This window comes from Hoplias malabaricus, chromosome 1 (genome assembly GCF_029633855.1).
Source record: "Hoplias malabaricus isolate fHopMal1 chromosome 1, fHopMal1.hap1, whole genome shotgun sequence".
In the NCBI taxonomy this organism is placed as follows: domain Eukaryota; kingdom Metazoa; phylum Chordata; class Actinopteri; order Characiformes; family Erythrinidae; genus Hoplias; species Hoplias malabaricus.
Window position 1 is genome coordinate 20,982,067 of NC_089800.1, and position 143,728 is coordinate 21,125,794.

At 40.8% G+C, this 143,728-nt stretch overlaps 7 protein-coding genes, 1 long non-coding RNA gene and 2 other non-coding genes across 21 annotated transcripts; 5 read left to right on the top strand and 5 right to left on the bottom strand.

Moving 5' to 3' along the window:
• The first annotated feature begins 437 nt into the window (after window positions 1-437).
• Window positions 438-20,817, top strand: virma (vir like m6A methyltransferase associated). Of its 2 annotated transcripts, none has more exons than XM_066675175.1 (23): window positions 438-567; window positions 2,325-2,437; window positions 4,201-4,287; window positions 4,463-4,511; window positions 5,054-5,219; window positions 5,482-5,601; window positions 6,585-6,815; window positions 8,519-9,689; window positions 9,829-10,362; window positions 10,617-10,771; window positions 11,249-11,331; window positions 11,697-11,790; window positions 11,875-12,419; window positions 12,600-12,835; window positions 13,689-14,168; window positions 14,262-14,394; window positions 16,105-16,221; window positions 16,629-16,789; window positions 17,424-17,520; window positions 18,176-18,342; window positions 18,464-18,822; window positions 19,324-19,467; window positions 20,402-20,817. In XM_066675175.1, exons 1-23 carry the CDS (start codon window positions 496-498, stop codon window positions 20,587-20,589), a joined length of 5,502 nt encoding a protein of 1,833 aa, XP_066531272.1. In that variant the 5' UTR covers window positions 438-495; the 3' UTR covers window positions 20,590-20,817. The 2 variants fall into 2 exon arrangements, with proteins under 2 accessions (XP_066531272.1, XP_066531359.1); XM_066675262.1 differs by having other exon boundaries at window positions 6,585-6,785.
• Window positions 20,818-23,414: 2,597 nt separating this feature from the next.
• rnf41l (ring finger protein 41, like) lies at window positions 23,415-42,429 on the bottom strand. Of its 3 annotated transcripts, none has more exons than XM_066676421.1 (9): window positions 42,370-42,429; window positions 41,172-41,220; window positions 38,879-38,967; window positions 32,486-32,621; window positions 30,957-31,163; window positions 29,922-30,061; window positions 26,310-26,472; window positions 25,440-25,560; window positions 23,415-24,328 (listed from the first exon to the last, which is right to left on the bottom strand). In XM_066676421.1, exons 5-9 carry the CDS (start codon window positions 31,160-31,162, stop codon window positions 24,080-24,082), a joined length of 879 nt encoding a protein of 292 aa, XP_066532518.1. In that variant the 5' UTR covers window position 31,163; window positions 32,486-32,621; window positions 38,879-38,967; window positions 41,172-41,220; window positions 42,370-42,429; the 3' UTR covers window positions 23,415-24,079. The 3 variants fall into 3 exon arrangements, with proteins under 3 accessions (XP_066532518.1, XP_066532597.1, XP_066532678.1); XM_066676500.1 differs by lacking the exon at window positions 42,370-42,429 and adding an exon at window positions 41,348-41,451; XM_066676581.1 differs by lacking the exons at window positions 38,879-38,967; window positions 41,172-41,220; window positions 42,370-42,429 and adding an exon at window positions 35,864-35,993.
• Window positions 36,126-68,616, top strand: rad54b (RAD54 homolog B). 6 transcript variants are annotated; one of them, XM_066675984.1, is made up of 17 exons: window positions 36,140-36,222; window positions 36,537-36,602; window positions 38,796-38,938; window positions 39,088-39,202; window positions 40,009-40,228; window positions 51,372-51,503; window positions 52,430-52,717; window positions 53,692-53,854; window positions 54,385-54,610; window positions 57,434-57,641; window positions 58,000-58,139; window positions 60,401-60,703; window positions 61,537-61,685; window positions 62,337-62,598; window positions 64,528-64,594; window positions 65,123-65,323; window positions 66,747-68,616. In XM_066675984.1, the coding sequence occupies exons 4-17, from the start codon at window positions 39,092-39,094 to the stop codon at window positions 66,956-66,958; spliced, it is 2,682 nt and encodes an 893-aa protein (XP_066532081.1). In that variant the 5' UTR covers window positions 36,140-36,222; window positions 36,537-36,602; window positions 38,796-38,938; window positions 39,088-39,091; the 3' UTR covers window positions 66,959-68,616. The 6 variants fall into 6 exon arrangements, with proteins under 6 accessions (XP_066532072.1, XP_066532172.1, XP_066532102.1 ...); XM_066675992.1 differs by having other exon boundaries at window positions 36,142-36,222; window positions 36,462-36,602; XM_066676075.1 differs by lacking the exon at window positions 38,796-38,938 and having other exon boundaries at window positions 36,136-36,222.
• On the top strand, window positions 44,010-47,636 carry LOC136701637 (fibrinogen silencer-binding protein). The gene is made up of 2 exons (XM_066676304.1): window positions 44,010-44,549; window positions 46,840-47,636. The coding sequence occupies exons 1-2, from the start codon at window positions 44,152-44,154 to the stop codon at window positions 47,417-47,419; spliced, it is 978 nt and encodes a 325-aa protein (XP_066532401.1). The 5' UTR covers window positions 44,010-44,151; the 3' UTR covers window positions 47,420-47,636.
• Window positions 60,007-60,117, bottom strand: LOC136670762 (U6 spliceosomal RNA). Its single transcript, XR_010795653.1, has one exon. It is a non-coding gene; the product is annotated as a U6 spliceosomal RNA (small nuclear RNA).
• Window positions 68,617-77,606: 8,990 nt separating the features above from the next.
• Window positions 77,607-85,107, top strand: gem (GTP binding protein overexpressed in skeletal muscle). The gene is made up of 4 exons (XM_066685982.1): window positions 77,607-78,091; window positions 80,234-80,310; window positions 80,637-80,826; window positions 83,265-85,107. Exons 1-4 carry the CDS (start codon window positions 77,788-77,790, stop codon window positions 83,540-83,542), a joined length of 849 nt encoding a protein of 282 aa, XP_066542079.1. The 5' UTR covers window positions 77,607-77,787; the 3' UTR covers window positions 83,543-85,107.
• A 13,159-nt stretch (window positions 85,108-98,266) lies between these two features.
• On the top strand, window positions 98,267-114,222 carry cdh17 (cadherin 17, LI cadherin (liver-intestine)). Its single transcript, XM_066676190.1, has 18 exons — window positions 98,267-98,308; window positions 99,095-99,190; window positions 99,303-99,440; window positions 100,582-100,720; window positions 100,836-100,994; window positions 101,182-101,340; window positions 103,813-104,012; window positions 104,792-104,923; window positions 105,644-105,794; window positions 106,304-106,519; window positions 107,113-107,189; window positions 107,283-107,474; window positions 109,103-109,347; window positions 109,621-109,751; window positions 110,538-110,762; window positions 111,798-111,908; window positions 112,564-112,680; window positions 113,127-114,222. The coding sequence occupies exons 1-18, from the start codon at window positions 98,267-98,269 to the stop codon at window positions 113,216-113,218; spliced, it is 2,622 nt and encodes an 873-aa protein (XP_066532287.1). The 3' UTR covers window positions 113,219-114,222.
• Window positions 99,073-108,255, bottom strand: LOC136701889 (uncharacterized). Of its 2 annotated transcripts, XR_010803876.1 has the most exons (5): window positions 108,120-108,255; window positions 107,198-107,461; window positions 106,060-106,186; window positions 100,627-100,714; window positions 99,073-99,417 (listed from the first exon to the last, which is right to left on the bottom strand). It is a non-coding gene; the product is annotated as an uncharacterized lncRNA (long non-coding RNA). The 2 variants fall into 2 exon arrangements; XR_010803878.1 differs by lacking the exon at window positions 100,627-100,714.
• Window positions 114,223-127,270: 13,048 nt separating the features above from the next.
• Window positions 127,271-127,343, bottom strand: trnat-ugu (transfer RNA threonine (anticodon UGU)). The gene has a single exon. It is a non-coding gene; the product is annotated as a tRNA-Thr (tRNA).
• Window positions 127,344-130,609: 3,266 nt separating this feature from the next.
• Window positions 130,610-140,817, bottom strand: pdp1 (pyruvate dehydrogenase phosphatase catalytic subunit 1). 3 transcript variants are annotated; one of them, XR_010803982.1, is made up of 4 exons: window positions 140,728-140,817; window positions 137,782-138,653; window positions 135,074-135,865; window positions 130,610-132,322 (listed from the first exon to the last, which is right to left on the bottom strand). XR_010803982.1 is itself a non-coding variant. In XM_066678053.1 (3 exons), exons 2-3 carry the CDS (start codon window positions 138,616-138,618, stop codon window positions 135,155-135,157), a joined length of 1,548 nt encoding a protein of 515 aa, XP_066534150.1. In that variant the 5' UTR covers window positions 138,619-138,653; window positions 140,728-140,817; the 3' UTR covers window positions 133,389-135,154. The 3 variants fall into 3 exon arrangements, 1 of the variants encoding a protein (XP_066534150.1); XR_010803983.1 differs by lacking the exon at window positions 130,610-132,322 and adding an exon at window positions 133,385-134,713; XM_066678053.1 differs by lacking the exon at window positions 130,610-132,322 and having other exon boundaries at window positions 133,389-135,865.
• Window positions 140,818-143,728: the final 2,911 nt, after the last annotated feature.

The window sequence follows — 143,728 nt, forward strand, 5'->3', positions numbered from 1 at the left end:
AAAAAAAAATTATATATATATATATATATATATATATATAAATTGATGTATGTATAAATGTATAAAATTGATGTATGTTTTAAAATGTTTTAAATGGGTAAAATAGGTAAAACTGAGTTCTTAAGGTGATGAGTATGAGCATTTTATCCTGCTTGTATCATTTGATTATTTATAGTTCCTTTACATTGTAATAAACACAAATAGAAAAAAAATAATTAATCATTGGCTTGTGAAAGTTACTTTTTCATTACATTTATTCACTGGTTTATCCATTTTATCTTATTTATTGTATGATTTTAAATATTATTTTATATCACAAATGTTACAGGTCTGAGATTAAAACACTGTGCCTCCTGTTAGTAGCATTATTGTAGTAGTAGTAGTAGTATTAGTGTAGTAATAGTGTAGTAGTGTACTGCCCGTGGCTTTGACCGGACCGGACTCGTGTTTTGAAAGGCGACCCGGACTTTTTTTCCGCCGGAAGTTCAAATGTGAATGAGAAAGATGGCGGGGGATTCTTCAATGGAGCTTCTGTTTTTAGACACTTTCAAACATCAGAGCGCAGAGGTAAATCTCCGACCCTCTCAGTGTTTAAAGTGGGTTTAAAGGTGGTTGGTCTGGGCTGTGACTCTGAGATTTAATGCGGGTTTTTAGGCGAAAGTGTTCATAAGTTTACGTTCAGTGCGCTCGGTAAACAAATCTGAGCTCGCGGGGAAGCTAATGGCTAACCACAGATCAGTCATTTACACAAGCCGAAGATATTAACACACGGCTTTTATTAACCTCTAAACCCATAAACACACATGCTGACAGCAGAGGTGACTGTATCAGGTTTGTAGAAAGGTCTGTTTGCAAAGTGGATTTGATAGACTGTGGCAAAATGTCCCTGGCGTTGTGTAGCTTCGAGCTAGCGCTGTGCAGTGTAGCTCTAAATATCCAACTTAAATTTGGCAATGTGCTATGTATCAAGAGCAGTGTGAATAGGGAAAACGTGGGCATCATTTATAGCTATCACTATATAGTTCCTAATTTTGGTCGATACGATATAATTCCGATATCGATATGAACATTATGAAATCCACTGAAGAACTTCTAAGAAGAAACAAGGAACATGACATCGCCTTCAAACATAAACCTCTCTGCTTTGTCAATATTAATATTTTTAAACTGAGTGCTGAACTGATGACAGTGCCCTGTAAAGTCAGTCAGTGAGAGATGCTGTAAATAATGTGTTTTAAAATCATATAATTATTATTGAAACATTTTATATTGCAATTATATATTGATATTGAATTTTTTTCCATCTATTATCGATCAAGTGTAAGTTCGCATTGCTTTCTGCACAGTTCAGTCACAGAAGTAAAATCTCAGTGAAGATGTTTGATATTAAATGTCCTTCTTGAGAATTGTGCACAGGCAAGTGTTCTTTACCATAATGGTATTAGGAACCAGGATTGGCACTGTCAATAACACAGAATAACCCTTTATTTGCCATCCAAAACTACTTTAACCTACTGAGTGTTTTTGTAATGTGTAATGTATTTAAATCAGAACTGCCATAAAACTCAGTCTTAGCCATCTCTTGCCACAGGATTGGAGCTACAGGGCCAAATTGTTTTCTGGAAAAATCCGAGATAGTATACATTGATGGTGCTGCTGCGGTCTACAGCTTGTTGAAAGATTTAGAACCCCCCCCCCGTCCTCTCCCAGTTTGTATTGACATTTAATTCCAGTAAACAACTTTTTGCTCCTTAGCTAAACAGAAACTGACAGAGAACAGCACAAAATAAACTACACTGAACAGTGAAAATGTTGAAATGGTCGCAAAAAAAAAAGGTGTTTGACTTTAAAACTGAAAAATAAACTAAGTTTTAGTTTTAACTGTGAAGGGACTGCAAGCTGCACTTTAACAACATATGACGTTAAGAAAGCCATTGGTTAATTAAAAAAAACAAGGCTTGCCTTGTTGAAGCAGCAGCACCACCAGTGGTCTCCTGACAACTGGAAAGTCTTATTTACTAATTGAACTCTTGGGTTATTCATGCAGGGTTTGGTACAGCATAGAGTATGTTCCACCTTGATTTAAAAGTGAAACCAAAGCATTTTGCAGAGCCACGCAATACCTTCTGGTCTGATCTTCTGGTAAATGACTATTTATTCAATGTTTGGTTTGAAACGGAAAACAAGAAAGAAACCTTTATCTGATCTCTCATTTGAAAACAAAAGAAAATTGCAAGGAAATAAAAGTAGGTAAAGGCTTTGTTGGTTGGTCAATGACTACAGACTTAGAGTCTCATCTTTTTTTCCCCCCTTTTCCTCTCTAGCTCACTAATGTGGATGTGGTGCGGTTTCCTTATGGTGTGTTGATCACAGAGGTCAGAGTGATTCCCCCTGGCATCAAAGCCCACAGCAACCTCCCCGACAGCAGAGCTTTTGGGTGAGAACAAGCCTGTTCATGTACATGAATAGTGTTATCATTCCTAGAATCAGCCATGGTTTCTGCGCTATTCTTCACCTCTCTAACAGTTCAGGGTCAGGACTTGGTTTTGTGATGGATTCGCTCTCATTTATTGTTACACCCTGATCTGAGCTCACTGAGTGATTTTCAAGCACAGGAAATGCTAGATTTTATAGGTATGACATAAATTATTTTCCAGCTTTATTTAGAATTAATACTCAGTGTGATCTCAATAAACACATTTACAGTTCTTGATATAAATAACATTTTTAAATCTTTTGATTGATTTAAAATGAAATTCACTGGCCTCACACCATTTACACCATTGAATAGATTGCCCAGATTAAGAATAATAAAATAGCCCATTGCTGATAGATTATTTTGATTACTGAATTAACTGGTGAATGTAATGCTCTTATATCAAAATGCACAGAGGGAGACTGTGCTTGTGCTGTGTGCTCATCCAAACAGTGCAATAATCTTCCCCTGGATATTAGACTTTCTGAGTCCACATCTTCTTTTAGGAAATGCCTTAAGATCCATTTTTATTCTCTATCTTTCTGGAAATATAGTCATGGCTAGTGTGTTTTGTGTCAGTCTGCTTTAAATTTTTTTTACTTAATTTACTCTTTTGTGTCTGATTTACATTATTTTATGATATAAAAGTGCTATACAAATAAAGATTACTAGAGTACTGCACTAACTGATTAGTGAATGTATTTATTCTGTAAAAAAAAAAAACACTTTTTCCCACGTCAATACATGACATTATTTACATCATAGAGACAGAAAAATGTGATCCTCCCTGGACAATGGTTTTAGTATGGCTTTCTCTATTAAGATACTTTTAAAGGGAGCTGAAAAGTATAGTGAAGAAACTGCAAGGGCTTTTGTGCCTTGGTTTCACCTTTTCTCACTCGTCTTGAGTATCAGATTCACCACACCCCCTATTCTGCTACTTTCAGCTGTGACTCACCAGCGTTCTCCTCTAACTGTCTTTTTGCTCTTTTCCATGTCAGCCTTTTCTACTGTATGGTGTAGCTATAACACAAATGAGGCTCTACATGCATTGTGACAGGGTTGTTTTCTAGAAAGAAGTTGTACTTTGAATTGGTATTTGTTTGTCACGCTGGTACCAGTTTTCATATTGAAGTGTTGGTTGATACTTACTTGTTTTTTTTGTTTTGGTTAAAATCAGCCACACTTTAAAATGAGTAAATATTTAAGTGAAGCACTTCAGACTCTAATCCACAGGACAAACTAAACTGCTAACAGCATTGCAGTGTGAATGTGTGCTGATTCAGGCTACATTTGTGACAATTCAATGAAATGAATGACCATTTTCTTCTCTGATTTAAAGTCCAATAACTATATCTTCTGATATTGAAATGATATTGAAAGTCAGAACCATCCATAACTGTATGCCATTTCTAGTTGTGTATGGCAGGGCCACATATTGTGCTCATCAAATGTGTTTAATTAAAATGTATTGAATATAAAAAGGAGGTGGAATTAGAACTGGATAATAACAAAATGATTGAAAATAAAATATTTTAACTTTGAAGTGTATGTCCCTGTGAGTATGTTGAATTAAACCAAAAGGCAAGTACAGTGTAAAGGTTGGAGCATATTTAAGCGTTCACATCTCATTGTTGGTTTTCTTAAATAATGCGTGTGTACATGCTTATGGAGTGGGCATCAGGCTGGGATTTGAATTCTGATCCTTGTGTTTGTTTCTTCAGGGAAACAGCCCCTCATGCATTCCAGTTGGACCTGTTCTTCAACAACGTCTCCAAACCCAGCGCCCCAGTGTTTGACCGGCTGGGCAGGTACAACAGACACTTATGAATTCCAGTATTTGTAACATTTGTACAATGACTTATTCGTTTTACATTTGGTTTTACTTGCTTAGCAAGAAATGCACCAAAAAACCCTCTGTTGTCTATACTATATATATATATACTATATATCCCTAAAATATTAATTTAAATTTGTTCTTTCTAGTTTGGAGTATGATGAGAATAAATCAATTGTCTTCAGGCCCAACGGCAAGGTGAGACACTCATAAATGACTTTGTCACACTCTTCCCTGTGTGTGTTTTTGTGTGTACTTTTGCAGAATAGCCCTGATGATATTAATAATTATTAATGCATTTCTCTGGTCTTTGCCTGAACCACTGTAATATTCAGCTCTGACTGAACTATTCAGCAAGCATTTGAGGACTTCTAGGCAAATGATCTCATATTTGCATGTTAGACAGAATTCCCTTTGCTGTGCTGTTCCAGATGAGGGGAGTGATCCTGAAACATTGGACTGGCCATTTTCTCCTGTAGGGAAAGCTCACACACTGCTCCTGAGGAGGCATTTCTCTTTAGAGAGGAGAAATTACACAATTTATTTTATTGTAATTACATTATGACCAGTGAAAAAACACTTTCATTCTCTGTGTGGAAAAAGTGTGTGCTGTTAGAGAAACCCTGGGAAATGTGTCGTTTAGTAACATTAATGTCAGTCCTGTTTTGTAAAGAAATCCCAGATGATCATTTTCTTTACGTCCCAGTTACAGTGTGGCTCTGTTGGATTTATTTCTCCAGATAAATACAGATGGTCTGGTGCTGCGTGGGTGGTACACATGTTTAACGTTGGCAGTGTACGGTACAGCTGAACGCCCCCACAGCCATGAGCGCGATTCTCCACCCCCACCTCCACCCCCTCCGCCACAGCAACAGCCACCCACCTCCAAAAGAATCATTAAGCATGGTCAGTGAAGCCATTCACACACATTCATGACCTGTTTTATAATAATGTTCATGCACTGTGTGTGATGTATCTTTCATGTGAGAACAACTCAAAGTGCTGCAAAATGTACCTCAATGAAAAATAATGTAATGTTTAGGAGGACAACATAAGGATAAATAAATAGCATAAAGGCTATGCATTTCAAAGACATCTATCATGGATAAATGGATGGATGGATGTTTCACACTTAACTGACAAATGATTGTCTATGTGTTAAACTCAGAGTGGGAAAATGAGGAGCAGTTTAATGGGAGCCCACCAAGACCACAACCCAGAGGCCCTCGTACCCCGCCAGGGCCTCCACCTCCTGATGACGATGAAGAGGATGCTCTCTCTGTTCCAGGTGTGTGTGTGTGTGTTTGCACAACAGAAATTCTGATATTTATGCATTTTAATGGGGAAAACCCCATTAAAAAAAGTGTAGCTGATTCTACAGATTAATTTACACTTTAGCAGGAAAATAATATAAAAGTAATCATGGATTTACAATGTAAAATAATAGGGTTTAAGTGTTTGTGTATGGGCATGTCTGAAGGTTTGTGCCAGATTGCCTCTGGGGATAATTTAAAGGGAAGCAGTTTAAGACATGTCCCTTATTAGATTTTGATGAAGCAAAACAGTGAGTAAAAAAGGAATCACGCTAAACAAGCATACTGTGAATGCCATGCTTTATTTTTTATTTATTATGAGGCAAAATCAAATCATTTTCACAACCAGTCAGCACATGGTTTAACAGGGATTTATTAGGTCTTTGTTAGTGTTTGTTAATGTTAAGTAACCAGCAATCTCCTTTTGGGAGGGTCAATGCTTAGACTCCTGCAGCGCTCAGGAACCCCTAATGTTATGTTATTTAATACAGAGTTTTTAAAAGTAGTGGCCACTACCTCCTTCATCTACTGCTACAAGCGCACAGAGCCACCAGCGCCTTTTTCACCTGTAGCCTGTTAAAGCACATAATTGATATTATATTTACTCCTCGTTTATATTTCTTTCAAATCGCTTATTTTACTGTCAATTTTATGTTTTCATAAATGTATAATTGTGTTTAAACCATTCAGTTTAGGCCTATGGTTATTTGTAATAGAACAGGGAAGGTCAATGATATCCAGCAAATTGTCAAGTTTTTGTTCAACATGTTCTAGTTTATTACAAGGAATTAATGAACAAGGCATTAGAAATGGCACAAACAATCCACAAAGATGGGCCTTAGACTGTGAAAGTTTGAGAACTCCTTATGTAATGATTTTGGGGACTGGAAATGTATTTAATAATTTATAATAGGAATAGACCATCCTCCTGCTTACTCCTACCGCTTGTTCTTCATAGGCCCAGTAAAGGAGGAGAGTGTGGAGCGTGGGGATGATTATCTAGAGCCTGTTTCTCCGGAGCGTGGCTCCCTCCCTCCAGATGATGCCTACTCAGACCCGGAACAAGAGGAAGATGAGGGACCAGCAGAGGATGAAGAGGATGAGGCCAGGTCTGAGGGAAGTGAAGCTGAAGAGGAGGAGGAGGAGGATGAAGAAGAGGGTGAGGAGGACTTGGAGGATGATGGCGAAGGTAGGGGAGGCGCATCGCGGTGTGTGTTCCCCAGGAATGTGTGTGCACGTGTGTTTCTGCCAGCATGCTCACACACTAACCTGAGAGGAGTGAAGATCTCACTGTCATCACACTGCATGTCAAACAGCCTCCCCCTGCTGGTTTATGACATAGAAATAGAGAAAAAGTATTTCTTTGCTACAGTGTCTTGCAATCGCAGTCATGCATGAAGCTTGCTTTTCTTAGTTTCAGTGTGTGTTCTACAATTTTTTTATCATTATATGATTTTTAAAAGAATAGTTGCAAAGCCTAAGCGATTTCACAGCAAATGCTATGCAAACAACACAAATGATTTATCAGTAACACAAACATGACGAATGGCTTCAAGAACAAAATAGATCCTGTGCTTCTTATTAAACGAAGGAATGACACTAATGCCTCTTTCACACACGAACTCTGGAGAATCTCTAGAGAAACTTCGGAGTGTTCCGGAACGGTTATTCACACATGCAGCGTACAGCGGGAGATTTTCTGATGAGACACATGCTTTAGGCGTGGGGGCGGAGCTTGTGTAACACGTGCAGGAGAAACCCTGGAACATTTCTCACGGCATTCTCACATGCACAGACTTGGACATTCTCAGAGTCTTTAAAAGAGCGTGAGGAGCATAAAGTCCTGGTAATGTCCGGGACCAATGTTGCAGGGGGTCACTGCTTCTCCGGGAATACTCCGGAACATTTCTGGATTACTGCACGTGTTAAAGGGGCAGTAGTGAAATTGGCAATTTTCCTTTATGGGGAAAAAAACACAAACCTCTTTCTTTGTCTATATAGGAGCAGAATCTTTGCCATCGTTTTCATTTCCAGTGTTTAGCAGACGCTCTTCTCCAGTAGCTCAGTGTTCAGACAGAGAGTGTGTCCTCGCTCGTACAAACAGGTTAGGGTCCAAACTCTCTCTGAGCTCAGACACAGTCAGAACAAGGGCCAGTACTGATATCGAGAAAGAACAAAAACATTGTATACATGTAATACACAGTGTCTAGTCAGTGCTCGTACCTAAAAAGAAAGGAGCCAAGTGCAGTACACTATACTTAGTTCTCGCTTACGTGGGTCACAGAGAGATGGGTCTTCAATCTGCCTTTGAAGACTGCGAGAGACTCCGCTGTTTGGACAGCAGTGGAAGTTTGTTCCACCATCTGGGTGCCAGGACTGAAGAGTTTACAGCTCAGATATGAATAACTCTTTAGTGGCTAAGCAAATCACAGTGAAACCTAGGGACAAGAATGTTTGTTCCAGTAAGTTAATATCCGAAATTAATCAAATAATCAAATGAATAAATAATAATAATGTAATTTTAACCCTCTGAAATATTTTAGTTAATACTTTTTCAAATGACTACATCGTCCTCTGAGATATTCCATATCTTGATCACATGTGGTGTGTAAAGGTACCTAAGCGCTCAACAAGCGCTTATTTTTTCAGTTGGTTTCCAGGTAATTCATTTTAAAAATGAATTTATATATGTATTTATGTTTAATAAGTTCACAATAATTAATAGTGTATTACTAGTGTATTTCTACTAAAGGCATTACCCTGGTCCATGACTATGCCATGAATGGAGTGCCGTAGAGCTGTAATATGAGCGAGAAATCAAGAGGTAGGGCTCTGAACGCATCGGCAGGGTGGGTTGTGTGCTTTGAATGAACTTGTTGCTTTTTGCTGTAGGTGACGATGGCTATGAGCAGATCTCCAGTGATGAAGAAGATCTGGAGAGTACGTTTAAGTTGCCAGCCTTCGACCTTGACTACACACCTGAGGACCTTGCCTCGCTACCAACCGTCCAGTATGACCCTTATGAACGGGAGCTCCGTCCCCTCCAGCACTTCACCCCACCGCATGTCACGCGTTATGAGGCAGAACTGAACCGCCTGAAAGGAACAGATCTCCAGGACCAAAGTTCACAGTGCGTAGAGTCTGCCAATAAGCTTTCAGAACTGCTGGAGGCCTGGGGACGGGTTCCAGAAGCAGAACGAGGAGCCGGATGGGTGACAGCTTTGGAGGAAATTCCAGGTTTGCTGGTGAAAGGGTTAAGTTTTTTGACAGTTAAAGACACAGAGGGCCAGAAAGGGCAACTCAGAATGCTAGTTGCATGGACATCTGAGGCTCTGAATTTAGACTCTGCTCTAACACAGCCCATTGCTCTGAACCTTCGTCAGCTGAAGGCTGGTGCTAAACTGGCCTCTTCTCTTGCAGACTGTGGATCCCAGGCTGTGCAAGTCCTGCTGGAAAAGGGCATTGTAGGTCATTTGTTAGGGCTGCTGTTTGCCGATCACGTGTCTTCCACACTAAAACTTAGCGTCTTGCGCTCCCTTGACAGCATCATAAGTGAACCCCAGGGCATTGAGGTGCTTCTTAGAGAGGGTCACCATGACAACAAAGGGACCAGCGGGTACCAGCGCCTGCTCGAGCTGTTCCTGCTAGACCAGACGGTCAGAGTGGCCACAGCAGGTGCTGCCATCTTACAGAAAGGGCATTTTTATGAAGTGTTGACTGAACTTCAGAAAACCGCAGGTACGTGGGCTGAGCGGCAACCTGCAGAAGGTGAGGCTGGAGAGAGAGAAAGAGAAAGAGAAGGCACAGAGCGAGCCGGAGAAGAGGGAGAGCGCGAATCCCTTGAGGCAGAACCAGAGAGCCCCATGGACATGGACACACTGCTGGAGTCTGCTTCTCTGTCAGAAGCTGACCTGGAGAAACTGCAGGGTTTCCTGGAAGAGTTGCACCACCTGCTGGAGACAGCGCCACACTGCATGGTGCAGCCCCCAAGCAAGGCTTTCCCAACCAGCGCACGCATCACTGGACCTCCAGAACGAGATGACCCCTATCCTGCACTCTATAGGTCATTTGTGATTATATCTATCCCTCTTTACGATTAACAAAAGTAGTTTTTTAATTAATGATCCACTGACAAAAGCAGAGCTAAACAAAGCTAAACCTAAATATGTCCATAGTAATAAAAGTGAATCTTGTTTTTACAGGTATATGCATGCTACCCACTTCTTGGAGTCGTTGGCTGTTGTCTTGACCTCTCCAGCTGCTTGTGCCCATGTCGGCGTTTTACAAGCTGTCAGAGAGCTTATGCGTTTTCTGTCCCAAACCCAGCAGGGCCTACTTTTCCTTCTCAGTCAGCATGAACCCACCAACCTCCTGATGCGCCTGCTCACGCCGCTCACACACCTGGCTCCTGTCTCTCACCTGGCTCATTTAGCTCCTCTCACCCCTCTGTTGGAGAATGAGGGGGAAGAGTCTGCCCCAGGAGCAGAGGGTTCTTTGGATGATGGATTTTGGGTGTGGTTAATGCAGGCATTACATGCCCTTCAAGCTGTGGCAGATCTTAATGTGCCCGAGCTTGAGGAAGGGGACAACCCAGAGGTCCTGTCAACACTTCACAACCTCTACCTGATCAGTTTTAGCAGCACAGGCCGAAGTGCAGTTGCACATGTGCTCAGCTTGGACACTAACCTCAGCTGTCTGGTCAACCTGCTGGAGCACCATTCCAAAGAGGGACAAGGGTGAGCATATAGTGGATGCACAATGCATACATGCATGGTTTCATATATTGTATAATCTATACTAAGCCGTTTGGTTATTTATTAGTGTTTACATTGTGTGCTTTATGACATTTAAATGAATGTATCTGTAAATATTGTATAATGTGACAATATGACACACACACCTCTGTGAGGAATTTGATTATTGCCCATATTCTGTAAAGTCTTTTTAACGCTATATTGTCGCCATATAATAAATATACTTATACTTTTAGGGAGGGAAAAGCCAGGAAGTCTGTAACATACAACTACGCCTGTATGCTTGTGCTGCTGGTGGTTCAGACGTCCACTGAGCTGAGGATGATGGAGCACTATGCTGCTCCATTGCTGATTATTTGCAAAGCTGATGAAAATAATGCAAAACTTCAGGGTGAGTCTGCTTTTGACTTCCTATTTTTATAATAATGATGATAATAATAATGTGCAATTATTTGTCGTTGTACAACGAAATGTGACTTCCACATTTAACCCATCTGTGAATACACACACACACACACACACACACACACACACACTAGTGCACTAGGGGCTGTGAACACACACCCAGAGCTGTCGGGCAGTCATCCCCGGCGCCCAGGGAGCAGCTATGGGGTTGATGCCTTTCTCAAGGGCCCCTCACCGCCCCCAGTTTTCCTGACGCTCATGGGAATCGAACCAACGACCTTTCAGCACTAAGCCCTTGTCTCTAACCATTAGGCCACAGCTCCCACTTTCATTGGCTAATTTGATAAGTCAGCCAGAATCTTTACAAGCTTAATAAGGAAAGAAAATAATTCTGCCATCTTTCTTGTGCATCTGATTAATATTTATCTTTTTTCTTTTTTTGTAATGTTTTTTTCTATTTTAGAGCTGAGTAAGTGGTTGGAGCCTCTTGAGAAGCTGCGCTTTGATATAAGTGGTATCCCAACCCTTATTGATTATATCAAACAGGTAGGTTCAATAACCTTCATGAGGTTCATGATTCAATCATAATTGTATACAATAGGACATGGCAGGTATTAGGCAATTGACTACATGTGACTACATCCAGGACGTTCAGTAAGAGTCACTTAAGGACGTGATGATTTAAAGTGAAGGACAAAGCTGTGTAGGGAACTTCCAGACCTTAGAAAATGTTTGTGACACACATCAACATGGGCTTAAGACTCTAAATTTAAGAGAAATAATAAATGTTTGCAATATAATTTTACCAGTTCTAAAGCTGCACTCTAGGTGGCAATAATCCTCCAGGCATAAGAGATTTCATAGCAATAATTACATGCTAAATAATGATGATATATGATCTACTGTTTCAGAATCTAGAAAACTTAATGACTCCAGAAGGCGTGGGCCTTGTGACTGCTCTGCGAGTGCTTTGTCACATTGCCTGTCCAGCATCTTCTGTATCAGGTATGAACACATAGAAATTTAATAAAGCCATTAAGTGAAATAGAAAAATTCACTGATTCCTATGTGTGCTGTGGTCACCTCTAGGGCAACAGAAGGACCTGAAGTGGAATCAGGCAGTGATAGCGCTGTTCAGTGCTGAAGGAATGGACACTTTTATAAAGGTCCTCCAGAAGCTGACATCAGTGCTCTTGCTTCCATGGAGACTTCATGGACCCATGGGCCCCACGTCGCAGCGCCTAATGATGCTGTCGGTGGCTTCTTGCGCGCTGAGGCTCATCAGAGCCATGCTGACTGAACTGCTGTGTGGCGGAGTCCGTGAGTTCCGAGATGTCCGTGTTCCCTCTGTGTGCGTGACCCTGCATATGATCATCTGCTCCACCCCCGCCACCGGTCGCTTAGACACAGAGGAGCTGCGTATCCAGGGTGACATCACAGAAGTGTTGCTTACTTTCACGCATGCGGTGAGTGAGCAGGAGACGGGCTCGGAGGAAACGGTGGCGGGCAACAGCTGGTCTCTCATGCTGAAGGAGGTGTTGAACTCTATCCTGGCTGCTCCAGAGAACATATACAGCAGTCTCAGTCTGTTATCTGAGCTGCTCCCTCTGCCACTGCCCATGCAAACCACCCAGGTATGAGACATTGTCATCTCTACTTTTCTTGTGTGTTACCTTGTTTGAACCCCATGCTTCTGTATCATTTTTGGATAAGCCAGAAACCACTCTGTATTGTTGTGGTTTCAGTGCCATGAACCCAGGTTTTTTTGTGCATAAAAACATTTCATTTTCTAACGTTTACTACTACTTCGCCAGGCATTGTCAGTCCAAGACATCGGAGTCGCAATGAACACACGAAAGCTGTGGAGCATGCACCTGCATGCACAAGCACGTGTCTTACAGGACGTGCTCCGATGTGTGTGTGTGAGCAACTGCCCACCTCTTCTCTCAATGCTCAGACGAGTGTGTGTGCAGCTCTGTGACCTGGCAGCGCCTACTGCCACGCTTGTCATGAGGACCATACTGGAGCAGCTACATGAGGAAATGCAACAGTAAGAGAAATGAGCTATGCTGGTGCCAAGCCCAGCACAGTATTATTCTTGTAACACTTAACGTTATATTTTCTTCACACATTCGCTTCAGTCCAACTTTAATTGGAAACTAAGTACTGCAGAAAATCTTTTTGTATACTCCCCCTGTAATCACAGTTTAGAAATGACACTAAATTTGATGTGATCTGAGATATCACCATAAAAATATTTGTCTACTGAAACATAAATGCATTATATTTCAGATTTAAGAGTTGTGAAATCAACATACTCTCACTCTTCACACACTCTCTGTCTGCTCTGTAAGCCTCTGTCTGCTTAACATGTAGCTACTAGGAGATGGCATGCATTTATTATTTTGCTACCTGAAGTCTACCATTTTTCCCGGGCACTTCTCTGGCCCAAGCTAAGGTTACTGTGCTTCTGCAGTCTCACAGTATTGACATGATATTTACAGGGAAAAGAAATCGTTGCATAGTTGTATTTAACTCCATTATTGATTATGATCACTGAAAATGCATTGATAGTTGTTGAATTTCTCCTCCTCGTGCCCTGGTAAAGACTCCGGGTGAAGTCAGAGTCAGCGCATGTGAGAACGGCGCAGGAAATGTTCCGGAGTTTCTCCTGCATGCGCAGCACAGGCTCCGCCCCCCATGCCTAAAGCACGTGTTTCATCTCCCACTGAAAGAGGGAAAACTCCGGGACATCTCCGGACCTGATTTCCAGTTTCTCTAGAAATTCTCTGGAGTTCATGTGTGAAAGAGGCATAAAATAGCTGTGTGTTCTATTGTGCTTTATTGTATGAGTTTACCCACACTCTTTTATTTATTTATTATTATTATTTTTTTGTCTATAGTGAAGCAGTGACCTCCCAGTTGACAAGGCTACTTGCCCTCATGGACTCCTTGGTGTCTCAGCGCTCTTGCAAGGCAGCCATGTTGGCTCTACTGGGCGGTTTTGTACGTAACGAGAATCGAGGCGAAGGGCGGACTGAGGACAAGCTGATAGATATGCTCCATTCTCTACTCGCAGTGCTCCTCCCACCAGCAGAGGCCAGCCTTTCAGTGCAGCAGAATGCTGAATTGATAGCTTCCATTATCCAGTCATTGTGCGACCAGGACATTTCACTGACAGTGAGCGGCTCAGGGGAGGTGTGTGTGTCTGAGGCAGAACAGCTGGCCAATGCCTTGCCTTCAAGGGACATGATGCCAGCTATTTGTGACAGAATGTTGGAGGTACTTGGGAACACGCACTGCAGCTACACACTCCAACTCACCTGCCTTAGAACAATGATGTTCCTGACAGAACATGACTATGGCCTCTATCACCTGAAGAGGTTAGGAAAGTTTGTTGATTTATGAGTAGGAATAACGTTCACCATATTTTGCGTGGCTGTAGTTCAAGATATTACTATGTATGTGTCTTGCAGCTCACTGAAGAAGCACAGTTTGGCTGTTTCTTCACTTCTCCGGAAGGAAACTGCATCTTTTAACAAAGAATCTCCTGAGCTGCTGTCTGCTTTGTTGGACTTTCTACGGCAGATCCTCAACAATGAGTCTGTGGTAAACAGAGAAACTCACTCACAGAGAAAAAGTCTTTTTCAGCTGCCACTAATGCCGGGATCAAACCACACAATATTGTCATCTTTCACGTCGTGTCAGAGTACAGCTATAAACTCGTGCCTTGTCTCGGTCGGGAGAGAGGGAACACTAGACGTTTGCCACGAATCGTTCTCCGTTTGCGTCGTTGCGTGAGTTCAGATGTCGTCGGGAGGCGGGGCTATAAACTGTTGATCACGGTGACAGAAGTACGGTGTGATGCTGGGGTTTTGTTCTGAAAAGAAGTAGTAAAAGCGATAGTGGGCTGTTCCTGGGTGTTACAGAGAGGATTATTATTATTATTATTATCGTTACACTCATATAGCGCCTTTCTAGATACCCAAGGACGCTTTACAATCTACACTGCTCAGAACGCTCAATTCACACACACACACACACTGGCGAGAAGCGGCAGCCAAACGCGCACAGCGTACTCTCAACCAGAAACGACCGTCCACCTGGAGGACTGCATCGGGCACTAGGATTTCACCCAGGACAGAGCGCCAATCCATATCTGGGCACACACACATTCACTCACACATACACACTCATTAACTCACAAACCAGGACAGTTATTACAGAAGCCAATTCACCTACCCCTACCTAGGATGGTGTGGACTGTCTCCTACAAAGAGAACCTGAGGGAATGTGTTACACGTCCAGAGCGTTTCCTCAGTTTGGTTCTTCCACTGACGGCTGCAGCAGAGCCTCCCTCTCTCTCTTCTCCGTGTTTACAGATGTGCTCCGGACAGAGCTCGGTCTCCTATTGGTCATCGTCAGGAACATGTCGCACTACACGACCGCTGCTCGTCCCTGACGCTCAGATTCTGTTCAGATTCTGGAACTTTGTCGGATACGACACAGTCATGACAAAATCAGGCTAAATTTGTGTAGTCTGATCCCGGCATAATGCAACATCATTAAATCAGAGACAGCTCAGAGAACATTTCTGCTTGTGGATGTCATGTTGACTGGCCTTGTCCTTAATGGTGTGCAAGAAAGCAATGCAAACTGATTTCTTGGATTATGGCCCCAAATTATAGAATTAGTTGGAACACACAGATGTTAATTAAGTAACTATTTCTGCATTGTGGTGTGTTCTCCCTGTGTCTGCGTGGGTTTCCTCCGGGTGACTGTCTGTGAGGAGTGTGGTGTGTTCTCCCTGTGTCTGCGTGGGTTTCCTCCGGGTGACTGTCTGTGAGGAGTGTGGTGTGTTCTCCCTGTGTCTGCGTGGGTTTCCTCCGGGTGACTGTCTGTGAGGAGTGTGGTGTGTTCTCCCTGTGTCTGCGTGGGTTTCCTCGGGGTGACTGCCTGTGAGGAGTGTGGTGTTTTCCCTGTGTCTGCGTGGGTTTCCTCCGGGTGACTGTCTGTGAGGAGTGTGGTGTGTTCTCCCTGTGTGTCTGCGTGGGTTTCCTCCGGGTGTTCCAGTTTCCTCCCACACTTAAAACATTCATGTTTGTAGGTGGATTGGCTACTCAGATGTGTCCATGGGGGGTTTTTGGTGCCTGGCGATGGACTAGCGTGTTTATGCCTTGTGCCTAGTGATTCTAACATTTCAGATTTCACACCCTTCAGATTCATAAATCACAATGGATTGTTGCATTTTTACATGCATACGGAGTATATACCCCAGTGAGACAGAGGACACTGTTGAAACTCTTTGTCCTATAACAGGATGAAGATATAGACTCTCGCTCTCTGGCACTGAACGTGAGTGATATGAAACAGCTGCTGCAGTGGAAAGATGACTCAGCAGAGCATCCGTTGCCAGAGCTGGAGAAACACATCACGGTAAATAGAGCATACACCTGCATTACAAGCCTCTCGGTCAGTGTTGAAGAGTAACTTAAAATAGCTTAGTATGTTTTTCAGCACAACAATCTTACTGAATGAAGCATGGGCAAGCTTGCTTTGTAAAGGCCAGGCTTTGTACCTTGTACCTTGTGATTGCACAGCCTTTCTGGTTATACCCTAATACTCCATTTATGACTATCCATTGATTTCTGATAGTCAATATTGTTATTACTCTGCAATCTTATTATAAATTTGAATCATGTTCCCAATAGCTACGTTAGGGTCTAAATGCTCTGACTGGCTGAGAGTGAACATTGGTCGTTGTAGTTGTGGCTAAGGATGATTGCAGATTGTTTTTTGTTTCTGTCTAGTCACTAATGAAAGTTATACCCAACTCTTTATAGGAGCTGTTTAAAGACGACGACTCATTAGAGGCTCTAGTGGAGAATGTGGTGGGTCTCCGGCAGATCCTGGAGGGTTCTGGAGATGTTCCAGGGCATACAGAGCCTGAAGCAGAGCCCACTTTGCCTTCTCCAGAACCGTTACAGACCCAGTTTAACAACAGGTAAAATGATAGTCCCACCTCTTGCTTGCATGCAAACCTGCCATGTTTAGTGATGTGTGTAAATAACCTACATTTTGTGAGAAGCGAACTTGGTTTCTTTTTTAAATTTAGATTTCTTACATCAGTTTTCAAAAAAATGAGCAAATGTAGGCTAACGTATATTATCACTGTCAGCAATTAAGATGATCAGGTCCCTTTTGCCTGTGTCTGAACACTGATATTACACACTTCTGAGCTTGATTGTAAGGCCTATAAGCTTTACACAGTTTTTGCAGCCAGAAGAGCACAAATAATGGAAGTTATATAATTATTATGGATGTAAGGTCCCAAAAGTAGGTTTTGTACACACTGAATTTTTGACCTTATGGCGGGCACCAGATTTTTACAAATGAGAAATTTAGAAATTGGTAGAAGATTAACTAAAACACTCCACACCAGAATTTCCTGAAAAAACAAAAACACTAAACAATATCAATGCCGAGTGTGGTGTGTTCTCCCCGTGTTTGCGTGGGTTTCCTCCGAGTGACTGTCTGTGAGGAGTGTGGTGTGTTCTCCCTGTGTCTGCGTGGGTTTCCTCTGGTTCTTTGCATATGTAGCTCACTTTTGTGTGTCTTTGTAATCTCTCTCACTACAGAACAGTGTACGTTCTATCGGATATGTTGGATGAGCAGCTAAGGGCTTTCTGGTTCTCCCCATTCCAGTCAGATGACATGGAGACAGACCAGGATATGGTGGGTCTCTGCGTGTATATGTTAGTTCTGAGATCACTGGAGAAAATACAGCTTCAGTTTTCAGCAAAGCTCTATCTTCTGTCTTTGTTTATTTCTTTTTTTTATATAAAGGAAAGTTTAAAGCAACATCAAAATAGGCCACATTTAAACTGACTTTACTCAGTTAAAAACTGGTTTACAGCAACAGACAACAAGACACTACTTACAAACAAAGACAAATAAACAAGCAAAGCACATAGAGAGGTAAAATTGTTAACACACTGCACTGAGTTTAAAATCAATGGTTACAAGTGTAACTTTCAATAAGATATTTTTATACGCTTGTTTAAAATGTACACTAGATGTAAGCATTCTGCTGTGGTATGGAATTTCATTCCAGACTTTATGTATAAACAAACAAGATCTAAAACCAGTTATATTTAAAGACTGGGACTGGGTGCATTCGAGACTGATCTGGTAATGCGTTCAGTTCGAATGTTAAATCTAAGAAGTAGATCAGTCAGTGAAAATAAAATCGAACAGCTTGAGTGTTTACATAATGCTGAAAAGTCATCGCGTTAGTGTGTGTTAGAGCCACACAATGATGAGTCCAATATTATATAGTCCTTTATATTGAAAGATTTCAAGTGTTGGGTTTTGTTTGTGTACCCTTTAGGTGAAAGTAGACCTGGTGGCACTAGCACAGCAGTGCTGTCCGGATCTGGACCTGAAGGCAGAGTTAGAACGGTCATTCCTGAGTGAGCCAGCCTCTCCAGGTCACAGCAAACCAGCCAAGGGCTTCAGACTGGGCAAACACAAGCATGAGACTTTCATCACTTCCAGGTACACAGACACAAACACATCACAGCTGACCTGATTTTAATAAAGATTCTGTGCTGTAATATGAATAGCCTGTATGCATGAAGCAAATAATGAACTTATTTCTGCATGTATCTCTCTGCAGTGGTAAGTCAGACTATGTAGAACCAGCCAAGCGTGCTCACATAATGGCCGCCCCACGTGGTCGGGGCCGTGGTGCCTTTGGGCAGCTTAGCCGGCCGCACGACATCTTCCGCCAACGCAAACAGAACACCAGCCGACCGCCCTCCATGCACGTTGATGATTTCCTAGCAGCAGAGTTTAAGGAGGTTAGTCTGCCTCCTGGACTTACCCTCCCAAAACGACCCCCCAAAGGAGGCGGAGGCGGAGGAGGAGCCAAGCCACCTGCTAGAGGCCTGTTTACTGGTGGAACCAGAGGGAGGGGCTTCCAGAGCCACACACGTTTCTTCACTCCACCTGCACCCAAGAGTGCATTGCTTGCAGGTAAAGACAGTTATGAATATTTCTGTGCTTCTGACAGTGGTGGGGTGTGTGTTTTAGCATTTTTCAAAGTTGAACTAGGTATGGCGTTAGAGATCAGTGTGGTGAAGTTAGTTTTTAATGTGACGAGTATGGGCCAAACGGTGATCAAAGCCCCAGTCAATGGTCTTTAAAGCAGTCAGCTTTATCAACTGGAGTGAGGTTTTCCCTCTTTTTGATCCAAAACTAATCTTCCAGCATTAAGATCTGACTTTATTCGTGCTCTTACCGCTGAAATCCATCATATCCTCACAGAAATGTCAAAACATCAGACTTGAGCACTGTCTGGATGAGGAGGTGTTTCTGCAGCGAAGGGTGTTTGTGATGCAGATATCTATTAATGAATTTAATGTCAGTATAAGGATGACTAGGTGTCAGCATAATTTTGGCTGTGTAAATGTGCCTAGATATTTATGTGATATTAATGCAGTATAAGGAGCTAATGACATGTTTTTTTCATGTTAGGTAATTATCCTCGTCGTGAAGGTGGCCGTGGGTCCGCTTGGAATACTCCTGTCACTGCTGTCACTCACAGAGGAACTTACAGTGAACCTCGAGGAGGACAGAGTAACTTTACTCGACCTCTGCCATCAAGGCAACCAGCAACAGGTAACTTGGCATGCTATTTTCTTGCAAATACTATTAGATAGATGGCAGGCCTGAATATGTCATGAGTATTTATTCATTAGATTGGTATTGCCTCTATGTAGTGTTATGGTAGTGTTTGTTTAATCCTTTTTTCAAGCCATTTCAATAGAACAGTGATTATATATAAAGTTAAAAACATATTAAATGCAGATTAATTGCTTAGTTGTATGCATAGTACATTTAAGCCAGATATTCACATCCCATTCTCAGAGTTCGACAAATTGCAACATTTTCCATGCATGTGGGATCAGTCGTTATCTTATGTCAGAGGTAACGAATAGATGGACTGCGGTCCCAGACCCAGACTAATCATGTGTTTCTGCATATCACATGTGAGGCTTCTCAGCTAATCAGATCTGTGCATTATGATGAGCGCTGTGACTCCAGTGAGTGACACACACAGGGCAGGGCTCCAAGTGCCATTTTCGAAGATTACATACCTTCCTGGACTTAGTTCATCATGGCTGTCTTTTGGCTCTGTGTATATTTTCAGTTTGTCTTGACTTTACCCCTCAATGATTATTGCGAGCACAGTTAGAGCACTTGTTAGCAGCAATGAAACCCTCAGCAGGAGTGCACAGCTACATGAACATTTCCACAGGGCTGACCAGTTAGATTCAATTAGTCTGTATTCACTTAGTGATCGACCAGCACATTGTCTTAAAATAAAATAAAAAAAATCCATGCTTATTTTACTCACTGGAGTGAGTCTGCCATCTGCTGGATGGCATTATTATTGACACAAATCTAGACTGGTTGAAGCGAAATGCAGTTCAAGTGTATTTTCCCCCACATAATACATGTCTGTATTGTGAAATAACACATATGTTTTAATAGAATAAGTTTTTTGAATGTTCTTAAGTTGTTTCTGACTGTTCTTACGTTATTCTTTCAGGTGCCTATCGCTTGGCTCCGCGGGATCGTGCTCCCAGAGGAAGAGGTACTGGCCTGTCCTGGCTAAGTGGAGGTGGACTTAATGTGGGAGGAGGTGGAGTTAGTGGTAGTGGACGTGGCCAAGGGAAATTTAGCAGCAGTGGGAGTGGCGGTGGGCGGGGCCGGCACGTTCGTTCCTTTACACGCTAATAACCCTCAACTGGCCTAGAACACTCAGCCTTGTGGCTCTAAAGGACCAAGCAGGATTTGGAGTCACAGTATCCATGGAATTGTTGCGTCAATGTGATGTTTTGTGTTTGTTGCTATATTTTTGTGTGGAAATTTATTAAAATCTTGTGAATATCTACTGGATATGGTGTTTGATTTTCATATATTTAGATCTTGTTTACAGCTTACATGTGTCCTATTTACTTTCCTGCATTAAAAAATGCATATTAACATGCTTTCCTTCTTTTTTAAAATAACAGTTTGCTGAACTATGTAAGCATACTATGCTGTATGTTGCTCTGCATACTTTTTAGCCTCTTTCCCCCCGTTCCTCAGCGCTCAGGACCCCCACAGAGCAGGTGTGATGTGGTGGTGGATCATTCTCAGTGCTGCAGTGACACTGACGTGGTGGTGTTAGTGTGTGTTATGCTGGTGCGAGTGGATCAGACACAGCAGTGCATCTGAAGCTTTTAACCTGCCCATTCACTGCCCACTGTTAGACACTGTTGATCCACCTTGTTGATGTAAAGTCGGAGATAGTAACTCACCTATTGCTGCAAAGTTTGTGTTGGTCGTCCTCTAGTCCATCAGCTGGCTGGGTGGTTTTGGTTGAAGGATTATTCTCAGTACAGTATGCCACTGAGGTGTTCAGAAATTACAGCACCACTGCTGTTTCTGATCGACTTGTACCGGCACCACATCAGTGTCACTGCAGATCTGAGAATGACCCACTAGCCAAATAATCCCTGCTCCATGTTTGATCAGGGTGAAAGGGAGCTAACAAAGCATGCAGAGCAACAGATGAACTACAGTCTGTAATTGTAGAACTACAACCCTATACATCATGGTCTGTGGAGCTGTTTAAAGGAACCCTTGGTAGTATATTTACCTTAAAATTACAGCTGCAAAATCATTGTGATGCTCAGCTGACCTGAAACATCTAGTGTTTCTTAAATTGGACAATGAGTTTATGAACAATAAAGTCATTTAAACCTTACTGCTGATCAGAATAAAAACAATGCTCAAATGTGGACATAAAAGCAAAAACACAATTTAGGATGGGTCCTTCAAGGTGCTCCCAACCCCAAGTCTGAAAGTTTACATTGCTTTTTTATAATAAAAAATAAATATTTATGAGGTGTTGATGTTGAAATTATGTAAACAAAAAGACAAGCAGCACTGATTGATTCTTTGCAAAGTACTTTATTGTTGGCCTCAATAGGGACGTCTACAATTGTGGGGAAACAGCTCTAAAGCTCCGCGTCTTTTAAGGTGGAATGATGTGTTTGAGGAGACTGTTGAGAACGACTGTTGTTTGTACGGGGTTGAAGTTTAAATTTTAAAGTTTAAGTTTTTATTCACTGGTTGGTTTACCACAAAAACTCATGTGTGACTCGAGCTGTTTAGTTTTGTAGCATTGTCGCTAATGCAGTTTGCATAGCCGTCTCCCGAGTTTGGAGACATTTCCACCTTAAGTGATCCGAAACAGCAAAAATAAGTCAACATTAACCACCTATGAGCAGGAATAGCGCAACATCATCATTTCGGTTCGTGCTTTTCAATGTTTGGTGTTGTTTAAAACAACTCTAGATGCCTCTGTCATGAGCAGAGAGAGAAAGATTAGCATAGAGATTTATTTACAGACACTGGGGCTTGGTAAATCCATCAGACTGGTTTTGAGTGCAAACACAGACAGGAGAGCAGCAAATGGTGAGGAAACATCTGAATTTTTATTTATTTTTTTAACTGTTTTTAAAGAATGAATGCGGTCTGAATGTGTATAATCATTTATTTAGTTTTGTAACATTCATAAGCATATAAAGTGCTCAAACACAAGACATGAACATTTCAAACCTTTTAAAAATGACTTCTTATATACCAGGGGTGTAAGAAGCTTCCCAGCACTGGCCTGTGTAGCAGTGAAACCCCTTTGTGATAGAGCTCTATTAATCCCTTAGATTAATAAAAAATATTCAATAGAATCTAATTGAATAGAAACTAAACAAATTTTTGTGATCCTAAACTGATCATCCAAAATCCATACCTGGCTTCCCTAGTGTATTATGTGGCAGAATGTAATCAAATCCCCACTGCAATGTTTCAAAAAAGCAGCACAAACTCTCAGTTAATTCCCTATCTTCTCAGCAGCGTGTGTCTGAACATGCAGGATTTGTAGGGAGGAGCAGATTAGCCCTTAGATTATATCTGCTTCTTGTACTGGTCATTCAGCCAAGAGTGTGTGTGTGTGTGTGTGTGTTTGTTTGTTTGTTTTTGTGTGTATGTATTAGGCCTGGATGATAATTCACTATCAATATATATCATGATATACAATGTTTCAATTACAACGATATGATTTTCAATTTTCCCGCTCCGGATGACTGTCTGTGAGGAGTGTGGTGTGTTCTCCCTGTGTCTGCGTGGATTTCCTCCGGGTGACTGTCTGTGGGGAGTGTGGTGTGTTCTCCCCGTGTCTGCGTGGGTTTCCTCCGGGTGACTGTCTGTGAGGAGTGTGGTGTGTTCTCCCTGTGTCTGTGTGGGTTTCCTCCGGGTGACTGTCTGTGAGGAGTGTGGTGTATTCTCCCTGTGTCTGTGTGGGTTTCCTCCGGGTGACTGTCTGTGAGGAGTGTGGTGTATTCTCCCTGTGTCTGCGTGGGTTTCCTCCGGGTGACTGTCTGTGAGGAGTGTGGTGTGTTCTTCCTGTGTCCGCGTGGGTTTCCTCCGGGTGACTGTCTGTGAGGAGTGTGGTGTGTTCTCCCTGTGTCTGTGTGGGTTTCCTCCGGGTGACTGTCTGTGAGGAGTGTGGTGTATTCTCCCTGTGTCTGTGTGGGTTTCCTCCGGGTGACTGTCTGTGAGGAGTGTGGTGTATTCTCCCTGTGTCTGCGTGGGTTTCCTCCGGGTGACTGTCTGTGAGGAGTGTGGTGTGTTCTTCCTGTGTCCGCGTGGGTTTCCTCCCACAGTCCAAAAACACACGTTGGTAGGTGGACTGGAGACTCAAAAGTGTGGTAGGTGTGAGTGTGTGAATGAATGTGTCAGTGTGTGTGTGTTGCCCTGTGAAGGACTGGTGCCTCCTCCAGGGTGTATTCCTGCCTTGCGCCCAGTGATTCCAGGTAGGCTCTGGACCCACCGTGACCCTGAACTGGATAAGTGGTTACAGATAATGGATGGATGGATTTTCAATATTTCAGTACACATTTTTTACAGCATCTGTCACTGACTGACAGTCATTAGAGGGCGCTGTCGTCAGTTCAGCACCCAATTTTAAATTTAGTTTAAAGATATTAATATTGACAAAGCTGAAAGGTTTATGTTTGAGGGTGATGTCATGTTTCTTGTTTGTTCTTGGACATTTTTCAGTGGATTTTATACTGTTTATATCGATATCAGAATCATATTTTATCACATTTATCATATTTTATTTTATTTTATATTGTATCTTCCAGCCCTAGTGTGTGTGTGTGTTGTGCAGAGCTCTTCAGATGACGGTGACCTCTCTGCTCTTCCTCTTGATGCAGTCCAAAGCTAGGCTGCGTGGGCTGGACTTGCGAGGCCCTTCAGCTGGAGGCGTGGCTGCTGGAGTGGGCGTGGCAGGCCTAAGCCCCTCCTTTTTCAGAAGCTCCAGCAGCTCAGCTTTCTCCAACTCGGCCCTCTCCAGCTCTTGCCTGCGAGCTCGCTCTGCTCCCAATAATATCCGGACATCTGACATCACACGAGACAGCTGACCCTGAACACAGGTTATCAGTTAGAAAGCACACAAGGCTGTGTTCCTGTGTGTACATTAGGCCTTTAGCCTGGGCCAAAGACACCCCAGCTCACAGGGAATGTTCCAACATCTTTGGCTAACGTTCTAATTTTAAAGAAAGTTTTATTCTAATATTCAAAGGACCGCTTTATTATAAAAATGACGGACATTAAAATGTTTGTTGAACATTAAACTAAAACATTTTCTTTAAAATGTTATTAGAACTTTTGGGTCATGTTAGCCAAAGTTGTGGGAACATTCCCTGCAAGCCTGGACTTTTAGTTAGCATTCAATTAGCATTCACACATAGAAGCTGTGAAAGAAAATGTGCTTTTTTTGTTGTTGTTATTTTAAATCAAAATCAAAGTTTATTTGTCACATACACAGTTATACACGGTAAAACTTGCAGAAAAAAAACACGTGTCTACACACGTTAAACAAATACAAAAGGTAAGGAAATAGAAATAGAATAAAATATAAAATATATGGACATTCTTAAAATAAAAATACTAAACTATAGCTAAGAAAAATACAACTAAAAATGTACAATGTAAAACTACAACGTATAAAAGATGTATAATAAAAATTTTAAAAATAATAATAATTAAAAAAAAAATGAAACTCCCTCAGAGCTGAGGAAGAAACCTTGGGAGGAACCAAGCCTCACTTGGGGGGAGCTACCCTCCTTTGGTCAAACTACCTACAAATTATTGACAAAAATCCAAGTACTGGGGAGCGTGGTGTAGGGACAACGTCGTGGAAAAAGCACCAATAGTATTCTGATATAACAACAGTACATATATAAATATACAGATGCATAGAAATGATATTTTTTCATATTTAAGAGTGTTATAATGATGCTGTAGGAAGAGATTACTCTGAAAATCAGTGGAGAATTTCTTCAAATGTCAAATCTTTCAAAGAATGGACAGTCCTTGTGTTATTTTCTTTTGTTATTTTCTCTGTTATGTTCTTTTGTGAAATTATTTTAAAAATGAGTGCTTTACTGGAAGTGAAGAATAACAAGAGTGTGTTGCAACTGAAGAGTAAAGGAACTGTATAAAGTTCTGTGTTTCGAGCGGATGTGTAATACCTTGAGTTCATCCACCTCGTTTTTCAACAGACTCTCCTTTTGCACCATGTGTCTCCTCTGAGAATCCAGCCGTGACTCCATTTCTCGTCTCATCTCTTCAACTTTACAGTCCAACTCTGCCCTGCAAAACACATTCCATTTTAACAGTACCTTTTAACTGTTTGACTTCCTGCCATTCAACATGCCACTACAATTCTCCAGTTTGAAACAGAAATAGAAATCCTACAATCAAACATCTAGCAGCTGCTTGCAATAAGACAGCAAACCCATACCTGGCACACTAGCAGCCACTTGCAAAGCATACCATTCTGCTTGAAAAATCTAGCAACCACCCAGAATGTCAAAGAAACCAATTTGAAACTCCTGACAACCATTTGGAACACCATTAGTACATTGCTTTTTAATTTATTGATCATTATCATTTCGATGACATTGTGGCAGGACGGTGGTGCAGCAGGTAGTGTCTCTGTCACAGCTCCAGGGTCCAGTCCCACTCCGGGTGACTGTCTGTGAGGAGTGTGGTGTGTTCTCCCTGTGTCTGTGTGGGTTTCCTCCAGGTGACTGTCGGTGAGGAGTGTGGTGTGTTCTCCCTGTGTCTGCGTGGGTTTCCTCTGGGTGCTCCGCTTTCCTCCCACGCTCCAAAAACACACGTTGGTAGGTGGATTGGAGACTCAAAAGTGTCCGTAGGTGTGAGTGAATGTGTGAGTGTGTGTTGCCCTGTGAAGGACTGGCGCCCCCTCCAGGGTGTGTTCCTACTTTGCGCCCAGTCATTCCGAGTAGGCTCCGGACCCACCGCCACCCTGAACTGGATAAGGGTTACAGACAATGAATGAATGAATGTTGACTTTGTAGTTATTAATGAGTCTGTACCTCAGTAAGTCCAGTTCTGCTCGCAGTTCAGATATGCAGTTGTGCTGAGCTTCTTCTGTGCTGGTTAGTGTGTATCCACAGCCACTCGCACACATTCTGTTACGGTACTCACACACACACAGATGCGCTTCCAACGAAAGCCGAGACACCTGCACAGGGCAACCTGGAAGAATACATCATGAAAGAGCCAGTCCAGTGATTCAGGAGGGATAATTTGTGACCTGATTTTGAAAAGTATAAAATTAATGCAGGCAGAAAAAGGAAATCAGTCGCTTTATGTTCACAGCATGCCATCAGTTATAAGAACAAACTAAATAAAGGCAGCACACAGACGCACACATGTAAACCTACCACAGCGGTAACACAAGTACTCCTCACCTGCACATACACACAGATATTTACATGGTTAGAACTGTTTGCTTTAGAGATACTGTGATTAAAGCTGTGTATTATTGCTGTCCCAGCAAAACCAACTATTTCTAAAAAACATCTACAGCACATTCTTCATCAGTCTGAAGAACCCCTTCATGATGCAAGAAACCATTTAACCCTGCAACAGGTTCTTCAGGTGTTCAGGGTTCTACATAGAATAATTTTCTATACCAAAGAACCCTTGAAGAACCATCATTTTTAAGTGTGTAATGTGAAGAACATCTGCTGTGCTCAGTTGAAAACAATAAAAGTTGGAGGATGATTTTGATTTGACAACAATGTTACATTGATTCAAAAACTTAATCAGGCTGTAGAACTAGACCGATAAGAAATATCACGTTTGGTTTTGACCAACGTTAATAAAATTACATAGATACTAATGTTTATTGAAATACAGCCATCCTTGATTTATAACTTGTTCATAGTCATGACAGGCTTAAAAGACCCAACAGAGCTATATATGCATATATATATATACACACACACACACATACACACACACACACACACACACACACACACACACACACACACACACACACACACAGACATATAGAAAGACTGATTGATTGTTTTTTTGTCATGTGTATGTGTCTAAGGTGGGTGGCACGGTGGCGCAGCAGGTGGTGTCGCAGTCACACAGCTCCAGGGGCCTGGAGGTTGTGGGTTCGATTCCCGCTCCGGGTGGCTGTCTATGAGGAGTTGGTGTTCTCCCCGTGTCCGCGTGGGTTTCCTCCCACAGTCCAAAAACACACAATGCAGGTGGATTGGTGACTCAAATGTATCCGTAGGTGTGAGTGAATGTGTGTCTGTGTTGCCCTGTGAAGGACTGGTGCCCCTTTCAGGGTGTATTCCCGCCTTGCGCCGAATGATTCCAGGTACCCACCGCGACCCTGAACTGGATAAGCGGTTACAGATAATGAATATGTCTAAGGTGTGTAGATATGAAGATTACACAGTTGAACATCTTCATACACAATGAAGAGTGCCACAAAAGTAGCAGGATTCACTAATGGATAAGAAACATTTATTTAAAAGTGTATTAAATGCTGATTTACATGTGTATTATTTATAAATGGTGTAATCTTGGCTTCTTGAACCTAAGAAGGTCTTTGGGTAGAAAACCACCTTTCCTTGCTTATTTCTGAAGTGCAGCTCATACTACATTTCAATTGCATGTATTTATTCAGTTATATACTTAATTTATGCTTGGTTTCTCATTAAAAATGTAAAAAACTGCATTATATTTTTATGTAAGAGACACTAAAGAGATACTCAAAGTAATTCAGCTGTTCTACAGTCCAGGAACAATTGCCAATATGTAATAATTGTTGCACTGTATAAATAAACCTAACTTCACCAAACAAAGGCTTGAGAGCTGGAAAAATACATAGACTAGGGGTAAATGGTTGAGTAGAGCGTAATAAGAAAGCCCTCGGGTGGATTGTTTTGACCTTGTAAGCTCATTGGGTGAAGAAAATACTATGCTTCACTTGCGGTCCAGGGGGTCTGTTCATTAAACATTAAACATTTACTCTGTGGTCAGTTTGGGATATGGGCACATTACAGCAGCACATTCATACAATACCTGCTACTTTTTAAGTTTTTATTATAATTAATTATATACACAACAGGTAGAGCACAGCATGTATATACTGTTTTATAAAGTAGCAATATGTTAAAAATGAAGAGAAAAGGGATAAACAGAGAGTCACAAAATACTAATAAAAATAAATGATAATAAAATAAAACACAAGATCAGTGTTGCATATTCAGTTCAATTGCATGTGATTCCACAAATGATCCCATAGATCCTGGGTCACCAACCTTATCCACAAAGGGCAGGTGTGGCTGCAGGTTTTCACTCCAGTGAAGCAGCGCACACCTAATTCTACTTGTTTAATCAACTAGTCTCCTCTATAAACAGCTAAACCGTGTGTGTTTGTGTTTGGTCACCGGCCCGTTGTGGATAAGATTGGTGACCCCTGCCTTAGATGTTTCACTTTACCCTCACCATTAATTCTTCCTAAAATAACTTCATAAGCTGCGGTTTCAATAATTTTGTTAATCCACTCTTTTAAATCAGGAGTTTTGGGGTTCTTAGTTGCACAATATGATCCTTGCAGCTGTAATTCTTCCAACTTTTATTAAATTAAGCTCATTATTGTTTATGCTGGCAATTTCTTTTCTGTCCAGGCATTTTCCCAACATTTAAATAATTTTATCCTAGAATGGAGAGGTTATTGAGCATTCCTAGATCATATGAAAAAAGTACCTCTCCCTGTTAGTGCTTTTCTACCAAAACAGGCTCCGTTCCAGTTTGTGAAACTAATTTTGACCCGTCCTACGCATTTCCACCAACAATAAATAGGTTCCGGAGCCCGAAAAGTTCATTCGCAGCGGGAAACAATGAATAGTAGGTTTTTCTGCACGAACAGTGACGACATCTGTGGGCGTGTCTCCCTTCTGTTTACTGCTGCTGTGCAGCGCCCCCTGTTGATGACGTATTCTGTGACGTATCCACAGTTAGCACAGGTCATTATGAACTCTGTCCATTCTATAAAGCCTGGTGTACCATAAAACCTGTGTAGAATCTTATATTTAATTAATTATCCCTTGACCTCTCTAATATTTTGGCCTACGCCTGATTCTCAACCAAATATTGTCCCCGACTTGCTTCTTGATACATATTCTGCAGCAGTAGGTTGCAGTTTAAAAGTCTGCAGACCCCTGCTCATCTTAATTTCTTCTGAGATTCTCAGATTTTTACTCCTCCACCTCCTTGTAGAAACAGCATGACGTTGCAACACTGTTGCAAGTATTTGATTGCGTTTACCCACAAGAACATAAGTAAGGCCAGGTACTCATTTTGGAAAAAAGCCACTACAACTCATCCAAAAGGTATTGAATGGAGTTGGATAGCTCCAAAGATAGCTCCTGGGGGGCTTTATACACCTCTGTGTTTGGTGACCGTAGGTTTATTTGCAGCTGCTTCACAGCCTCCCATTCTAAGACAGTGCTTTTCTATGGAGACTGTAGAAGCTGTCATTGTCAACACTGGGTGCACCTTAAGGTAGAACACATATATAATATATTTAATATATATTATATAATGCCTATAAAGGTTTATATAATGCCTGTTTGGCTGTGGTATTACGTGTGTTCGTTCTGTGTACCCACCAGCACTGCTACAGTTCAGCAGAGCAAAGTCACACTCCTGTTCATGACGTTGTACAGACTCCAGGGCACAGATGACCTCACACCCCTGCGGGCGATACACACATCTCACCTGGAGCCTTGCAAGGTCATTCCTCATATATCTGCAACACACATCGTACACATATATAAATTTACACACACATAGAATCAACTCCAGACCTTTGCTTTCTTATGTATAACATGATGATGATGATGCTGCTGTAGCCCCCCTAAATGTTCTTTAAACACCACGCCCCCAACAACAGTTTCTCTGTTCCCATATTAACAATGTAATATAACTTGGGTGCACTAGGACCTGGGGGAGCTGCTGCTGTTACTGCATGTCCCTTTGATAGCGCACACAGTGAATGCAGGGAGAAGGTGTACTGATTTTCCTGATGGTGAGGGTCATTTCAAGACAACAATAAAGAAGAAATGTTAATTAAATGCCTGTTACAATCTTTAATGAACCAAACTGAAATAGCATAATGCAGCAGAGGAAACCTGACTGATCGATGATTGATTGCTGTATTTAGCGCAGACTGAGCTGATTTTTATGTTCTTTCCTGATGTTACGACTGTGTATTTTACAGACACCTGTAGATAATCAGTTAATAGCTGTTCACAGCTCAGTTTTGTGTTTCTACCTGTAGATGGATATCCAAATGTTTTTGTAAAAGCAGCAGCTCCTTGTGGTTTTGCTCAAACTGTACCTCGTCAAAGAACTGCTACGAGGCAGTTACCCCAGATCCCACTGGTTAATTATATATAGAGTACACAGTATATATGTGGGACACACTAGAGCAGCTGCACATGAGCTTGAGCGCACATGCCCAATGCCAGCATTTGCTAAAGGTACATACTCCTGCAGCACTGGAATGTAGAGTTGTGCAACTGTGTTTAGCATCCAGTACCTCATCAGTACCTGACCTCAGTAACGTTCTAGCTAAGTGCCATCAAATCTTCACAGTAATGGTTTGTGGAAGGAAATTAGGGTTACAGTTAAAAAGCCAATACCTATAAAGTGGGCGCAAATTTGTGACGTCCAGTGGTAGGCGATCCTCGGGGCAGTTGTGGTGGTGGACGAGCCAGGCGTGGATGCAGGAGCTGCAGAAAGCATGTTCACATGGAGCCTGAAGAGGATCCTCCAACACGTCCCGACACACACAGCACAGCAGCCCCTCATTCACGTAGCCCACAAAACGCTCCACATCATACCCCATCCTGTCAAGGTGTGAAGATATGTATAACGTTGTTTGCAAACAGTAATCAAGCTAGAAATGTTCACTCATTCATTCATTGTCAGTAACCCTTATCCAGTTCAGGGTCGCGGTGAGTCCGGAGCTTACCCATAATCACTGGGCACAAGGCGGGAACACACCCTGGAGGGGGCACCAGTCCTTCACAGGGTGACACACACTCACACCTATGGACACTTTTGAGTCACCAATCCACCTACCAACATGTGTTTATGGAGCGTGGGAGGAAACCCGAGCACCAGGAGGAAACCCATGCAGACACAGGGAGAACACACCACACTCCTCACAGACAGTCACCCGGAGGAAACCCACGCAGACACAGGGAGAACACACCACACTCCTCACAGACAGTCACCTGGAGGAAACCCACGCAGACACAGGGAGAACACACCACACTCCTCACAGACAGTCACCCGGAGGAAACCCACGCAGACACAGGGAGAACACACCACACTCCTCACAGACAGTCACCTGGAGGAAACCCACGCAGACACAGGGAGAACACACCACACTCCTCACAGACAGTCACCCGGAGGGAACGAACGCAGACACAGGGAGAACACACCACACTCCTCACAGACAGTCACCTGGAGGAAACCCACGCAGACACAGGGAGAACACACCACACTCCTCACAGACAGTCACCCGGAGGGAACGAACGCAGACACAGGGAGAACACACCACGCTCCTCACAGTCACCCGGAGGAAACCCACACAGACACAAGGAGAACACACCACACTCCTCACAGACAGTCACCCGGAGCGGGACTCGAACCCACAACCTCCAGGACCCTGAAGCTGTGACAGAGACACCACCAGCTGCTCCACTGTGCCACCAAACATTAACACAGACCTTTATATAATTTTCAGATACAAGTTTAATACATTTTCTCAGTTTAAAAAATGTGAAAAATATTTGTTAAAATGTTAAATGTTTAATTTATGAATAGAACACATTTTAAATGTTAAATTCAGCAAATATTAATTGTGCATTACAATGTGCAGCAATATATTCTCTGTAAGAACATTTATTTTCACTTTTAATTAAATGAAGAAAAGTTTTGTCCCAAATTCTGAATGCGACTGTAATCGTTTCTAAACATATGTAATATTCTAATCCATTCAAAATAACACATCTGTGCATTTTACACCTTTACTCGACACCACCATATATTCACCACTAACACCACTATGTATCCTATAACGCAAAGTGTCAGCCAAGACTTTTAAGCATGGAAGCAAATAAATATAAGAAAGTGATCATTTGTAAGGCTTGATTCCTCTTACCTTACAGAATTAGTGATGACCTCTCTGTCTGTCTGTCTGTCTCTCTCTCTCTCTCTCTCTCTCTCTCTCTCTCTCTCTCCGTTAGCTGTAGAACAGGAGGGTGGGCTTGTTGCTGTAGGAACTAAAGGCCCGCCAGCTGTTGAATGGAGACACAGATAGACCAGGTTATCCGGGTCAAAATTCACTGGAGGAGGAGCTTCTAGAAAGTGAGGTCAGCTTACATTTAGCTGCACTTTAAATGCATCAACATATTCTCAGGAGAGCCCATTCCTAATTGTGAAGCCTAGTGTGTGTATAAAAGTTCAGAACAAAAAGCTAGTTCTGCTTCTCAAACTCCAAAGAATCCGTCTGAATATGTATTACCTATAATAACATAATTAATGATGTAGGCTAGTCCAATGCTCTGAAAACATAGTTTGTTTATTTATTTATTTTATTTTGTGTTTTTCAGTAAAATAAGTAATTCTTTTTTCCAGATCTAAAGCTAGAGAAGAGTTGCATTTTCTCCTGAATGTATTTAATAAAAATAACAACAACAGTAATAATAATAACAACAACGATGACAACAATAACAACAACAACAATAATAATAATCATGCCATAGAAGAACCACTTTTGGTTCCATAAAGAACCATTTTTGTTGAAGAAATGTGTGTGAGAACAACTTTTTTAAAGGTTTAAATATCAATCACTTGACTCTAAGAACCTTTACCCATTTTAACACATCAGCAAAAATTTTTCTTTTTGGAACCAAACGTGGTTCTTCTGTGGCATCGCTCAGAGAACCTTTTGTAGCAACTTTATTTTTAAGAGAGCAAGGCCCCATATTTGTTGTTTTTTGTTCATTTATTAAAATTCACTTGATATCCATTTAATTTCACTTTCCTTATAGATTTTAAAGTGGACATCTACTTAACACTAATTTTAAAAGGAAATCAAACAATCACTGAATATCAGTGTGTATCATATATATACTACTGATACACACAGCCACTGCTTATACCCTCTGGGAGACTCCCTGTCATGTACTGTGATCACATAAGTGTGTGTGTAGATACTGTAGCCCTAGTAACCTCACACACTCTGTACCTGGACAGCACAAGGGGAAAAAGCCTGGTTGCACATACCACAGGGGACATGTGTCTATTCCCTGAAAAACAATTTCCAGGCTCCCAGAGAAAAAAACTAAACAAGACATAGAACATAACTCATGAATGCATAAGTGTGTGTGTGTGTGTGTATATATATATATATATATATATATATATATATATATATATTTTTTTTTTTTTTTTTTCTTTCCTCAATACTTTGTATGGGTATTTATTATTCAGATTTTTTACACAGTGGGTTAACACTGGAGGGGGAGCCAGTCCTTGTGTCCTCAATGTGACACACTCACACATTCACTCACACCTACGGACACTTCTGAGTCTCCAATCCACCTACCAACGTATGTTTTTGGAGTGTGGGAGGAAACCGGAGCACCAGGAGGAAATCCACGCAGACACAGGGAGAACACACCACACTCCTCACAGACAGTCTCCCGGAGGAAACCCACGCAGACACAGGGAGAACACACCACACTCCTCACAGACAGTCTCCCGGAGGAAACCCACGCAGACACAGGGAGAACACACCACACTCCTCAAAGACAGTTACCTGGAGGAAACCCACGCAGACACAGGGAGAACACACCACATTCCTCACAGACAGTCACCCGGAGGAAACACACGCAGACACAGGGAGAACACACCACACTCCTCACAGAGAGTCACCCGGAGGAAACACACGCAGACATAGGGAGAACACACCACACTCCTCACAGTCACCCGGAGGAAACACACGCAGACACAGGGAGAACACACCACACTCCTCACAGACAGTCACCCAGAGCAGGACTCGACCCACAACCTCCAGGTCTCTGGAGCTGTGTTGGACAGAAAAATCAAAATATTGATGGATAGAGATGATTATTAGGGGTTTAATCAATGATAAGAGAAGGAATAAAAAAGAGAACAATTCTAGCTTTATTTTTTTATGCTTTCCGAAAAACAAAGGGTAACATGAGCTACTGTATCTAAGTAGACAAGAAGATTGCAGTATTGTAGCTTGCTGTCAAACTTGCACTCACCGTAACAATGATTTAAAGACTACTACAACTGTAATGCTTTATTAATATATTCTGCTTTCTAGCAGTTCATTGGTTGTCCTTCTGATAACACTGGTGTTCTTCTGCATTCATGAGCTATGAAAGAAAATGTGAAATATTGCAGTACACTACTGCAGCACTACAATGCAATAAAATGTGTTTGCAACAGATATAATAATGGTAATATTTTCAGGTTTGTCCAGTGTTTATAATGTAAACAAACAAACATACTAAACGTCTGTAAAAGACAATTGCATAATGTCTCTTTAAAGGTGAACTAGATTATTGTATTTAATTTTATATGTAGTAAAATATGGACACTATTAAAAATAGTTATTTTAACATCAGTACAAATGCATTCTGTGTCTGTGAAACTGCACTCTGGACCGAACTGGCCATGTTTGTTGTTGTGTTTCTCCTGATTTTGATGCTGGGGGTTGCCTTGACCAATGCACGTGAGCACTGGTGTGGATAAGGGATGCAGTACAAATCTTCAGAGCTCTTCTTTGTAAGTGTGGTTTGCTCTAGTGCATGTATGTTTAATCCTCCACGTGTCCGCTCAGGTGACCATTAATTACCCGCAGTTGACCATTGCATGAGGATATCTTGTAGCTCAACGTATACACACAGTGCTGTACTCTTATCTCTTTTATTTACACCCATCCAGTCATGCCATCCAGTAGCTAAAAATAAATCTGGTCTTTTTTTGGGATAACAGAGAAGAACATGTTTAAAGTTTTTTTTTAATATTGGGTGTGTTTTCAGTGTGTAAGCACTCTCACTGAAATCTCCTGAATGATCTCTGTTCCTCGTGGCTGGTGTGGGATTAGAGAGGATTACAGTTTCCCAGGCTGTGATTGTATTATAATCCCAATAGCAACATCACTACAGCATCAGACATCAACAGTGAACTGATGTGTGCATCACTGAAACAGCCAAGTCAACTTAAAAAAGTCAGAGATAATCAAGAGATGAGAAGAATAAGAGAGAATGAGTGCTCCTTGGTATATACATATATATTGCTCTGGACCTCATATATTTTCTGTGCAAGCATTTCCATTTAATTGCAGCCAAAGCTGCAGGAAAAAGCAAAAGCTTTGACTGAAAATACTTGTATTAACATACTATTTAATTTCTAATCTGTATTGTCATTTTAGTGCCTTACATATAATGTAAGAGGCTAATATTTCTGCACATTTTACAATACGAGACTCTGCTTCACTTACCTGCTCGGTAAGAGCAGAGATTCCACACGAGTTTAAAAATCCTCAGGCTCTTGTTTTTCCAGCAGTGTGTTTTTTATTTGGAGTTTCATGAAGAACGTCCATCTAGTCAACTGCTGCATGTAGTTACGACTTATTAACGTTGTTTATCTTCTTGCCACAAAACCGCGTCAGCTCCACCCTCTTTCGTGACGTAGTTAGTGCTCGACCAATCAGCAGAGCCTTGTGTCACTCCGGCGCGAAACTCCCCGGATTTTGAGGTGCAGTGGCTCTGTGATGAGGTTAAAAATGGCAGGAGGACGGACTGCTTAAAGTTTTGGAAATAACGAGATTTCATTGCAACGAAACGACTTCACGAACAGGTGAGTGAAAGACACACATTCTTTAAAGCATTCTGTTTAAATGTTAAAAAACCCACGTTGTGTTCAGAGAGCTTTCCTGTTACTTTAGGTAGCATTAGCTCAATTTACAGTTAGTAAACATCAGTTTATCACAGCGTTATATTCTCGAATTTACTATCTACTATGTATGTATACAATATTACTGCCCCAATTACAATTATTAAGGTTGCTAATGTCACTCTTAAATGTGTTATGGCCAGGGTTTCGCTCAGTGGCATTAAAGGGAACGTCTAAAATTGTGGGGAATAGCAGCTCTAAGCTCCGTGTCTTTTAAGGTGGAACGGTGTGTTTGACGCAAAATCTCGACTGCTGTTTGTACGAAGCTGAAGTACAACTTGTCTGTAAGTTTTTATTCACTGTTAGAAATACCAGCTCATTTCTAACTCGAGTTGTTTAGTCTTGTAGCACTGTCGGTAATGTAGTAATCCGTCTCCAGAGTTTTGGAGACATTTCCACCTTAAGCGATCCGAAACCGCAAACATAAGTCAATATTACCCACTCCGGTAAAGTTGGTTTCTTAATCGCATATTCAGATTTGCATATATACTTGCAACGTATTGTTTTTGGGATCCAAGACAAGCAGCTACAACTATATTGTTTTCTATGGGCTGCCGCCATCTCCGCGAGAGCTAAGGGACCGTTTACAAACTACACTACACAGTAAAAACGAAGCTGACGAACCACGCACATGACATACACTACATCGCTTACGTTGGTAAATTTAACCATTACTGGCCCGTAGTGATGTGTTTTTGCGAATACATTCCAATAGTGCTTGAACCATTCATAATTATGTTTCTAAACCAGTTGTATTTGATCAAGTGCAACCCACATGACATACTACACCTCTTATTTTGGTCAATTTAACCATTACTGGCTCATGGTGATAGATTTTTTTCATTATAAATTTCAATAGCTTTTGAACCTTTTATGATATTGTTTCAAAACCAGTTGTATTTGATCAAGTGCAACCCACATGACATATTACACCTCTTATTTTGGTCAATTTAACCATTACTGGCCCGTGGTGATGGGTTTTTGAAAGTAAATTTCAATAGCTTTTGAAGCTTTTATGATATTGCTTCTAAAAAAGGTTTATTTGAGCAAGTGCAAGCCACATGACATACTACACCTCTTATTTTGGTCAATTTAACCATTACTGGTCTATGGTGACAGATTTTTGAACAAAAAGTTCAATAGCTTTTCTAACTTTGAAGATATTTTTTCAAAATAATTTGTATTTGAGCAAGTGCCACCCACATGACATACTACACCTTTTATTTTGGCAAATTTAACCATTGCTGGCCCGTGGTGATGGGTTTTTGAAAATACATTTCAATAGCTTTTGAACCTTTGATGATATTGTTTCTAAAAAAGTTGTATTTGATCAAGTGCAACCCACATGACATACTACACCTGTTATTTTGGCAAATTGACAAAAATAAGAGGTGTACTATGTCATGTCAGTGGCATTTGATTAAATACAACTTGTTTTGAAACAATATCATGTGGGTGGCACTTTATCAAATACAACTTGTTTAGAAACAATATCATAAAAGGTTCAAAAGTTATTGAAATGTATTCTCAAAAACCCATCACCACGAGCCAGCAATGGTTAAATTGACCAAAATAAGAGGTGTAGTATGTCATGTGGGTTAAACTGTATCAAATCCAACTTGTTTAGTAACAATATCATAAAAGGTTTAAAAGCTATTGAAATTTATTTTCAAAAACCCATCACCACGGGCCAGTAATGGTTAAATTTGCCAAAATAAGAGGTTTGAAAGCTATTGAAGAAAGAAATCTGAATATGCGAATATGAAACCAACTTTACCAGAGTATATTACCCACATATGGAGCAGGAATAGAGCAACATCCTCATCTTGGTTTGATGACTCAACTCCAGATGCATCTGCCTTTAGAAGAGAGAGAAAGCCTAGCATACCGGACTGAGCCAGTTTGTTTATTTACTCATTTACAGACACTGGGGCTTTGTAAACTCATTAGACCGGTTTCAAGTGCACAGACAGACTTGAGAGCTGGCAAATGTGAAGAAACATCTGAATTTTAGAAAAAAAGTGGTTTTGGATTACAGTCGTGAACTGAGCCTTTAACAGTTAACTCATCTTAGTTTCAGTGATCAGACTAGAGTCAGGACCACAACAGAGCAGGTATTATTTGGGTAGTGATCATTCTCAGTGCTGTATTGACAGATGAGTTATTGGTGGTGTTTTAGTGTGTTGTGCTGGTATGCTTGGATCAGACACAGCAGTGCAGCTGGGGTTTTTATAGTCCAGCATCACTGCTTGACAGATAATAATCCACCAACCTTAAATACAGGCCAATTGTATTAGATGGCTTAATTAATAGAAAGTCAGTTCTCCACGGATTGTCATGTCTATATATATATTGTTACATGTTTGCATTGTCGTTTCTGTTTGGGTGCATGGTGGCACAATAAGTGGTGTCACTCTTGTGGGTTCAGTCACCATTTTGTGTCTGTCTATGAGGATTTTGTGGGTTTCCTCCCACAGTGCAAACACATGTTGGTAGGTGGATTGGCTACACAAATGTCCACAGGAGTGAGTGTGTGAATGAAAGTGTGAATGTATAATACCCAGTGACAGACAGCTGCATCATCCTGAGTGTGTTCCTGCCTTGCACTCAGTGATTCCAGGTAGGCTCCAGACACCCCACAACCCTGAACTGGATAAGCATTTAAAGAAAATGAATTAATGTAATGTCACAAGTTCATAATACATTGTTACAGTTTAATTTATATATGTCTTATATGATGTCCACTGTGTATGTTGCCCTCCATCACAGTGGAATGCGTCGGTCCGCAGCCCCGAGTCAGTTACAGGGCAACGCTGCAAAGAGGCCAAGGTTTGTGCCTCCTGCTCCCTCGAAAACTGGGATACTCAGCAATGGCTTCAAAAAGGTAAGCTAATGAAACATCACAAGTGGAGAAGAAAGCCTAGCATACCGGACCGTTTATTTTCTTTACTCATTTACAGGTGCACCTTATGATTATAATAAAATGTGTTTTGATTACAATAGCGAACTACGCCTTTAAAGCAACACTATGTAGAATTTTTACATTACAATTACAGCTTCAAAATCATTGTGATGCTCCACCTAGCTGTAACAGAGCTTCTGTCATTGCTACTCCAGGCTGAGCACTGCAAAAACTGCACTGTGTAACATTTGGGGGAGGGTAGGAAACCACTGCTCCCTCCCTCACCCCTCCCACTGATTTCAGGACAGTGCTGTAATAATGAATTACACTCTGCAACTCTAGGTGGAGCCCAGGAGCCAAAAAACCAAATTGATAGTGTTGCTTTAAAATACATTTAGTACAGAATCTCTGATGCATCAAGGCCACTACGTATGAGTGTAACTGCTGTTTCATACTGAGAAAAAGAATGACTGAGATGTTCGACTGCACCTTTAAAGTAACAATGGGTAAGATTTGGGTTTTATTCTCCTGGTGCTCCCCCTAGTGTAATTAATGTTTAAAGCACTGTACTACAATCAATGGGGTGGGAGGAATGTTTTCCTACCCTCCTCCAAAAGTTACATAGTGCAGTTTCTTCTGTGAACTGACAGAATCTCTGTACTCCCTATTACAGCTCAGTGGAGCATCAAAGTGATTCTAAAGCTGTACGTTTGGGGTAAAAATATTATGTAATGTTTCTCTAAGGGACAATTTTGAAGTCATTTCCCAAAGTGTTCTTCTCTGTGTAGGTCCAGAAGCCTGAGGAGACTATTGAAGCTGCAGCTGTGCCCAGAGTCACAGGGGTCTCTAAAGCTCTATCAAGGGTTCTGAGCACTGGGCCCAAGGAAGAGAGTAAAGAAAATTCCCACGAGATGTTGAGCACCCCCCTGCACTCAGAACAACACCCAGAGTCACCTGCTTCAGTCCACCCAGATCAGCTGAATGTGCACACCTCCACCACTCCAGCTGGTAAGATGCAGCTTTTTTTAATTTAGTAAATGGAGGTAGCAAGAATTGCCCAATGAATATTTCCACAGCCTTTCAGACTTGCATATATGTGGATTTAACATGCTTATTGACAGTTAACAGAGCTGTATAAAAGCCCAGTTTATACTTCTTGCGTTGAACCTACGCTGCAGTCCGCAGACTATGGTCAGGAGTCGGAGGGACATTGAACAGGAACATGAACTCCTCTCCTCCACACACAGAGATGCAGACACCAGCACATTCACAGACAGAAATTTCCTCAGACACGGGGTGGACGTCAGGGATGAATAAAAATTTGAACAAAAGAAATATACCTCAAAGAGAAGCAGGACCACACGGGAAAAACATGCCTCATGTAAACTCTGCTCCGTCCCAAACAGCACCCTACTCCTACAGATTGCACTTTAAAGATTTATAAAAGTAATTCTACTACACCACTACAGTGTGTACTACGTAGTGTAGAGGAAGATAATTGAGAATTAGCCCTAGTGTGGAGGGGTAACTGCAGAGCGGCTTGGACACCAATGCAGAAGGATAAACGACATGGGGCTCTACGTCAAGTCAACCCTGAAGTATAAATTGGCCTTAATTCTGCCACTTGTGTAGGTCATAAGATAATAATGCAGATATTTTACCAAAGGCCAGGGTTCATCTGACTTCACTTGTGAAAATGCACTGAATTCATTGAGGCATGCCTGTGATGACAAGAACCAGGAAGAGTTTGATATTTTTTAAACTAGGACACAAAGTGTCATTTATTTGAAGCACATTAGCTCCTCCTTGTTTTTTGAGTCACAAACTAGTTCCACGAGGGGCTTTACACCTAAAAATCTGACAAACAGATATTTGAGATCTGATTTCTCTTATGTGGGCTGTATAATACACGATGCATGTGCAAACATGTTCATTTTGGTGAAGCTCTTGCGTGATGACGTTGAACACCTTGGTGAATGTTGGTCTAACATCCCTGAGACCTAAGTGCAAAAGAGAGGAAAATGGAAACACTGTGAAGTGCTCTGAAAATGTGAAGGTAGTAGTATATCGTCACTGTCCAGTTAAAAACGTGTATCTCAAATTTTGTACATTTTTAGAATATTGCACCTTTTGAACACAGCAGATGTCCTTCAAACTGTGACAATTTCATGACGAATGGACCAATAGAAACACTCCAAAATTACTCTGAATTCAATCTTTTTACACTGACCTCCACTGAAAGATAAGAAGTTTGTCCTGCCCCTGTGAAGTTACTATTTTGCAAGATAACGTTTTTTTAGGACAGTGACTGCACCTATGTTTGAGCCGTGGAGAATTATTTCATAGGGATGTTGTGGCTTTTGTTAAAATGCACTTTGCGTTAAAGATCTTCTGGGTGTTATAATTAATGAATTAGTATTTTATTTCACTTTTTCCATATTGAATGGAGACATGCCTTACATGGGTTCATGAAGCCTTTGCTCTTGTGGGTGGTGTATAGCGCAGCACTGTTTATATATGTTTAATAACTGCTTTATATACACATACTGAATGAAGGGGATGTGTAAAGTTATATCTTGGTCAGTTTTAATGAACTAGGTGAATTTATTCTTGGCAATGACCTTAAATGATGAACAGAGATGCGTTTTTATGTGTATTACTGATGACTGGTCAAAGGTAGCAACAACAAAGGAAAAATACTATAATAAAACAAAATATACTACAGCTGTAGTCTTGTGTAACAGGATTTTTGGAATTGGGGGTTCACATATTCATCATAAACTGTTGCTGTGTGTGGTGTTAATGGATTAATTTACTCTAACATTATGGATGTAACAGCAAAAATCTCTCCTGTGAACTCGGAGGAATAAAAGTCAGTCTGAAAACCAGCGCTGCTTTCTCACCCCGATTCGCCCGTTTCGTATTTAAAAATGGTTAACAAAAAACAGTTTTCTATAAAGTATACAATGTTAATGGTTATGGAGCGTGTTCCTGTCGGATCTTCCAAAACAAACCGAAGTCCACCTCTTACCGACCGAACAGTCCGCAGTTTCGTCGCGTTAAACCCTATAGATATGCTCAGTTTAACGAAGAGTCACAAACAGAAATGCTGTGAATCATGATTTTTTTTATCATTAGAGGCCACTGACTGAAGTAAAATATCGCTCTTTTAACGGCTAAACTGGTGCTAGGAGTCCACAAATGAATCCCCAAAAAGAATCGATTCTCCGATTCCAGACATTGGGGAACGGCGAGATGAGTCGATTCCACAAAGAGACCCGAGGTTCAGCTTTGCCTGTTCAGAGAGTGGGAAATGAAAAATAGAGGTCAGATTGTCAATGTAAGGCTGTATGAATTTAGTTACAATTATTTTAATACCTTATGATGATTAATTCATGGTTTCACACATCAATACAAACAAGATTTTAATGATTATATTTCAAAGTGAGCTGGGTCCATTTTGAATTTAGGTTTAGGAACTATAGCAATTTTAACGTTTAAATATTAACTTGTGTTTAATTTAAATATTTACAAATGTATAACCTGTGAGGGGAAATTACATAATAATAATGTAATAATAATCACTCATGCTTTTGATTTGCTTCTGGTTAGCTAATGAATTTAATATTTTCCTGACATAAAATATCCTGTGCTTATATACAGCTAAACTGCATCATGTTTACTCAATAATTACAAATTTTCAATACTAAAAACAGCTAAATGTACACAAATACATCAGGCTAGTGTACATACTTATGCAAAAGATTTTAATGATTTGATGATTACCTTCCACTGGAAGATATCTCTATCATGGGGTTCGGCTGCAAGTCTTAATAAAACATTTAAAATTAAGATTGTCTAAAAGAGGAAAACATTTTTGAGTATCATTTATCTGGATCATTCAGGGGTGAAGGGATGTATAGTGTTTGGTTTCAAATATCTCACGTTTGTCTATGTTGAGTGTAAAGCCTCTTGTTTTTGGACTCAAGATTATTGTATGGAATCCGTAGGATCGATTCCTGTCGTTTCGAATCAGAATCGACTCTAGGCTCCAACCACCGTAATTAAAATAAACGCCGTGCTGAACTTGGCTTCGGTTTGGCTGGGAATTAAACTCCCGAGTTCGCCCCGCCTCCCACTGACGAAATGAACCAATCATTACGCGTGTTCCGGGATGATTGACATGCGCTCCTTGGCAACCGTCGATAGCGGCCACTAGGCAGATCCCGAGCAGAGCTTGAGCTCACAGCGCGGACTGCTCCGGGCGCCTTTTGTTTGCGGGTAAAACTCAGCGCAACTGGTGTCTGTACCGTTAAACTCATTCAAGCGTCAAACACAGTGAACTGAAGCAATGGAAAATCCCAACAAAAGGCGAAAAACAAACGGGAAATTAAAGCACGGAGTCTCAGAGTCACTGGCTCTTAATCCCACAGCCCGTTTCCTCAGAGAGGCGGAGTGGGCATGTTTCAGTCCTTCTCACCCTTTATTATAAAGCTCAGTGAATGCATATCGATGCTCTCTCCGTGTCGTACGAGAGAGACTCGCTGTGTTTTTCTAGCCTAATGCAGTCGGGTTTGTTATGTAGGTCAGGCCAGGCTTAAGCAGCTTTACTGAACCTGCGTCAGCTTAAGCTGAAAGGAATTTCAGCAAAGCCCTCCCCGGTAGGCGTGGGCCTAATCGAGGCTGGCCTAGTTAAGCCTGATTCTTTTTCTTAACGTCCCTCTGTGTGTATTTGAGTGAGTGAGTGTGTGTGTTGTGTAACAGAACCAAGCAGTGCAGTGGGGCGGCTTGCACATGTGTGAGTGTTTTCAAAAGGGGAAAGACAGACTGACAGGTAAACAGAAGGAGAGAAGGAGAGGGAAGGCTAGAAGGGGAAAGGGAGAGGGAAAAGAAGCAAAGCCTAGAGCAGCCAAGACCAGCTTAGAGCAAAGATGTCTGCTTTGTTCATGACAAGCAGCATGGTTGGGAAGGCACGCTCCTCCAACTTTACTCTGTCTGAGAAGCTGGACCTGCTACGACTGGTCCAGCCTCACATCAGAATTCTGGAGGAGCACACCAACAAGCATGCTGTCATCGTGGACAAGAACCGGTGCTGGGAGAGCATTGCAGAGCGCTACAACAGCCTGGGAGGCGAGAGGCCGCCGAGGACGGCTCAGGGGCTTCGAACCCTCTACAAGCGACTCAAGGAGAGTGCCAAACAGGAAGTTGTTCAGCGGAGCCACGCCCAGCCCGAATACAGGGGCAGCATCTCAGAGCCCACCAAGCGCATCATGGAGATGATCCCACATCTGTTCCATTCTGGGGACAAAGAGCACAATGCTCTTCACAGGTGAGAAATGATCACATGCACGTACTAGGCTTGTAGTCGAACTTGCACATAATATTCAGAATGTGTTATTATAAAAAACATGCACATGTTGATATAAGTCGTTCTTGTGCAGAATATTCAGTTAACTCTAGGGAAGCCTCTTGTTTTCTGTTAAAGAGCATCACCTCTCATCATCCACTAGACTTTTGCTCAAAGGCTTGGATATGTTCCCATTCACTTAAAAGGCATCATTAATTAATAGTGGTGTTTGTCATTGCACACACAACTTTTCAACGACTCGTGTAAAGCACACATTCTGACTTTGAGTCGGTTATAACCTAGCATGGGACACTTGGAACTAATGTGACTGAGCTGCACATGAATATATTTAATCATAGTCAATTAGACTGCTGAATTTTGACACTCCGCTGTAGTTCAGCCTGACCATTAATGTCCTAAGATCCTCTCCTTTTGCACCATGTTCTTAAACTAATCTGTTTCCATTTCCTTGGTCTAGCTCTGTTTGGGTTTAGAAAGTCACACACACGTCTTTCGTTCGGTGCCAGTAGTAAGCTGCAGCACTGATGAGATTGGGATGTCGTTAAGTGTATTTCCGCAGCGCTGCTAACGCCAGGATTGCTCGCTGTGTGCCAGAGCGTGTTACTTTCCGCTGTCACAAGGCTCCGGCTCAGGCTCCCGGACATTGCTTTATGGCAGACAGTTAATGTGAAGGTTTCAAAAAGGAAAAAAAGAAACTGAGCGCCTTTATATTTCACAACTGAGAACAGGGATGCTGAGTGCTGCTCATTGACTGCCACTGCTCTGCATTTTGTAGTATTTTCCCTGCTCTAATGCTTTAACTCAGGAAGAGCTTATTAATTAGTTCATCAATTGCCTGAGGTGTGTTGGACCTCTAAGGATCATCCCTGTTTCACCATAATTAAAGTCAGCAGAAATAGTAATTAGAATGGAGAAAATGGGAAAAGGCCCTTCTTTAAGATTTCATTACAGTCCATAATTACATAAGGTTAAAATTCAAGTCATGGTAAACAAAATAAAAGACAACGCCTTCTCAGATTCTTTAAGCTTTATAGTTAACAAGTGATGTAGAGTTCACAATTCGTCTTGTGTAATTAAACATGCTCAGACACCATCTAAAGCTGAAAAGCTTTAAAAAATCTTTTGTTATTCAGAAATAGTAACTGCAACTAGTTCAGCTTCATCATATACACCATGTTCCTTTGAAAACCAAGGTATTACTTGCGAGTTACACCTGATGTGAGGACTTCAACAGCATTAGGGAAGTCATGTACTGATTGTGGATTATTATTTCTCTATTACTGATTCCATATTCATATCTAAAAAATATCGGAAGATCTTCATTTATTTTGGAAAATAATAAACTTTATTTTGTGCCTTAGGATGCAAATTAAAAACTTCATACAATTAAAGGGAACATATAAATAAACCACTTTTACAGTGCATTTGCACATTAATGTGGGCATCTATTAATTTAAGTGCCTACCAGCCCAAAACCTGTGAAACAAAACCATCCAGTCAGTTTTTTTGAAGGCTTCCCAAGTCAGAAAACATGGAATACAAGGAGTGCCTCCGATTTTGTGCTGCTTCTTGCATAGAGTGGAGCCACGTTAGAATTACCCAGGCTACTCGTCTGAGTATCTACAGTCACGGCACTGGACCTTGCGTTTATGTGAGAGCGCAAAGACAAGGTTAAACAGAGCAAAATGTACATAACGAGCGCACAGAAATAAAGAGTACTAATTGAAAATGGCAAAAACAACAACAGAGAAGGAGGAGAACTAGGCAAAAAGGGATAAAATCCAGAGTTTCTGCTGCTCACTGCTAAGTGCTCATGCTAAAGTCAGCTGTGGCTTGTTCTCATTTAAAGGAACAGTGAACAAAATGTGCTGTGTTGTTTGATCCTTGTGATATTTTGACCATGTAACAGACCCCAGAGCTTGTGGTCTTGAGGTCTCTTTTATGTTCAACAGAATTAGCGAGAATAAGCATTGCAGATAAGAATAAACAACATTAACGGTGCAGTGGTATAGTTAAAGTGATGGTGCAGAGATCAGCAAGGACATAGTTTCTCACCCTGGACAGGCAGCGTTTGTAGTAAGTTGCAGTAAGGAAAACCCATACCAAGGTACAACTTCACTGCAGCTGAATGTTTCAGGTGAACTCTGAATTAAATGTTAAGCAGCAATGTGTGTTGTTAGATAGCGGTGTGTTAGGATGTACTGTATGGTCTGTTACTGCATACATGTATTAATGGCAATTTGTGGTTTAGGTTGCAGTACAAGATGAGTTCTCCGATAGAGCAGCCTGGCAGCAGTTCGTCACTTCCTGCCATCTCAGACTACGCACCCATGGCAGTGAGAGTGGATTCAGAAGACGTCAAACCTCCACCTGATCTCCAGATGCATGTCCCACACAGTTCCCCTGTTACAATAACAACCCCACGCAGTCATGAACCTACTGCACAGACTGAGAATGAGGTAGAGGAGGAGGAAGAAGAGGAGGAAGAGGAGGAAGAACTTGTCTCGCACGTCTACGCGGCCTCGCTTTCTCCTTGTCCGTCCTCTGTCCACCTCCCACCGTCCCCTTCAGCAGCCGCCCCGAAACGGAGCTTCTATCAGAGGGCAGGAGTTCCATTTAGAAACCCAGTCTTGGAAGTGGAGTCACTGCAGATGATGCGTGAAGAACATGAACTGCTTCTGGCCAATCACAGAAAACTAGGCCTGTATCTAGAGGAGAAGAGGGAGGGACTGAAAAGAAAGCAACAGTTAGAGGAGGAGCTTCTGAGGTCGAAGGTCAAAGTGGAAAAACTGAGGGCAGCTCGACTGCGCCATGGGTTGCCGATAATATGACGAACGCACAAGATGTAGCTCAAAGGGAATAAAGACTGCAGATGTGCCACAGAATGACACAAAGTCTTGTGCTACAAGGAAACAAATATTTGCCACTGTACAGTTTTTGTATTACTTCATTTTACACTAATACTTTCTTACGTTTATAGCAGCTGAAATTCATATATGTCTCTCTCTGTGTTTTAAAACAGGGTTGAATTAATTTTCACATCTGTAATAAAATGTCTTCAATATAACCTGGGTGTGTTTCCTCATCACTGTGGTCTCCCACGTAGAGCAAGGTGCAAAAGTCAGAAAGCATCCTTCACACCTTTTAACATCCAAAGCAGCATATTGAACATAAGTCATTCGTTTTTCACAGTCAGGTAAAAGTGAAATATAAGAAATATGTATAAATTATAGAGTACCTTTCGCTGTCTTTTCAAGAGCCTTGCTTTCAGTTTTTCATAGAAATCTGCAATATTTTTTCCACATTTCCTAAGTCTTCTCTAAAATGTAGATTCTGTCTTCTGCGTCTTGTTAAACAAGTTATCCTGAGCACGTTCAATAATGTTGAGGTTTGAGCGCTTGTTCTGAAAAAAAAAAAACCACTTGCAACTTTCTTTGTCATGTTTAATTTTTTGATTTGCACATGTCCTTTTCTTAAATAATGGCTCCTTTACATCTAAACCTTCCAAACCCACTGGAATTTGTTGTAGATCTGAAGCAAGGAAGGATGATAAATAGATGCATGATAAGTATATGGCAATTACAGTGGTCTTTCAGGCGTGGCTGTTAGGAAGGAGTTTTAAAAAATGTCTTAAATAATTTCTGAACACCAGTTTAGTTTTTACTCTCACATTTCGAAGTAGATTGTCATTAGGGCTGCAACAACTAATCGATTAAAATCGATTGTTAAAATAGTTGGCAACTAATTTAATCATCGATTAGTTGGGTGTAAGTTATTATACACAGGTACAGTTGCTACACGTGACGAAATCTGGAAGAAGGGTTTGAAAAATGGCGGAGGCGGTCACAGCAGAGGATAACATTAGCACAAGCTGAGAGAAAATGTATGACCCAAGTCATCAAAAGTATGGGAACATTTTCAAGGAACAGCGTTAGGTGCAAAATGTGCACAGCTGATCTCGCATGGCACAGAAGCACAGCAGCACATCACTGCATGAGCATCTGAAAATGAAGCCTGTTGGAGCTATGTGTGAAAGAGATTAAATATAGTAAGTTAATTCTACTTTTTCTCTCACTCAATGTTACTAGAGCCTGCTAGAGTAGTTAAACAACATTTGTTTTCTTAGTACATTGATATTACACTCGCGTTTAGCGAACAATCCTTAGCATGTCCCCGAATTTTCTCTTCCACCTTAAATGTGTCAGCTCGACCAGCAGTTCCAAAACAAGCCATAGTCTTAGTCAAGCTAATATTAGCGACAAGTTCTATTTTTTCTCTCATTCAATGTCACTAGAGCCTGCTAGAGTAGTTAAACACGATGTCTCATTTTTAGTAAATCTATATCACTCTTGTATTTAGCGAGTTTTCCGTTCCACCTTAAATATGGCGACAGTTACATTCAGAGTTAAAAAATCCAAACATTTTTAAAAATAATATATTTAAAGCCTTTTTCAAGGTTTTTTCTGACTGGCATTGCGTGTTAGTGTTTGAGTATCACAGCCAAGTGTATATTACATTACATACACTGTTAAATATTGATAAAATAAAATGTATGTAACGGTTGGGTTAATTCTTCATGTAAACGCTAATTTTTAATAATGGTAGGTTGTGTGTTCCTTATACAATTACAACATTAGTTCTCTAAAATCTTAAATATCTTAACGATATCTGATCATGTGTTAGATGAATTTCCCTTTTATTCTCAGCACATGGCAGCATCACCCAATATCCATTTATGTAATTTCAATTTGTCTGCATTTTAGATCAGTAGTTATTAACTTAAAAAAAAAGCTGTATATTCATATCTACACTTTCTTTGTCACCTCAGATAAAAACAGCCCAGCATTGCTGACTATGTTTTGAAGATCTACACACCACAGCAAGCAGCTGTTCTCACTGATGGTATCCTGAATATGCTAGTAACAGACAGGAAACCAAATTTGGCTTGTCTTCCTTTTTTATCCGATTAATAATCGATTAATCGAAAAAATAATCGACATTAATCGATTATCAAAATAAGCCCTAATTGTCATATCTCATCTTTGCTCAAATGTCCTGTGAAAAATGAACAACGTTTTGGCCATTTTGCAGAGGAATTAAATGAAAAGGGCCTCTGACTTTTGCACATTGGCGTATATATGGTTAATCCACTTACGGTGAATGTTTCTAAATCTGGACTGATCAAAAATGCTCAGGATATATGAAAGGCAAATTCTTTCATCGCTACACATCAAAGACCAGGAACAGGGAAATCTGTGAAGAGAGAGTAGCTTGAACGTCTGTGTTCTGGAAGCAAGGTTTTAAACAAAAATATTTAGGGGTGTGAATGCTGACAATGATAGCCTGAAATGGACGATTTTAATTATTGTAAAGAATGCAAAGTATTTTGTAATCTACATTAGCTCAAGATTGGTGTGTGTGTGTGTGTGTGAAGAAAAAGAGAGCTTGAATAACTAAAGCTGTACAGCCTTCCCTTTTTATGGTGAGATAAACCTAATTGAAATATTCTTGCCCCACCTACAATTTTGTAGCATATTGTAGAAACTTTACAGAATGTGGAAAAGTTGTACAAATTGATTTGATTCACCAAATGCACAACAACAAAAGAATCACAATTATTATTACTATGTTGCTACTCTTTGAGCCTGGACTTCACTAATGAAAAACAATATTCTACATCCATCTGGTTCCAACTTCCTCAAGGTTAATAAAGAAAATAGGCTTCAAAATTTATATGAAAAATTAAGGCTTTCCAAAGATGAGTTAATTCTGAATCCACATGTGTCCTAGAAAATCCAGTTTTATACCCTTTTTCGGTCAAGGAGAGGTCAGCGTTCGGCTTCTCCTTGTCTATCTCAAATTAGCAATACGCCTTGATCGTTATTTCCCAATCACGTGATTATTTTAGGTTGTTAAATATTCATTAATTCTTACTTCATTTCCCACAATGCTTCCATTATTTTCAAGCCAAGGAGTACATTAGTTTACAAAGTAACAAACACAAGCTTTAGTAAGGTCTAGCCTTGAACTGGTCCTCTTTGCCCTATCTGATACTATGCCAACCTTGATAACAAAAGTTAAAAACTCACTGTCTCAGGCTTTAGACTTGGAGCCAGCTGGTGCTTTGATAATAAGACTCTGCTAAACTACAATGGGCATCTTCAGCATGACTGACATGCCGCCTCAGGCGATGATATCATCATTATTTTTAATGCCGTAAACATGTCGTTTAGACACAGTGACGTACAGTGGAGAGTGGCTCTGAGGCAGAGGAATTCGCTCCTAAAGGGGAGTGACTTCAGTCGTTTGGAGGGGGTGTGGTTACAAAATATCAGATGTACAATAAACCATGGTGTTACGTAAGAATACTTTAAATTTAAGTTAACATTAATTTTTTTGCAATCATCTTAAAAACATCTTAAAATTAACAAAAGTGTTTTTCAGTGTTTTGTTCGTATCGCCAAAAATATCATTATTGACAAAATACCCTGAAATATTGTGATGTTATTTTAGGGCCATATCACCCAGCCCTAGAGAGAGAACCAGCTTCACAAATTCACCATTAGTGCTGTGCATTAAACACCATTCTACTTTTAAGTAGAGTTGTAGTATATTTTGTAGTCTGTCCAAATGTTACAACATAACAGACATAAGGCTTTCTTGGAATTATTTATATTTTCCCTTACATCATTGATTAATAAATTTTAAATTCCATTACCACCAAAACATGTTTAAATTGCCTATTGATATTGAGATTAACCTATTGCTGTATCTGTGTTTTAGCACGGTACTACAATGTAATGTGGTGTAAAGCCTCATCCAGGAAGCATAAGCGGTGGGAAGGTGATGCTGTACTTGTGGCAAGGGGAAGAAGTGTCGTCCTCAAAGACATGGAAGGACGAGATATTGGACGAGGTGAGCTCTAAGCAAAAAATCTAAGCAAAAAGAAAAAAATTTCAGGTTCAGATTTTTTTTGGTTACAGAACTTTATTCTTCACTTCAGACACTTGTTTTTCAGTTTCAGACTCTTGGCCCGATTCTGCCGTGGGAGGCGAGACATCATATAGAAATTTGTCAATAAAAAAAAATTTACACTAAATATTGTGTATAACGTGAGTGTTCAGAGATATTCTCATAGTCAGCACTGAGGAAGATCCTCCCCCTTCATTGTTATGCTGTCAGTCATTATGCCACGCCAATGGCATATCGGACCAAAAGTCTGAAACTGAAAACTAAGGATCTGAAAGTGAAAATAAGATCTGTAACAGAAAAAGGATATGAAAAAAAAAATAAATAAAAGATCTGAATCTGAAATACAATCTGCGCCTGAAAAATAAAGACATCAAATTTCAAAATATACAGAAAAGTAAAACTGAAAATAAATGATTTATTCCAAAACATTCCAGAATTGAATTTAATTTCTACGCTTATTCTACACTTTTATTCTAAATTTTCATTTTAATTTTTAAATTTCAGTCTCAAGATTTGAACTTTCAGTTTCATAGTTTTTTTCAGATGAACAAAATTTTGTCCCTAAATTAGCTCTCTAGGTATTGTCCTTTTCTACGTTTCTTCAAGTTTTTGGTGTTCACTGAAGCAATGCTGTACCAGGAACAGTCGGAGGGCAGCTTGTAATGTCACAGTCACCTAGAGTGGCTTGCAATGAAGACCAAGTTTGTTATAGATTGATCATCAAGTTCTAAAGACTGCTGTGCAATCGTAACCCCCTGCATGCAGCTTCTGTAGATTATTTTCTGTTAAACTTGCTGAGTTATCCATTTACATTTCTAGTGACCCGTTTCTGAGAACCTGACTTGTGAATGTGTGTTTGTGTGTTTAAGGGTCAGGCTATAAGGCGTCCGAGTTGGAAAGCCTGAGTGAAGGCCAGACTTTGATGGTGGGGGGCAAGCAGATTGAGGTAATGGGGGTCATATCAGATGATGACTACGCCAAGGGACGTTGTTTTCAGGAGGCTGCTGTGGATGTCTCTGTAGAAACGGTCGTCAGAGCACCTGTGAGCCGGCCAGTAGCTAAACCGTTTGCCAGGCCAGCACTGAAAGGAGGGTTCACCAGAGATCCTGAACCTGAGGGACACGTCCTCAAGCCAAGACATGATCCCAATTCCCCAGGTGCCTTCCCCCAACACTGTGTACATCTTATGGCAGTTTTCCACCGCATGGAACCTACACGACTCTGCTCTTTTGATTTTCCACTGGCCAAATCCAGTGGCCAAATCCAGTGGCCAAATCCATCTGGTCTTGGAACCAGGTACTTTTTCAGTCCTGGCTTGTGCCTGTTTCCAACTGAGCCAAGTAGGTACTAAATGCAACACTGCAGAGCTCTGATTGGCTGGAGAGACCTGTCAATCACCACTAAATGCAGAGCTCCAGCACAAACACCCTACTTATAAAATCTCTGAAGTTGCACCAGCTTTAATTTTTATCTTTTATTGGACTCACAAACAGCAGCTTGTCACATTCCCCTGAGGGGTTTTGAAAAGGTTTCTACAACGCTCCTTGGGTCAGTGGCCAAAGAAAATCTCCAGCAAAAGTTGAACGTAGGACAAGGAAAACTAATCTGTGATTTCGCAGGGGAGCTGTGCTAGTGGAAAAGCAACGAACTTTAAGTGTGTCGAGTCGTGTGGAGCCGGACCCATGCAGTGGAAAAGCACCATTACAGACAGCTCACTCTCTTCATTCAATTACTTCTACACAGGACCATAGGGTGCAAAGACAGGATCACACCCTCTCACTGTCACTCACACACTTCCACCTGTGGAGAATTTCATACAGGCAGCCCACCAACCAACAAGCGTTTTAGGGCTATGGGAGGAAAGATGAGCAGACTCAGACAGAACACACCAAATTACTCACAGATGGTGACTAGAAGAAAGGAACGATTCCTCATTCTCAGGGGCCTGGAGTTGTGTGTGGCATTGACACTTTTGCATCACCTTGCTGCTCTAACTCACTTTAGTGAAAGTAGAAATATTGTATTGTAGTTTCAGTGTTTACTCACGTTTGATTACATTATGTACCCGTGTTGATTAGAAATGTAAAATTGATTGACTTGATTGATTTTTTTCTTATTTTATTTGTCTTAGGAGCTCTTGTGATGCCCAGACCATCAGCCAGTCACCAGTGGCTTTACAATAAAACTGGACTCGCACTGGTGGATGTAGTTGTGGACCCACACCTTACAAATCATCTGCGGCCGCATCAGAGGGAGGGTGTGGTCTTCCTGTATGAATGCCTCATGGGAATGAGGTCGGGAGTTTGTCTGCTTTCTTAACCCCCATGTGATATAAGTGCTCTGTGAATCCTTTTTCATTGACCCCACCATCACAAACTTTTCACAAAAATGTTTTTTTGTTCTGTCAGATTGTAATTTAACAAAGATATGATATGATCAGTATCCAGTTGAGTCTAAGCCAGTGGTCACCAACCCTCATTTTGGATATCAACTTTTCTGCCAAGCTCTAGCCAAACTTCAGAACCCCCAAAACACCTCATCTAGCCAGTGAAGGCCCCAATATTACTGTTTAAGGCCTTCAGTCACGTGCTTTAAATTTAAAAGGGCTCTATTTTTGCTTGACATGCATAAGACTGGTGCAGACATGTCAGCGTATCAGAAATGTTGTTTGCCATTTTCACGATTGGTAGCAGAGGCACTTCTTCCATCTAGAATCACTAATGACTGTCTTCATAGATCTAGAGACTGCAAAGGCTGCTCGAATGGACAATTTCTGTCTATCATCAGTGATATATACTGATAATGTTGGGCATGTGTTTTGCAGGTTGGCTGGACGTTGTGGAGCGATTTTAGCAGATGAGATGGGCTTGGGGAAAACGTTACAGTGTGTGTGTGCGCTGTGGACTTTGCTGAGGCAGGGCCCCTATGGTGGTCTGCCTGTGTTAAAAAGGGGACTTGTGGTGTGTCCTGGAAGTCTGGTAAAAAACTGGGCTGCAGAGTTCAATAAGTGGCTTGGCAGAGAGAGGATCAGCGTCTACACTGTTGATCAGGTGTGTATATGTGAAGAAGTGTATATTAATTTGCAATTTATCTTTTAATGCACATAATCATATATTGCTCAGTAAAGACCTAATACATCCTATATTGTGTTATTGGGAACAGGGCTGGACGATACGGCCAAAATTCATATCACAACATAGTTCTTAATATTGGTCGATACGATATACAAGCCGGATTCCAAAAAAGTTGGGACACTAAACAAATTGTGAATAAAAGCTGAATGCAATGATGTGGAGGTGCCAACATCTAATATTTTATTCAGAATAGAACACAAATCACAGATCAATAGTTTAAACTGATAGAATGTATCATTTTAAGGGAAAAATATGTTGTTTCAAAATTTCATGGCGTCAGCAAATCCCAAAAAAGTTGGGACAAGGCCATTTTTTACAACTGTGTGGCATCCCCCCTTCTTCTTACAACACTCAACAGACGTCTGGGGACAGAGGAGACCAGTTTCTCAAGTTTAGAAATAGGAATGCTCTCCCATTCATGTCTAATACAGGCCTCTAACTGTTCAATCGTCTTGGGCCTTCTTTGTCGCACCTTCCTCTTTATGATGCGCCAAATGTTCTCTATAGGTGAAAGATCTGGACTGCAGGCTGGTCATTTCAGCACCCGGATCCTTCTCCTACGTAGCCATGATGTTGTGATTGCTGCAGAATGTGGTCTGGCATTATCTTGTTGAAAAATGCAGGGTCTTCCCTGAAAGAGATGACGTCTAGATGGGAGCATATGTCGTTCTAGAACCTGAACATAGTTCTCTGCATTAATGGTGCCTTTCAAGACACACAAGCTGCCCATGCCACAAGCACTCATGCAACCCCATACCATCAGTGATGCAGGCTTCTCAACGGAGCGTTGATAACAACTTGGGTTATCCTTGTCCTCTCTGGTCCGGATGACATGGCGTCCCAGTGTTCCATAAAGAACTTCAAATCGTGACTCATCTGACCACAGAACAGTCTTCCATTTTGCCACACTCCATTTTAAAAGACCCCTGGCCCAGTGCAAACGTCTGAGCTTGTGGAGCTTGCTTAGAAATGGCTTTCTTTTTGCATTGTAGAGTTTCAGCTGGTAACGGCGGATGGCACGGTGGATTGTGTTCACTGACCATGCTTTCTGGAAGTATTCCTGAGCCCATTCTGTTATTTCCCTGACAGTGGCATTCCTGTTTGAGGTGCAGTGACATTTAAGGGCCCGGAGATCATGAGCATCCGGTAGAGTTTTACGGCCTTGACCCTTACGCACAGCAATTGTTCCAGATTCTCTGAATCTTTTGATGATGTTATGCATGTTTGATGATGATAACTTAAAAGTCTTTGCTATTTTACGCTGGGTAACACCATTCTGGTATTGCTGCACTATCTTTCTGCGCAACAATGGAGGAATTGGAGATCCTCTTACCATCTTGGCTTCAGAGAGACACTGACACACTGAGAAGCTCTTTTTATACCCAATCATGTTGTCAATTGACCTAATTAGTGTTAATTGGTCTTCCAGCTGTTCGTTATATGCTCAATTTCCTTTTTCCAGCCACTTATTGCTACTTGTCCCAACTTTTTTGGGATTTGGTGACACTGTGAAATTTTGAATCAACATATTTTTCCTTTAAAATGTTACATTTACTCAGATTAAACTTTTGATCTGTCATCTATGTTCTATTACGAATAAAATATTGACTATTGAATAATTTGCCATCTCCACATCATTGCATTCAGTTTTTATTCACAATTTGTTCAGTGTCCCAACTTTTTTGGAATCCGGTTTGTAATTCCGATATCGATATAAACAACATAAAATCCAATGAAAACCTTCCAAGAACAAACAAGAAACATGACATCACCCTCAATCATAAACCTCTTGGCTTTGTCAGTATTAATATTTTTAAACTACATTTTAAATTGAATGCTGAACTGACGACAGCGCCCTCTAATGGCCACCAGTCAGTGACAGGTGCAGTAAATAATGTGTACTGAAATATAATTGGGAACATGTTTAATTTAGTGCAATATTCTATTAATATTATTTTAAACAAATTTTTAAGGACCACATTTTGAATTGAACAAATAAAGAGGCCTCAACATCACTTAAAATACCTATAATAAAAAATAATTGAAATACTAAAAAGATTTTTTAACTTATCTTGCCTCCAACCAGTTTTCCAGAAAAGTAACTGGCATTTAATGTAAATTATTAAAGTTATGTGTTGTGTCAAATAAGATCTGTGAATCACTACGTAAAGAATACATTCTGCAACATGAAAATACTGGGAAAATACACATTCTCAGCAGTTGTAAGTAAGCAAGTTAAATTTATTTATACAGCACTTTTCACAGACAACAAGCCACAAAGTGCTTTACAAAGACATGACACAACATTAAACACAACACTCTAAGAGGGGGAAAAAAAGGCAGTGACATTGCTGCATTGTCCAATTATTCAAGCAGCTTCTTAAAAGGGTAGGTCTTTAGTTTCTTTTTAAAAGAGTCCACAGAATCAACCGATCTTAAATCAGTGTGTTCCACAGCTTAGAAGCAACAACTTCAAATGTTGCCTGTTGTTAATGATGCTCTGCTGATGCAAAAACAAACAGAAAACATGAATTCTGACATTAGTGTATGATTTATGCTCACAGGGCTACATATCCAATCTAGAATCAATTATTCTTTAAAAATCTAAATTTTGTGTGTGATTTACATGGCTCTGAAAAATTGGATTTGTGCCACGTTAACCTAGACGAAGAATGTGTTATTGCCTCTTCACCCACTGCTGGAGGATATGTTTTATAATGTTTTTTATCATCTCGATAGGACCACCGTGCAGAGGATTTTGTATCCTCTCCCCTGTGTCCTGTGATGGTGATCAGTTATGAGATGCTGCTCCGGTCAATGGAGGTAGTTAAAAGATTGGATTTTGGCGTGGTCATTTGTGATGAGGGCCATCGGCTCAAAAATAGCAGCATCAAGACTTCAAGTGCTCTCACCGCTCTGGGCTGTGAACGTCGAGTGATCCTTACAGGTCAGTTAGACCGGAACATTCAACACAGGTTTGGGAACTGGAGCTGTGATTTTTGCACATAGATAGAATTCATTCGTTGTGTGCAAGCGCTTACCTAGTTCAGGGCTGCGGTGATTCCTACCTGGAATCACTGGGCGCAAGGCACGAACAGATCCTGGAGGGGGAAACTCATGTGGACACAGTGAAAACAAACTCCCATAGATAGAAATACCTATTGTTATTATTCGTGTCTGTGTAAAATGTGTTAAATATTCACTCGTATGCTCCAGTTTTGCTCTCAGAACCTACAACAGAACGGGAAAATGCTTATGTTTAATTATATTCTCATGATTTCCTGAGTGTTTTTTGTAATCCTCAGGCACTCCAGTGCAGAATGACTTGCAAGAGTTCTACTCCATTGTTGAATTTGTGAATCCGGGCATTCTGGGGACTTCAGCGGCCTACAGAAAGATTTATGAAGAACCCATAATCAGATCTCGTCAGCCAGCCTGCACTGAGGTATCACACAGACACACTCAGACAAAATACACTGTTGGATGCTTACTTATTGATGGTTACTAGATTTAAAAAAATATAACAAACCTCAGTGATTACAATTTGCCCTCTTATTAAATTCTTATTAAAATTTATTTATAAAGCACTTTAAAAACAACCTGAGTTGACCAAAATGCTGTACATATCGACACCCAGGACATGCGGGGTTAAAACAGTAAAACGAATGAGGTAGAAGAAAGAAAGAAGTAAAAGGAGCTTTAAGTGTATAAACAGATGAGATTACAACAAGAGAATAAAACACACACACACACACAGACAAAGGAAACGTGCACCTAACATCACTAGTCTCTTGCTATTCAGATGCAAGTTTGTAAAAATTATGTTTTTGGCCTGATTTAAACACAGAGACAGAAGTGCCTTGGTGAATATTGGGTGGAAATTTTAGCCTGTTCGTAAAATGAGGATTTACTTTTCTTGGAATCTGTGGACTGCAGTGTAAGGTTTGTTGTATTTAAGTAAGGAGTTCAAGTCTTAATTGTCAAAATAATAGTTTGATTACTGATATAATCAGTAAAGGAATGATATATGGCCCATCCAGCTCGGAGGAAGCCCTGGGCTAGACCCAGGACACGTGGGATGGATTATACCTTCTGCTGGCCTGGGGACACCTCGGGATCCCCAAGGAGGAGCAGGTGGATGTTGCGACGTCAGCTGAGGAGCGTACAGGGTTTAAACTTACTGTACTCAACATCATTAATAACACAAATATTAAAAAGGAAAATGTGCCCACGTTTCCTTGGTTTAAGAAACAAGGAGCCATTTATTAAAAATAATAAAGGTAATTGGTTTATACATTTTTAGTTTAGAATGAAATAAATCAGAAGCTGAAACAGATACAGCCCATTGAATGCTCCCCTGCTGTGTTTATTGTTATTACACATTGGTGGCTTTATATGCTTGTTTTTGGTTATTTTTATAGTAATAATAATTGATACACACCTTTCACAAAGACCTAATAATGACAGTGGCTTTTGAAGGAGTTTCATCCTCATATTAACCCACACATAACGGTAATCTTTAAAATAAACAGCCATCATTTAAGTCAGTGGTTGTGGAAAAGGGACAGTGTGTATTAGCAACCACAACAGGTTTCTGATGTGAACAGAGCTCAACAGAACTCTCCTAAACTATATTTTACAGAAATCATGTGTTCAGCTTCAGCTTCAGCTTCGGTCACTGTGTCTTTCCCTCAGACTAGTGTCGTGTAACACAGCAGGAGATAAATAAGAGGTAAAAGGGTTCATTCATAGATAAACACTATATTTCCCTACAGTTTAGTGGGCATTATTATGTATTAAAATGGGGTCTGAATGAACTTTTTCGAATTTAAATAATCCAAAGATTTTCAGTGAAATCCTTTCATTCATTCACTATCTGTAACCCTTATCCAGTTCAGGGTCACGGTGGGTCCAGAGCCTACCTGGAATCATTGGGCGCAAGGCGGGAACACACCCTGGAGGGGGCGCCAGTCCTTCACAGGGCAACACACTCCTCACAGACAGTCACCCGGAGGAAACCCACGCAGACACGGGGAGAACACACCACACTCCTCACAGACAGTCACCCGGAGGAAACCCACGCAGACACGGCGAGAACACACCACACAGAGTCACCCGGAGGAAACCCACGCGGACACGGGGAGAACACACCACACTCCTCACAGACAGTCACCCGGAGGAAACCCACGCAGACACGGGGAGAACACACCACACTCCTCTCAGACAGTCACCCGGAGCGGCAATCGAACCCACAACCTCCAGGTCCCTGGAGCTGTGTGATTGCGACACTACCTGCTGCGCCACCGTGCCGCCCCTTTATGGAATGCCTCACAGTTTTGTGTGTCATCCTTTTGCAGGGGCCATGCTAGTTTTCTCTGTATCGATCCAATACAGAGAAGTGTATGTGCTGCCGTAACAAGCACTTCAGTGAAATCCAATTTAATAAAACACTTTGATCTCCAGTTGTAGAAAATGGGGAAAAATAATAAAGTTTCTGGTTTTGCCTTTAAAACGCAGGAGCCCTCGGGAGCTGGGTTTAGTGACTGTAACCGCAGTCAACCAGGAAACGCCGTCGAGTAGACTGTCCCATTTCGGTTTGGCCCTCAAAGGAGAGACCTTCCTAGACCACGTCCTTTGAAGGGTGCAGCACCTGAATTGAGACGCACCTATAGAGATGTGTGAATGAGAAAGTCTGATCTGTTTCAGGAAGAGAGATATATGGGTGAGGAGCGAGCAGCAGAGCTTGGTCGGCTGACCGGTGTGTTCACTCTACGCCGGACGCAGGACATCATCAACCGCTACTTACCAGAGAGGCTGGAGTGGACTGTCTTCTGCAGGCCGACAGAGCTCCAGGTGCAGCTGTACGATGCTCTGCTCTGCACTCGATCTGTGAGGGCCTGTCTCTCAGCATACAGCACACATACCTTCACACACAGTCCTCACCTCGTCTGCATCGGCGCGCTCAAAAAACTCTGCAACCACCCGGGGCTCCTCTTCAAAACTGTAAAGGTAAATTCTTCTTTAACAGCACAGCACACACCCATGCGCTCATCTGCAACATCTATAGTGGGATTTACATGCACCGAATTTTTGTGAATTATGAAAATGCACATAAAAGAATCTGAATGGAAAAAGGCCAAAATTGGAAAAAACACCCAAATATCGCAAAAAGAGTTGGATGCACGGACGAGGTGAAAAAGTTAGAATATCACTAAAGTGCAAATGAGCAAAAGGGTGATGGAAAAGGGTTGTTCAAATAAACAATGAGGGTTCAGCTGTTTTATACGCACTGCACGTGTGACACAGTGCCCCCTAGAGCCCTGGACTGACCCTGTGATCACAGGCTTTTAATGAACTCCCCTCGATTCTCCTTCCTCTTCTCTCTGCACTTTACCACTCTGTTCTCACACTGGCGCCCGAGCTTCTTATTTTAGAGCATGTGTGGAATATTGTAGACTCATACAGCACTGAGCAAAAGTCAGAGACCATGCAGCATTTTATGTTCCTCTCAAAACGTTAAGAACAAGCTCCACACTTAGAAACCACACGGACACCCCACAAATCAATATTAAATAAAGCTTTTTGAGATAAACGACCCGCTCAGATCCCTCCCTCTCCCTAGTTCCAGTGCCGTCCCTGATCACGGAGCTGACATCATCTGGAGGCTATTCACAAAAGTGCAGTGGATGGAAACACAAGTCATTTCGTTTTTCTGCAGATATTTGTCTATTACGCAAAACATTTGTGAATGTTTTGGATGGAAACCCAGCTTATGTTACACACAGAGATGTTGATCTGCTTTGTTCTTTTCTTTACTACACTTTTCTGTGTCTCTGTTTCAGGAAAGCACTGATGAGCTGTATGAAGGCCTCCCAGTGGAGCTTTTCCCTGCAGCTTACTCCTCTGGCAGCTTTTCCACCGCAGAATCTGGAAAAATGCTGGTGCTCGCAGACCTTCTGGATGCTATACAGCATGTCAATCGCACAGACAAGTACATTCATATACATCCATGCCCTTCTCTAACTATCATTGTTTAGAAATGCATACATACACATATGCAAATATTTATAGACACCCTTTGTAAGGTCTCTCATATACACTGTGCCACCCACAGCTTGAATAATCTCCAATCCCCACTGCATCGGACAGTGAATCAGTACAACTGTGTTCTCTAGACCAGAGGTCAGGAATAGGCAGAGGGTGTTGCACAGTATTCCTTTAAAGATTCCCCTACGTAAGGGAATGTGGTAAGCAATGTAATTGAAAGTGGAATCTGACTTCACGTTCAGCTGATAGACAGTGAACACATTTTCTCTAACAGGACCTTACTGAATTACCCCTGATCTAGAGTAACAGGGCGCTTCCAGGATGGTGGCAGGCTTCTGAGATTCCGAAATAAATATGAAACACCCAGCATACCTGACTTCACAAATGCTAAATGCAATCAAATCCTCACAGAAATGTTCCACATCTAGCATAGAGCTTTCTCAGACGAGTAATAGCTCAGTGCGCCAAAGGGAGACTGTTTGTTGACTGTGGAAGGATGAACAGGTATTCAGAAACCTTCAGTACAGCTGCAGTTCTCTGTTGGAGTTGTGGTTTTATTTTGTTTGTCTGCTGTACCTCTTTTTTTTTTCTACAGGGTTGTTTTGGTGTCCAACTACACACAAACGCTTGACCTGTTGCAAGACCTCTGTGCTCACCTTGGCTACACGTGGTGCCGGCTTGATGGACAGACACCCGTTGCCCAGCGACAGCGAATTGTAGAGACTTTCAACAGTCCATACTCCTCCCACTTCCTGTTCCTGCTGAGTTCTAAGGCTGGAGGGGTGGGGCTTAACCTTATTGGCGCCTCCCATCTTGTGCTGTATGATATCGACTGGAACCCAGCTAATGACATCCAGGTTTGTCAAAGCAAAACAGTGCCATGGGGTCACACTCAAGCAAAAAATACCAAATAATGGTTAAAAAAAATCTGCTTTTTATTTTGTATTCTGTATTTAGTTTTATATTCCTGCTTTTGTTGTCATTGTCTCATTTTATATTTTGCTTTTATAACTGTGCCTCGATATGGAACATCTACTGGAGGCTTTGAATTTCCCTCTGGGATCAATATCTGTATCTTTCTATCTATCTATCTGTCTGTCTGTAGCTATTGATTGATCTATCTGTCTGTCTGTATCTGTTTATCTATTACTCTGTCTGTCTGTACCTATCTAGATTAATCTTAAAGTATAATATGGTAAAATCTGTAATAGAGAATCCTAAAGTCATCCTTTAGGAAGCCCATCCCTTGCTTCATTTACTTTTGCCAACAGCTACACACAGAAAATTCCTAAGTTGTGTATATTGTAGATTTAATGCAAAGCAGCAAATGAAATCAGGCAGTTGTCTGTTCAGAATACATTTCTAATGTTGGCCACTAGAGGGTGCTAAGTTCTTTAGAAACAGGAGTGTGAATCTTGTGCTTCTGTGAGAAGCAAAGACATGTATGTGGGGTAAATATATTCCTATGATCATCCAAACATTCACTCAGTGGTTATGAGGAAAGAGAAGTCTCATCTGAGCTCATTTTGTCTTTTTTAAATGTATTGTTTATGTACTTTTTCCAATTAATTTGGTTATTGTTATTTTGCTCACGTTTCCGTTCCATTGGATTGTACAGATACAAAATCAACCAAAAGTAGTTCTTTGCCTCACTACTGCTTTTGTGGCTGAATGCAATTAAATCCACACAGCGATGTTTCAATGTAAATTCCTTCAAGAAGAACTGAGACTGTGAGAACAGACTCACTATAAACAGCCTTGATTTCAGATTAAACTGGATGGTGAAATATATTTTACATGTCGTATAGGTGAATGTCTGCTGTATCACCCCCAGAGTAATGTGGGTTTATCTATCTATCCATCTGTCTGTCTGTATTCATCTGTCTGTGTCTATCCATCTATCTATCTGTCTGTATTCATCTCTGTCTGTATCTATCCATCTCTCTATCTATCTGTCTGTATCTATCCATCTGTCTGTCTGTATCTATTCATCTGTCTGTATCTATCTATCCATCTGTCTATCTATCTATCTGTCTGTATTCATCTCTTTCTGTATCTATATCTGTCTGTATCTATCCATCTATCTATCTATCTGTCTGTCTCTATCACCTGTCTGTATCTATCCATAAGTCTATCATCTGTCTGTCTGTGTCTATCCATCTGTCTGTGTCTATCCATCTGTCTGTGTCTATCCATCTCTCTGTATCTATCCATAAGTCTATCATCTGTCTGTGTCTATCTGTCTGTATCTATCCATAAGTCTATCATCTGTCTGTCTGTGTCTATCTGTCTATCTATCTACCTGTCTGTCTCTATCATCTGTCTGTATCTATCCATAAGTCTATCATCTGTCTGTCTGTCTATCCATCTGTCTGTATCTATCCATAAGTCTATCAATCGTCTGTGTCTATCTGTCTATCTATCCATCTGTCTGTCTGTATATGTCTATCCATATATCTGTCTTTCTGACCTTATCTATCCATCTGTCTATATCTATCTCTATCGGCTGAGGATTACATGAATATAAAATTAAATACAATACAGGGTCTTACTCCTAAAGCAATACAGAAGATCACTGAAATCCCAATATTCAAATCGATGGCATGTTATACCCAGTGAAGTTCAGACAAAGCTCCCAAACCTTGTGAAAATCATCTGTATCAGAGTTTGGTGCACAGGTTATTACCTCAGTATCTTGTGCCATCCACTCACACTAGGACTCTCCTCAGTAATCCACTGCAATCTTTTGAGTAATGTGTTTTATTTGACACTGTTTTCATGTTCAGGCCATGGCCAGAGTGTGGAGAGATGGGCAGAAGAAGACGGTCCACATTTACAGATTCCTAACTACAGGTAAGACATTGGCAGGACAACTCATATCCCTACAGTCCCCTTATGTTTACTAACTCAGCCCAGTATAACCAGTATGACCTGCACCAGTATGACTGCACCCTGCTCTTGTTATTCCATTTCTACTTCTTTCTCTACCACTGCAATAACCCCATCACCACTCCCTTCATCTGCACTGTACAGCAGCACTACTGTCATTTTTATATCGCCATAAAGTTTACCATGTCTGTTTGATTGTAGCTGTGTATGTATCTCTGTGACTATGAGGCAGAAAGTGAGTGAAAACACCCTAAATATGTTTAGAATTACAAATGAAATAGGCCACACTTCTCAAAATCACTTTATGACTTTAATGCTTGGTCTAGACCCTCATTACATAATCAGTTTTGTCCTGCATTGTTAAATGTTAGAATATCAAATTTAAGTATTGCACTACTTCAGGGAATGGTGCACTTCAGACACACATTAGAAAGTAGTCTGTAAATCTCTTTCAGATGAGTTACAGACTACTCTGAACATTTATTTTACCAGGTACTATAGAAGAGAAGATCTACCAGAGACAAGTGAGTAAGCAGGGCCTGTCTGGAGCAGTGGTGGACCTGGGAAAAAAGGCAGAACACATCAGTTTCTCTGCTGAGGAGCTCCGCGATCTGTTCACCTTTGACCGTAATACGTCCTGTCTAACGCACGACCTGCTGGACTGTCAGTGCTCAGGGGATGGAAGCACAACAGGTAACAGAATGATATAAATAAATGAAAAATATTTTAGAGGTAGGCTTGTGCGATATGGCGGTTAAATCCTCCCATTGGGATCTTCCATGACACTGACTCCCATTATATTGTAGTGTTCCGAATATGTGTTTTGTGGCATGTTAGTATCAGGTCGTCTGTTCTGGGTTTCACTGTACTGCCTCTGATTAGAAAAAGGGGCCTAGGAATTGCCCTGTGTGTGTGTGTATGTGTTTGTTTTTGTGTAGATCGAGCGAGATGTGACTGTGTGGCTTGTAAACTTCATTAGTCTACGGTGAGATTATGGCTTGTCCAAAAATCTCTACATTTTATTAAATTATTAACTGTGAGCAGAGTCTTTACCAGGTCACGATGACTCTCTCAGGCCTCTTCCTCTTCTGCTTAGTTTTGAAAATAGTTAATTTCTTCTGTTTTCCAAAATAAAAATAGCAATGTGTATAACCCAACAGGGCTGTAAACATATCATTTGAAATGCTTCATGTTCTGGGTGATCAATTCCCTGATCAGCTTTTATTTAAATGGTAAATCATTAATACATTCATTCATTGACTGTAACCCTTATCCAGTTCAGGGTCGCGGTGGGTCCGGAGCCTACCCAGAATTACTGGGCGCAAGGCAGGAACACACCCTGGAGGGGGCGCCAATCCTTCACAGGATGACACACACTCACACCTACAGACACTTTTGAGTCTCCAATCCACCTACCAATGTGTGTTTTTGGAGCGTGGGAGGAAACTGGAGCACCCGGAGGAAACCCACGCAGACACAGGGAGAACACACCACACTCCTCACAGACAGTCACCTGGAGGAAACCCACGCAGACACAGGGAGAACACACCACACTCCTCACAGACAGTCACCTGGAGGAAACCCATGCAGACACAGGGAGAACACACCACACTCCTCACAGTCACCTGGAGGAAACCCATGCAGACACAGGGAGAACACATGGTAAATCAAAAGATCAATATTGTAGAAGCTAATTTGACCATAGATTAGAGATGGGAATTCTGGCTCCTTTTAGAGAGTTGGTTCTTTTGGCTCGACTCACTAAAAATGACTGTTTTGGTTCCCAATTGACTCCTCAAATGTTTCGCTGCTTGTTTTTAGTTCACAAACATGTAGTTCAGACACGACTCTGTACTTCCTCCCTCAGTAGACCTGTAGTGTTCCCTCTCTCCCGACCGAGACACAGCAACTTCATGGCACTAATCTGACACAGTGTACATCGTGATATATCATGTGGTCTGATGCCAGCATTAGAACCGGATCGTTCGCGACCGACCCATCACTGAAACACATACTGACACATACTGAAAGAGACATCACTATGTTGTGCTTTTAGTTTTTCTGTAGCTGTTTTGTCATATGTGTGATATCTGTATGTTCTGTGTATATTTGACAGTTGTGGATGAAGAAGAGACTCTGGCCGAAGGGAGGGCGTGTCAGTTGGGTCATCATGCCAGAGGTGGCAGTGTTTCACACAGGGTCAGCATGTCTGAGCTCATGCACTGGAGGCATTTCTCTGGAGCCACTCAATCATATGGTGATGTTTACTTAGACCATGCTCACAGTCACATCACATATGCTTTCCAGAGCACCACTTCTAAACCCTGAAACACATACCATTCTTAATAAAATGAATAAAACCTCTTGTATGAACAAATAAATTATATTTTGGAGTTTGACTCATGTAAATAATCTTCAAAAGCAGTAAAAAAAAGTTCAAAGCAGTAACATGTAAATAAACCACTTTGAAGGATGTATGCAGCAAAAATTAGAAATAAACTTTTCTTATACTGTCCACTTACAGAAATGTTTCAGTGTTATGACATCATGGTTTGTGAATCTGTATTTAGATCTGCAGCTCATTGTTGTTTATATTTTATGAACGTGCGCTTTGTGGGCCATGTAACATATTTAGAAATCTGTTGTCATGTGGTGGAATAAGGCCCCGTCCACACGGATCTGTTTATTCTTAAAAACAGAGGGTTTTGTCTGCGTTTTGGCCCCCCATCCACACGAAAACATTGTTTCAAGTCACTGAAAACAGGTGACCTCTCTCCCTCTACAGCGGACTACATCAGTCATAAACTACACTGTACACACACAGCTCCTCGCTCCCTCTACAGCGGACTACATCAGTCATAAACTACACTGTACACACACAGCTCCTCGCTCCCTCTACAGCGGACTACATCAGTCATAAACTACACTGTACACACACAGCTCCTCGCGCCCTCTACAGTGAAATATATCAGTCATAAACTACACTGTACACACACAGCTCTTCGCTCCCTCTACAGTGAACTACATCAGTCATAAACTACACTGTACACACAACTCCTCACTCCCTCTACAGTGAACTACATCAGTCATAAACTACACTGTACACACAGCTCCTCACTCCGTCTACAGTGAACTACATCAGTCATAAACTACACTGTACACACAGCTCCTCGCTCCCTCTACAGTGAACTACATCAGTCATAAACTACACTGTACACACACAGCTCCTCGCTCCCTCTACAGTGAACTACATCAGTCATAAACTACACTGTACACACACAGCTCTTCGCTCCCTCTACAGCGGACTACATCAGTCATAAACTACACTGTACACACACAGCTCCTCGCTCCCTCTACAGTGAACTACATCAGTCATAAACTACACTGTACACACACAGCTCCTCACTGCCTCTACAGTGAACTACATCAGTCATAAACTACACTGTACACACACAGCTCTTCGCTCCCTCTACAGTGAAATACATCAGTCATAAACTACACTGTACACACAACTCCTCACTCCCTCTACAGTGAACTACATCAGTCATAAACTACACTGTACACACACAGCTCTTCGCTCCCTCTACAGCGGACTACATCAGTCATAAACTACACTGTACACACACAGCTCCTCGCTCCCTCTACAGTGAAATACATCAGTCATAAACTACACTGTACACACAACTCCTCACTCCCTCTACAGTGAACTACATCAGTCATAAACTACACTGTACACACAGCTCCTCACTCCGTCTACAGTGAACTACATCAGTCATAAACTACACTGTACACACACAGCTCCTCACTCCCTCTACAGTGAACTACATCAGTCATAAACTGCACTGTACACACACAGCTCCTCCAGCTATTTTCGTTTTCATCTGGACAGGGATATTTTCAAAATTGGAGAGAGGAACATCTGCTTTTAAATAAAAACTGATCCGTGTGGACAGGGCCTGAGTCACAAACACATGTAGAAATAACAGAATACAAATGTAATTGGAAACATCAACAGAACACAATAACAGTAGATTACTATAGAATATCTATAGATGTGATATTAGTTTACCATGGTCTTACAACGGCAACATCTGACCTGATGCAGTTGGCGTAATGAGTAACAAACTGTTGCTTTAGAGGAAGATCTCGCTGTTAGGCCCAGATGGTGAGAATGATGTAACTGCCAGTCAGATTCAGCGACACTCAGCTCAGAGTTACATAAATAACATCAGAAAGTAAGACTTGTGTATAATAAAGTGTAATCAGAAATAAAGTACCTTAGTTTTCTGCGGCATGAAAGGGGCACTCGGCTTCACAGAGTGACTCAGTGAGATCCAGTCCTTGGACTCGTGTCTGCATGGCAGTGAATTTTAAATCATTAAAGTGTGACATAACAGCAATGAGTCATAGGCCTTTTGTCTTTGTCCGCCACTGTGTAACTGTTTCCGGGGGTGTCAGGTGGGTTTGTCTGGCCTCTTCACTGTTTAAAACTATCCAGAGCATAATAGTGAATCCCTAGCAACTGTTTAGGCTCAGCAGGGTAAGCCTCTATACTACTTCATTCTGAACAGAAGAGAAGATCACAACGTACCACATGCAGCAGATTAAATAATGTTTTTTTATATATACAAAGGCATGGACAAATTTGTTGTTACCATTAAAGCTCATTAAACAATGCTTCTTTCCTTCCGAGCAGTAATTAAACTTAAAATGTAGTAATTTAATTAAAATTCTCATGTAGGGCTGGAGGATACGGCCAATTTATATCACGGTGTATTTCTTAATTCTGATCGATACGAAATAATTCTGATATCAATGTGAACAGTGTAAAATGCACTGAAGAACCCCAAGAACAAAAAAGAAACATGACATCACCCTCAAACATAAACCTCTCAGCTTTATCAGTATTCATATCTTTAAACTACATTTTAAAATGATTGCCAAACTGATGACAGCGCCCTCTAATGACTGTCAGTCAGTGACAAACTCCGTAAATAATGTGTACTGAAATATTGAAAATGTGTTTGAAAATCATATTGTTATTGAAACATTTTATAATGTGATATTTATTGATGTTGAATTATGGTCCATGTGTGCTTACTGCCCCTAGTGTTCACTAGTGTGTGTGTGTGTGTGTGTGTGTAAATGTGTGTTTCACGGCACGGATTGGGCTAAATGCAGAGGAAAAAATTCTTCTGTGTTCAAACACTGTGGCCAATAAAGTGATTCTAATTCAGATTCCATGGGACCATAGCTACAAGAGCAGAAATATAATCAACCCCAGGTTCCACAGAAGTATAGTGCAAATGGTAGAAGAAGAACCAAGGGACATTACCTAAGAGATAAAAGCTCCTAGGTCAAGGTAAATCAGTGTCTGATCACACTAGCCATCTACGTTTTGAGAGACAGTGGGCTCCATGAAAGAAGACCTAGGAGAAGTCAACAATGTTTTTTCGAGACAAAACTGGAGTCACATCACAGAAAGACAGACTGTAAGTGAAAGAAGAGGAGGCTCTGTAGAGTGTTACCCTCTCACTTCTCCCTAGTTCCCCATCTCGTCCTGGAGCAGGGCTCAAACCCACAACCCCAGGACCCTGGAGCAGTGTGACAGAGACACTACCTGCAGAGAACAGAACATATGGCAATAAGGGACTCCAATTATCTTTGGAGTGAGAGATCTCTCTCTAAGTCTGAGTCTCCTTTACTCAGGGATGAGTTTGGAGAAGATCGGAGAAAGTATAAAAAAATTTAGCTAAAAAAAAACTCAAAGGGACGTCCCTTGGAGAATTTTTGGGTGAAATATTTTATTTTCTCCAATCTTCTCCAAACTTCCATCCTGAGTAAAGGAGACTCGGGCTTAATGAGAACTGGTCTTGCTTTCAAGATCTCTCACGCCAAAGCCGAGATCTGATCACACTTCCAATATACATCTCTCCATATTTGAAACAATTTTTCGTGTTAATATATTATTGTATTTGTTAATAATTTCGTAAATTAAACACCACTTTATGACTTTAATCTCTAAATAAATTCCTCATTTTGTAATCGTGGGCTTGATTTTATAAAAGTGGCCCAAACAGACACTAACTCTGTCCACTTCCTGCTGCTGTGTTTGTTGTTAGCATTCAGCACCAAATTTACCAAAGTTATGTTCAGTTGTTTGTTTATTAAAATAATTTTGGAGAGGGTGTTTTATTACAGCACGTTTTATAATAAATACCTGAGCGATATGAAACGTCTCCTCCTGCAGAGGGCAGTGTAGAACTCTACATTTTAAAGTGGCAGTTGTAAGTTTTTGGCCAGATATAAGTGTGTATATACAGATTCATATAATCACCACAGAGAGAAGAGTAGGGAGTAGGGAATATTTATATTAAGTTTAGTTTAGTTCTGTCTCCAGGAACCAGCGCTCAGAGACACGGGATTCGGGTCAGTGGAGCTGGGCCTGGGTCAGAGAGAGAATAACACACCCCTCACTGCCTTTTAACATAGACGAGGTTCCTGTTCTCAACGAGGAACCTGATGAATGATTAAGCAGCAGATGTTTGTCTTGGAGTCCTCCAGCACTGTGAAGGACTGGCGCCCCCTCCAGGGTGTGTCTCGCCATGCACCCAGTGATTCCAGGTAGGCTCCGGACCCACCACCGCAGTGAACTGGGTGAGGGTTGCAGACAATGAATGAATGAATGAATGTTCAAGACAAGCCCCCCAAAAAAAGTATGGTCAGAGTGAGTGGCTTGGTGGGAAAAGCCATGCCTCGAGTTCCTGAGGTTGCTGGTTTGAATCTGGCCCAGGCTCACTGTGGAGGACGGTCAGGAGGAGAGTGGAGAGAGAGAGAGAGAGAGGGGGCAGGAGGGAGAAGGAGGTGAGAGAGGATGGTGGGGGTCTTCCTGCAGAAGCAGCTCCAAAAGTGAGGACTTATTTTTCAGAAACACAGCTTTTCTCCGATCACTGTGTACTCATGTTTGAGGATTTGTTTTTCTTATGAAGGTTTGATGGCATTCAGTCAGTATATAAATGAGGCCAGGTACTGATTATGGATGAGTTTTGGATCACAAATGCTAAATATCTCCAAGGTATTTCTACATTGCTGCCGTTCCACAGCTCCACAGCCCATTTCTGGGGATATTTATACTCCACTAGTACATGCTTAGCACTGGGCATTGTAAAAGTATAAGGTCATGTGCAGCTACTCAGCTGCGTGTCTCATTTTGTTGGCTATGGTTCTCTGTGGATATGGTACAAACTGCACTACTGAATGTCTGTGCCCATAATAAGGGCTCTGTATCATCACTAAGGGGACATACACTGGAGATACCCTGAGTGAACTGGAAATTCAATGTATATACTGTACATACATACGTTTACCCATTTGGAGCATCCCATATCACGCACACAAATCTCAGCAGCTCCCTGCAACATTTCACTGTACACCAGGAATGTCACAGCATTAAGTGATCACATACCATCAGTCTCATGGCAACACTCCAAAAACACACTCCCACACACAGACCAAGGCTTCGAATCTCTGTACAACACCACATACAGAACGTATGGCTTCCAAAAAGTGTGTTCCCTTCAGTGTCATGTGCAGTGCATGTGCACATTACTTTCCAAAATTTGTTAAAGCTACTTTCAGCAGATTCAATCTATCATTTGCTCTCTATCCCTCGCTCCCCCTTATCTGCTTAGCCTTCTTTCTAATGTGCTCTGAAAGAAAGGGATGAATGAACGAGTCGGGAGGAGCTAATCCAGCACTCTGTGGTGATTTCACCCATCCATTCCCATTTCTGTATCCGTATCAGCGCTGTATATAGAAACACAATCAGTATAATCTAGCAATTACATTAATAGCTCTGATTATAATCTGTGATTTCGGCTTCTTGGGCCAGTCCACAGAAAGGAGATAATCTGGGGGGTGGGGGGTGCAAACTTTTTGAGTGTTTGTGTGTGTGCACGTGCATGCTTTTAGGGTCCAGTGTGAGCTGTGATACTGACACATGAGCCAGGGCTTCTGGAAGAATGTGTGACCAAATACAGTCACACTTTGACTTAGGAGATTAATTCCTTCTGTGATGATTTGAAATGAAATGAGGTGAATCTGTTCCAGCCCCAAAAACCACAACAATATTTTTGTTACGTGTTTTTAAATAAGAAAAATGTACTTTTATAAATAACAAATAATACATAAAAATTAATAATACACAATAAAAGAGAATGTAAAGAAAAAAAACAGGTTCTATTAAGTGTATTTACCTTGAAGATCAGAGGAAGATGCTGGTGGAGGGGAAGGAGGTTGGGTGAGTTTTTCTTTTCATGCTCTATCCCTTAACTTCACTTACTCGCTACACACTTAATACTACAAAAAAAACAAAAAAAACAACAAAATAGGTAGACAGCAAAATAACCAAGTGAACTGAACGCTCACTGGGCCACCTAGTGGTGGGAAGCTCGAGCGCTCGAAACTCAGATCTCAGCTCACATCTTAAAGCTAAAAATCGTCTGAGCGACGGCTCGTTTATTGGAGAATTTAAAAGTTGATTCACTCGTAAGTCAAGGTTTCACTGAATCCAGTATTGAGTACTGTTCACATAAAATAACTACATCAAAACGATCCAACACTGAGCTCCCTTTAGAACTGCAGCAAAAAGATTTTGCTAGTATGGGCCACGCCCTATAGTTTGGAATGGGGGGAGGGATGAACTCAGTGGAATTTAGGATGGAGTTCGGAGCGGTTTTGAGCGTGTGTAGAACCAGGCCCCCAAAAGTTACAGGGAAGCGATACGTTGGTGAGCTTCAAAAAGATCACAGATATGGGTGCGTATGTATAAATGATGTGCTTGAGAGGTCCATCGGCCAAGTGTCTGGATGGTATGATCTGAAAGGCATTGATGGTAAGCTGTACATTTATGCATTTGGCAGACGCTTTTATCCAAAGCGACTTACAAAAGAGGAACTAACATTCAAACTACAGCACAATTTATACAAAATACCTTACATTGAGTGCAATATACCAGGAAGTAATAAGTCCATTAAAGGAAGACTTTCAGTGCAAAAGATACTCCCGGAAAGGTTGGGTTTTCAAGGATTTCTTGAATGCGGAGAGGGTTTCTGTTGCTCTGATAGTGCTTGGAAGCTCGTTCCACCAGCACGGTACCAGAGATGAGAATAGCCTCGACTGACCTGTACGGGGGGTTGGCCGTGTTAGTTGGCGCTCCTTTGAGGAACGGAGAGGGCAGGTGCTAACATATGGTTTTAAGAGTCTATAAGCTGTAGAGGCAGCGTGTAAGAGGTTCATAGGGGCTTATAGGGGAAGGGAGTTTAAAGAGAAATATTTGAGAAGAATTGTGAAATTGATCTGTTTTACTGCGTTTAATAGTAAAGACGAGTGTGCTTATATCAAGTATGAGTAGGTCAGATAAACGAGTGGAGAGAACTATAGTGAACAGAAGACGGGGTTGTGATTTCAGAGCAATGGAGGAAGCCAAAAAAAGCTAAAAGGAACATGGCTTCGGGGGTGGCATTGGTAGTTGGTGATACGTAAACGGATCGCAGAGTAGTTAGGCAGCTGTAAAGAATGTGAGAAGAGATAGGTAAGCGTTGAGGTAGATGATGAGGTTCAGTCCTTCTTATTCCTTTAAGGAGCAGAGCGACTTGGTGATGATTAGTAAACGGATGGGGAGAGCCGTAAATCAGTTTGAAAAAGAAATTAATAGCGGCTGCATAGCTTTTTAATGTGGATGAACGGATAGAATATTGAGAGCTAGTGAATGAGAGGAATGCTGTGAAAGAGTGTAGATCGGAATAAGGGAACGGTATAGAGTGTATGTGATGGAAGCGCCGAAAGCATTGCCATCCCGTCCAGTAGGTAGACAAGGTGTTTGGTGCCAGAGATTTCAGGATTAAATCCTGGGATCTTAGAGTCAGATTGCTGAGTGTGTGGGAAGATGGAAGATGAGGTCCGAAAATGGTGGAACCGGAGTAGGATGCAGGTCGGACTGTGGAACCAATAGCTTGAACTTCTGAAATTGGAAACGAGACTGAGAGTCAGCAATAGGGTTAATGTGACCAGGAATGTAAACTGCTTTTAATAGAAATTGATGGACGACTGAGTGCCAAGTGAGGCGGCGAACGAATGGCATGAGACTGAGTGAACTGGAGCGTCCTTTATTAATAATACGAACGACTGATTCATTATCTAAATGGAGAAGGATGACTCGGCCAGTCCATTCATGTCCCCAAAGAACTGCAGCAAAGGCATCGGGAAAGAATTCACGGAGCGCAATAGAGTCACCGGAGTCTAGTCTGGTGCTAGACGGGTGATTTGATCAAGCCAGGAAGATGCGAACCAGTGTCCCTTGTAAAAACCTCCACACCCCACGGACGGGGCTGCGTCGATGAACAAATCAACGTCCTCTGGGTTAGCTAGTGTGTCATTGTAAAAGAAAGAGATGCCATTCCATCTGCCATTCCAACCTGAATTGTAGCTCTGAAGCACAGGCTTGATCCAGGGAGATTAACTGAGAGAGAGAAAGGCAGAAGAGGCTAGGTGCAGCAAATGAGAGATGAAGGAACGACCTTTTGGGAAAACACTCGTGGTGAAATTAAGATGCCCCAAGAGACAGTAAAGTTCCAAGTCGAGTGCACCCCAGTAGGAAGGAATGTTCTACTGCTGCAAGCGGGCGGCGACCCGTGCGGAGAAAAGCCAATGGTAGTCGTAAAAACCAGAGCCTCCAAAACGGACTGCGAGGTCGAGAATGATGGCAAGATAATCGTCCAGTTCCTGCCTGCAGGCAGGGAAAGAGGAGCACAGCATGTCGCGGTAGAGGGAAAATTCGAGTGCGAATTCGGAAGTCATCAGGAGTTTGGAAGCTCTGTGCTCTGAAGTCTTCAATGAGAGGGTCACGTCCCTCACGTCAATGGAGCAAGGTGCTGCACAGGAAGCTGAGGGAATCAATAGAGAGGACGGGTCAACGTCCGCACCTTGGAGAATCCGCTGATGAAGGGTAGACTGCACCAGGGGTGGATTGAAGACACAAGCATGGGGAGGAGGAGCTAGAGCAGTGGTGAAAAGAGAGAATATGGTGTCAGGAGCCCGGGGCGCCGGGGCGAGAGGTTGACTTGCAAAACCTGCAAAGAGAGAATCATTATGATAAAAAACGGGGTGCTGCGTGCCCATGAAGGGTAGGGGTTGGGATGATAAAGGGAGGGGGTGGGATGATAAGGGTAGAGGTTGGGATGATAAGGGTAGGGGTTGGGATGATAAAGGGAGGGGGTGGGATGATAAGGAAAAAACAGGGTAGGTGGAAGAAGTAGTAGCAGGGAGAGAGAGAACAGGAAGATTAGAAGCATGTAAAAGGGGAAAAAACAGAAGTTGGGGCATGGTCGGGCCCAGTAGTGCAGACAGGAACTAGATCCGTGGCACCAGCAGGGGGCACTGAGCTGGGGAGGGTGGCCCTCGCAGGTCGTCCTCAGCGCCACGTCGCAGGTGCAGTAACGTCATCGTGCGATGGCGCAGGTTGAGCAGGTAAGACCCCACCCTCCGGGGTAGAAGCGGTAAACAGCGAAAAAAGAGGGTCCTGAAAAAAAAGGGGCTGAACGAGTCAAGGGGATACCGCGGTCTCGGAGTACTTTCTGGAGGCCCGCCACAGTCTAGTCGGAGATGGACGGAGAAGCCGGTGAAGCCGAATCGGGCCGTACTCGTCCGATGGTGAAGGAGGGCTGCCGAGCGCACTGGTCACGGAGATGAGACCGCTGGGAAGGAGGAGGAGAATTAGGAGAGAGTGACAAGAGAATGACGAGAGTGTGCGGAGGAGCTTGGAGCAGCTGAAGTGGCAGGTGAGGCAGGCACAACGACTGTCGAACGCAGTCTCTTAGTGCTGTCTTAGTGGGGGGAAGGAGCATGGGCGTGGCCCAACTCCCAAAATTCTGTTATAGTATAATTCCAATTCAGCAGAATAATTTATGTGTCTGTCTTTAGGATCCAGAGGCCTAAAATGGATCCTAAAAACAATGTAACTAAATGAATATAAATAAATAAATTAGCGTCTACATTCATTCATTCATTGTCTGTAAGCGCTCGTCCAGTTTAGGGTGTGGTTGGTCTGGAGCCTACCCGGACCCATTGGGTGCAAGGCGGGAACACCAAACGCACCCTGAAGGGGGCAGCAGTCTTTAACAGGGCGACACATACGCACACACACACACACTCACTCACCTATGGACAGTTTTCAGATGCCAGTCCACCTGGTTCTGTTGTTACAGATTATAGAATAAAGAATAATTAAATGTATTCTGGTTCATTTTTGACGATTCTACAACCTTCTATAAATGGAAGACCAATGCGGGACCAAAATCTCAACGGCTTTCTAGCATTTTCCTTCAAGTGCAATAAGTTGTTTAGTGATTATTTAAACTTTGTGGAACGTTTCACATAACACCCACGTTTAGAATTATTTAAAAAAAAATCTACATTTCAAAATGTGTTCTCTGCGCTTTAAGTTTCGAGGGAAGTAAATAAAATTAATGGTTTTGATATAACAGTCGCACAATCGTGCAATAGGCGGCTCTTGACCGTTAGGCGGCGAAAGGCAGTCTTTCCCTAGAGAGTGGCAGTACGAGACAACACGATTAATCTCGAGTCAATTAAAGGAGTCGATTCTTTCATTCCACTAGATGTCCAATTAAACGATTTGTTGATTCACGGGTCACGTAAAACTGATTTACATTTATCTTCACATAAACGGAAATGTATTTTGATACACAAACCGATTTTCTGAATAAAGAAAGTACATGATGTCTGGTCTTTGTACCAGTCCGGCCCAGTACGTAGACTATAGCTTACCGAAATGGATTCAGTTGTTAGTCGTTTAACCGTTCAACTCACTGAGCGAAACGAATCGATTCATATGAATCATTTTTCTATAAAGCTCGTTACGCCGCGGATTAATCACACAAAAAACACCGGTCTGGTCGTTCACCAGAACGGGGTTCATTCCGAGCCTAGGGGACCACTCTGGCTCTCCACAGAGCCCCTCTTTTCTCGGTTTCCGAAGTCCCTGCTCCTCCCCAGCCATGTGCCACTTGTTTCCAAACGACTCTCAAACTTGTTAACGGTCACCGGTCAGTTATCGTTTCTCATCGCGCTCGTGCGGCGGGATGACTTTGCTCGCGAGCGTGCGGCGCCACAGCGTGCGCGTTCAGCAGCGCCTCCGCCGCTGGAGCATCTGCGGCTCGGAAGGCGGGCAGCTTCTGAGCACGGGAGCGCGCGTTCCCAATGAGGAAACCCCGCGCTCGCGCTTGTCCTGCCCGTGCTCCACAGAGCTCCTCACGCCACCGCCGAGCGCCAGCGGCCCCTTCACCGTCGCGTTGCTCGGGGACGACGGCGTGGGTAAGACCGCGCTCGCCAGCATTTTCGCCGGAGCCGCGGACAGCATGCAGTGCGACTGCGAACCGTACGCAGGTAAACAACACATCACTACAACACAGTCAGCCTTCAGATCACTGCAGCCAGAAATGCAGGACTTTAAATTAAGGCGTGCAAATGATTTAATAACACGTGGGGACGATAAAACCTATTTAATACTTTGTTCTCATGAATTTAATATCTATTTTCTGTTTCATTAAGTCGTTTCCATGCTTTTAACAGCTCCATGCCTTATTAGGTCGTTCCCTTGGCTTTTTATTTAATTTTATAAATTTATTTTAAAATGATGTCCAGCAGGTCAAAGTAAAACAAGTTACAGAATACAGAAAAATAAGTTAGACTATTTGTAGTAAATGTCACTTCTGCACATATGAAGATATTAGTTTATGCGCTGTGAGACAACTGTCTGTAACTTTAATTAGGGAACACAATTTTACTGTAGATGTTAAAGTTGTGTTGATGTCATTCGCCCCATTTCATCTCCAGGACTTTTATTGTGTTCTTTTATTCTCCACAGTTGTATAATGAAAGATTACAGAGATCCCCCTCTCCTTCTAGAGAAGAGAATGTAATGAACCTTTAGGAAACACAACTGGACTTTAACACCACTGCTGTACCTTTATAGATACACTACACTGTTTGTACCTTTAAAGATACACTACACTATTTGTACCTTTAAAGATACACTACACTGTTCGAACCCTTTAAAGATACACTACACTGTTTGGCCCGTTAAACATACACTACACTGTTTGGCCCGTTAAACATACACTACACTGTTCGGACCCTTTAAAGATACACTACACTGTTCGAACCCTTTAAAGATACACTACACTGTTTGGACCCTTTAAAGATACACTACACTGTTCGGACCTTTAAAGATACACTACACTGTTCGGACCCTTTAAAGATACACTACACTGTTCGAACCCTTTAAAGATACACTACACTGTTTGGCCCGTTAAACATACACTACACTGTTCGGACCTTTAAAGATACACTACACTGTTCGAACCCTTTAAAGATACACTACACTGTTTGGCCCGTTAAACATACACTACACTGTTCGGACCTTTAAAGATACACTACACTGTTCGAACCCTTTAAAGATACACTACACTGTTTGGCCCGTTAAACATACACTACACTGTTCGGACCCTTTAAAGATACACTACACTGTTTGAACCCTTTAAAGATACACTACACTGTTCGGACCTTTAAAGATACACTACACTGTTCGGACCTTTAAAGATACACTACACTGTTCGAACCCTTTAAAGATACACTACACTGTTTGGCCCGTTAAACATACACTACACTGTTCGGACCTTTAAAGATACACTACACTGTTCGAACCCTTTAAAGATACACTACACTGTTTGGCCCGTTAAACATACACTACACTGTTCGGACCCTTTAAAGATACACTACACTGTTCGAACCCTTTAAAGATACACTACACTGTTCGGACCTTTAAAGATACACTACACTGTTCGGACCCTTTAAAGATACACTACACTGTTCGAACCCTTTAAAGATACACTACACTGTTCGGACCTTTAAAGATACACTACACTGTTCGGACCCTTTAAAGATACACTACACTGTTTGGACCCTTTAAAGATACACTACAATGCTTTGTACCTTTAGCGACAGTACTGATCCTGTACCGTAGCTTTAGTGAGTGTATGTTATGCTTATTGTTTCTATATGCTAATCTCAGCAAATAGTTGTGCATCAAAAAACTGCCTATATTAACAAAACACACATTTCCACCAGGAGTACCCCAACATTTCGTACTAGTTTACACGTCCAGCTTTAGTTTGATGACTTAGTTTACTGAGATAAACAAATGTGTATTGGTAAAAGTACATTTAACATATCACCAGTTATCTATTCAGAAATCTCAGCCAGTTTTATAAGCATGATGTTAATGCTGGGATTTTGAGCTGGGAAATACTCGTGTGGGGACCTGGCTACTGTATGTAGACTCATTAAATTACTAATATCATTTTTGTTTGGCAACAACTATTAGAATAACTTTATCACTCAGGTCCTATGGGAAACAGTAATAGTGTTTCTTAGGCTCAGAGTGTTGTAACTTTAAATGAGGTCAGCTCTGGATTTAAGATCTGGTTTCATGGATTCTGTTTGTTGCTGACGTGCCTTTTCTCACAGGTGAGATGGTGGAGCAGCACATGACGGTGGACGGAGAAAGCGCAACCGTTACCTTAATGGACATGTGGGATTCACAGGTATCAGACACACATTCCTCACATCTTTTACTGCAACTTGTTGTACATGAACTTACATTCCAAGTAAAGAAGGTTTTAGTCTTCTTGTTTAATATTGATGACTCTTGGAATTGTATTCAACTCAAATCAAATGAATTAATCTTCCTCTCTTTCTGTGTTTTAATCTCAACTAAAATCCTACCTGTTCTCTACTTCTTTCACCTATCCTCCTCTGGTCAATCTGCCTACACATTATTGACAGAAAATGACCCTATACATCACATAAGTCTGCAGTTAGCCTGTGTGTATACCAGTGGAGAAATATCATAGTCTCGTCTTCTTTACAGAAATCAGATAGCTGCTCGCAGGCCGGAGACGCCTTCATCATCGTCTACTCTATCACAGACAGAGCCAGTTTCCAGCGAGCATCTGAACTACGCGTGCAGCTGCGGCGTGAACGTGAGGCTCATCATACTCCAATCATCCTCGTGGGCAACAAGTGTGACTTAGTACGGCGGAGAGAGGTGTCCGTCAATGGTAGGTTCTAACCACAATGCTCTTGGCTTTGATTTTATTGAACGCATTGGGAGAACTATGGAATTGTCAAATAGCAAGGAGTGTTTGTCCAGTTTCTCTCTGAAAATCCCAAAGCATCCAAACACTGTGTCCAAACAGGGGTGTTTCTTGACGACATGTTGTACTACGGCAAACAAAATTGACTTCTCCATCAGCCCTAGTAGGTGCCTTTACTAAAAAGCCTGTTGAACACAATGATTTAAGTGATTTAATACTAAGGTGGGTGTTACTCGGCCATGGTACAGAAATGAAGAACAGATGAACTCTAGAGAAAGCGTTATTAATGAAAAAAAGGGGTTTGAAACTTCTATTTTGCACCATTTCCCAAAATTGCGTCCGTGTTTCCTCACATGGGTTATGCTGAAGATGTGAGGGAACTGTGTTACTGAACCTCTGCAGCTCCTAATTTCATATGAAATTGTCTAGAATTGAATGATTCATAAAAGAAAGGCTTTAAAAACATGCTTAGGTCGGGTGGTGTTACAGGCTCTGACATCTGATGATGACTTGATGATTTGATGATTTTCTGTCATCAGGGAATGTCTTATCGTTTGCTTTAGTGGTGTTTAATGTTTATTTGGCAAGTGGTTATAAAGAAAAATGTATAGATGAACTATAATGACCTTGTCTGTTGTGTAGCTGACTTTCTTTAAAATATTTATGAATATATTACAACGTGCAAACAAAATAAACTGTCTCTGACTGAACGCATTAGCTGCTGTAGCTTTTGGAAAGATGCTGGTGCATTATGGGAAATGTAGTTCCTGTAGTGTACTTGCGCTGTTCATTCTGTAGTTCTGCTCAGCAGTCCAGGATGAAATGTTCTTTTTACCGCTGTGATTTTAGCGGGGCACTTATTAGATTAGATTTAATTTATTGTCACATACAAAGTTATACAAGTACAACAATGCAGCGAAATGATTTTTTCGTCTGTCCACTCGCCCAACAGGCGTTAGGTCTGCGCAACAGACGCGACGGCAGCAGATGCACCGCGCCATCTTACAGTTAGAAAAACAGCAGGATTACAACAGGGAAGTGGTGTTAAAAAAAAGGTCCCAGACTGTGCCTTGAGAAAAAAACAACACCTTTAGCACACAAAGCAATACAAACAGATAGTTTCAATGACGTAGACATAAGCAGTCGGAGGCGTGTTCAAGGGGGAAAGTTGGGGGGGGGGGGGGGGTTAGGTTCAGTTCGTGAAAATGTCCAAGATGTAGTATCGGTCACGTGTCCTTGAGCCCCCAGCTCAGACAGGGGAGGTGCAGCAGATCTCCATGACGACCGTTCCCTCTGGAGGAGTTGAAATTATCAGCAGCCAAGGCCACTGATAGCAGGGGCAGCTAAAACAGATGAAGTTCAGCTTTTTAGAATCAGAGATGTGAGCTGAATTTTAGCTATAGTCCCTCTGATTCAAAGTTCCAATTTTGCACTGGTCTTCCAGACGTTCAATCTTCGTGTTCAAAGCCGTTAGTTGCTCCTTGATGGAATCAAAGCTTCTACTGACAGTCCCAGTCTGTACGCCAACGGCTCTGCCCATCCCATCAATCATGTTGGTCAGTTTCTTTGGGCTGTTTACAACTGACTCAACTCTTCTAATTTTCCGATAGACCAGGGCACCACCTAATCCAATCAGCAGAAAGCCCATGGTTGTAAATCCAAATAGGTATACATCTTCGATGTCCTCAATGGAAAGAGGCACCAGACATACCACATGCCACTTCTCCCATCCATCCATCCAGGACACGTGTTCTGGTAAAATGGGCCTAGTGACACCCCTGTGTCCAAAAATAAGTAATGCAACTGCATTCACTAATGATTTCATGAATGAATGGCAACAAAAGAGTCTCAGAAACAGAGACACAACATTTAATGAGTCGATCCCCAGGACCGGCAGGAACATTCACGGCTGAAGTGCCCTTGAGCAAGGCACCGAAACCCCAAACACTCCCTGGGCACCGGGGATGGGCTGCTCTGGGTGCATATGTGTGTGCACTCACTGCTACAGATGGGTTACATGCGGAAGACACATTTTGTTGTACATTGTACAATGACCAATAATTGCACATTTATTAATGTTGGACGAGGTTTACACAAAGTCGATTAGACTGGAGGTTTTTCTGGTTCCTCTAATGGTTTGAAAAAAACACTTGATATTGGCTGATTAGATTGGACTAGACCACCAGAGATTATGTTTTCAATGGCATTTCAGCACTTGAGCTCATCTCAGAGTTGTTTAGTGATAGCTCAGATTCTCAATTCCTTCATGATGTTTTGAGGAAACCCCATGAATGTGTTTTCACAGCTACACAGTCTAAAAAAAACTAATAAAACTGAATGATGTTTGAGGTTTTGCCGTAGTTCTGCTGAGACCCTTTTTGTTTGTCTTTTCTTCCCTGCAGAGGGCCGTGCGTGTGCGATGGTTTTTGACTGCAAGTTCATTGAAACATCAGCCGCAATGCAGCACAATGTGTGGCCGCTGTTTGAAGGCATCGTTCGCCAGCTCCGCCTGCGGAGGGACAGCGCTGAGGCCATCAGCCGATGGCAAGCTCAGAACCAGCAGCAAGAGAGTGTCCCCAAGAAAGCCAAGCGCTTTATCGATAAACTGGTGGCCAAAAAGAACAAGAATGCAGCGTTCAAACTGAAATCCAAATCCTGCCATGATTTATCAGTCCTGTGACCTCTTGACCTCTACCTGGAGTGTGTGTGTGTCGGGGGGGTGGTGAAGCTTGACCGATATATAGGATGGCAGATAATATCAGCAAATATTGAGATTCTGGGGATTTATCAGTATTTGCACCAATGAAGCCACAAATCATGGTTTGTTTTATAACCTGTGTCCCCTTCCGGGTGATTGTCTGTGAGGAGTGTGGTGTGTTCTCTCTGTGTCTGCGTGGGTTTCCTCTGGGTGACTGTCTGTGAGGAGTTTGGTGTGTTCTCCCTGTGTCTGCGTGGGTTTCCTCCAGGTGACTGTCTGTGAGGAGTGTGGTGTGTTCTCTCTGTGTCTGCGTGGGTTTCTTCCGGGTGCTCCGGTTTCCTCCCACGCTCCAAAAACACATGTTGGTAGGTGGATTGGAGACTCAAAAGTGTCCGTAGGTGTGAGTGTGTGAGTGAATGTGTGAGTGCCCTGTAAAGAACTGGTGCCTCCTCCAGGGTGTGTTCCTGCATTGCACCCAGTGATTCTGGGTAGGCTCTGGACCCACCGCCGCCCTGAACTGGTTACGGGTTACAGACAATCAATCAATAAATTAATTAATTTTTCGTGAATTTACTTTCCTCCTGCTCGCAAAATAGTTTTCTCTTTTTTATTCAGTAATTTGTTTAACATATTTTCATTAGAATATTTATTCCTTATGTAAGCACATGATACTTTATGGAATCTCTTCTGAAATGTCTGCTTTTAGACAGAAATAATATGAATGTAGGGTGGTCGCTGACTAATGCAGAGTATGGCTATATTTGCTGGAATTATCAGGTCTCAGGGAGTTTAGCTTGGTTTAACTGGTATCTCCATTGCTAAATTTAACGTAAACAGGAAATGTGAAGAATTGTTTGCATCCTAATGTGTGGAATTTACCTCAGAGGAGGAACAAAATAAATTGTGTTCCAAAATATACCCCTCACCTTTTTGCATTGGTGTCTGAAAACATACAGAATATCATTTGGATTCTTACAAAACCACCTTCCCTGCCAGGGGCAATAGACACAGTGTATGTTAACAGACATGGACTGCCCATGCTACACTCGGTCATATGCAACAGCATGTGACTAATGCAGAATTATGATGAGCAAAACTGAGCCGTGGTAGTGTACATCATTATTTATTTTCCTGTAATAGTCCTCTAACATTTCCCAATAAAGGAATCAGTGAATTAGTGAAATGGGGATCGTCTCAAACCCCCACTTCACTGGCAGGTGAACGCAGGGAGGACGTCTTAAAAAGTGAGATAATTGAGAATGTACTTTCACAAGGTGTGGAGGAGCTAGTAATGAGCGGTCAGTGTGTATTTGCTGTTCTAGTTTTGAGCTTTCAGCACCATCTGTGATGGACCAAAGTCAAACTCTGCCCACATCCTCCGGCTGCTCAGAGTTCATTAGGAGTCCCTCTGCAGATATAAACAAGCCTTTCAATCGCCTACTGACAGTTTCATGTGCTTTTTTTCTTTTTCCCAGATACATAATACTGTGTATTAGTACATTAGCTGTAATACAATAGTGTGTGTACACTTAAAATGTATTGTACCACAGTGTGTAAATATCTATTTTCCATGTTGATGTTTTTCAACCAAATTTGTAATTTCATACAAAAATAAATGCCTATTTTCACATATTAAGATTTATATTTCTTGATTTGGAAGAATTTGATATATTGTACAATTTGACACAATATTACATGAAATTGATTTAAAAAAATCAGAATATTTAATGGAATAAAATGTATTCAACACAATTATTGTCTCTGAGTTTAATCACTTTGGCAATAATTAAGTTTATATATTTCATTCTTTGGAAGAAAAAAAGCGAACTGATCCCCATCCCCCCAATCATGGTGAATTCAGCTATTTTAATGTTGCAACCACTGTGAACAGAAGACCTTCAATTTCTTTTTGTGAATTCATACAAAACACTTTCCATGTTTTGTCTTGTTTGTTTATGAACACTGGCATACAATGCATACTTTTTTTTTATTATTAATCTTAAACTGAATTAAGTTGGGTTGTACCTGATGGACAGTTTGCCTTCAGTGTTTTATGCTTAATGACAATTTTAATAGATTTAAAAGAGTGACTCTGGTGCATTTTTTTTTACCTAAAATGAGTCGATTAATCCAGAGTCTTGTTATAGAAATGATAATAGGGCTTTAGAGTCATAATAAATCATGATACTTTTTGTAGTTGGGTACATTTGAAGCCAAATACTTTTGTACTTTTACTCAAGTGGAGATCTAAACAGGGGGCTTTTACTGCCTTGTGTATTTTAGTCTGTGATTTTGTGTAGAATGTACCTCCAGTCTGGCTCAGACTCAGTCTCCCCCCCTCACCTCTTTCCTGGTCTACTTTATTGTGTTTAATGTGAATGTTAACTCCAATCTCTGTGTTTCTACTTGATTAATGTGCTTAATGTGTATGCTCAAGTTTAGTCTCTCTTTTTCTTTCTGATGAACATGTTTAGTGCGCGTGAGGTCTGCACACAATTCGTCTAAAGCATCACACATTAACTGTGGCTCGTCCATACATTAACCTAAAAACTCCAGCTGTTGTCTTTAGAAACTGCACATAGGCAAGCTAGCCGTGAAAGCTTTTTTCCCCCCTCTGTCCATTACAGCTACATTACAGTTCAGTGTAAAATTTTCAGATTGAGTATCTTCCTAAAATATCCCAAAGTCATCGGACCCCTGTATGTTCAGGAAACGGGCTGTTTTAGGCAAGCAGGATATTTAATTTTTTATAAAGAACATTAGAAATTCTCACTAAGCTTCACAGTCAGAGATCTGATATAAATACAAGACAAGATAATGCGGCACTGCTATATGGGACAGCTTAAACACACATGCTCAGATTATACCGTTGGTTTCCTGAGTTTAACTTAGGGCTGAAAGATGTGATCAAAATTTATAATCACAATATATTTCTAAATTTCAGTCGATACGATATAATTCCGATATTGATATAAACAACATAAAAGCCACAGAAAAACATTACCATCAAACATAAACCTATTGGCTTTGTCAATATTAATATTTTTAAACTAAATTTTAAACTGAGTGCTGAACTGACGGCAGCGCCCTCTAATGACCACCAGTCAGTGACAGACGCTGTAAATGTGTACTGAAATATTGAAAATGTGTTTAAAAATCATATCATGTAGTGATGGACGATATATCGGTGGCCAATATATTATTTGCTGACATGTGGATTTTTTTTAGTTAGTGTTCGATATTGGAATTTTATCTGATACTACACCGATAACTTTGTGCCTTTTTGTGCTTGCGCATATGCTCCGACGACTGTAAATTCACAACCATGTCTGCTGTGTGGACGTTTTTCTCAATTTTATTTTAAGAGTGAAAACTAATTTAGAATAACAGTGACTGAGTGTCCCTCACTCTCCAAAACAAACCTGGTGCGGCACTAATGAGTGCCCCTCTAGAAACCATTCATGCGGAACCAGCAGTAAATCTTTGACAAATATATAAATTATAAATAAACTACAACTGATGAACTTGAAAGATAAAATTAAAAAGTAAAGAAATGTACAAACACTGAAGAAAAGGCTTGTCCTATGACAACCTATGATTAAAAGAATTTGCTTTAATTACAAAAAGAATTTCAGAATATGTGTTCAGAGACGGCTGTAAATTCAGTGAAAGATACAAAAGAAATCGGGCTATAATTATACATCTACTGAGCTAAAACCCAGCTCTATTAAATGGATTTCTTAATCCGATTATTAGACCTTAATCTCAGAAATGTGCATTAGAAAGTTCAGTGTTCTTCATACAGGATGTGTACTTATATTCACTTTAGCAGAGCATGACTTCTGGACAGAGACTCCAAATTTACCTTATTTAGCTACAAAATGTAAAATCTACAAACCTAGTGTAAATGTACTACTACAGGCAGCAGATGTCTTTTTGGCTGTGGGAAGGTTTGCTCTTTAGCAGCTTGTGTGCAGACTGCAGTGACTCAGAACCGCAGCCATTCAGTCTACGATGAGCACTCGTGTCCCTGTCACTTGGACTCATAAGCAGTGTGAAAATGACATAACTAATCCATCCATGCCTACAATACCAAAGATGGTAAGTTTAAACAATAACTATAATAATAAAAATCGGATTAAAATATGCGGCACGGTGGCGCAGCAGGTAGTGTCGCAGTCACACAGCTCCAGGGGCCTGGAGGTTGGGGGTTCGATTCCCGCTCCGGGTGACTGTCTGTGAGGAGTTGGTGTGTTCTCCCCGTGTCAGCGTGGGTTTCCTCCGGGTGCTCCGGTTTCCTCCCACAGTCCAAAAACACACGTTGCAGGTGGATTGGCGACTCGAAAGTGTCCGTAGGTGTGAGTGTGTGAGTGAATGTGTGTGTGTCTGTGTTGCCCTGTGAAGGACTGGCGTCCCCTCCAGGGTGTATTCCCGCCTTGCGCCCAATGATTCCAGGTAGGCTCTGGACCCCCCGCGACCCTAAATTGGATAAGCGGTACAGATAATGGATGGATTAAAATATGTCCAGATAAAGCTCTGCAGTAAAGCATTACAGATCAATCAAAAAAGGATATTGCCAGTTCTTAAGCCTGATTGTATTAAGCTGGTGTCAAATACACAATATGGCCAGAAAGTTGTTCATACCTTTTTATCTGTCATTTCCTCTGGAATCAAGGGTATCAACAGGTATGTCCCCTCTTTAATGTAGTAGTAGCAGCTTCTGCTCTTCTAATAAGGCATTTGTTTTAGATATTTGAACATTTCTGTAATGATTTGATGGCCATAAACCATGAGAACCTTAGTGAGGTCAAGTACTCGTGTTAGAAGTTTAGTTACAGATCACTCTAGCTTCCCAAGGAAGAAAATGGAGCTAGAGAACACAGTTTCTGTGCTCCGCAACCCAAAGCTGATGGGCTCTAAACCTGGAAAATAGTTCCCTAAAGAACCATTCACTGGGGCATGGTAACTAAATAAGTCCTTTTCATTTCATGGCACACAAACACTGCCAGTAGAATCTAAACCAATTCTAATCTGATTCTAATCCCATTAATGATTTAGAACTAATCATAAACATACAATAAACATTAGTACAGGACCTCACCACTGCTCTCACAGCTGAATGTCATCAAATCCTCACAGAAATGCTCCATACTAGAAGAGTAGAAGCTGTTATTGCAGTAAAGGGAGGATAAACAACTTATTCATTTCAGACAAAATCTGCTAGTCTTTGGTCACATAGTGTAGTTATTTGTTGTAGTAATAATAACAAATGAAGGTTTTTGTAGCGTGTACCAGCTTTCATAGTCTTGCTTTTTGTAGTGACTTCTAGGGCTGTGCCGTATGGTTTCGTTCTCAATAATATCTTCATAATTTTTAAAACGATTAGATAAATATGGTAATAATAGTGATATTCTGACTTGTTTACGTAATGATGTCATGCAGTTACCTGTAATGACACGAGTCGTTTAGACACAGTGAAGTACAGTGAAGAGTGGCGCTGAGGTGGAGGAATTTGCTCCAAAAGGGAATGGCTTCAGTCGTGTGGAGGGGGTGTGGTTACAGAATATCAGACGTACAATAAACCATGGTGTTATGTGATAATATTTTTATTTTAATATAATTAAAATTAATATAACAGTTCAGTTTCAGTGTTTTGGTCGTATAGCCAAAGTACCCTGAAATATCGTGATAATATTTTAGGGCCATATCGCCCACCCCTAGTGCGTTCTCTGTCGAGTCCCTGCCAGTGCTGCATTAAAAAAATACACTCTGTATCATTTAAAGAAAGAAGAAATACACTTCTATTCGGCTGAACAAATCAATGCATTAGTTTGTGTTTGCAATCTGCAGGCAATCATACAGTTTCTTCTTGAGTCTAATTCATTTACTGTCAATGGTTTAAAAAAAGCAATGTTTTCTGGGATAATTTCAGGACACAATCAATCCGTAATTTATTTTCCCTCGTAAAGTCTTTTTAAGTGTTTATGCTGAATTACTGTATTGTTTACTCTTTTGGATGTGCACTCAAACTGTGACCATCAAATAAACTGTACGCAATGCTTTGAATCTTGCTTCAGGTCTGAAGTAATCCACCAGTGTTTCTGTCATCTTTTTTACTGTGAGAAAACAGCTCAAAAAAATAAAAGGGCACCAGGAAGCAGTTACTGAGAAAATAAAATAGACGACAAAAATTTACATTGTATTATACTAAGATACTGAACCCATATCTGAATTATTTAGATTTTGAGATTAGTCTCAAAATCCTTGACAAATGGGTAAAGGTAGTGTCGCAGTCACACAGCTCCAGGGACCTGGAGGTTGTGGGTTCGATTCCTGCTCCAGGTGACTGTCTGTGAGGAGTTGGTGCGTTCTCCCCGTGTCCGCGTGGGTTTCCTTCGGGTGCTCCGGTTTCCTCCCAGAGTCCAAAAACACACGTTGCAGGTGGATTGGCGACTCGAAAGAGTCCGTGTGAGTGAATGTGTGTGTGTCTGTGTTGCCCTGTGAAGGACTGTCGTCCCTTCCAGGGTGTATTCCCGCCTTGCGCCCAATGATTCCAGGTAGGCTCTGGACCCCCCGCGACCCTGAATTGGATAAGCGGTTACAGATAATGGATGGATGGATGTTCACAAATAAATATTTCCCAATCTGTGTCTCACGGTCTGCAAATAAAGTTAAATTCGTAAATACATGTTTGGGTTTCATAGATATAATTTTATGTGAAAATAAATACATTTTTTACAAATTTACACTGCATATATTTATAAAGTCATAGTCTCGAATTTATAAAGTGTTGAATATGCATTTTGCCTGTTTTTAATGACGTACTTTTGTACGTTTCCTCTCTCAGGATTTTGGATTTTGAGACTTTCCTTTCATTTCACTAGTTTCACTAGTTTTCAGCATTTGTTACAGCACAAATGTAAAATTTATTTAAAAAATATACTTACAAAGCCAACGGGTTTATGTTTGAGAGTGATGTCATGTTTCTTGTTTGTCCTTTGAAGTTTTTCAGTGGATTTTAAACTGTTCACATCGATATCGGAATTATATGGTATTGACCGAAATTAAGATATATATCGTGATATAGATTTTGGCTGTATCGTCCAACCCTATAATCAAATAATTCTGGTTCCTGTCATGATCAGTTGTCATTTAAACACAGTGCTCTGAGTTGTAGTTTGATATGAACAGAAAATAACAGGCTTTCCACAATCATAAATATGTACGGAATAAATATGTACAAAGTACTTATGATGAATGTGTCGTTCCAGAGCACCATGTAATGTAATACACACTTTTCTGTCCTGTCTAATGATAATGATGCCCCATATGTACCCCCAGCCCTAAGCGTAACATACTATATATCCCTCCATTAAAATGTTTTACATATTTAATCCAGGAAACACACAATGTACACATCTGCTCTTTAGTCACTGACTCGTTATATTACATTGTCGTTTGGGGAATTAGACTCTGCCCACTTTTTAGAAACTGAAAGTTTAATTTTGAAAGTGTATACACACACTCACACACAATCATCTATCAATACTTATTTAAATAGGATAGATTTAAAGGATGTTTCTGAGACAATTCTGATCATCTTTTATATATATATATATATACACACACACACACACACACACTATTCTTGATTGGTCCCCAGAGGACCACCAAATAGGTGCCGTGCTGAGAGATTTACCACCCAAATCATACATGACCTGTGGGGGTCCTCTGAGGGTCTTGACCACTGAAGAGCTGGGTGAAATGGGGATATAAATGTATGCAGATTGTCTGCAATTGTACAACTACAGAGTGCTCCTGTGTGGTCAGTGATACATGTTGTTGATTACCAGCTAGTCATATAATACCTAATGTGTGGTTTGGGTCTTGTAGGATGCCTTACCATTGAAGGACATATTGAAAGGGGGCATTTGGTTGAATCTGAGCATCTAAGACAACATCCAAACTTGTACCCAAATACCTTTGCCAGTTTCACCTCCTTGAGAGGTCTGCCCGAGTCACAGGATGAAACCAAACTGTCAGGACGAAGGGTAGCACATGCTGTGACTCTGAAACTTGAAGCCAGCTTGCAATTCTTTTCAAATTATCACCACCACAGTATCATGGGAGAACGATAACTGCAGTTATGTAAGCTAACAGATTGGTTAGCATCATGCTGAAGGGCCTTCCCACTCACCCAGAGAGTGAGGCCTGTTCTAGTGTCTTGAATTCCCAGCCAAGAATGAATTTTGTTTCACTGGGGATCCATTTTATCCCCTTAAGTCCCTCTTCTTTTTTCTTAATGATGATTGACGTCTTCTGGTCATCATTTCTGGATTAGGTCATTTGATAATAACTTAGAAGCTCAAACTCATTTTTTTTTAGATTGTAGCTGTTAATACCCCATCTGGAATTAGCTCTAGACCTTGTGAAACTTTTTGTGACCTAGTAATGCAATGATACAAACCAAGAGAAATATCAGCTGCTTGGGCTGCACTCTTAAGAATAAAGGTGCTACAAAAGGTTCTTTGAGCACTGCCCTGGAGCTGTGTGACTGTGACTCTACCTGCTGCACCACCGTGCTTCCCCCGCATTTAAATACATCAGCAAAAATCGTTCTTTATGGAATCAAAAGTGGTTCTTCTATGGCGTCACTCAAAAAACCTTTTGTAGCCCCTTTATTTTTAAGAAGGTGTGTTTATGTATAGTTAACGATTGTGGGGAAATGTAGTTCTCTCTGGTTGTTTACATTCAAAAGCACCACAAGCTTTTTCCAGATGTGGTATTAACAGCTACAATAAAAAAAAATGAGTTTGAGCTTCTAAGTTATTAACAAATGACCTGATCCGGAAATGATGACCATCATTAAGAAAAAAGAAGAGGGACTTATTTTAAAAATATACTTACAACGCCAACGGGTTTATGTTTGAGGGTGATGTGGAATGGTGTGTTTGAGGAGAATAACGACTGTTGTTTAGTGGTGCCTGAAGTGTAAATTGTCTCTAAGTTTTTATTCACGGTTTGAATTCTCACAGAAACTCATGTGTAACTCGAGTTGTTTAGTTTTTTAGCACTGTTGCTAATGCAGTTAGCCCTCTTCAGAGTTTGGAGATATTTAGACCTTAAGTGATCTGAAACAGCAAAAATAAGTCAGTGTAAACCCCCTATGGAGCAGGAATAGAGCAACATCCTCATCTCGGTTTGTGCTTTTCAATGTTTGGAGTCTCTCTGTGGTTAAAAAATGCCATGAGCAGAGAGAGAAAGAGAGAGAAAGCCTAGCATACCGGACCCAGACACTTAGTTTTTTTACCCATTTACAGACACTGGGACTTCATAAACACATTAAAACGGTTTCCAGCACAGACCGACTGCAGAGCAGCACCTGAGGAGACAACGTCTGAATTTTATGAAAAGTGTTTTTTGACCACAATCCTGAACGTCGCCTTTAAGCCAGTTTAAATCTAACCTGATATTATGCACTTTAACATCTCTACTCCACTTAAGTACAGAGCCAAACTCACTCAAAAAAATGGTCACTGTCCAGTTACATTCAGACTGTACAGTAAATTGTATTGCTTACGATAATTAAGAACGGAGAGATGCAGGAAATACAAAGATCAAAGAGCAAAGTCTGGATTGCTTAACACACACACACACACACACACAGGGCCGTACAAACACTTTAAAGAAATTTGAGATCTCATGAACTCTTTAAGCTCCCCTATATGTCTCAATCTGTACACAACGTTTTGATGACAATCTTCAGACAACAGCAAACAACAGAGCGTCTGTGGCCAGTGTATGTTGCAAAATGTGTGGCCCTTGGTTCTCCAGACCCTGAATGGACATCCAGTGCATACAAATTGGGTTATTGTCAAGTTAAAAGTGTAAGCAATAGAAGCCTGGACCCATGAAGGATCCATGAAGGTTAAGGGGTTATCCTTTTAGTTTCTCTGTATGACTGAGTGGTCAAAAGACTTCCTAGATATAGACCAGCTCATTACTTATGGATTATTTAATGCTGTGTCCTATAGCTCTGGGTGGATGCTTTCTCAAATTTTAATCAGATACTCCATTTTTCACCTCGTTTCACATATTAAACTTTCACAAACAAACAAACACACACATATTGTACATGCACACACACAAACACACACATGTACTCTAACAAGAGTCCACTCCCTGAGCTCTGGGACCATTAGATAATGATTAGGTTCAATAAAATGAGTTAAAGTTTCACTCTAGCAGGAAGCACAGGAAGCCTTGCAGGATTCAGTCTTTTAGTCCTGGGCCAATTGGGGAGCACTGCTGACAGGTAGCTTTACTGCCATTTCATTCCATTTTTTTCTATGTTTTGTATCATCACATTTTTAAACGTTACTATAATAATGTGTCCCAGTAGAACATGCATGGGAAAGTGGCAGAATTTTGGTGTGTGTCTGTGTCTGAGGGATTTGGTGGTGGTGGACATGTTGTGCTCTTGGTTTGACATTGTTGAGCTTTCTCTCAAGGGTGTTGGCTGGTACTGGACATTTAAATCCACCTCAGGTCAATCCAGGCAAAGTTATTCTGGATTAAATATAACGGTGTGACTAGAAATATTTACATTTACTGTTTTTAATTTGAGTTTTTAATTGAATGTGAATGTGAAAGTGAATTTCATTAGAGGTCATTGAGTGTGAATGACTGCCTTGAGATTTAAAAATTTTTTTTGCCTCTAGGCCTCAGCAGTGAAAAGATGGTGAAATTAATTTGAAATAAATTTGTTGGTTTTCATCACTGTTGGGGCACAACATCGTACCCCCTTTTTTCTTTTATATTTTTTCCCCACATCAACATTTGGGATCAGACACAGGTCAAACATCCCTAATGAATGGAGACCAATAAAAAAAGGCCATGATAACCATACAATTCAAATTTCAGATTATTTTTGCTTTCTAAGAAGCTGCCATTTTGAAGATAAAGTGGTGTTCACAGAGCAACAATTTATTATTCTCTAAGTCTTCTACGCTCTTAATGACATTTGTGCATTTACATCTGGTGTGACGGATATCAATTGCAGTTGATAGCTGCGGGTAAATTTATGGTCACGATTTGCTCTTTCTATTGATTGCTCCCTTTCATTGTTATTGATTGTCTTCTGTAATGTTGATTAAGAACTGATTTCAGCCGAGTGAAAGGCTCCTTACACGCTTGCTTAGAGAATTAGACTTAGCTGAACAAAGTTTCAGCGAGTGAAGACAGGAATAGAGCTTGTGAAAGTTATTTAGAGTTAATGAAGGGACGTGAAAGGAAAGAGAGGTGACGGAAGTGTCTCAAAGTCACCTTCCCACACTCTCAAGGCGTGTCACCTTCTCAGTACAGCTCACTGGCACCGGTCAAGCTATCGGCGCTTATTGCTCACTAGGCCCCTATTCTGTACAGAAAGGACTTATAGTGACTTTTAGTTTGGCTGTAATTACACACTAGAACACTCTCTGTGTTCATTAAAGAAGAGAAATGTAATTTGAAATTGAATGCATATAGAAATAATGCTACAAATGCATAGAGGACTAGGACTTTACAGTAATCCCTCGCTACTTCACGGTTCATCTTTTGCGGATTCGCTACTTCGTGGGTTTTTTCAAGAGGGCTTATGGCCGCTATATCATGGATATTGAGGGAAAATCTAGGAAAACCGTGAAAAATGAATAGCCAAAATATTTCATTATTATTTACATGTATTAGACTAGGCCTGTAGGTGACAAAATATATCATTCACAAGTATTTCTTACGTACAGTAGATGTATTGTTCATGTCCACATCCGAGTGAAATTTACTTATGCTAAATCACAGCTTAAGAATTACTCTATTAAAGAAACTGGTAGGATATCACATGTAGTTCCAGCTGAAAAACATTATAGAATGACTGTTTAATGCAAAGGGTGGATTGTTAAAAGCACAGGGAGGATTTTAAAAGTCAAAATACTCGTTAAACACAAAAAAATATCTTTCCTCTACTTTGCGGAAATTCGTTTTTCGCAGTTGGTCTTGGAACGCATTCCCCCGCGAAAAACCAGGGATTATTTTATACTTTAACCTACAATTTCAGAGCTTAAGCGATTGTGAGGTTTATCATTGTGGTACATAAAAGCGTTTTATACACATGAATCACACAATTTTACTACAATATTGACCTGGCTTAGCCTTGCCTACCTTAGTAATGCTGTAGTAAAGCCTCGCATTTTCACTTTCCATTTCCCTAGAACATTCAAAATAGGCCTACAAACAGTCAGACTGTCAAGGACATATTCTAAATGTCAATAGATGTCCAAAATCCATCTTAATAAGTCAGTTAAGTGGTGACCAATTAATAACGTCCATGGACGTCCAAAATGCGTTTTAAACAAGTCAGTTATTTTGGGTCTTTTAGGCTCTTAGACCAATATAAGTCTTTCACTTCAGATCTTATTGTAATTAATGAACAACTTATAATAATAGTTATTTTAAACTGGTAATTATAGTGTTTGTAAAACACACATTCTGCTTAGTCATTGTTCAAAAAGGCTATGGACAGGCAGTTGGTTTAATGAATGTCCAACAACAAAAATGTTTTATCTGGTTTGCTACAGTAGAAAAGGATGTGGATTCTGATTTCAGAATGTTGGCAGCCCTACTGTACCTGCAGCTCTGGCAGGAACTATTGATCAGTTTGGTACAAAGCTGGATCACTGAACTAGATTTTCAAAGTCAGCGATGTATTTTAAGGTTACACTGACACAAATGTAGTTGTATCTGATATTAGAACCAGACCAGGAATGCCCCAAATGACCTTTCAGTGACATTTTCCCAGGTGGTGAACACACACACACACACACACACACAAAGGGGAAAAATGTTGACTAGAGCTGGTGAATAGAGCCAAGCCACACAGTTGTCATCAAATGTCTCTCTCACTATTTTGATGCCTGTGTGCTTTAATGTACAAAGAGAATACAGCAAGAGAGACCTGAAACAGCCTTCAGAGCTTCATTTACAGACTAAAGATCTTACACACACACACACTCACCCACACATACACTCAATCACCCACCTACACACACACACACACGTTTTATACATGGATCATGCATAGGGACATACATCATGACTCATACTCATCGTTCAATCATTGTGTGTAAGCTCTTATCCAGTTCAGGGTCGTGGTGGATCTGTGGTGGTTGATTATGTTTGTATGACACCATGGGCCTCTTGTCATCGTTTTTTTATGTACTACAGTGATTACGCAAGTTGTGTGCATAAGTAGAACAAAAGTGTCCACGGTGGATGCACCATTATAATAATTGTAAGGCAGTGTCCACAAATCTGTGACTGTATAGTGCAGGAGTGAGGAATAGACAGAAGGCGGTCCTGGACCTGGACCTGATAAACTACTAGGAACTACTTTTTTGGGACACTTTCAGGACGACAGTGTTGTGTGGGTTAAAACCAGAAGCTTTAATAAGAAGGGATCAATTACTGGTTTAAATTCTCATAAACGCTGAACATGGATTCTGTTTATGGATAAAGTCCCGCCCTCCATCATAAAGAGCCAATCAGATCACTGGTTAAGGAAAAGCAGTAAATTCATTAGGATTTGATTCATTCATTAGGATTCATTAGCATTATTTACATATGCATTCTTTTTTCTTTACCAAAATCATTATTTTATTTGTACCTTTTCCTTGAAATAGAAAAGGACATTTTATTTAGAGTATTATTCATTCATTCATTATCTGTAACCGCTTATCCAGTTCAGGGTCGCGGTGTGTCCGGAGCCTACCTGGAATCATTGGACGCAAGGCAGGAACACACCCTGGAGGGGGCGCCAGTCCTTCACAGGGCAACACAGACACACACTCACATTCACTCACACACTCACACCTACGGACACTTTTGAGTCACCAATCCACCTACAAACGTGTGTTTTTGGACTGTGGGAGGAAACTGGAGCACCCGGAGGAAACCCACGCGGACACGGGGAGAACACACCAACTCCTCACAGACAGTCACCCGGAGCGAGAATCGAACCCACAACCTCCAGGCCCCTGTACAGGACGTGGCACTGATCATATACAGGTTATACATTGTGTTCCAGACCTTAATGAATTTTAATTAATTACCCCTGGTATAGTGTATACTCTTGCTATCAGAACTAGGAGGTGAGCAAAGAAGCCAATGTGACAATGACATTTTAGGCCATTTGTATGGGTGTGTTCTTGGAGATCCAAATTTGACACTTCTGACAAATATACATTCTGGTGTGTGTGTGTCTGTGTGTGTGTGTGTGTGTGTGTGTGTGTGTGTGTGTGTTTTTAAGGGCATCCCAAAGGACAGATGATGCTGTATTGATTCTATGACGTACAAAAGAACATACTGTATCTTTGTTTTTTCTCATTCCTACATTTGCTTTTTCCTGCAGGATTTATTTCTCATGATGGCAAATGCACATCTGCTGCTTGTGCCTCTTCTCATCTGCTCTGTAAGTGTTGTGTGTGTGTGTGTATGTCTGTACTTGTCTTTGGGACACTATATAAAATATATCACACTGTGGAGACTTTGTAGTTCCCAAAACCTTGTGACATAAGCTAATGAACTTTAGGGTAAATAAAAATGTTCAGGGAAGTGTGAAGATCAGGTTAGAGTCAGGGTACGTCATGGGTAATGTAAGGGTAAGTCTCAGAAAAAATGAAGGGTAATCTATGCATTCACATCTGTCTGTCTTTGTTTGTGTGTGTGTGTGTGTGTGTTACTGAACACCTTGCACTCTTTTGGACTTGTTTTTCTATAAATCAGTAACTGTACTAAAGTTCTCTCTCAGCTCTTATTCTTTAATAACCGTAGACTCATTTGTACCTCAAACAAAAAAGAGAAAAATCAGTTTAAAAACAGCCACAACTTTTCCTTATTAAGAAAAAACATTTAACAAACATTTTGAGCACTAATTGAAGTGGTGTTCAGTGTTAATGCTTAATACAACACATACATTATAATTTATAATAATCTTTATTAAAAGGCCCACTTTAAATTTCAATATATGCTTAAACCGACCCAGTCCATATATGCAAATTAAACTAATTAAGTTAATTTTGTCATTGTTTTCATATTGCCACTAAATCCATTACATTTACATTAAATACATTCACTCATTCATCCTCCAGTGGTTTTTGTTGATTCAGGCTGAAGTTATAAGGAGGGTTAAATCACAGGCTTTTTTTTTTTTTGGTGTGTGGATGTGGCACAATCTGTGTGTCAGTTATTCATATCTGTTTAAATGTACAAATAAAACCAATGTGATTCTGTCTAAAGCATTGTAATTGCTTTTTTAAAAATTATAAATCTTTTGGGACATAAATGACAAAAGTCACAGGTGTGAATTCATGGGTGGTATAAACAGAACAATCTAAACCACCCACAACATAAATGTAATGATAAATCCTTGATGTGGGCTCTTTAAAAAAAATAACACTAAAATGTCTGCATATTGAGTCATAAATGTCATTATTTTTCTCACAGGTTTATGGGGCTGGTCTGGAGGAAAAGAAGGGACCACTGGAAAATAAAGTCTTAGATGTGCCAGAGGCCACACCAGTGCCTTATGCCCTTTATAAAGTTAGTAAAGATTCTAATTGAATTCTTAATCATTCTTAAGCATGCTTTATCAACTCTGTTTCAATGTTTAAAATGTTCTATCGTTGTCGTGATCATTCTTGTGTGTGTTCAGTTTACCTCCACAGTGGATGGTGTGTCCTCATATCAAGTGAGTGGAGAGACAGAGGGAAAGATTGGCATATCCACAGATGGGTGGCTGTACCTTCAGGAACCACTGGAGTGGAGCCCTGGGAAGAAACATGACGTCCATGTAATATTCACATGGAAAATTGATTACACAGAAAACAGCTTTCATTAAAATTAATGCACCAAAGAAGAAAGAGATACATACATTTTTATAAGTATAATTTTGTAGTACAATTCACTACAAGGCGCAGCCGGTGGTGTTTCTGTAACAGCTCCAGAGTCCTGGGGTTGTGGGTTCAAGACACACACTCACACATTCACACCTACGGACACTTTTGAGTCTCCAATACACTTACCAACGTGTGTTTTTGGAGCATGGGAGGAAACCGGAGCACCCGGAGAAAACCCACGCAGACACAGGGAGAACACACCACACCCCTCACAGACAGTCACCCGGAGAAAACCCACGCAGACACAGGGAGAACACACCACACTCCTCACAGACAGTCACCCGGAGGAAACCCACACAGACACAGAGAGAACACTCAGAGAAAACCCGGAGGAAACTCACGAAGACACAGGGAGAACACACCACACTCCTCACAGACAGTCACCCGGAGGAAACCCACGCAGACATGGGGAGAACACACCACACTCCTCTCATACAGTCACCCAGAGGAAACCCACGCAGACACAGGGAGAACACACCACACTCCTCACAGACAGTCACCCGGAGGAAACCCACGGAGACACAGGGAGAACACACCACACTCCTCACAGACAGTCACCCGGAGGAAACCCACACAGACACAGAGAGAACACTCAGAGAAAACCCGGAGGAAACTCACGAAGACACAGGGAGAACACACCACACTCCTCACAGACAGTCACCCGGAGGAAACCCACGCAGACACAGGGAGAACACACCACACTCCTCACAGACAGTCACCCAGAGGTAACCCACGCGGACACGGGTAGAACACACCACACTCCTCACAGACAATCACAAAGAGGAAATCCACGCAGACACAGGGAGAACACACCACACTCCTCTCAGACAGTCACCCGGAGAACCCACAACCTCCAGGACTCTGGAACTGTGACAGAGACACTACCTGCTGCTCCACTGTGCTGCACATATATTCTAAAAGATATAAATATTTGAAATAAAATAACTAAACATTATGTAAATTGATCCGCATAAACCTTCCCTATGCTTTATTCACAGCAGCGCAGACATTGTGATTTTTTTTTTTTTTTTACAGATAGAGGGACTATCAGCAGATAATACCATTCTTGATGGACCTTACCAAGTTGTTCTCAATGTGGTGGATATCAACAACAATCCTCCTGTATTTTCTCAGAGCCAGTATACTGGAAGTGTCAGAGAGCATTCACCTGCAGGTGGGACACACTCCCATCAGAGTGAACTTTGTGTTAAGAAACAAAAAAGAGCCCAGTACTGAAAATTGAGGAACCCCCAAACCTTTATCTTTACTTTCTCCCCATGTGAATGCAGGAGTGCCATTTGTGCAAGTATTTGCCAGTGATAACGATGATGCAAACACACCCAATGCTCAGCTCAGGTACAGCATCGAGAGCCAGATCCCCCGCCCCTCTGACCAACCCTTTTTTACCATCAACCCAATCAATGGAGACATTTCCACCACAGAAGAGGGTAAGTGACCTACACAGGAAAAGCATTGAAAAATACTGCTGGGTATATATTTTTGTCTTAATAGTGAGCTGAGCAGGATATATGATTCACAATGACACTGAATTCAGTATTCTAGTAAAAATCAGGTGCAGGGTTTTACGTGAAAAGAGCTTGAGCGTATGGTACTTAGTAAATGCTGTGTTTTTAGGAGCTGCATTTCTGACAGCCAGAACTGGAGTGACATACAGTCGAGGTGAATCCCGGGGCAGCGTTGAAGTTCTAAAGAAAAAGTTTGATGAGTTCTGCACTGCAAAGAAAGAATTGCCCTATGAGAATAACCCATTTTTCACCTGTGTCCAGCGTGCTGGTATGAACCACACACACACACACACATACACACACAAAATCTTGTATCTGTCCATCATGCTAGTATGAACCCCCAAGTTCTTTATAGGCCTCTTATTAATCTGTTTAATTGGTTTCTCTTAAAGGTGACATTCATGATTGTAATCAAAAACACTTTTGATAAAATTCAGAGGATGTTTTCTCACCATTCACTAGCTCTCCGATGTGTATGCACTCGAAACCGGTCTAATTTGTTTACGAAGCCCGTGTGTCTGTAAATATTTCAGATCATTTAAGGTGGAAATGTCTCCAAACACTAACAATTTCCACTTCAGACACAAACAAACAATAGTCATCATTCTCCTCAAACACACCGTCCCACCTTAAAAGACACAGAGCTTAGCTGGGTTTCCCCACAATCACAGACGTTCCCTTTAAAACTAGGAGGACTGGGCTTGATTAAGCTGCTCTCATCCACCGTAGCCTTAGCACATATACTGTTTCCATCCAGCTGCCTTTAAGTCTAAATATCGTCTATAAGCTGGTGTGCATGTGTTTACGTTTCACATATGTATGCTTGTGTTTTTTTGTCCTCTGCATTTCTGTTCATCTGTGCAAGTGCCTGTATGTGATTAAGGACATTGAGTCGTCTCATTGATTTGAAGGAGGAGTTTTCATCAGGGCAGATTACAGTATTCTCCCAGATTAGGTCAGACTTCAGACAGATTAGAACTGGACACTTCCTCCATTCGCTCGTCAATCTTGGTATTCCTGTGCAGGATAAAATAGGATGAAATAGGTCCATGATGGAAGAAAATAGTTCCTCAGAAGCGCTGTCCATACTCACTGACCATATTTTTAGAAACACAACTATGGCGTTACATAATAGATGTATAATTACAGGCTATAGGCTTCTGTTGCTGTACAAAATGTATCTTCCACCCTATTGTCTTATTCCTCTTTAATCGTTTAACCACAGGACCACTGTTGGTCAGATTTTATTTGTAGTGGTGAGGTAGTGCAGGTGTGGTGCTAGTATGCATGTATAATGTATAGCTGGAGGTTTTAATTGTCTCTATATTGACTACAGAGTGGCTAATATAAACTGGACATCAGTAACTGAGCTGCAGTCACTGACTGTGCACCAGAAGGTTTTAAATAATAAATAAAACTACAAAGAGTGTATATCCTGAGTTTTAAAGTAGTGAACATATTTTATATTTATCTCCAAACAGTCCTGTCATTTGGCATTAAACACTGTGACCTTAGGCTCATGTACAGCTGCTCTAGGGTTTCCCTTCTTATTATATTCTTTTCTGTGTAAATTCTACACACCTACTATACAGGATTAAGATCTGTGTCCACCTTCAAGTAGCTAAATTCACTTCAAATAAGGGCTCTCTACAAACATTTGGACATACAGCATATATAATTCCAGATCTCCATTAAAAGTACACTTAGAAATACTATTGTGACTTATAAATATGCTCTACTAATATATACAGGGGCGGTGTGGTGGCACAAGAGTTAGTGGCAGTGACTAAAATGTGTCCATATGTGTGTGCCACCCTGTGAAGGACTGGACTACATTTAAAACATATTGTAACATTGTAAATGCTACAGTCTAAAGCCCTATTCGGATGGGATTAGTGTTACCAGTGGATGTGGGGTAAAGTGATTATTACCGGAGTATCTCAGTGATTTTAATCCTGTCCGAATACACCATTTCAGTCATTTTCCCAGAGTGCGTGCTCATGTTTCAGCAAAGATTTCTGAGCCTTTTATTTAATGTAAAACAAGCAGTAAAAATAACCCCAGGTTATTAATCTCGTCTGAATTGACCTGTGGGGGAATATCACGGAGGGTTTCTCGAGAGCAGAGGAGGAGCTGGAGGCGTTTAATGAAAAATATATTGTTTAAGTAAAAGCTCAGCGGCTGAATGAAGCTTCACGATCACATCCACAAAACGACCTGAAAAGCCACTCAGTGAAGAGACATTTCTGGTGGCTGTAGGTAGATTTCCTGCACAATAGTAGCCCCCGTACGTATTATTATTAATGTGTCCTACTCTTTAAATTACCATTACACTGTTCATATCAGTTCTAATAACTGTGTGAAAGATCAGTAAAGGTTTGGCTGTGTTCTCCCGTTATCTGTTATGAAGGACTAGAAGATAAGGTCCAGTGCTGGATATGTTTAGGCTCTTCTCAGAACAGTTGTGAGAGTCTAAAGATTCCAGTAGCTCTGCTGTGTCTGATTCACGCTGTGTGACGTCAGTGCGTGAATCCAGCAGCCGCTCCCATCTCTATTATTTTCACTGAGATTTCTGATCCAGTGCCAATCCACCATAAACATTACTGACATCTTGTGGAAAAACGACATTACCCCAGCTCCCCACGTAAAATTAATCCCATCCGTATAGGGCTTTATAGATTGAATTATTCTTTTGTAGACATGTACCATACATGTGAATAACATTTTTGTTTATACCCAGAGAACAGGAGATATAACGCTATTGAGGATCCTGACTACACTCTGATTGTGCGAGTGAAGGATTTAAGAGGTGAAGCCCCCAATGCTCTCAGCAGCACCACCCGGGTCAACATTGTCATCACTCAGAACTTGTGGATCAGGCCAGGGCCAATCACCATCAGGGAGAACCTGATACATGAATACCCCATGTGGATTGCTACAGTAGGTCCTGCATTGTGGCACACTACCGTATATAAATACATAAACTAAGAAATTCAGATTTGGCTTTAAATCAATGCAATAAAAGCAATAATAACAAATCTATGTTAGAGCTAATTTACTTATTTACTTATTATTTATTATTTAATAATAATAAATATTTATTATTTATTATTATTTAAAAAATAATACATTTTACAATTATACGCATTTAACTCATTGTAAATTGTATAAAACCTTATTTGTTTTATTAAAAGCTTGTAATAGATACAGTACTAGTCAAAAGTTTGGAAACATAATATCATCAGTGATTGGTGGAGTAGAGCTAGTCACTGTATAGAGCTGTGTATAGAGCCCCTACCTCTGCACAACCCCAGTTACAGTCTCAGACACATTAAGAAGGGAGCGATTCTACAGATGAACTCTCGACGAGGCCACAGCTGTTCACTGAAAACCGTTCCAGGTGACGACCTCATGAAGCTGACTGAGAGAACGAAGAGAGTGTGCGAAGCTGTCATTAAAGCAACAGGGGGCTACTGTGAAGAGTCTAAAGTATAAAACATATTCTGGTTTCTTTAACACTTTTATTGTTTACTACATAATTCCATGTGTGTTCCTTCATAGTTTAAATGTCTTCCACATTCATTTACAATGTAGAAAATAATAAAAAACAAAGACAAACCATTGAATGAGATGTGTCCAAACTTTTGACTGGTGCTGCACATTCACATGTGGATAAAGTGAAGAACATGAATGACTAAGTGAATGTGTGTGTTTTGTAGGTGCATGCCAATGACCCCAGCGCACACTACAAGTTGCAGCAAAAGGAGAGAGGGATTCCTTTCCCATTTACTATCAGTGTAGAAGGAGAGATCTTTGTAACTGAAGTTTTGGACAGAGAGCAGAAGGACATGGTAAAGCACAAAATGAAATGAGCAATCTCCTGCCCAGTGAATTTGCATGTGAAGTAAATTATCCGTGTTGAAATGGCACAAATATGCTACAGAATTCATGTAACTTTATGGGTTTAATAAGGACATTTATTTCATAGTTATTTCTTCATTTTAAAACCTATATTGAAATCTTGAATATCAGCTAGCACTAATACCAATCCAATATTTTTTTGTTATTTAAAATACCCCACTAAGCTTTTAAATGCACTATTTCAGTTTATCAGTTCATTTAAAATAACCATATATGAATAAATGACCAAATATTTTTACTACCCACCATGTGTGCGCACAGGACACTGGCCATATGTTTTTGGTCTGTGGATTATTCTCTGTTCGCCAGTGCCACTAAGGGCTTAAAAACTCCAGCGGCACTGCTGTGTCTGGCCCACTCACACCAGCACAACACACACTAACACACCACCACCACGTCAGTGTTAATGTAGCGATGAGCATACTGTAAAAAGGGTAAAATGGGGGCAAACAATGTATGAAGAACAACAGGTGCATTTCAGCTTTTAATTATAGAACTACAAAGTGCTCCTGTATGTTCACTGGGGCTGAGAGATCAATGTGGTCGATGTGTTGTACAAGCAACAGAAGGAGAGGATTGTATGGCTTGCTTGGATTTAATGCTACACCAACTGATTCTGATTTATCATTGGATATGTTTGTGTGTGTTAGTATATACTGGTGGTGTCGGCTCTAGACGAGCAAGGTGTTGAACTAGAGAGTCCAATGGAGATCCAAGTGAAAGTGGAGGATGAAAACGATAATGCCCCTGTGTGTGTACAAGCCGAAAGTGTATTTGAGGTGCAGGAGAACGAGAAAGTAGGTAAGACCACATGATTGTCCCCAAACACACACTCATACACACTACCGTCAACTCAGTGCCAAGCCAGGTAGCGCTAGCTATTAATGAAAGCCTTCATTTTCAGTTTAAAAATCAGTATTTTTTTTTTTTTTAAAGCTTTTTTGAAACAGCCAAGAACCAGTTTTTACTCTAAGGAACCTGTCTATGCAGTGAATGCCTACTTAGGGAGCTCACTGGGTTTTGGGACAGATTGATATGTGTTTGGTAGGTGTTCGCTTTAGCCTACCTGGGAATCTGTAGAGTTCTCCTCCAAGCACGCTGAGACGTCCACTGGCTCTCTGTTAGTAGCAGCTTGTGAAGATGTGCTGAGTGGCTTCACGTGTCTCAGAAGAAGCATGAGCTTGCTTCCTTGGCTGGAAACGACAATAACTTGAATAAAAGAAGTGCCTGGTTCTTTGGTTGCTCTTCATTTATTTTCATGCATCTCTGTGTGTACACACATATCAGTTTGAGAATTGTTTATTATGTAGGCAGCCACGTTGGTGACCTTCTGGTTCATGATGCCGATGAGGAGAACACGCTCAACTCACTACTTAGTTACACACTTTTGAGCCAGAGCCCCACCATCCCTTCAGATGGAATGTTCTCCATTGATGGCACAAAGGGAAGCATTCAGGTGACCAATCACAACTTCCGTAGGAAGGATGCCCCGGAGTATCGGCTCAAGATTGGAGTTAATGATGGAGGTGAGGTCAGATTTACTGTATGTTTCCAGTGGTGACTCTGACAGACATGTTTTTGTATTCACTAACATAGGGCTGGACAATAATCCAATATCAATAAATATCGCAATATAAAACGTTTCAATAACAATATGATTTTTAAACACATTTGCAAAATTTCAGTACACATTGTTTACAGCGTCTGTCACTGACTGTCAGTCATTAGAGGGCGCTGTCGTCAGTTCAGCACTCAATTTAAAATTTATTTAAAAAAATATGAATATTGACAAAGCTGAGAGGTTTCTTATTTGTTCTTTTTAAGTATTTCAGTCGATTTTATACTGTTCATAATGATATCGAATTTATATTGCATCAATCAAAATTAAGAAAGATATTGTGACAAACATTTTGGCCGTATCAACCAGCCCTACACTGACAAAAGGTTTCAGTACACTCACAAGGCATTTCTTTAGAACTTTTGTCATGTAAGCCCCCTTTTCCAGTCTACATTTAGAGCAGAGGTTCATTACAGGCCGCAGTTCTATAAAGAGTAATGTTTCTTTAATTAACCTTCTAAATGCACCTTTAATGCATCTAAATTCCTTTCTGCTTTCCAGTTCACACTACAGAGTGTAATGTTGTCATCAAAATCATTGACCTCAACAATGAGATCCCCATCTTTGAGATGAATGATGTAAGTACCTTCAGACTTCTAACAGGTTTTATTTGACAGTAGCTGGTCCAATGGGTCTGCCCTGATTGGATGTGCTTGTTGGCCCTGTTGCAGTATGGGAGATACAGTGTTCCAGAGCTGGCTGAATTGGGCACTACTCTGCTGACCATTAAAGCGACAGACGCTGATGATCCAGGCACAGGAAGCTCTAAGGTAAACTACATTATCGCTTCAGGAGATCCAGGACATTCTTTGGCCATCGAAGTGGATGACAGCACTGGAGAGGGCAGAGTCTACATTGCAAAGGTAGAGAAACACAACTCTATCATGAAAATATGTAACATTCGAGAATCATGTGTAAACAACTGATAATTATATCTGGACAGTGTTGATTGTCTTGGTTATTGAATCACTCTCTTTTGTGGCTTACTTAATAAAACCATCCACTCACTTTAGTGTGTCCAAAACTCAGCAGCCAGAAGTCTGATATACTGTAAAATATTAGCCCACATCACTTCAGATCTCTATCAGTTATACTCAAGGGCACAGGAGTAAGTTTAATACTGGAGTCAAAACCCACCCCATACCCCAAATATAGCTAGATAGCAATAAGCTGAATCCTATGTAGATAAGGCAGTAAAATACTGCATTTATAATGATGTGGAACAGCATTTGATTAACATTAACCTTAAGAGAGTGAGGCTATATATATATATATATATATATATATATATATATATATATATATATATATTCAGTGCGGAAGTTTGCAGTTTGGGACACAGAGACTAACGTTGACTTGCTGCATGTTTAGAGCGCTTTCTCACGACCTGAACACAGCTGATATTAACATTCACTAACTATTCTCCTCTGTTTCCCTAACAGTTAAACACAAGCCTCTTTTATAACTGTAATTATCCGTCTGTTATCTGTTGTGCTCTCGTTACTGACCTCAGCCCAGAGCTGGTCAACACTAACTTTATAAACCAGACTCTGACGGTGAAGCTGATGATTGAAGCAGCTCTACATTTGAACAGGCGCCTTAACGAAGGCTGAAAGAAACCCCACCCAGTGTCTCACTTGCCGCCAAAACGCGTTAACCTCAGTGGCGCATTTTCAAAATAAAAGTTAAATAAAGCATATCGTCGCTGTCCGATTAAAAACATGTATATCCAAAAAGCTAACTTTTCAGTAATAGGAAAAGCCTGCATTTCTCTGACGGTAACAATAATAAATAAAAAAGAATTAATTTTTTTTATTAGAAGCACGATCAGGAAGATCTTTCAGGATTATGACCCGAAACAATGGAACATATTACCTCAATCTTTCCGTCTCTGTTCTTCACTCTCTAAAAATACACCTTTTGCTCCACATTTTCATCAGCTCCCTTTTTTGTTCCTTCCCCCTGTTGGTATTATGTTTACCGGCATGTTTGATTACATAAGTAGGAAATCCATCCATATTTTAGCGACTAGCTCTGTATTTTTCTCTGGTTTTCTCTATTCTGGGGCCATCTATTTGTTTTAAAGAGTGTTTATTATTATTGTTGTTGTTGTTGTTGTTGTTGTTATATTTGTTTTATTTATTTAGCATATTTGAAGATTTTTTAAAACCCAGTTCCAATGTCTGAACACATTTTTTTTTACTAATTTTCTACTAAAAGTCCTTTGCTCTTTAAAGTGGTGTAATTGTATTGTTATGCTTTTATATCATTATATCAGAGGCACAGCTTGTTCTTAAAATTATATTATAAATAATATGGTTTATTTCAATTATTTTTTGGACAATAAATTAACCAAAAAAAGGCTACTGTAACAGACCTACCAGTTACCACCCCATTCAAATAAACTGTTAGTACTAAAGCCTTTGTCCTATCTATAACTGATTTTCCATCTTGCTTTTCCTCTTTTGTCCTCACTTTCTTTTTTCTAAAGCCTCTGGATTATGAGGTTCAGTCCGTCTATCAGCTTCAGATTGATGCCCGTAATCCCGAGCCCCTTATCCAGGGAGTGGACTATGACGAACGTTCCAGAACAGTTGTGGTCATTGAGTTGGTGGATGTGGATGAGCCTCCGATGTTTACTGTGGACATCCTGAACATCAATGTCCCTGAAAATCTCACTGTAGGAAGCACCCTCCTGAAAGCAGATGCCAAAGACCCAGAGGGCCACAAAATCATGTAAGAACTCTCCTACTTTATTGCTACTAAAAATATACATTTACTAACTTTTTTACAACTCTGTCTGTGTTTTTGTGTTCAATCCCAGAGGAATATTTTAGCATAACGATCGCTCTGGAGACTAGTGTTTATTTTCCTAAAACATAGAAGGTTCTTCTCTTGGATGAGAAAATAGCAAATCTGTGTACGATGTTAGGAGAAATCACAGAGATATCGAGGAGAGCCCTTTTGCTTTTTTTCTGACTGAACGAGTTTATGGGTATTCTGTGCTAGGTTTAAGCTGGAGGGTGATGAGCAGGGCTGGCTGGAGGTTGACCCTCACTCTGGAGAGCTGAAGACTAAAGCTGAGATGGACAGGGAGGTGGTTGACCAGTTCAAAGTCCGGATCATCGCCTACGAGACAGGTAGGAGCAGAGTTAATGAGGCTAGCTAAAAGGCCACTGCCTGTTATTGAGGAGTTCTTCTGATTAATGAAAGGTCACAGCCTCCTACACTGCGCTGTTCTTGTGGCCTTGAATTATCAGTGTTCATTATCATTATGAGTGGTCATGTAGCATATCGAAGAAGACCAGAATTGTCTCAGAAATCGATTGACGCAATCAGATTAGCAATACCTCTTGTGGTTCAAAAGTTATCGACACAGAAATTCAAAGGATTTTTTGTTCATTACAGGCTCCACAAGACCCTACATGCTCAGCACCATCTTTGGTTGCACTGTCAGGTAGCGCTGGGCATTTTGGGCCTGGTCGAGCCTGTAATGAGTCTGTAACGAGTCTGTAATGAACAATAAACCTTTTTAAATTTCTATGTTGATAACTTTTGAACCACAAGAGATATTGCTAAAATCTGATCACAGCAACCAACTTCTGAGACAATTCTGGTCTTCTCTGATCTGCTACATGACCACCTTCCCATTTGAAAAACTCACCCTTGATCCAATATGGCGGCTGTCAAGATGGCGGCCATGTTCCGGACACAATCTAAAAGATAGGCCCCTCACCCATTACTCACTGGGGTGTTTAGATATGTAATTTTCCCTTTCCTTTCTGAAATAAAATGGTGTCCTGCAACTTTTGACTCGCCGTGTATTATCAGTGCCATATGTTTAAATACATATAACAATTCCTTCCAGAAAAAATAGGTTGCTTTTTGTATTCAACCCAATTGTAACTGTCTTTTTGCTCTGCCAGATGGCCAGAAGCATGAAACTGTGAAGGAAGTGTCAGTCAAGCTAATGGACGTGAATGACAATGTCCCCAAGCTAAAGGTGACTGAGGGCTTCATGTGTGTGAAGAACCTGAAACCCTTGCTGCTGACCGCTGTGGACTCAGATGCACCACCCTTCGGAGAGCCCTTCACCTTCACTCTGCAAATGGGCCGCAGGTCGCCCAACTGGGAGATCAAACCAGTGGATGGTGAGCAGGCCATTAGCAAGGCTAGCTAATATATGTACATTCTCCTAAACAGAACTATGCTGACAATAATATACCAGGCACAGCTTTCAGACTGGACATAATCCATCACATTACACCTGTCCTTCAGAAACTTCACTGGCTTCCTGTTTCACACTGGATTCAGTTTAAAAATTCTTCTATTCACTCACAAAGCCCTCCACAACCAGGCCTCTCTCACTGACCTGCTTCACCATCACAATCCTTCCTGAAGCCTTCGCTCCTCTGACACTAAACTTCTATCCACCTCCTAGGACTAAGGACCAGACCTGGTGGGGGACAGAGCCTTTTCTGTAGCTGCTACCCCCCTTTGGAACTCTGTCTCCAAACATGCACTGCACTAACCTAGCCATTTTTTCACCTCTTCAGAACTGCTTTTAATACATGAGCTAATGCTTTTCATTGTAATGGATTAGCTTTTCAGATTTGGAGTTTATTGTTTGATCTAGTGTTTTGTTGTATTTTTGTTCATTCATTCATTATCTGTCGGTCTATCTCAGGGTCGCGGTGGGTCAAGAGCCTACCTGGAATCATTGGGCGCAAGGCGGGGAATACACCCTGGAGGGGGCGCCAGTCCTTCACAGGGCAACACAGACACACACACACACACATTCACACCTACGGACACTTTAGAGTCAATGTGTGGTTTTTTTTTTGGACTGTGGAAGGAAACCGGAGCACCCAGAAGAAACCCACACGGACACAGGGAGAACACACCAACTCCTCACAGACAGTCACCCGGAGCGGGAATCGAACCCACAACCTCCAGGTCCCTGGAGCTATGTGACTGCGACACTACCTGCTGCGCCACCGTGCCGCCCTGTATTTTTGTTTCTTCTCTTAATTGAATGGCATTTTATAGCTTTTAATGCACTTTGGTTTTCTCTGATTCTTTTATGTATATGAAGCGACTTTGAGCATATTGAAAAGCACTATGTAAATAGAATGTATTATTTTAATGTTATTATTATCAATGAAAAACTTGTTTGTGTTTTGTAGGCACCTCAGCTAATCTGGTTCTAAAGAAAAGGCCAATCACTGACCAGACTTTCAGCATCCCAGTCAACATAAAAGACAAGGCTGGCTTGGGCATTACACAGAAGTTTGAGTGTAAACAGCCTTTTCTGTATTTAATTCGCACCATCTACGTCTCAAACCTAGCATTTTGCATATTATCACTGTCTGAACAAAACCTTGAATCCCCAAATTATAATAAGTTAAAGCAACACTAAGTAAGATTTGGTATGTTTGCTCTTGGGCTGGCCCTGCAGTTGCAGAGTTCAATTCATTTTCACTGCACTGTCCTAGGGGTCTAAGGGGTTAGGTGAGGGAAGTAGGAGGTTTCCAACCCTCCTCCAAAAGTTACATAGTGCAATTCCTGTAGTACTGAGTCCAGAGTATCAACAATAGAGGTCCTATCTTCCCCATTACAAGTCAGTGAAGCATCACACTGATTTTGAAGCTGTAATTTTAGGGTAAAATACTACCTAGTGTCTAATGCAACATGGCACCAATGGTCTATTTGTTATAAAATTTAGACAAAAATGTAAACATACTCACAGTAGGGATTGTTCCAACAAGAATAAAATGTTGGGATGGGTATTAATTTGCACTTTCCCTCAAATTTCTGAAAATATAAATAAAAAAAACCCCATAAAGTTGCATAACAACAAAGAGTGTATGTTGCACAAGGGTCTATGTGTCCTGGGTTTGATCCTCTCTCTCTTGTTCTCTCTCTCTATCTATCTCCCTCACTCTCTTTCAGTGCGAGTGTGTAACTGTACTCAGTTGGGATACTGCTACATGGAACCAGGGGTTCACGCCTGGAAGTTTGATGTAACCACCACGGTTGCCATTCTGGGAGGAGTGCTTGGATTTATCCGTAAGCTATAGATATATTCTGTATATTGAAAGATGAAACCTAGAGATTAGGTTTTGTGTTTATCTTTTTTGGTTTTATTTGTTCCACACTGTGTTAGGGTGCCTACACACTTGACAACATAGTAGACGCCCGTACATGCAGCGCTCGTCCGTCTAGAAGGCGTGTGCGTGGCTGGAACAGGGGCGGAGTTTGTAGCTTGAAATTTTAGAACTGGAAGAATTGTCCAAAACCAGAACACACAGACACACTCTCATACACAAACACACACACACACACACACACACATACACACAGCGCCACCCTGAACTGGAGAAGGGTTACAGACAATGACTGAATGATTACCTTCAATTTGAGCAGAATTCTCCAAACCATTAAACTTTCATGAATATAAAATATTATATTATTTGGAAGTGCATGTTAAAATTAACATGTCTTGTGTTTTACAGTCTTGGTCCTGATCATTGTAGTCTACCGTAGCAAGAAGAATGAGAAGAGAGAGAAAGTCATGGCTGATGGGGAAACCAATGCCATGCTTTAGAAGCCATGCCCAGAGGAGTCCTCAGTCACGTGCGCACATGGAGGTTTTTCCCTTTAGATGCAGAACTTTCCATTCCAATTTCCCTTCTGAAATTCACAGACTGTACCTTTTGATCTCGGAGGGTGTTTTTTGTCATCTTTAAATTGGCTGAAAATGTTAGTATAATGTGCTGGTGCAATTTGTAGGGTCTCTTTGTAACTTATTATGTCTGAGTATGGCCATGTTCCAAAGTGTTCCAGAACAAACTCTTCAAAGATTGCCTTGACCCTATTTGTATGTCCCTAATCAGTTTAGTTTTTTACTCTGTGGCCTGCCAGACTTTTAAATAAATAAGAGTAAAAATGTTAGGATGAAAACACTTCTGTCAAATTCATACTGAATTAAAATGTTATGTTGAACCAATAGAAACGATCGCAAGGGAGCAGCCGTGGCCTGGTGGTGAGGAACTGGGCGTGTAACCGGAAGGTTGCTGGCTCAATCCCCAGAGCCGGCAGGTCATACCTGAAGAGCCCTTAGGCACTGCTCACTGTCCCCTAGTGTTCACTAGTGTGTGTGTTTCACTGCACCGATTGGGTCAAATGCAGTGAACAACTTCCTCTTTGTGCAGCACAGTGGCCAATAAAGTGATTCTAATTCTAACTCAGAGTCTATTTAAAGAGACAATGTGTGTATGCCCACCAAATGACACTTTCTGGCCTCCTAAATATCCAGATAGATTTCATAAATATCTACTTTAAAATACAGTACACAAGATCTCAATAAAGTAGGTGTTTTCAGTAATATTCCATCTGCTTTCTGTCAACATTTCCTTACCGAGGAGCCTCTGCTCTTGGCAGTTTTTGTTGATTATCTGAGTGTGTGTGTGTGGTCCCTGCTACAAGCTCTTAGTTTGAATGTGATGAGTACTTTGCTGCAATGTTAGAAAAATCCTTATATTTATTCTCGTAAATTATAATCAGCATAAAAGTATTAGAATCGCTCCATTGAGTCCCATAGTTTGTCTTTTTGACCAAAGCATCTTCTGTTCAGCTCATTATTTGTTTGATTCAGAATGGAAATGTATCACAGACTACACCAAGTTGTTGTCTGTTAATAAACATAACCTCTAAAAGAGGGTTCGTCTTGTGTGCCTGTGTTATTTATATAAAGGTAAGAGCAGTATACTCATCCATCATGCATTCCTCTTACTGCAACTCACTTCTCTCTTGCATTAGCTCCTCACTTCTCCTTTAACTTCAGAGGGTCCAGAACTCTGCTGCTCCACCACGTCACCTCAGTTAACTCCCTGTTAAATATCATTTTCAGTTCAAAATCCTCCTTCTCACTTACAAAGCTCTCAATAATCTTGCTCCTTCTTATTTATCTGACCTTCTTCAACCCTTACACACCTGAGCGCACTCTCAGTTCAGTCGGTTTACTCAACATTTCTCCTTCCACCTTGTGCAGTCTGGGAGACAGCGCCGTCTCCAGACCTGCCCCATGCCTCTGAACTCCCTCCGTCCCGAAACTCAACAGTCTACCTCTCTGTCACACTTCAAATCCAACCTTAAAATGTTTATTTATTTATTGTCAGATCCAAGATCTGAAATTCTAGTAGCTGAAAGCATCAAATCCTCAGAACAATGTTCCAACACCTTGTCAGAAGAGAAGAAGTGTGTGCTGCAGCAAAGGAGAGACAAACTCCCTCTATATAACCTTGATGTCAGAGAAATTATGTTGGACAAACGTGAGTCTGGAAGCTTTTGACATGTTGTGTACTTTGACTGGTTGTGTGTCAGAGCTGTCTTGCTTTTTATTTGTCTGGACAGCATCTGGTTTACAAGCAGAACAGCACTAAAAGCACAAATAATCTGTTCTGTCAGTAATCTGCGGCATCAATCTGCCCGTAATCTATAGTCGTAATCCCCAGTAATCTAGAGTTATCCTAAATCTTGGGGTCTTCATTCATAAACACGTGCCCAGATGCTGTGTTAGACTGAAGGATTAAGATTAATGCTGCACTAAATGTCTCTGTGCCATCTAGGAGTGTGAGAGGATGATGATGGAGTGTGATGATGATGATGATGATGATGGTGGCTTTGATGTTATTCTAGGGGCTCTGGCCCATGGCAATCCATTCCACTTCAAATAGGGCACTGACAAATCAGACTACACTCCATGGACAGGCTGAAAGTTGACTTGGGTTATGGCTCATGTTGTGTGGGTCAGATGTGGGCCAAATTTCATGAGCCAACTTGTGTTTTGTTCCACAACACACCTGATACTGTACTGAGGGAGACTTGTGGCTGAGCTGAGGCAGTCATCACTGTCATTTAAAGGGAACGTCTATGATTGTGGGGAATGTCTGGAGTGTAAATAATCTGTAGGTTTTTATTTACTGTTTAAACTCTCATTTGTAACGCAGTTAGCCATCTCCCAAGTTTGGAGACATTTCCACCTTAAATGATCAGAAACAGCAAAAATTAATCAGTGTTACACACCTGTGGAGCAAGAATAGAGCAACATCCTCGTCTCATCATTCTGAGGTCTCTCCACTGTCCAAACGCCATTTTTCAGCTGTGGCTAAGAGAGTGAGCACCTGAATCAGTTTTTGGACTGTGGAAGGAAACCGGAGCACCCGGAGGAAACCCACACAGACACGGGGAGAACACACCAACTCCTCACAGACAGTCATCCGGAGCAGGAATCGAACCCACAACCTTCAGGTCCCTGGAGCTGTGTGACTGCGACACTACCTGCTGCACCACCGTGCCGCCCTGAATTAGTTCAGACCAAGATAATTAGTTTGTTTTCTCATTTACCAAGCCAGGGCTGCAAAAAAAACACTGGACCTTTTTCCAACACACACACAGATTAAGCAACTTTCACCAACATGAATTTTATAAAAAGTGAATTGGATTAAAATCATGAAAAGAATTCCCAAATCACACACGTTCCTAAGAATATTATATGTATAATTATAATCTGTGAATACACAACTGAACGTATTTTGAAGCAGATTTAAATAACAAAAGAGATTAAAATGTGTCTTTTAAAGCTTTTACAATCACCTCAGAAAAGTACTACACCCAGTATAACTGGAGCAACCACAGATGAGGCTTAGTTCAACAAAGACAAGCATGGGTTAGATCAGCGGTGTCCAAAGTCTGTAAGATTTTAATTGGCCTGTGGCATCACTTTAAAGAATACATCATTAGTGGCTCGCTAGCAATTTCTTCTTTCACCTGACGGTGGCAGCAGTGCGCTAATATAGAGGATATTTTGCACCACTCTGTTAATGAACTAAGCTAAACTTAAACTACATTCATTTCTCTGGGCCAGCAGTGATTCACAGAACAACATTTGGTGAAAGCTGCAGCAAAAAAAAAACAAAAGCTGACAGTGAGAACCGGGCAATTTCTAGAGAGTTCATCATCATCATCATCATCTTCTTTGCTGATTGATCCATTTCAGGGTCATGGTGATTTCAAGAGAGTTCTGGTTTGAAAATTTGACCCAAGGACTACTTGTACAATCTTTTTTGTATTTAGTTACTTATGTAATTTTAAGAAAAATAAGACTCGCTTTGCTATGAGTTCCGTAGCTATGAGTAGGCCCAATTTACATGAGAAATACTGACAGAATATGTTTTAAAGATGCTGTGTTATGCATGAATGTTTTAAAGAAAATGTTCAGCCTGAACAATCTGCAGTAAAATGCTGGATTTTACACTCTTCATTTCCTGCAGCAGTTAATTTTCTAAAATGAAATGAAGGAGTTAATAAATATGAACAGTTTTGCACATTTGTGTTTTTATATTTTGAATACACTGATATAAATAAAGGGAGGCACGGTGGTGCAGCAGGTAGTGTCTCTGTCACAGCTCCAGGGTCCTGGAGGTTGTGGGTTCCAGTCCTGCTCCAGGTGACTGTCTGTGAGGAGTGTAGTGTGTTCTCCCTGTGTCTGCATGGGTTTCCTCCGGGTGGCTGTCTGTGAGGAGTGTGGTGTGTTCTCCCTGCTTCTGCGTGGGTTTCCTCCGGGTGACTGTCTGTGAGGAGTGTGGTGTGTTCTCCCTGCGTCTGCGTGGGTTTCCTCCGAGTGACTGTCTGTGAGGAGTGTGGTGTGTTCTCCCTGTGTCTGTGTGGGTTTCCTCTGAGCGCTCCGGTTTCCTCCCATGCTCTAAAAATACACGTTGGTAGGTAGATTAGTGACTCACCACTGGGAGTTTATAATCCAAAAACTAAGTTAGGGAAGGGTTTGCTGACACTGTCACAGCTAGGAGTGAGGGAGAAGGGTGGTGATGATTATGATGGATGATGAAATGGCTCTGAAGATAAATCACAATCCATTCCTTTTAAATCAATGACAGACACCTTAGCTCACCGTCCCTGTCTGACACTGTGGTGATTTTAGCTGCATGACCGAGCAGCACATTTTATGATTCCCAGAACACGCCTCAAATTTGAGCTAAGTGGTTTGTTGGGTCACTGGCTCAGCGGACGATTTGAATAAAACAGCAGCAGGATGGTCCTCATTTCCTCAGAAACTTTATCCACTCTCTCTCTCTGACTGGCCTTGCCCCGGGGTAGCTGAGGAATAGGTAGACAGATGGACATATGGAGAGAGAATGGCCTTGCCCATGGCTTAAAAGAAAAGATGCAGGGACAGATGGATGACAGATAGAGACAGAAGCTTAAAGTACACAGTAAATAAAAAATAAAGAAACAAATAAACAACACATTCCCATTCCTATTCCTATTAGTACCTAGTAGTCCTCATCCCAGAGAAGAGGTGAGAACACATTATTAAAGCAAGGTTCCTAGTAAACAATGGTTTAAACTTTATAACTGTTGATACTTCTTTAAGTAGGTTTGCTGAAAATGTGTCAATGCTTTTTTCCACACAGTTCTATGTTTTTTTGAGCTATATCAGCTGGTTGAAGTCAATAATGGGGTAGATTTTTATTTGAATATGTTTCATTTTTTAAGTAATTATTGACACTGCTGGCCTGGTGTTCACTAATAAGACATCTACAGAGATTTTTCTTGTGAGGGAGGGTATCACCTGGGACTGTGTGCAAATTGTATGGTTTGAGGCAACTAAGAGGTAAGTGAGGTGACTTATAGTAGTCTTCTGAGGTAGAGAAATACACAAGAATATTTTTATAAATAGGAAATATACTGAAATTAGCGCTGGGCAATAATTCAATATCAATATATATCGTGATATAAAATGTTTCAATAACAATGATATGAATTTTAAACACATTCTCAGCATTTCAGTACACATTGTTTACAGCATCTCTCACTGACTGGCGGTCATTAGAGGGCGCTGCCGTCTGTTTCTTGTTTGTTCTTGGAAGTTTTTCAGTGGATTTTTTACTGTTCATATCGATATCGAAATTATATCATATCGACTGAAATTAAGTTTTAATTTAAAGTAATTTAAGTAATTTACAAATCCCCACCCACACACCGCAACCAAACAGTCAAAGCAAACAAACCCCAAACAGTTAAACAGTCAACAGGAAAGCAGTCAATATGTACGAAACGGTTAGGGTCCATAGCTACATTGCAGTTTTTGGTTCTAGCGACTCGGGGACACAGAATGTTTACGTTTCTTATAGTAGGCCTTTGTAGTAGTGGTTATGGTGAAGAGCAGAAGGCAGCAAGTGTTAGCATATATGTAAGTAGACATAATGTGAAAGCAGACATTAATTTGTGTGTATGCATGACATGTTGCACATATAAACAGGCCTTTGCTAATTGCTTGCCTAGTAGAAAGGGTGGCTGGACTATCACAGCTGGTGTAGTGTCTCAGGCTGGAGCCCAAAATAAATATCTGGAGGGCTTGCAAGACAAAAAGTTAGAAACCATTGCTCTTACATAAACATTACAAGAGCCAGCAGAGAGTACAGTAATATTTTATTACTTCATCTGCCACCAAACACCCACATTCTTACAACCACACACTCATGAGCATTGAATTTAACACCCACCACTCAGTCTGCAACCACCAGCACTCCCCCTGGTCTGAAGCAGTGCTCATTCTTGTTGGCTCATGTTGTAAAAATCACCGGATCAAGCAGTTTGAGTACATAAGGAGGGTTTGACCCTTTTTGACTGTTGCTGCTCCTGTTAGATAAAGTGGACGTCTACATTTGTGTGGAACTGCAGTTCTCTCTGGTTTGTTTAGATTCAGAAACTCCTCATCTTTTAAGGTGGAACGGTGTGTTTGAGGAGAATAACGACTCTTGTTTGTAAGAGTCTGAAGTGTAAATTGTCTGTAAGTGTTTATTCACTGTTTGAATTCCCACAGAAACTCATGTGTAACTCGAGCTGTTTAGTTTTGTAGCACTTTCGCTCTGTGTTTACTTTCATGCAGTTAGCGCTCTCCTGAATTTAGAATGGGTTCCTACCTAAATGATCTGAAACAGCAAACGTGGGTCAATATTACTGACCTGTAGTGCAGGAATAAAGCAACGTCCTCATCTCTCATCTCAAGCTAAGTCCAGTATTTATGTCAAACCTACTCAATCAGCAATAGTAACTGACCACACTTATTCTCTAAAACCCTAACCCTAACCCAGAACTAATCTTTCAGCATCATTACGACTCATACTGGCGACTCGAAAGTGTCCGTAGGTGTGAGTGTGTGAGTGAATGATTCCAAATAGGCTCTGGACCCACCGTTACCCTGAACTGGATACGCGGTTACAGATAATGGATTGATGGATGGATGGATGGATTCTCACAGGATTCTGTGGCAAAGCACAGCGCTCTCTACGTGGATTAGTGGCTCCCTCGTGTGGGGGAATAGAATAGGAAACTGTAAGTGCTATCAAGGTCTGTCCAGTCAAATTTAAAGAGATATTTTACAGGAGTGGGCACCTACCGGTGATTATCACATACTAAATGAGACAGACATGTGCTGTGGAAATATGCTGTCTTGGAGAAGCAAAAGAATGATGGGCGTTGTGAATGTTGCGTGTGTAAAGCAGCATACTTCCAAAGCACAAGATTGTCTCATTTAGTATTTGAGCAAAACATGTCTCCAAACTTTGTAAAATAAAGACACTGGATGCAATGCAAACTTCCTCAGATTCAACACTGATCACACAGAAATAATACTCATTGACTCAAATCCATAATCTTTAAGTTTCCAAACACCACTCTTAACTCTGGTTGTCACTATTAAATCTTCAGCAATTGTTTATAAACTTGGTGTGCTCTTTGGCTCTCTCCCTTCACTTAAACGTCACAACTGACGCTGATGCTGGTCTCCTGCTTGTCACAAAAGTCTGACTGGTCACTGCTCAGGACAGATCCTCTAGTGTCATGGCTCTCAAACAATGGGATCCATTGACACAGGCTGTGTCCTGTATTCTCCCCCTGTACAGCACACCTTAATACATACCCTCCTCCCCCAAAACAATATTTTCATCTGCCTCTCCACTCCAGTTAAAGGAATGCTGGGTAAAAGTAGGTGTTTTTGCTCTTGAAATCAACTGAGGGAGGCAGGGGTGGAGGTGGTTTCCTACATGCCTTCAAAGTGCAGTTTCTGCAGTGCCGAGCTCAGAGCAGCAGCAACATTGTTGTCCCCAATGACAGGTCAGTGTATGGAAGCAAATCTGTCTCATCAGACTTTGAAATATTACCACCTTTGAATTTGTAGCACTGATTTTTTTTTGCACTGAAATTATTCATCAGAATATAATTGCTCTTGAATAGAACTTGTGAAAAACACGTTTTCACTGTTATTATTAAAGGTTAATAAATTCAGATAAAAAAAAATTCAAGCTCAAAAAAATTCAAACACTATGTTTAGAAGTTGCTCCAAAAATACACCAAAATACAAATAACAAAAAATTCAGATACACATCCGGGTCACCAAGGATGAGGAATCGATTCATTTGGATTTTCTCTTTCACCTTAAATGCTGCAGTAGTTGCATTCTGTCGCCGCTAGATGGCGAAATACGAACACAACTTCCACACCGTGGAAAAACTACACGTTTAGCTTCCTTCCGCGGATATTATCTCTTTATTTTCAAAGTGTCTCAGAAATCTGAAAGTCTCACTAAAGACACAATATAACAGACTATTGATGTCCTGAAGATGAAGAAATTTTACTGTGGAAATGTTATGTAATGGCCCTGTGAACAGAGCATGTGATATGTTCACATATCATCATCATCATCATCATCATTATTTTTTTTTTTTTACTTTAGAAATTAAATGTGAGATGAATGTGATCTATATTGGCTAATGGCTTTAGTCAGAACTCTGTTTGTCTTTAAAACAAACAAACAAACAAATAAAAAACACTAATATTTTGTTACATGATGAGAAACATAGCTGAGGGAGATTCCTATTCCTATTGGACAGTCTTCAACTTTAGGCTTAAGTTAGCTGAATAACGGAGAAACCCTGATGCATGTGTGTGTGTGTATATATATATATATATATATATATATATATATATATATATATATAAACAAAGTGAAAAAGAAACTGTCCATGATCATTAGCACAGTTCCCAGTCTCAGGAGCTGCTTCGGCTTCAGTGATTTTGAACTAATCTTTTTCAGACCCAGAGCAGAGGCTATGAGGCGCTGTCCGTCTGGTGGAGCCTGACGTCTTCCGTCAACTGTACGTCAGCTTCAATGGACACGTCAGCAGAGTCCAGCCTGAGGTCATTATCCACACACACTGCCGCAGCTGAAAGTAACTTCAATTTTCAATATAGTGAACTCAAACAGTAAACTCTTCCCCACTCTCTCTTTACTGCAGGTCCACACGGAGGAGGCTGGGACATTTATGGTCCCCTCTGGCCCTGTGATCATATACTTTCTGGACTTTGCGTTTCTCCAGTAAAGAATGGCACTGTGTAGAGACCACCCATGTGGCACTGTTCATCATATCTGTAGGTTTGCAGTGTCTTATTTGCCTGTGTCTGTGTGTATTTGTGTGTTCTCCAGAGGGTCTTGGTCAGGCGCCATTACTTGAGCTAATGCGGGGGACACGTACATATCATTGGTGGATTCACACCAATGATTTTTTCATTCCATCTGCTAAGGTCTGACCTCCTCTTATTGCATTCATCTCCAACACCATTCTTTTCATGTTCTGTGACTTACTAGTAGTTTCTACTTCTCTAACAGTGCCCCATTTGGTTCGCATCCACAGCGAGGGCCACGCTTGCCGAGGTAATATCTCTCAGACACGCCTATGTCCTCTTAAGCCTGGTCTTTTGATGGAGGTTGATTCACACTGTAAAGCTGGTTTAAAGATGTTAGTTTTTATTATTAGTATTTATTTTATTTTAGCGAGTTGACGGTCACCTGACGCGAGTGGCATCTTGCATGTTCACTGAGGAACACACCTCCAAAACATTCAGGTATTTTCAGCATAGTCTTATAAACACTAACGCATCTGATCTTGTACAAACCTCAGTTCCAAAAGAGTTGGGGCAGTTCACAAATTGTAAAAAGTACAAACAAACCAAGAAAAAAATTCTTATTATTAATTAGAACAATTATTAGTTCTGTTTGATCTTCTTCCTGTTGAATAAACAATATTCACTTTTTTATTTTATGAATTTTCCAGAACATTGGGACTAGGGTATATTTCTTTTATTTATTTTATAAAATGTCCTAAAGGTTTGTAGAATGAACTTAGAGAAACCAAGTACTTGAATATCGTTATCACAAAAATACCCCGAAAAATCTCGATATCATTTTAGGGTCATATCGCCCACCCCTATGTTGTTGTACAGGTGACAGAGGTGCTACGCACATGTAAGTCCCTCGTCATCAGACTTAAGGCATGCTCCTTCAGGTCCAGCTCGGGCACCGAGGTGATTCGTCCTGAACAAGACCCTCAGCCTGAGCCCACTCCTGAGGTAAAGCAGTATACACAACTGTCTTTATGCTAATTTTAACATCCTGAATTATATAGGCCTGTAACAGAAGTGGGATATTTGGTATTAAAGACATCTGGAGATGCAGACTCTGTGGTTTGGGAGGTGCCCTCTTTGCAGTGAGTGCAGTGTTAGCTTTAACCCTTCACATTCCACATGGAATTAAATTGTTTATTGTAAATCTATTTACAGAAATAACCACATGCAAAATGTACTCCTTCTCCACAGTACCTACTCAGTGATTAAGAGGATTACCAACTTTCCTGCGTCAGGCCTTCACTGTAAGTGAACTGTATATAAAAGTTCACTGTTTTTAAGCAGTGATGGGTCTGTAGCCATTCTTTCTGACCCTCCTTTATTCTTAGGTGTAGCTCATACTGAGCAGAGCAGATTGTCTTCACAGTCTCTGCGAAGCTGGCAGTGTGATTTTAGAGGACCTGGCCACCCTCGACGACAGGGTAACAACATGATCAGTGCATCACTTTAAATGAGCTAATTTAATATAAATGATTTAATATTGTGATTTAATACATATTTGAATTTCCTGCAGGATGTGAGACTCTTTCAGCAGCTCTACCACGGCCTGCTGCTGATGGCTGAGACTCCTTCCTGTCGTGAAGGGATTGTAGAGGAGCTGGCAGAGAACGGAGTGAGTCTGAATAACGAGATGTGATTTCAAACATCGGCACTACTTATGAAACCGGAACCGTGTGTGACACTAATGTTTTCTCTCACTCTCAGGTCCAGCACTTCAGCTTCATGGATGTCGTCTTTGAGATTGTGCTGCTGAGAGTCCAGGTGGGGGCTGGGCCTCAGATCTGTCCTGTAAGAGTTCTTTCTGTTTCTCCATTGGAGTTTATGTACCTTGTGTCCTTTAAACAGGACCCTGCATGGACTCTCACAGCTTCTAGAATAGGTGTGATCCCTAGAGGCCTAGAATAACTCTCAGGTGATTTTCACTTCATTTCCAGAGGCCAGGAGGATTTCTCCACCACCTGATGGCTGTGATTTCCTCTGTCTCTGTGGTCACCAGGCAGAGCAGACCCAGAGCTGAACAGTACCTGCTCCTGGTCAAGGTAACACTCACAGCACATCATGCAGCAGCACTTCAGTGTAGAAATTACACGTTTTTCTTCTGAAGGGTTTTGTTCATTGGTGCCTCGTTTCAGCACGCTCTCTACCTCTGTCTTTCAGAATGCGATGCTACTTGTCTTGGAGAGCATATTCACTCTGGAGGAGTCATTGTATGACGACACTGGGTCTTTGTTCACAGTGGTGTGGGAGATCTTCGAGAGCCACGTTGAAGATCTTCTGGATTTCTTCACCTTTTACTCTTTCATAGCTATAATAATAATAATAATAATAGCTAAATAGTGTAATGCATGTATATCATTATCGTGTGTTATAAGAATTTATGTAGATGTTATTGTGCTTGCACTTTAAGGTAAGTCAGGGTACGTTTTAATTCAGTTTCTTTTCTGTTAGGAACAGGATCTGTAGATATGTGCCTGGTTTATTTTAAAGCTCTCTGTGTTTGCAGTTTCTCTCTCTTCTCGTGCTGTCTCTGTTTGCAGGGTTCCACAGGATCTGAGGTCTTAGATTGTGATGTTAGATGAACTGTAAGTGTTGAACTGAACTGAAAGTCTACTTACAAAAGCACTGTTAGTTATTGCCAGATTAATTTATTAAAACGTTTAATGTTGAAAATTCTGTTTTCCACTGATACAGGGACGGATCATGGAGCTGACCTTGCTGGAGGACCCAGGGTGAGACAACAATACGTTTTAGTTGTGTTTAAACTTTACATCTGTACGTCGTGTTACGTTGTGTGTGTGCAGTGGTTCTTTATTCCTTTGTTTGCTGTAATTACAGGGAATGTCAGGTGTCATGTGATCACATTATCTACATATTGCCAAACCCCAGTCAGTCCAGTAGTACATTAACTCTGCTGGACTGACTGGGCACCCCACAACCCCCTGTAAGTAAATGAACCGTTTGGCTGTGTTCAATTTGTAATTACAAACACATGAGAAAAACAAGTCCATTTGATCCCACATTTCTGTCTTTCCTCCATCTGTCTGTCTGTACCTGTCTGTGTGGTGGAGTCTCACCACACAGACAAACAGACATGTACAGATCCCATAGAGCTGCGCTGACAGACGACAGGAAAACTATGCCACTGACTTCAGAGTGAAAATGTAAGAAAATAAGACAAGGATAACACCTATTTTTTTCTTTTATCACCTGAATGTCATTCTTTAAACTATGATAAGCCAGTCTCCACACTTCCAGAGCATGTGTCTGAATAGAGTTTCTTTACAGTGTTGTTCTCCAGAGTCAGAATCAACCTGAAGGAAAGCAGAAAGTGTGATCACTCTAACGTCAGCACTGGAGACAAGATAAACAAACTGTTTACAAAACTAGATGCAATCGATTTAATACCTGGGCATCTGCATGATCATGAAACACTTCTTCTAGGGACACTGTCAAGGGCTGGATCCATGTTGAATCTTCTGCTAGAACAAGAAGAGTACCACCTCTGAGTCCTACAACAGCATCCCAGTCAATCTACAGCAGACTGCGGTTCTAATGCATTTCCCACTGCTGCAATGGACATGAATATGGAAGTGTATCAGTTCCAAAATTACAATAAAATCAAAATATAATATGCAAAATGGCTGTGTAATCCTACATTTCCATTTAAATATTCCACTCATACATTCATTCATTATCTGTAAGCACTTATCCAGTTCAGGGTCGCAGTGGGTTCAGAGCCTACCTGGAATCATTGGGCACAAGGCGGGAATACACCGTGGAGGGGGCGCCAGTCCTTCATAGGGCAACACAGACACACACACACATTCACTCCCACACTCACACCTACGGACACTTTTGAGCCGCCTATCCACCTACCAACGTGTATTTTTGGATTGTGGGAGGAAACCCACACGGACACGGGGAGAACACACCACCCTCCTCACAGACAATCACCCGGAGCAGGAATCGAACCCACAACCTCCAGGCCCCTGGAGCTGTGTGACTGCGACACTACCTGCTACAAGTTTTAATTCAGTAATTCAGTTTATATTTACAATTTGAATTTTATGAGTAGATTTATTTTAATTAAAATGTGTTAATTTTACATTTTAAAATGTGTTATCATCTTTAATTAAAGGTTTAGTTGTAATCTTGTTGTAATAATTAGTTGTAATTGTAATCAAAAAACACTTTTTATTAAATTCAGATGTTTCCTCACTGTTCGCTAGCTCTCCAGTCTGTGTGTGTGTGTGTTCACTCAAAACTGTTTCTGTGGGAATTCAAACAGTGAAAAAGTTACAAATAGTTTATTTTGCAAGTAGATTTTCACCCTTTGTTGCTTGACACAAGACTTCAGCTGCTGAACTATTCATGCTGGTTAACCACTCTAATTATTCAAACTAAAAGTTATATTCGGCCTAAATAGCCATGCTGTTTTTACATGTGCAGAATGATGCCTGGCATTATCCTGGTGGAATACTTTTACAGAAACGGGGGTTAAAACTAAACTTGCTTAATTAAGGGACAATTGATAAAATGTGATACGCAACACTGAACATCTTACATCTAATAAATGGAACACCCACCACAACTGTAATAACCATCCTCTCAAAGATCAAATCTATTTATCTGATTATGAGTTTTGGTGCTCTACCTGATCATGGCAGGTTTTTAGAAGTCCTGTTTTTTTCAGATACAGAAAAATGAGCAAGTTGTAGCCTATTTAATAGCAATTTTCACAAGAAATTAAATTAATGGAAGGGGCTGATTTACTATCGCACAGTATTTATATGTTGCGAGAAAATATTTAATCCACTTTGCATTTAAATTAAGTTTCTTTCATATCTATTGTTTTAGCATTTTTACTTTATTTTATTAAAAAACACAAAAGAAATTCATTAAACAAATATCACTCACAATAAAAGATGCTAAAAAGACATTTTTCTGGAGATAATTAGGGTACTAAGGTCTCTACGTGTCTTGGACCTGATACGGTATTCACTGCAACTGTAATCCACTTTTTTGTTAGCTACGTCTAATTTTAATGAAGGTATATTACTGTATGTGTTATATACAAGGTTCCTCAGATGTCTTAAGCACCTCAAAAGGGATCACTAGGCCCCAGCGAGAATTGAACTCACGACCCCTGGTTTACAAGACCAGTGCTCTAACCACTGAGCTATGGAGCCCTGCCTGGCTTTGACTCACCCATGAGTCATTGTAAGATGTCAACTTCAACATCTCAATTGAACCACACCCAAGAGACTTGGCAGGTAAACCAGTTTAACTGAGCTGCTGTAGCACAAGTAAATACCGGTGCTACAGATTCAGATTTACACAGTCTGCATCAGGAACAACGTCTTACCCTATGCTAATACTGCTCTGTGAGTGTTATAATAAGGGACCTATATATACTGCAAATATAAAGGAGCAGTTGTACCATTGTTAAAACTATGTGAAATATAATTAGTAATAAACATACGCAAATCATATGGAAACATCATAGTCTTAATATTCAGACAATAAAAGGTGTAGTTCAAAACACACTTTTTATAAAATTCTGAAGATATTTCCTCACCATTTGCTGCTAACCAGTTTGATGAATAAAAACGTAGACAATTTACACTTCAGCTGCGTACAAACAATAGTGTTTGTTTAAGTTATTCTCCTCAAACATGCTGTTACACCTTAAAAGACACACTATTAAAGACATCTACAATCATAGAAGCACCAGTCCTTCACAGGGTGACAAACACTCACACATTCACTCACACCTACAGACACGTTTGAGTCTCCAATCCACCTACCAACATGAGTTTTTGGAGTGTGGGAGGAAACCAGAGCACCCGGAGGAAACCCACACAGACACAGGGAGAACACACCACACTCCTCACAGACAGTCACCCGGAGGAAACCCACGCAGACACACGGAGAACACAACACACTCCTCACAGACAGTCACCCGGAGGAAACCCACGCAGACACAGGGAGAACACACCACACTCCTCACAGACAGTCACCCGGAGGAAACCCACGCAGACGCAGGGAGAAGACACCACACTCCTCACAGACAGTCACCCGGAAGAAACCCACGCAGACGCAGGGAGAAAACATCACACTCCTCACAGACAGTCACCCGGAGGAAACCCACGCAGACGCAGGGAGAAGACACCACACTCCTCACAGACAGTCACCCGGAGCAGGACTTGAACCCACAACCTCCAGGTCCCTGGAGCTATGACATAGACATCACTTGCTGCTCCACTGTGCTGATAATAATAAAATACCCTGTCAACAAAAGAGAATCCAACCCTGGGTTTTGTTGCTGGATCTCAGAAAGTTGCAGACAGTGATTATTTTCCTTTCTTGGGCTTTTAAGAGCCCACTTCCAATAAGGTACAAGAGATATTGTGCGGAAGAGGTGGCATTTATCGCAGTTGGCAGCGAGTGCAGCACCCCTCAGAGCCTCATGCACCCTGGACAGATGAAGGAGGTGCTGTGTAACATGGAGTGAAATCTGAACTGGTGTGAAATATGAGATCCCATGGGTTCATCACGACATCTGCACGAGGGCTGCACATGGACACTACCAGTCCTAGGCCTCAGGGCGGCAAGGACAGCAATGTGTCCATTTGACACTTATCTCATGGACTGTATTTATAGCACAGCCTGGTATTTATGAGTGGTCTCCAGGTTCTGATACTGACCACTCTCTACAGGTTCCAATACGTACATGTTGTACTTTAGTTGATGTTACTTTAAGTAGGGCCCTATGAAAAGGCTCTATTCTCCCTGTTACATCCCAGTGAAGCTTCACAATAATTCTGAAGCTGTAATTTAAAGGTACAATTATCACAGTGCCCCTTTAATTAAAAAAGAAAGAAAGAAACATCCAGAAACGTATTCTATTTTCCATCATTGACCCAGAAGTACGCTGTATTCGCCGTGACGTTAAATTATTTACTGATATAGCATTAATTACTTCAAAAATGTCCTGGCTGTAAATAAATGTTATTTAGTATTGATCTTGAAGGCTTCCTCAGCAGGAGGCCTCTGAAATCTAAACTTAGGAACAAAGCAGGCTAATATTTCTCATTATAACTAAGGCTCTTCAATGACAAGCTAATCATAGTTTGACCCACTTTCAGAGTTTGGCGGGTCAGAGTAAAAGGGCGTGTTCCTGCATGTTTTGGCCTACATTTCGTCTATTAAGCAAGTTTTTAACATTGTGCAACGTTTACAGCTGCATTGCACAAATTCCACGCACATGAAAAGTCTGAACCTCTGCAGTCTTTTACTTTATAAGTAGCCCTTCCCAGGACCAGTCTCGTTTGAGCACTGAAAACAAACACACATCAGCCACTTTACTATAGAATCATTTAGGAGGCTTGCAATTTCTACATTAATTTACCTCTAATGTGATTACCACACAAATCCTAATATACTCTAAACATGGTGATTTTCCAGGGTCCTTTAGTAAAGGAAATGGTTCTATATAGAACCCTGAACACTCGAGGAACCTGTTGGTTCTTCAGATCGATGGAAAATGTGCTGTAGATGGTTCTGTAGGGGCGGCACGGTGGCGCAGCAGGTAGTGTCACACAGCTCCAGGAACCTGGAGGTTGTGGGTTTGATTCCCGCTCCGGGTGACTGTCTGTGAGGAGTTGGTGTGTTCTCCACGTGTCCGCATGGGTTTCCTCCCACAGTCCAAAAACACACGTTGCAGGTGGATTGGCGACTCGAAAGTGTCCGTAGGTGTGAGTGAATGTGTCTGTGTTGCCCTGTGAAGGACTGGCGTCCCCTCCAGGGTGTATTCCCGCCTTGCGCCCGATGATTCCAGGTAGGCTCTGGACCCCCCGCGACCCTAAGTTGGATAAGCGGTTACAGATAATGGATGGATGGTTCTGTATAGCACCTTTAGGAAAGGGTTCTTCTGTTGTTACGATGTAAAGCTTAAAACAGTAGAGGAACCCTTTTTGGTGCCGTATAGAATCCTTTCCTGTATGCAACCATCTCTAGCACATTCTACATCGACCCCTTCACGATGCAAAGAACCCTTTAACCATGCAACAGGTTCCTTAACTGTTTAAAAGATTTAAAAAAATCGTCCCTAGTGGTTAATGTCTTTACATTTTTTTCATTGAGGGGCTTAGTACTGAGCACAACACGATTGATCGTTTTTTATCTACAATCAAACTACGCCTTTAAAGATCCAGAACTAATCCTTCAACATCAGACTTTGTCCTCACTCATACTCCTGAAAGCCACTGAACCAATGTGAAGTCTTCTCAGAAAGTACCTGTTGTTTCTCAATTTCTACTGTTTATTTCAGAAGAGACCCTGGATGAAAAGGTGTGAACAAACATTTGGCCATAAAAAGGTGCATTAGTAATTAATACAAATAATAAAGAGAAACACACTGCTGATATTTAAATGTTTTAATAAAATAGTCTAAATATAAAATACCAGTTACCAAACAAACCATAGCCATACACCAGTACATATGGTAATATTGTTAAATAAACTTGTAGCAAATAGTAAATATTTAATATAATGCTTCAAACGCATTAAGCTGAATAAATGACCTTCAAGTAATAAGCGAGCATGTTTCCAAGATAAATATGTACACATTTTTCATTAGATATAAGCAAACATTCAACAGAAACTATGCCAACTTCCTTCAACAAAATAAGGGAAAAAACAAAACAAAACAAATGGTTTAATGACAATACGTGGACAGAAAGACAGATAAATGCAGAAACACTATACAATAAAGCATGATATTTTTGTACCAGTTTGAGGTGTGTAAGATCAAGGATATCCACATTAGTCCAACTCAGAAAGAGTAACTCCAGTATATTCTCTGACCTTAGGGACTTTTAAAGTTTAAACATAATGCACAACAGAGATTAAGGACGAGAGGGGTTGTTTTTGGGCTCTCACGAGCCAGTGAGAGTAAAAGGTCAAATCGAGTGTTGTATCAGGTCACAGGCGGGTACAGAAAGGAAATCTAACCTCAGACCATGCTGTTCATTTCATAACGGAGATGATAATAGCACAAATGTTACACATACATTTCCCAACACAGCCCCCAGGGACTTTCACATAGTCCCTTTTTGGTGCCGTTCCTCTCTGAGGGAACCTGAAGAGAACAAATCAAGGATCGTGGCTATGTTGGGGGTTTTGACCGAGCAAAGTGTATTTATTCTAAAAAGAGTAGGGGACAAAGATGGTAATAGATCACTGCCCCATACAAATACATACAATAAGCAACCAGTTATGTCTAAACGAACATGGTGAGTGAATCAATTCTTTAAAACAGTCATAAATGTAATAGAAGTACCACTGTTGGTTCCGTACAGAACCGTGTTTGTTTAAGAGATTGTGTGAGTCTAAAGAACCTTTTAAAATCCATCATTCATTCTAAAGGTTCTTTACCCATTTAAACATATCAGCAAAAATGGTTCTTTATGGAACCAACAGTGGTTCTTCTATGACATCCCTCAAAGAACCTTTTGTAGCCCCTGTATTTTTCAGTGTATATACACATAGTTGAATACTTGTTACTGCTCATGCAATTGTCAAAATGTACATTTAAAGTGTAGAAGAATATAAAAGATGATGTTTGTAAATGAAGCAGTCAGAGGAAATTCATTATTTACGGATGCACAGTCTTCTTGGTTAATTAAAGGAAAGGTTTTTTGGTGTTGGCTCATACTGAAGCTGCCTGTAATATCAGTAGTGCAATATTAGCTATCACAGAATAGGTCAGTTATGATATTAAAGCCTTCTGTACTACCATTATTACAAAGACCAAATGCATATTTTATATATAAAACTAACCAATGGCATTAGAATATCAGACTTTGGAACACTGAGATCACAACGTTTCAAAATACTAATGAGCTCTCCGGATAATCTGACACTATGTGTGCATCTCTTTAAAAAGAATGACCCATCTGTTTTTAAGCCTGATCACAACACACCAAGAATTACCATAAGACTTCAGTAAAGTCTCTGTCCATATCCTACTCTCAATACAACACCACGAGGGGCAGAGTCCCAGAGAAACAGAGGTAAGGTTTTAGTGAGCAGTGTTGGACTTGATTGCATTTTGTTTCTTTGATCCAGCAGATTTTCAGTGGACAGTCAGTTTCAGATATGTGGCCTGATAACAGAAATTCAATTCATTAATAATAATAAAAGGACTTGAGTACAGACACTGAGTCCACATTTATATATATAAAAAAAAGTCTAAAATAAAGTCCTAAACCTAAAATAAAACAACATTTGAACACCAAGCCCATTTTTCAGATGATTACCTACAGCTTTGGTGAGTGGAAAAATAGTTTGAATAAGATTTCTCGTCTGGACAAACATTACTATGCAAATAGTACTTTCTGTATAGTTCTGCATCATTTCTCTGTTACAATCATCTCTCTGTTGCACAGACAAACTATCCCTATGAAAACGTAATCTGAACGCCAGTATGTTCTATAAGACTGATTTTACATAAATACAGTTTTAAGGCAAGTTTTGAGGCTTTGTTAAATATTCTTTTGTAACTGCTGATACGTAGACGTTCACGATGTCTCATTTCAAACACTCATTTCATACCTGCACCCAGCCTTCCCTTCCCTTTAGGTTCAACTCCCTACCAGACTGATTTGTCACTGAAAACTCAAAAAAAATACTTACAATTAAAGGCTTTAAAGACAAAGTCAAAACCAAGCTCCAACTTCAAAAATTTGGCACAAAAACGTCACCTGTTACAAAACGTCTTACGCTGAACTGTCCCCTTTACAACGGCCACACGTTTAAACCCCCAGCTCTGAGAGTCACCTCCAGAAATAACCAACTAAAAACTCTTAAAGACCATAAGTCCGACCATAACCTGCATTGTGTAAAAGCACATACAGCTCTTAATTCAAATCTTTAATAATACTTAGATAATATCACGTTTTCCAAGATACGTTCACGTTTTATATGAGGGCTTGCTTGTCTAGTAACTAAGAATCAACAGAAAACAAAAGCAAAAAACACACAAGTATGACTTCAACATTACAGCCCTATCGTAACTCACACGTACACTTCTCACACCATTCGAAAAACTGAGTGAAATTAAATTAAAACCAACGGAACTGGTCAGAAACTATTTGAAAATTCAAACATACATATATATATATATATACACACACACACACATATATATATATATATATATATATATATATCATAGCTTAAAATAATAAGCAGCAGCATAAATAATAACTCGGTCATTCACACGTGCAACATAAACAAACAGTTAGAAACAATATCCTTACTAAGACAGCTCTTAATGTCAATCACATTTGCACTCAGTTTACTGTCGGCCTGCAGACACACGACTGACTGTGACACAAACAAGATAAACAGACTGTGGCGGTGTCAATTTTGTGATTTGCTGTGAGCGTTTGGATGAGACATGGGTCTGAGCCAGTGGTCCTCCAATCTGAATCTTAGAGATCCACTTACTAAATAAGATATTTTTACATAGCAATTCTGAAGAAGCCATTTTAGGGTTTGGATGTGATGTTAGCATGCCTTTGTTGATTTGCTAAGTAGCATTTGACAAGCACAACGTGACCAACTCATACATCACTGTTACAGTGGAATTACAGTGTGGTCAGGTTTCCCAAGCTCTGTGATCGGACTCTAAGGAAGAAAATGAGATTTTGCAAAATTTAGATGGATTACAGAGGAGTGTGCTGTTGGGCCATAGCAAATTCCATTTAGGACCATACTGGAGTCCGCCTGTTGAGTATCACTGTTTTAAGCCGTCTTTTGTTTCCAAATGTAATAAATAACTGATCTGTAGAAACAGCCTTTATTTGGTGCCGTGGTAAACCAAGCAATTTAAATACTACTACATTTGGTTTTATAATTATTTCTTTCATGTCAATTACAAGATCATTCATTCATTCATTCATTGTCTGTAACCCGGCGGCGGCGGCGGGTCTGGAGCCTACCTGGAATCACTGGGCGCAATGTGAGAACACACCCTGGAGAGGGCGCCAGTCCTTCACAGGGCAACACACACTCACACATTCACTCACAAACACTTTTGAGTCACCAGTCCACCTACCAACGTGTTTTTGAGCGTGGGAGGAAACATTTTATGCAGAAATTTCTTAATTTCAACATCTCAGAGATCTCTGAATAGATATTTTAATATATGTTTTCCATTGACACAACAGAACCCTTAATGTGTACATATGACAAATCACAAAAGGAGACCCAACCTCAGTAGTTTTTCCGCTCAGTCCTATTGATTGACATGAAAGAGTCTACAACACTGTGGTTCCCAGTTGTGGTCCTAGAGTACTTCTGAGCTTTTTAACATTTACCTTTTCTAACCCACTATTACTCCAGGACGAGGACTGAGGACTGATGACCACTGCGCTACAGTGTCTCATAGACAATTGACTCTTGTCCACCGTGGGGCTGAAAAATTCTTAAGGCTGTTGTGTACCATTCTGTGCTGTTGCGGTCCCGCTGGCCCGGTCATGATTTTTTTATTCTGTTGCTAAATCAAGAGCAGGACGTGCATGGGGTCTCACAATAATTATGCAAGTTAACATGCTGAATAAATGAAGAACTATGAGTATTTTGGATTGCTTTAGACTAATGTAGACTCTTACCTGTGGATGCTTACAGAATGTGGCCAACAGTGTAGTCAAGGTATGATATAGCGACTAACAAATTATATAACATTTAGGCAGAGGTTCTACTTTTTACCCAACTGTAAAAAAAGTGTTGTCTTGTAGAATAACAGAGAGCCAATCAGCAGCTCTCAACCTCATTTAAGCCCTCCCACAGGAAGGCCTCGAGTACAGTTATGAGTTGTGTGTCCATGTGGGAAAGCCAGAAGAACGGTTACCTTGTGTGTTCAGAAGCGCTCGGCCCTGCAGTGGAAAAGAGGCCTATGTAACAGAAGGAAATCCAGGGGAAAGGAGTGTGCTCAGCTCTGGTGTGCTCCTATGACATGTGGGTTAAACTGCACGACGATGACCGTGATATCATCTCTATACATGCGAGCCAGTTCCTCTGGCAAGCTTAACATTTTGGAAAGCCTCTCATGATCCACCGTGCCAAATTCGTTGCTACCCACAGCATGGCGGATGAGGTGTGTGGCTGCATTCTGGTCCTCAAAAGTGGAAGAGATGCGGGCCTTCCTTTCCTGCAGCAGCCCCTGCATCTGACCAAGGGTCACCCTGTAGCCCCCAACAGTGATGGGCTGCTGCTGGTGGACGCCGGTCAGGTACTCGCCCACGATGCGTACAACTTCCTGTCTGTGCAGAGTCTCCCACAGGCCATCTGAGCCTAGCACCAGGAAGCGGTCCTGCGGCCTCAGCCGGTGCCGTGTGATCTCGGGTTCGGCTGTCAGGTAAGGGGGAGTGTGGTAGTTGGGGGGGATGAACTTGGCATGCTCGTTCTCGTGCAGTTGGTCTGGACCAGACTCCAGCACACGCCGCTGCAGTTCAATGCTCCACTTGAACTTGACGTCTCCAAAGGCCCGGAAAGGCATGAGGAGGCCCAGCAAGCGATCCTGTTTCACCACTGTCTTTGCCTCAGACCGTGGGTGCTCAGACTTCACTCGCTGCACCTCTGCCTCGTTCTGCGCGTTATGGTCATTGGAAAGGGTCAGTGCTGAGAAAGATCCATCAGACTCCTGGACACAAGGGTGGGAATAATATTGTTGTCATAAGTTACATCAGCAGTTCCCAAAGTGGGGGGCATAACCCCACACTATGGGCAAGAGTCAGCGAGACTTAATCAGATACATAATGCATATCTTTTGTAATAATTCCACTGTAAAGGCAGTTTCTCACTTTATTTTGCTTTGTTCAACAAGAAGTTGTAGTTTTGTATGAATTACATTGATGAAAATAATTACTTTAGGCTCTGGAAGTAAAATACCTGTGTGTGTGTAAATAATCCTAAAATACAACAACAAAACTACATTAACTTCAAAGTAAAAGGCTGCTTTGATAATTTATTTTTGCTCGTTATTTGTCTGCCCCTTTCTGTTCTTTCTTCATTTCATTTTTACTTTCTGCAAAAATAATAATAAAAAAAAAAAAAAAAAGGAAAATCTACAAGTGAGTCTATGCCTCTCTAAATTTTATATTTGCATTGTGCAGCAGGGAAAGAATAAACAATTAACACCTTCCATGTAAATGAGCCTACCTCGGGTTCCTTTGTCTTCAATGGCTCTTGATTAATTACTCTCTAAACCATGTTTAGTTATTTACATGATCTAATTATGTAATTAACTTGTCTTTCATAAGATAAATAAGTCAAACATTCTCCCCAACAACATTTACTGTTGAATGCAGAAGGAGGGAAGAGAGCTAATATTATTGTTAGGAAACTCACCTTTGTGTTTATATTCATTAGCTCCTACATCAATGGTACATTGGTAGATTGAAAATCATACAGCCGCCTCCAAAGTGAAAAAAAAATCTACCATGATTTCTATGATTTTCATGATGTATTAATGTTTGCGTTATGCATACAAAATATTAAATGTTCAACCCCAATCCCAAAAAAATTGGGACGCTTTGTAAATAAAAACAAACTGTAATCAATTGACAAATCTCAGACCTATATTTTATTCACAATGGAACATAAACATATCGGACTTTAAGTGAGACATTTTACCATTTCATAATTTATGTATTTTATATATATATATATATATATATATATATATATATATATATATATATATATATACACACACACACACAGGGCTGGTCAATAATTAAATATCAGTATAAAATATTATTTTTAAACACTGTCAATATTTCTGCACACATTTACAGCATCTGTCACTGACTGATGGTCATTAGAGGGCGCTGTCATCAGTTTGGAACTCTATTTAAAGTTTAGTTTAAAAATATTAATATTGACAAAGTCAGTAGGTTCATGTTACTGTCATGTTCATGTTACATGTTACGGTAGGTTCAGGTTGTACTCTTTTAGGACTTAATGCATTCGGCAGCAATGCGTCATAAAAAATGTTGAGATAGGGCCATCTCTACCATTGTGTACCATCCCCTCTTCATTTAACAGTCTGTAAACATCCCATTCCTGTAGAATGTTGGATCCTAGCTGCTCAACATTCTGGGGTCTTCTTTGATGGATTTTGTGTTTCGTGATGCGCCAAATTTTATCTACTGGTGAAAGGTATGGACTGTGGCTGGGTGAACCTCTGTCCATTTTTGCTTGAGAGAGACTGCGCTTAAATGCTTTCAAACAGAATTGGCAGTACATAGTCTGCTTTACGTTATCACACCTGAGCCACACAAACTGAAGCCAAGAAGTTTTGAAATGTCTCTCTGGGGTTGTATTTTTGCTGGAGGCAAAAATACCTTCCAAGATAAAAAAAAAAAATCAAAAGTTGACACCTGTTGCCACTAAATGAATATTTGTGTTCACAATTGCGACCATTTTAGTCACAGTCTGGAGCCCTGAATTACGTTGAGGGTTTTTCATATTCTTTATTAATATTATTGTGATGTACATGTTATAAAAATATCTCAAACATTAACAGTGTAATATTTCCATACTGCATACGCTTACCTGAACACCCAGGACAGCCCGGCCGTCTCCCGTGTTGGCTATATGCAGGTCATTGCCATCCACATGTGCCACACAGGCCGTGGCTCCGGAGAAGGCCACACGCAGCACCCAGTAGTGCAGGAATGCGTTGGGGTCTCCTACCTGCGCCTCCAGGGAAATATCATTGTCCAGACGCTTGAAGGCGCTCACCAGGGCCTCTGCAACATCAGGCTGTTCTCCGGGTGTGCTCAGGTCCAACAGCTCCTGCCAGTATGTGCGAAGGCTGCTGAAGTAGAGGCGTGATGCCTCACGGCTGAAGTAGTCATTGGGGTGCTTGTGCCATTGCAAGATGGGCTGGAGAGCCCGGCCACTCTCCACTGCATTCTCCAGCTCGGCCAGCGTCTCATGTGGCAGCATAGAAACCGCAATGTAGTAGAAAAGTCTCTCGCTGAGTGCTTGAGCACAGGCACAACCTGCATGTCCATCAAAGACGCCGTACAGCATGCCACGTGTCTGAAGGCATGTGGCAGCGCTTCGCCGGTCCTCAATTGGGGCATTGGCTGGCAGCTGATTGCTGTCAAACCCCATGACTGAGCTGAGGTTCTTGCCATCAAACTCTGGCACTTTAAAATTGTACTCATTGGCCTTGAGGATGCTGTTGACCTGAGGCGGGGTCAGGTAGTAGGTGTGCCGTGCAGCCGAGGTCCCGTACTTCCTTGAGAGGTGCCACTTGCTGTGGTTTGCTGTGTTACACGGTAGATGGAACTGGCAGCAAGTGTGGCACAAAACAGCAGGCACCCAAATCCGTCCCAACTCTCTGCCGCAGACTAGTCGGAACAGCTGGCAACTGGCCGCCATCACAATGCAGCTCTCTTAAATCCTTTAAAATGGACCTGCAGAAAACCAAGAAATCTTGGTTGAATCACTCTTGCAAGAATTGGTGAAGCTGAACTGCTACAGGCTAAACAGCTGAACATTTACATATATTGGTTTCATGTGATATCACAAACAATGATTAGGATATGTCTGTTATACAATAACCTTTTACATGATTTTGCACTTTTTAAATTGTTCGCAAGTCATTTTGGATGGGTTTATATTTTTGCTGCACAATAACTACATAAACAAATTTACTGATAAATTTCATTTTCAAACATTTTTAATTAATTAATAAATGACAGGTGTCAAAACTACATAAGCAGCAGCATGTGTATTTGGAAACATGTTTAATTGTCAAACAACGCAAAAATAAATAAATAAATAAATAAATATTTGTGTTGGCCAATGCGCACATATATATATATTTATTATTTTTTAATTATTATATTAAAATGTATCATTTCAATATTTGACCCTGAAAATCTTTGATTGCTGATTTTAAAAAAAGGCACTGCATTAAGAAATGTTCCCGTCTGTTGCGGCAGCCCATAGAAAACAATATATTTCGTGTTTTTTAAATGGCAAACATTTCTGACATAAACTGAGTTGTAGTTGCTTGTCTTGGATCCCAAAAACAATACTTTGCAAGTTTTAAGTCATTTGCATGCACCGTTTGAGAGCTATTGAAGAAAGAAATCTGAATATGCGAATATGAAACCAACTTTACCGGAGTCACACCGAGTGCAATTTCGTGATTTATGTTTATTACATTTTAAATATGGCATTGTTCATATTTAATTTAAATGCTGCGCTGTGTTTAAGTAATGTGTCATTATTTTAAAATAAACCAGTTAATCGGATTATTAATATTATATATATATATATTCGATTAAACAAATAATAATCGTTATTTTTAGCCATAGTTAGTAGCCTTTCAGACAGAAATCTCCTGGCCCCAAAAAGGCATCCAGCGGCTCTTTATGAGAATGCGGCCGGGCGCTATTTTTAACATTATCCAGGCTGTTACAGCACCTGAAAAACCAGACTGTCCCACTGGCCTACAATTACAGCCCCCTCCGCCCCTCTAACTCAACACTTCATCGGTCAGTTAAAGTTTCTGTAATTTATTGCTTGGTGCAGACACGAAACAGGAAAAACCACCGGGGCAAGAGATAGAAGAGGGACTTTTAACCATGAAGGATAAAATACAAATAATAACCGTAATAAATAATATCTAAGACAAAGTATATAATAGCTACATTATTTATTTAAAGAATTTTTTAAATAAATAAACCGGGAAAATGAATAATTAACATTACAGTTAATTCACGGATAGCACTAGCTACTTAAGGAGCTAACGGGCCAAGTACCAATTGGCTCCCTATTCCCTATGAAGTGCATAATGCAAGTCATTAAGCACTTCAGCTTGTGCACCCAAACTGTATTTTATGTCTAACAGAAAGTGGTCTATACATAACTTATAATCTGTAGGGACCCATGTCTAGGTTTACTACACATTGAAGTTAAAAAAATAAACAGTTTCACATCATGAAGTGCACGATTGAATGATTAGGTGGCATTTGATATACAGCCAATGTTCCTGCCTCGTTAGCTTAGCTTAGCTATCACTAATACGCAGAGAATTACCCAAAGTAAGAACCTAACCTAAAGCTACAAAGCCGGAATGTTACGTTTATTCATATATTCGGCACCACCTTAAACGTTAAATCAGAATAATGTTCCGCTGAAAAATGTAAGGTGGAAATATAAGTATAAAGAAGGAAACTTGTGATAAATATGCAAATTTTAGACTCTTTACTGCGGAACCAGGATATAAGTTGCCGTTTTGTTTGAAAGTTGGATTTGTGTTGGGCAAGTTAACGCCTAATCTACAAATTGTACCATCAAACCAGAGATGTCTAACCAGCGGAGTGTACACTAAAACCCCACACACTCCTAATGCTGCAAGATAAACGACAGATGACAAAACCAAGTCCATGCGCTACAAAAGACATCTCGAGCCAATCATGCATAGAAACACAATTACAGTTTCTCAATATACGCCGTATGTTAAGCACCAAGCTTTACCTCGGCTGCAGGGTTAGGAGTGGTGCGGTGGATGAAGCTCACAAGTAACAGTGAAGCGCCGCGCCCCCATCAACGCTGAGGCCGCTTTATTACTCGACTGCCAGCTGATTGGCTCACGTTATGTAACCGTGAGTTCGTTGAGGCCAAGGGCTGTGTCTCAAATCGCCTACTTCACTCCTTAGTGAGATCTGTACTGCAGTACAAAAGCAAGTACAGGCTGATTTTTAATTTTGTAATTCAGCTTCTGCGTCCCTGAGAACACATGCCCCGTCATACGCAGATGATTACAAAGGCATCAGAAAATATATTTCAAAACCCCTTAAAACTAATTTATGCTTAACAAAAAAAAAAAAAAAAAAAAAAAAAAATATATATATATATATATATATATATATATATATATATATATATATATATACACACATTATCTGTAACCACTTATCCAGTTCAGGGTCACGGTGGGTCCAGAGCCTACCTGGAATCATTGGGTGCAAGGCAGGAATACACCCCGGCAGGGGCGCCAGTCCTTCACAGGGCAACACACACTCACGGACACTTTTGAGTCACCAATCCACCTGAAACGAGTGTTTTTGGACTGTGGGAGGAAACCGGAGCACCCGGAGGAAACCCACAGGGACACGGGGAGAACACACCACACTCCTCACAGATTGTCACCCAGAGGAAACCCACGCAGACACAGGGAGAACACACCACACTCCTCACAGACAGTCACCCGGAGGAAACCCACACAGACACAGGGAGAACACACCACACTCCTCACAGACAGTCACCCGGAGGAAACCCACGCAGACACAGGGAGAACACACCACACTCCTCACAGACAGTCACCCGGAGGAAACCCACACAGACACAGGGAGAACCCACCACACTCCTCACAGACAGTCACCCGGAGCAGGAATCAAACCCACAACCTCCAGGTCCCTGGAGCTGTGTGACTGCGACACTACCTGCTATGCCACCATGCCCCATATATATATATATATATATATTTTTTTTAAATTTTTTTTTTTTTTGACATATATAAATGACAAATGATATGATAAATGACATATATATATATATATATTATTTTGTCCCCTAAAACTCACTTAAAAAATGTAATATAGAACAAAAACAATAGTAATAAATCTCATAAAGGAACAGATGTACCCTTCATATGGCTAATCTGTGTTCCTTTTTCAAGCAGATCTGCACAAAGTAATTGAGATTTGTGATTTGTCAGTGTGCAAGTCAGGGTGTCTGCAAACCTTCGTGTGGTATATTTGCCGGCATTCATATTAAAATAGCAATCTGTCCTTTTCTTTAATAATTTTTCTTCATGTCATGAAACAGCTAATATACTGAAACACAATGTCCTGGATGTTTATCAGCGATCTGATGTTTATTAAAGCTAATTTTAAAAAACCAAATATGGTCGCCCCTATGTGGGAGACTAGTTCTAAACTGGTTCATTCAGGGACTACAGCAATTTGATATCTCAACTCAACTTTCACTTTCTTTTTGGTAATAAAAATGTTTTCTTCTTCCTTTATCTAACACAACTTGGTTATCATTGAGTTTTAAAAGCTGAGGGAATTTTTAAACAGAATAAAAAATACAAATCATCTTATAATATTGCTTGTATGTATGTATTCTGTATATACAAATGTGGGTCACCATATTTTCCTGCTGTTTTCATATTCCAAGCACATCAGTACTGACATAATATAGTTTTCTCATCATCTTCCCTTTTCCTTCTTTACATTTTACACTAACAGTGCAAGTCAGACAAGGTAAAGCCAATTTTATTTATGGGAGTGTCTTTACTTCTGACATCCAACGTTTACACAAATAAATTTAGTATAAAGGCCAAAAGACACACGCAGCTATATTTCACAGACGAAAGCTACGCCTGTTCTTAGAACGTACTACTGGGTATACGCCTTGTGGTAGATCCAGCTTTTTACGATGCTGCCATCTTGTGACTGAAGGATGTCCTCTACCGTGGGGAAAGCCTGGTAGAGAGGTTATAAAGGTTTGTCTGTATTATGTCTGTTTATATGTAGGAGAACTGTTGTATTTTGTTTAGACTTTTGAAAAATATTTTATAGTTGACCCACTGACATATGGGAATATATTAAAATAAAACTGAAATATTTCTGTAAATCGGTTATTATTTGTATGGCTAAAAGTACTCGGTGTTTTGTGGTCTGTGAAATTGATTTTATGCTGAAAATAGTTTTTAAATAACACGTTTCAAAAACGTATATTGCGGGTTTTTCCAGAACATTCTGAGTCGACACTGATTCAGTTCCATACAAATTTCAATAGTAGGGAAAAAGAAGGAAGGATAAGAGAACTACACTAGTTAATTTATTTGTAAATGATTAAAAGATTTATCACCAAAAGTTACCTTAATAAGATCCCAATTGTCCCTTTTTATATACCATCAGAACTATTATAACATTTGAAACTCTATGCAACAGAGTTCAAAACAGAGTCGACTCTTGGTTTTCAAATGCCTCGAAATCGATAAGAATCGATACTTCTCTCAGCAGCTGCCGTTAGTAACCGTTAAAGTAGTGACAGAAATTTCGGTAAACTGGCAAAAAAACGTAGTAAAACAAAGTTAGGCATGTATAAAAATGTACTAGTAAATATATACATAAGGGAAACGTAGCTTAAATACGTTAACCTGAGGTAAATAGGATATGTCTAACACAACTGAAAAAAAGTGTCAGAAACGTCACAGAAAATCAACAGTGTGCGAATGTGATGTTATTGAATCGCTGTACTCTATGTATTCCACCTTTTCAGGTACCTCTTTTGTATTTCAAAACTACAACATGTCTAACAAAGATATAACAGTAGGCACGTTCTCCACGGGTCTGGGAAAATAGGTCTGGGAAGAGGTCAAATAAGTTATTTATAGATAACATTTAATGCACAATTCTGTGAACTCGTGTAGTGGGTAAATATAAGAACAGGTAAAATCATACCT

What these genes read in the sequence shown, in the direction of transcription:
- rad54b (XM_066675975.1), top strand. Translation starts at nt 39,092, where the DNA reads ATGCGTCGGTCCGCAGCCCCGAGTCAGTTACAGGGCAACGCTGCAAAG. An exon ending in ACATGATCCCAATTCCCCAG is followed by an intron (nt 52,718 to 53,691) that starts GTGCCTTCCCCC and finishes TATTTGTCTTAG; the next exon opens with GAGCTCTTGTGATGCCCAGA. An exon ending in GCGTCTACACTGTTGATCAG is followed by an intron (nt 54,611 to 57,433) that starts GTGTGTATATGT and finishes TCATCTCGATAG; the next exon opens with GACCACCGTGCAGAGGATTT.
- LOC136701637 (XM_066676304.1), top strand. Translation starts at nt 44,152, where the DNA reads ATGTCTGCTTTGTTCATGACAAGCAGCATGGTTGGGAAGGCACGCTCC. An exon ending in GAGCACAATGCTCTTCACAG is followed by an intron (nt 44,550 to 46,839) that starts GTGAGAAATGAT and finishes TTTGTGGTTTAG; the next exon opens with GTTGCAGTACAAGATGAGTT.
- pdp1 (XM_066678053.1), bottom strand. Translation starts at nt 138,618, where the DNA reads ATGGCGGCCAGTTGCCAGCTGTTCCGACTAGTCTGCGGCAGAGAGTTG. An exon ending in GGGCTGTCCTGGGTGTTCAG is followed by an intron (nt 135,866 to 137,781) that starts GTAAGCGTATGC and finishes CCTTGTGTCCAG; the next exon opens with GAGTCTGATGGATCTTTCTC.
- cdh17 (XM_066676190.1), top strand. Translation starts at nt 98,267, where the DNA reads ATGAAGGGTAATCTATGCATTCACATCTGTCTGTCTTTGTTT. An exon ending in GATTGGAGTTAATGATGGAG is followed by an intron (nt 106,520 to 107,112) that starts GTGAGGTCAGAT and finishes TCTGCTTTCCAG; the next exon opens with TTCACACTACAGAGTGTAAT. An exon ending in GATCATCGCCTACGAGACAG is followed by an intron (nt 109,752 to 110,537) that starts GTAGGAGCAGAG and finishes TTGCTCTGCCAG; the next exon opens with ATGGCCAGAAGCATGAAACT.
- rnf41l (XM_066676421.1), bottom strand. Translation starts at nt 31,162, where the DNA reads ATGGGGTATGATGTGGAGCGTTTTGTGGGCTACGTGAATGAGGGGCTG. An exon ending in AATTTGCGCCCACTTTATAG is followed by an intron (nt 30,062 to 30,956) that starts GTATTGGCTTTT and finishes TGTGTGTTGCAG; the next exon opens with ATATATGAGGAATGACCTTG. An exon ending in GCAGAACTGGACTTACTGAG is followed by an intron (nt 25,561 to 26,309) that starts GTACAGACTCAT and finishes TGTGTTTTGCAG; the next exon opens with GGCAGAGTTGGACTGTAAAG.
- gem (XM_066685982.1), top strand. Translation starts at nt 77,788, where the DNA reads ATGACTTTGCTCGCGAGCGTGCGGCGCCACAGCGTGCGCGTTCAGCAG. An exon ending in CGACTGCGAACCGTACGCAG is followed by an intron (nt 78,092 to 80,233) that starts GTAAACAACACA and finishes CTTTTCTCACAG; the next exon opens with GTGAGATGGTGGAGCAGCAC. An exon ending in TGGACATGTGGGATTCACAG is followed by an intron (nt 80,311 to 80,636) that starts GTATCAGACACA and finishes TCTTCTTTACAG; the next exon opens with AAATCAGATAGCTGCTCGCA.
- virma (XM_066675175.1), top strand. Translation starts at nt 496, where the DNA reads ATGAGAAAGATGGCGGGGGATTCTTCAATGGAGCTTCTGTTTTTAGAC. An exon ending in GAGACTTTCATCACTTCCAG is followed by an intron (nt 18,343 to 18,463) that starts GTACACAGACAC and finishes ATCTCTCTGCAG; the next exon opens with TGGTAAGTCAGACTATGTAG. An exon ending in ATCAAGGCAACCAGCAACAG is followed by an intron (nt 19,468 to 20,401) that starts GTAACTTGGCAT and finishes TTATTCTTTCAG; the next exon opens with GTGCCTATCGCTTGGCTCCG.